The 143,064-nt window shown below is 42.0% G+C and overlaps 4 protein-coding genes across 8 annotated transcripts in view; 3 read left to right on the forward strand and 1 right to left on the reverse strand.

Moving 5' to 3' along the window:
• Positions 1-3,608: 3,608 nt before the first annotated feature.
• FARSB (phenylalanyl-tRNA synthetase subunit beta) lies at positions 3,609-38,686 on the reverse strand. Its single transcript, XM_063166792.1, has 17 exons — positions 38,597-38,686; positions 37,541-37,596; positions 36,439-36,593; positions 35,850-35,922; positions 35,452-35,567; positions 34,906-35,056; positions 34,088-34,196; positions 31,797-31,867; positions 30,439-30,500; positions 30,294-30,345; positions 28,697-28,758; positions 28,076-28,283; positions 27,572-27,652; positions 24,507-24,599; positions 23,550-23,667; positions 18,239-18,391; positions 3,609-3,878 (listed from the first exon to the last, which is right to left on the reverse strand). Exons 1-17 carry the CDS (start codon positions 38,652-38,654, stop codon positions 3,727-3,729), a joined length of 1,770 nt encoding a protein of 589 aa, XP_063022862.1. The 5' UTR covers positions 38,655-38,686; the 3' UTR covers positions 3,609-3,726.
• A 253-nt stretch (positions 38,687-38,939) lies between these two features.
• Positions 38,940-62,279, forward strand: MOGAT1 (monoacylglycerol O-acyltransferase 1). Of its 3 annotated transcripts, XR_010029157.1 has the most exons (7): positions 39,689-39,866; positions 48,567-48,745; positions 49,129-49,330; positions 51,883-52,057; positions 55,511-55,710; positions 58,625-61,833; positions 61,968-62,279. XR_010029157.1 is itself a non-coding variant. In XM_063166795.1 (6 exons), the coding sequence occupies exons 2-6, from the start codon at positions 48,602-48,604 to the stop codon at positions 58,777-58,779; spliced, it is 876 nt and encodes a 291-aa protein (XP_063022865.1). In that variant the 5' UTR covers positions 38,940-39,293; positions 48,567-48,601; the 3' UTR covers positions 58,780-62,279. The 3 variants fall into 3 exon arrangements, 2 of the variants coding, with proteins under 2 accessions (XP_063022865.1, XP_063022863.1); XM_063166795.1 differs by lacking the exon at positions 39,689-39,866 and adding an exon at positions 38,940-39,293 and having other exon boundaries at positions 58,625-62,279; XM_063166793.1 differs by having other exon boundaries at positions 58,625-62,279.
• Positions 62,280-82,566: 20,287 nt separating this feature from the next.
• On the forward strand, positions 82,567-134,121 carry ACSL3 (acyl-CoA synthetase long chain family member 3). 3 transcript variants are annotated; one of them, XM_063166796.1, is made up of 16 exons: positions 82,567-82,608; positions 99,109-99,212; positions 103,668-104,089; positions 110,434-110,611; positions 114,406-114,515; positions 115,735-115,873; positions 117,663-117,813; positions 118,428-118,551; positions 118,707-118,778; positions 119,277-119,416; positions 120,109-120,281; positions 121,673-121,747; positions 122,394-122,585; positions 123,363-123,477; positions 127,936-128,093; positions 130,012-134,121. In XM_063166796.1, exons 3-16 carry the CDS (start codon positions 103,739-103,741, stop codon positions 130,173-130,175), a joined length of 2,142 nt encoding a protein of 713 aa, XP_063022866.1. In that variant the 5' UTR covers positions 82,567-82,608; positions 99,109-99,212; positions 103,668-103,738; the 3' UTR covers positions 130,176-134,121. The 3 variants fall into 3 exon arrangements, with proteins under 3 accessions (XP_063022866.1, XP_063022868.1, XP_063022867.1); XM_063166797.1 differs by lacking the exon at positions 82,567-82,608 and adding an exon at positions 83,836-83,949; XM_063166798.1 differs by lacking the exons at positions 127,936-128,093; positions 130,012-134,121 and adding an exon at positions 127,557-127,923.
• An 8,014-nt stretch (positions 134,122-142,135) lies between these two features.
• KCNE4 (potassium voltage-gated channel subfamily E regulatory subunit 4) overlaps positions 142,136-143,064 on the forward strand; it is a 15,852-nt gene continuing 14,923 nt past the window's right edge. The window contains exon 1 of the mRNA XM_063166799.1: positions 142,136-142,253. The gene's annotated coding sequence lies outside the window, so the exon portion shown is untranslated. The remainder of the gene's footprint in view (positions 142,254-143,064) is intronic.

The following is a 143,064-nucleotide window of genomic DNA, read 5'->3' on the forward strand; positions in this document are numbered from 1 at the left end:
AGTACTGTCTGTGCTGTCTGCTCTGCTCCAGGGCTGCAGCTCTCCCTCCTGTGCCTGCCTACAGCTGGAGGGCTGATGCAAGGCAATCTCTCCTGCCTTTGTTATGTCTCAGGAGGGATGTAGCAGGCACCTCATCCATAGCTTAGCCCTCTCTGTCCTGCCTGGAGGCTGCCTTCTCCTGACCAGATCGCTTTGCAAATGGCTTTCTGGGCACGTGGTGCTGACCCAGGCTTCCCCCTCTCTGGGGCATCTCCGTGTGCTGGTGCCCTAGTGCAGAACCAGCTACTCTGTCAGAAGTCAAATGGATATTGCACCTTTTGGCAGGGATTAAGAGCCAAGGCAGCAAGCACTGAATTTCCCTGCTTTAATTTTCCAGCAGTAACTTTGTCATGACCCCACTCTCCCAATCCATCCAAGTTCCTATGCAAAATCACAAGCAAGCTCATGACTTTCTGGATGTAGTTGATGTAATTCAGGGAACAGAAGAAAACAGTCTCAGTTTCACTTTTGACCCTTCTCAACTGTGCTACAAGGAGAAGTTAGAAAACACAGGTACCTCTCTGAACAGGGTGGAAGTGTGGCTGGGATCTTGCTCATTTGCTGAGGCATGAGTAAAGCAAGGCTCTCCCTTGCTCCCTGCTCCTGTCAGAGCTTCCCTGCTGTCTCACTGACTTCCCACCTGCCCACTGTCACCCTGCTGCCACCCTGCCCTGGCAGCAGCTCGGTTTCAAGGTCACCAGGCAGTCAGAGGTGTCACCTGTGCCAGGCCATGATCCCCTGGCAGCCTCCTGGCAGCACTTTTGCCCAGCCTATTCCATTCTCACCTGCCAAACCAAGGCTGATTTGAATTTCAAGCGAGCACAGTGCCAGCCTGGAGATGGAAACAGTCCCAGGCATCACCTTTACATAAACACCCTTGTGCAATAGCAAGGGTAACCTGCAGGCAGCAGGGCCTGGGAGCTGCAGCCAGGCTGCCTCAGGGTTCTGCTCTTTGCAAAATCACCACCAAAGCACAGCAAGGACAAACCCAGAGCTCAGAGCACGTGTCCAGCAGAATGGAAACCAGCAATTGCTCAGACATCACACTAAACCAGCTCTGATCTCTCTGTCACCAGCTCCCCAGCCTTTCCTGCTTGTGTTCAGATCCCCAGCAATGACCCTGTACCCACAGGGAGCAGGACCTGGCCAAAAGTAATCCATAATTGAGGAGCAGTGGTTAAAAATCCACTTCAAACTCTTGTTTAAAAAGAAAACTCAAGTTCAAAAGATGTTTAAATACTGCTCAGAAGCCCCCACCAACTGCAAAGGTTTCCTTTGCCAGAGCCCAAGGCTACAGCAAAGGGTAAAAGCAAATTTCAGTGCTCAGTGGTTGGCTCCAGCACGAAGCTGTGTAATAACTACCTCGAGTACTGCACCCAGCTATGAGCAGGCTGTAAATACCAGATAATTGCTTTGGAGCTATGAAAGACAAAGCCTTGCAATAAATACACCAGACTTATATGAAGTGTCCCACTCATCAGGAATCACAGTTAATCCTGAGCTCAGCACTACAGCAGAGCTTGAATTTCATTGCAAGGCTGCTGGCACCATAGTTAACTGGAGGGGTCAGGGACTCTGAAGAGGCTTTTTAACCTTTCTCTCTATTCTCATCCTCTACTTTTAGCAAGTAATGGTACTTACCTGGGACAAAGCTCGAGGTTTTGGGGCATTTAGCTGCCAATGCACGAGCAAATGGTATGAAAAAGAAGTGATCCCAAAAAGCCTCACAACACATGCCACTGCAGCTCAAGCCCTTAGTCCCAGCTTAAGCTAGTCTTTACACTCAAAGGACAGCTAAATTCACAGGAGAATTGGGACACCCAAAGAGTCAGAAGATCTTGTGTAGAGAAATATATTTAGTGCACGCAAATATGCCTGCGCTCTGCTGCAATGCAAATCTGCCTCATTGTCGTCCTAATCCCCGTGCATGACACACCAATAAACAAGGGGGGGTTAATGCTTTCCATCTGCCTTGCACATTGCTTCCCACACTGAGAGCCTGCCTGCTTACAGTTGTGTGGGCATCATGGAGAGAGACATCCTGCAAATGCCAAGCTGCCTAATCCCCTGGGAGGTTTAAAATGTGAGCTGCAGTTTTCTCACTCTCTGTGGGCACTGGAGTCAGCGGTGCAACGTATGGCGAGAGCTGTGTTCTCATTTCACGTCTGTCATGCAGAGATAATTAAAATCTACACTTCCATCTGAGGGGAACTGTAGGGTTTCCAGATGGGTAACTGTAGTGCATATTTCATACTGGATTATCACTTGCACCAAAAAGCCTTGCCTGTTGCCTTCCCACCTGTTGAGATTATTGATGGGGCTGCCATTGAAAAGCCCTCGAGGGCCCAGTGATAGGGGTCTGTGCAGCTCACACAGGCTTACCTCACACTGCACATCCCTGCTCAGGGGGCAGTCATTGTGACACCCTTCCCAGATGTCCGCTCTTGGACAGCCCCTCCTGGCTCTCACAGCAGAAAGGAGCCACAGTGCATCGGCCTAACACAAAATCCTGGCTCTTGCTGGCCTGCAGCATTAGCAATGGTTGTAGTATTGCAAAGGAGGGACAGCCAGCTCCACAAGGCTGCCTGTCAAAGCTGCTTCAGTGTACTGAGCTGGCCACCCACTTGGTGACATTCCTGCAGAAAGGAAGGAATGGCCATCACTATGCTGGATGGAGCTTCTCAGTTTCAGAGAGAGCAGAGGCACAATGCACGGAGCTGTGACACAACTGCTGCCAGAAAGCCACCTAGAAGGAAAAGCCTGACCCATGAGAGATTCTCATGTACTGGCAGGGGTAGAACTGCCAGAAAAGTAACCCTGCCCAAAGCTGCATGGTCCTGCTGCACAGCTGGGGTCCAGAAAGCCCTGGTGGGGCTGGGAGTGCAGCGGGCCCAGTCTCACTTGTGCAGACAAACATGCCAGCCTCAGGCACACAAAGGCTTTGATAGTTTTCTGCTACTCATGCAAAACACCACTGGCATATGCTCTTAAATGCACTTCCCCATTTGGTTTGGAGCTTCAAAAACCGCTAGGCTGACATCAACAATGAAAAATATTTAATTCCACCCCCTCCCCTTTCTGAATTTAGAATGATAAAGGACCAACAGTTATGTCTGGAGCAGGGAAGCAGATATTACACACATCTTGCTTACAAAATAGCTCTGGTTTTCATGAAACAAGTTTATTTTCCTCCCCCAGCCATTGATGAGCACATGACAACCGTATAGAATAAAAGCTCAACTCCTTAGTTCTGCTCACATTCACTCAACATTTGCTCTAATCAATTATCTTATTTCATGCACTAAGAAAAGAATGAGATTCCTGTTATGCAGCCATAATCAGTTACAGTATGAAGCTGTGTCTGTGGAACATTTCTGATTTTGAAAACTAATCATGTGCTCTGCCATTACATTTCTCTTGTAAAACCCTGGGCTTTGACCCAACTTGTTTCTTCCCCCCTGCCCTTTGAAAACATTGAGGGCACAGCCTCGTCTGAGATCCCACATTCCTTCCCTGCAGAAGCCAGCCAGATTGCACTGCACACAACACATTTACTCAGGGAGACAGGGTCTGTTTTTCTGGTTTATTGGAACATAAAAGCATAGGAGGATGTCCCCTGGGAGCAGACAAAGAGGAGAGGGTGCTGCACATGACAGTGGGTGGCTGTCGCAGAGAAAAGTCACGTCTTCACACGAAGGGCTCAATATTGATCTCCAGCACAGAGCAAGGCATGGTGAGCTCAAACTTGGTGATAACATCAGGGTGTACCACTCCAAGTTTCCCAATGCTTTGACCTTTGGCAAAGACCTCAGCACAGCGACCAGGAAAGAAAGCAGTGCCTGGAAAGAAAGTGAGAGAAAAATCAATATTTCTTTGGGCCAGAGGAGTCAATAGGCATTTAACGTGCAGAACAAAGCTCTCAGTATTAAATGGTTCTCTGTGCTCAGATGCTCAGAAGGGGCTCTCACATTCTTGCATTAAGAGTTGTCATGATTGATAGAGAATGAGAAAACACTGAGTTAAAAATAAAATGTAAAGCCCAAAGCGTTGGCATTTTTCACACTCAATTGTTTTGACTAAGTTCCTCCTGCAATAGAAATTAGCACAGTTGAGTCAGAGGGCTACTGAAATGAAGAACTTTTGCAGCCTTCAGGCTATTTAACATTTGAATGTCTCCCACCTTAGTCTGTTTAAAGAAATAAAGCTTGCTGTCATCTAAAGGGTATGTAGGCATGTCACCCTTGTTTGCCTATCACATAATAAAAAACAACCTGCATTCCTCAGCTGGGGAAGAGCTTTTTAATCAGTCTCCTATACACCATAAAACTGTGAAACAATGAACACAAAGAAAGCCAGATCATCTTCCTCTTACCTCCAACCAGGTTCCAGTTTTTAAATGTTACATGGAAGCTTTTTTCTAAAAAAAGTAGTTAGATTTGCCATGAAGAACTTGGAGCAGCTCTGCAGACCTTTCCATGGAAAGACTTTCCTACCTGGGAACTTCCCTGTGTGTGGTGGCTCTACCAGCACTATGTTCAAGCTTGTCTATTGCAACTAAACTTGCATTTTTTTGTCCTCTGTCCTGAGGTGAGTGGCATTTTTATCTGATAGCCCTTCTAAAGACAAACCCAAACCAGACCAGGCAATTGCTCCTTCTGAAAGCACCTCTTTCCAAACCAGTGTGTGGAAGCCAGGCACAGTGTGTGGGACATCCTGTGAGCAGTGCAGCAAGCAATGCTGGGACATCAAGGGGAAGGGGAGAGGATGAAACAAGGCCGCTGAATCCTACAGGTTCTGAATCCTCACAAAGCTCCTCCACCCTGCTTTTAATGCTGCTGCCTTCAGTGTCCTCTGCAAAAGGATCACAAGAATTTCCTGACAGCAACTTACTCACTGGTTGCACCAAATGCTACTTAGGGTTCAGAATCAGCCCAGGACATTTTATTGTGTGCACAAGGAGCTACTTAAAAAGGCAATAATGTCCAAATGAACCTCAAAGCTCAGGAACATTTTCATGACACTCTGATCACCAGTGGTCAAGCCAGAGATATTCTCTGTTAGCTCCCCAGTGGAAATAATTCATTTAAGAAGTGTCTGCTATGAGGTTTGCAGTTGTAACTTGCAGCTACAAGAACAGCAATTAGGTCTTTTTCTTGCCTGAGTTGCTGCAGGTGCAAATTAACTTCTATGTCCACTTCAATTTTGGCCACCTTGAGAAATCTGACCACAGTAGTAAATGACCACAGTAACATTGCTTAAAGGCTGTTTTAAAAATATCCACAAGCAGAATCTTTTAAATTATCCAGTTCCAGTCTTAGCTCCAAGCACAAACCAGCTACTTACACTGGATGTACAACAGTGAAATTACCTCACCCTGGATGCTACTGGCACATGACTGCAGCCACAGAGACACTTGCCACTGCCAGGCTGCACTATTCAAAACAAGATGAAACAAATTTAGAAAAGAGTCAAATGTCACACATACAGATCACTCTGCAGATTGTGGGTGAAAACATAACCTAAAAATAAAGTTGCCTTTTACTTAGTGGTAAAGGCTTTCCTATTTGTAAATAAAGATGGTATTGTACCAAAGATGTGAGCAGCACACAGAGACTTTCTTTTAGACACTTGACTGTAAGCTTGAACTGGCACAAGAGCAAGAGCCATGCAGAAGTTCATAATGTTGGTGTGGTACCCCTCTATAAATCTATAGAAAAAAAAGAGCTTTGACAGTAGGGTCAGTTAAAAAGCTGTGAGTCTGACTTGTCTGTTCTTCTGAGCTTCCTTCTGTGTAGTCTTGGGAAAGTTATTTTATCTTCTTGCACATCTAGACCCAGCTATGTCATGAGACTTAATTGTTTTTAAACTTCTTGTAGCTATCTGATGGGGTCTAAAATAATACTGTACTCAGTCAATCTAACAAGGGCAGTTTCCCAGATCTGTGCCACTTCCCATTGTGTGAAACAATGCTGTTTTCATACACAACAAATGCTCTGCTATCCATCACCACTTGTTGGTCTCCTAGTCCCAGCGAGCTCCAAATATGCTGCTCCAGGCCATGGGTTAGAAGACACTGAGCAGAATTTTCCATCTCATGCAGCAACTGATGCTGGACCATGATGTTACTTTTCTTTGCACTTCCTTGCAGCTAAGAGGGAAATATATAATTAATACCAAGGGGGAACATTTAGGTCCCCAAAGTGCAGGAAATGGGACCTTCAAACAACATCTCAATTTCTAGTTAAGCTGACCCTGAAATGTTGGGCAGTCACCAGTGTGCCCCATGCTCTGCAGACATGGCAACTGCAGGGCACAATACTGTGGCTGGAAAAGATCAGACAATAAGCAAATAAAAATGAAAGAACCTGTTAAAAACTTTAGAGCCCCCATCTGTCCAGCCAACACATGGCTCTTGAACCAAAGAAACATGAGCTGAGAAACAGGTTTACAGAGAGTTTATGAACTCTGGTTCATAATGGAACCATTATTATGGTAATTGGCTGCACTACAGAATGCTTCAAAGTATATTCCTGCCTGCCAAGAGGGCCTCCAGACTGCATCCCTCAGGGGGATCTAAAGCCTTCCTCATCTTAGTGACTCTTCCTTTGACCACACAGGTGGTGAGGGAAGGAGCTGTTGCTCCACATGCCTCTGCCATGGAACCAGAATTTGGAGCAAATGTAAACTCCAGGTTAAAAAATTCAGACATTGAAAGGGAAGCAAAGAACGAAAAAAAAATCTCAGAAGAAACATGAAAAACCTGAGCAGGAAGGGGAAAAGAGAAACAACCATTTGCAGCTGGGGGAGAGTTTTGATTGAGGGACCAACCACAAGCATAAAAGGAGCTACAGGAACCTGCTGTGCTGGGCTAAGATACAGGCTGTAGGAGGACCTGAGAAACCCATGGAGCAGGGCAACAAACCAGGAGGGTCATCAAAATAAGCAGGAAACAAAGGTAAGGACTCTTTTCATCCCAATTTGTTTGTTTCTGGTATTATCAAGTAAATAGCAATGGTGGTTAGGATTTCTAACAAAACTTCTGTTATGGACTGGGCAGTGTTAGGTGACTTGAAGTAAAGTAGAAGCTTCAGAGTGAGAGTCAAGGCTGTATGAATGACATGTGCTGAAGCTACTTGCACACATGGGACATCAGCAAAAAGTGCACACACAGTTACTCTGTTTGGGTAAGTCACACCAGAAGCTGAAGCCCAGCACTCTAAAGCAAAGCCTTCATGCCAAAAGGAATCTTTCCAGGATCACTGGCAGTGTGAGCTGCAGCTTGTGAGCAGGAGTTTGCCACAGTTTGTCCTGTCTGTCTGTGCAGTATCACCCAAGAACAGCATGGTTGTGTAGAGCATGGTCCTGCCCCAGAAGCTGTCCCTGGTCAGGGAGGCACAAAAGCACCCCTGGAGGCCCCACTCTGAGCAGGTGTGTTAGGAAGGGATTGTGTTTGCTGCTGCTGCAATTGTCCTGCCAGGCTGCTCTTGAGCGTCCAACTGGTTGGTTGTACCATCAACTACACTGAGAGTCAAAATTCATTTTAAAATTGTAGTTTACTGTAACTTCTGTTTTAAGGGTAACAGATTTATTCCTCTTGACATAGCAAATCCTTTCTGCTCTGCACTCAAATAAATGTCACAAACTTCACCTTGAAATCTAGTCAGAGATTGCATTGTCCTTGCTGATAGAGACCCAGACAATGGCAGAGGAAGCCTGAAGGTCTAGCAGTGGAAATCCACCTCTTAATGTCAGGTGTGTAAGTGGTAGTTAGGAGAAGGGGTGGGGTGAAATCCAATCCAGCTTCCTAAACAAGAGATGCCAAAGCCAGCCCTGCCTTATGCTGACACACTACACACAAGGCAAAGACAAAAGCTGCTTCTCGTGGCTGCAAGTAAGAATTTAATTTCTAATGTTCAGTGATGTAGAAGTAATACCTTTAATTAAAACTTCTGTAGCATGTCCTCAAAATCTGTAATTGCCTTTCTGTATTCAGGCAACAGGGCCACTTTGATTGCTTTGGGGTAATTCTTTGGCCAATAATCCAACAGAGCATGTAGTCTTTAGCACATTTTCTGGCTAATTGACCCTCAAAGAGCTCGGAGTTCCCTGCACTCTTTGTTGTCAAACACCTTGCACAGTTCCTTTTCTCTACCTTACTCTCCCTTCCTTTCAAGAAGAAATAGATTAAAGCTGTATTATAGGCCTGCAGTTGCACTAAGCCCTCAAACCCACTTGTTAGTTGCTGTAATTTGAAGGAGCACTGGAAGCTGAGGCTTAAGGAGGTAACAGAGCAGAGCTTATCTGGCCTCAGTGCCTTTCATCTTCATTCTCCTCCCTCTGGTGACTCCAGCTGCCCTTTCACTACCTCACCCCAGCTCACCTGGGGAAGTGTTTTGCCTGTGCTACACTGGATGGAATTTAGTTTTGTGAGGTTGGGCGTTGTCTTTAGGATCAAGCTCTTCACAGTTTTGACTGATTTCCTTCTTTTGGCAGAAAATGCAAATCAAATGCAGAGTCAGGGGGCACTTTCAGCCCAGCCCCCTCTTTCTGCCCACATACAGCACAGAAAGGCTCCCAGAACCTTATGCAAACCAACAACTTCAAAATCAGATCTTGTCAAGGAATGATGTACCTTCAGCTAATTCTTAAAATCACAGACATCTCAAGTCTTCCATGATTTTTGGAACAAACTGAGAGACCAATTGTTCTCATAAGTTGCACATTGTCAGCATCTCTTTTCCTTTATATTCTCAAGACCAAAAAACCCATACTTTGGGATCAGTGGGATATTTATCAACTTTAGTCTCTTGATTTGTAAATCCTGACTAAAGCTGTGCCAGAATGACTGCCATTTCCCCAGATCACACCTAACTGTAGTGACCTACCAGGAAATTCAAATTAGTACAATTAAATTTAAGGCATGTGCTTTAATTACCCCTTTCAAGAAAATAATTAACACTTGACAAAAATCACAGAATCAATATCTGTGTGATGTGAATGAATATGTCCTTTAGACAAGGGCATCTGTCATTCTGATCTCTTCCTCTGTTTTTTCCAAAAGCCTCCTCATACAGGGCAGAGCAGAAGAGGGTCAAGTGACAATCAATTATTTACCTGGGCTGCTCCACTGGATATCCAAAAATAGAATATTTGAGTCCTTGTGCAGACAACAAGGCTGGAACATGGAGAATGATCCACAGATCTGCAGTGGTCAGTCAGTAAATCATCTTCTATTACAACTAAGTCAGTGGCTGAGTTCCTATTAATTTGTATTTCAGGGAGGGTGTGAGGAAAACTAACTCTTCTATCTCATCAGAACCCTCGTATACAACCCTATAAGCTGGATTTGTTTTTCATTCTTGCTGTGGAGTGTCCAGGAGCTTTAGCAGAGGTTGTTTGGTGTTGCTGGATGTCAGAAAGTGGTTCAAGAATGCAGTAGGTTTGAGGCACCTCTTTATTCACCCGTGTTAGCCTCAGACACTTAAAATTATCTGTGCAAAATCACTGTGCTCTTGCCTTTCCTAATGGAAGTAATACTTGGGTGGATGCTGAGGCTAAGGAATGCAGGTATTTGGGGTTCTCTTATTAATACTGCTTCCAGAAAAAAAAATTAAGTAGGAAACCTGAAAATAAATCTATCAAATTCAATTTATTTCTCTAGAAATCAGTATTTGTAGCTAAAGCTCAAAATTGTCTTTGTGGGGCAGCTGTGAGAAACAGCAACTCCACTGGAGTTTAGTTGCTTTGCAGAGTTACCATTACACAGCTAATCTTTGCTCTTAGGCTGGTTTATCTGATTTATCCAGATTTATCTGAAACACTATACTTTGTCTAAAAGTCCCAAACCTAAGCTGATATTATGTCACAGCTATTTTGTCTATAAAACTAAGGAATTCCAAATCCCAAGTAAAGCTCACTTTTTAAAAAAAGAAATCATGCTCTTTCACTTGAGCTAGAGAACACCAAGATTTGAATATTAAAAAACTTAATTTATTTGTGTCCCATGAGTGTTTTTATCACTTTTTGAATATCTAGAGGAATGATTCATCCTTGCAAACAACAGAATCTGTCAGAAGCTAGGAAACAACAAACCATATGCTTTCTGGCAGGGGGTATAACATACCCTGTGTGTGCACAGCAAAGCAGCAGCTTTTAGCTTGTTAGGCTCTGCTTTCACACAGGCACTAGAGAATAACAAGAACCAGCACTAAGCCAGGCTGCAAGTCTGCTTTATGTGTCACATTTGGTTTGCCTGTTGTTTAATCACTCCTGTCCCAGACCAAGCTGCCCTGCTTTCCCAGTGACTTGGCTGAGGTAACCAAGAGCCACCTCATGTTCTGCTTTCACAGCTCCCTCATTTCATGCCTTTCAGAAAACACCCTGGCAAACTGGCAGGGAACAATACATTGTTAAACAATGAATCTCAGCAGTCACTGCAACTGTGCATCACTTAGTTTTAGCAGCTCAGGCTTATGCTGCAAAGCAATGCCTTATGGCTGAAGCAGAAATACCTGAGCTGAGGGTGTGCTCAGCATTTCTCTGCGTATCTGTTCTTTGCTAACACCACAAGTAAAGATAAAATCAGTTCCCCCACCATGGGCAACAGGTGTCTTTGAAGCCTGCATTCACACTGATCTAATATCTTGCAAATTCATGTTTAAAATGTTACTGCAGGAATAAAAAGAAAAAAGGAAGATTAAATTTGAAGCACCACCCCTCTGCCTTTATATCAAAGTTGAAAAATCACACCAGACTGGAGAACTGCTAAACTTATATATAAGTATAAAATTGACATGCTCACATTTGGTGGCATTCTTATCAGTATGGCAGAGAAAATGAAAGGAGTTACAGCCACAGCAGGCTGAGCAGATGAGAATAGAATTGGAAGATGGAGCTGTAGGGATGGGCAAATGTAGCATTTCTTCAGAGAAGCCAGAACTTCACCCTGAGCTGTGCTATTGCTACTCTTTCTGCTGCTACCTTGGATTAATAATTTCCTTTATAAAGAAGGGTTTGCAATATTGAAAATATAGTTGATGATTCAGAAATAAATTTCTATTTAAAAATGTAAAAGGTTGGAAAAAGGAAATTACCTAAATCTATAATTATACAATGCAAAGCTTTGCCAGACATTTCAACTTCTTGATGCAAGGAAGACTTTTATCTGTTAAGACTTGCTATGATGTGTGATTAAAAAGGATAGTTGCCTTTGGGGGGCAAAACCAAAGGAATTAAACTCTGAAGAAGCCCCTCCAGTAAAGGAACAGAAGAGCAAAGAGTTGTCAGGGAGAAGACATTGACATCTTGAGCTCAAGAAACACAAATGCCAGTGATTCAGATGGTTCTGGTTGGCAAAAACTAATAGAAAATGAAAACCCTTAACTGTCAGGAGAAATGCTACCACTCCTTGGAGCATGCCTAACCTGTCAGAATAAAATGCAATTTTATTCTGAAGAAAAATATTGTAATCTTTAATAGTTAATGCTTGCAAAAAGAGGCACAGAAGACAGCTTGACAGTAAAAGATAGCTTCTGTCTCTTTCCAAACTCACTTGATACCTTTTCTCACAATGTTTTCACAGTTGCCATAGATTTTTTTTCCCCCTCCCACTACAGGACACATAATTCTAAATGAGTCAATTAAAAGGAGTTTCTCTTCTAAAATAATCTCCTGGATTTGAAAAACTAATACTTTCTTTGTTCTCTAATTGAATTTATTTAATTTCATATGTGGGGGAAAAAAGTGTGTCAAACATCATTTGGTGATGAAAGTTTAAAAGACAAAGAAGTCTAAGCCTGTCAAACCTTTTATTATCCCATGCTGTGCTAAAATAATGTACTTTAACTCACACACCTTTTTGGGGACAAGGGTTGATACTTGAAGGGTACTGAGAAGGGACATTCCAGAAGTTTAGAGAAGAGCTGAAGTGACCACAGGAATGGAAAAAGCCCTTTTCAAACTCATCTCTGAGAGCCTCTTTTTATACTAAAAATCAACAGTGTAACACAAAGCTAAAGAAATGAGACCTATTTCTAAAATCAAACTCTGGCTTTTGCCACAAATTGTGTTGTTTGGCCTACCAGCATCACTTCCAACAGAAGATACCTCTGAGGTGTCCAGTGCCAGAGTGTGCTGCCAAAGTTTGATAAACCAAAGTATTTAGAAATACTCCAAATACTCTAGACTCCCACTTTGGCTACATCAATAATACAGGCAATCATCCTGTTTCACATCTTTCCTGGGTATCTCCTTGGGTATTAATGCAGTTAAAATCAAATTTGAGGCATTAACACCAGAGTGGGAAGATGCTTGATAGAACAGAAATAAGCTTGGCACAAATTCATAGGGACTTAGTTCCTATAAATCTGAATACCTGTATTACAGAAAGGAGAGATCAGAGAAAAAGACAATTAAAGGGACATAAAGCAAGCAGCCATACCCACTTTATTAGATAATTTAATGCAATTTTGAATTGTTGTAACTGTTATTCTTCATGTAACTAAGTTCCCTTGATGCTACAGAAAAATCTGTTCAAGAGAAAGGGATGAGAAATTAATTAGATCTCAAAGTAGTGGCCAACACTGAAAAAGCAGCAAGAGCTAGTGACAAACATCCAAGTTTGTGAGATAATTTATAATTAAGCCATTTTAATGATCACTGCTGGCACTTCTGAAACCTCTTGCAGAATTAGGGTAATACATTTTAAAGTACTAAAATCAGTCAGGTTAAAAAAAAAGCACCTGTTCTTACCTCTCATTATTAATTCATTAAGCTGTCTGGGAGGTAGGGAGAGAAACAAACAGAAACAGTGGAAGATCTTCAAGAATATTTGATAAACGAGTACTAGCAGTTTCATAATAAAAAGGAAGAATGTTTTTGTCCAAAACCCTATTCATATTTAGTGCTGAAATGTATGTGGTCAAAAATCAGAATGTTCCTCAGAGACAAAAATGAGAGAAATATTTGCACTTCAGAAAATGTGATTATTAACAGTGGCTGAAATTCATAAAGGAACTGAAAAAATTAGGAAAGATTAATTACTGGCTGCAGTAAAGACAACATTCAAAAAAGATTTAAGGATATTAGAAACAAATTGTAGGTAGAGCACTTTCATTTACTAACAAGATTGGCTAAAGATAAAGAAATGTTTTAAGTTGTTAATAAATATTTCTTTTCATCTGGGGTGGGGGGGAACTATTATTGAGTAGAGTAAGGTGTTGTCCAGTCCACTGCCAAAATGAAGAATATGTCTGGTTACATCTACCAGGATGTTTCTAAACCACCAGGAGTCCAAGGCATCAGAATTGTGGTGCAATTCCAAGAGCCTGCTTGCTCCTGTTAACTTGGGAGTTCCAATACTGCAAATTCAGCAGTACTAGAAAAATGTAAATGTGGTGCCAGTATTCCAAGGTGGGTGATCTAAGTTGATCCTTGGTGTTAAAAATTGTGGGGTGGTGGCAAAAGTGAAACTAGCAGGAGTGGAATACAGTGAATTACCAGCTGATGTGTTTTATTAAGAATGGATGTTTTCAAACAAATGTGATTATCTACAAACTTGTAATTTGAAAGACTATGCAATGGCACCTATAAGAATGCCAGTTAAGTGGACTAAGAATTGTCTGATACCTCCCAGTATGTCAGAAATTATATTTGGAGGCCTGGTAAAAAAAAAAAAAAAAAATTGGCACATTTCCTTTAGTTATCTATGAGTAAATAGACAATTATTGACATTTGTGGCCAATGCAAAGGCTGCCAAGACAGGCAGCTGGAAGGCCAGGATTGCCATTAAGAGCAATCAAGCTACAATTTCTTAAAATAAGGCAGATATTAATAATGCCAGGCTCAATACAGGCACTAAATATCTGCATATAGCTCAGTCTCCCAATTTGAGCTGATCACTAGAGATAGATGCTGCAGTTCAATTCCATACCTCTAACTTGGAATTAGTCCCAGAATTAGTCCCAGACTTCCCTCCTCTTGTCTTGTGAATTGAGGTTCATGGTGTAAATCTTCTTTTAAAGCTTTTTATTGTGTAATTATTACTATAAAAGCCAATGTTTATTGATGTTCTTAGTTATGGAGCTAATTATTACACCTCTAATTTCACAGCTGAACCTTACTAAATGGGAAGCTATTACTATGATTTACTGTGGAATTAAAATTTTCTACACTTCACCACACCTTTCATTTAATTAAATAAGGGCAGTAAAAAGAAGGGAGTGCAACTTCTTCTGGTGTTTTTTGGTTTTGTTTTTTTTTTAAGACAACTGTCAGTTACTGAATGAAACAGTGTTTATTATGTACACATTTCACATTGAACACAAATAGGCTGACTTCCCAGCTTTGCTAAGCTGATCCTTACCTTAAAAGAATGAGTAGCATGAACATTTAGTTTAAAAAGTTAAATTAATTAAGTTCAAGAGTAGCTGAAATCGCTGAGAATCAATACTGTAGGAAAAGGAAGCTCCTGTCACAAGCTGATTCTCTTTAGGGGTTGCTTGTTTTCATGAGATTGCTATTTCAGTTTTGTCAGGAAGGACAGAGGGGCAGACAGGGGAGAAGATTGTCTGTAACATTTTCTGTGAACCTGTCAAGTTGTTTCATTTTGATTAAACAGGGATATCATCTTCCCTTTTCAAAGAGTTTGTGCTCAGTTAAATTCCATGTGCAAAGTATGGAGACTGCTGAAAAGTACTGCCAAACCAGGGGTTTCTTCCTTAAATAAGGGACTCTTAAATGTTACATTAGGAGTGAAGATAATTACACCTTCCACTTCACACCTCTCCTTTGAAGGCTCTGATATATAATCCACTGTCAGGATTTCCTAAGCCCTCCTTTATTCTTTTCAGCCTAAGTAAGGCTTTACTCTGGACCCAAACCCCATGATTAACATCACCTCCTGTGATTGTTGTCCTGGTCTCTGGAAGAAAATTGTCACCTCAGATAGTCATGCAAAAGCACAAGATCACTAAAATATTGCACAAAACACACCCATTCCTGAATAAAATTTGAAATTAATAATATCTTCCAATATAATAATGCCTCTAGATTTCAGTTCAAGGGAACTGAAACCAATGCAAGTGAACTAAAAATTAACTATTTTTATGAAATTACCTGAAAATATATAATTAAATTTATTGTCCCTTTCTACCTGTATTTTTTATATTTAAAAATTTACCTTCTAATCATACACATCCATACTGATATTTACATTTTATTAGTGGTATGGAATGGTTAAGTCTCAAAAGTTTTATGCTTTTTTTTTTATCATGGAGCACATACAAGTTTGAGGATTGATAATTTGATTGATCATTGATCTTTTCCATCCATATTTGATTATGGATGCCTATGCCATAAAACAAAGATAAAAACCAGAATGCTTTTCTAGGCCAGTAGGATTCACTGTCAAAAAGTTAATTCTGTGCATTTTAAAGCAATGGGGAACATTTCAGACTTCTGTCTTCAAAACTTTAATTTTGTATGTTTAGTGGCAATAAGTAGATTCCATTAGTAACTTTTAAGAAAGTGGAAGGCATGGAGTGTCAAATGTATATTGAAATCCTCAAATTCAGTCAGTCAAAAGCCTCTCTTCCTTAAGGCTGCTGTAAGCAGCTCTTCTCCATTTATTACCTAGCTCAGATTACACCAAAGCACAGTGCAAAGGCCAGGGGAACATCACAATTTCACCCATATTTTCTAGCATCTGTACTTTTTTCCCCAGGTGTTGCTAGAGAGGCAAAACCACTCTGACCTTGAGGTCAAATCTCAGGGCACTGAGGTGTTGGCAGAACAGAAGGAGCTCAAATGACCATCACTGCACATATGGACCAAGCAGGACCCCAGCACAGGCATTTCATTCTCCAGAGGGATTTGGAAAAGTGTCAAATATGTGCCCAGCACATCTCTATCTGTTCTCTGCTGCTCATTTGAAGCTAGATTTTATTCCCTGTATTGTTTTTCAATAATCAGTGGAACTATTTTCATCAGTTACACAAGGAGTAAAAATAACTGGCCTAAACCCTACCTTACACTGTGCTGCCTACTCAAGCTTTGTTTAAGATTATGGACACAGACAATATCTCTAAATCAGAGCCCTAGGATAAATCTATTTCTCACTGTACAAATTTGTAATTTGGCACAGGCAATAAAACAGCTTGGTGCAGATGCCTCTAAAAATGTGTGCTATGTGTAATGTCCTGATTTCAAACCTCTGAAGTAACTGGCACAGCTCTTATGAATTATTTCAGTATCCTGAGGTCTCTTTAAGATGTTACAGGGTATCTTTGTTTCACTGAGCAGTTACCTTACTCCATCATCTGCTGGCATCTCTCTCATACATGCTTAACTGACAAATTGTGAACCTTAAAAAAACCCTAAAAATAACAAATAAGCAAACCAACCATTAAAAAAGCAAAACAAAATTCTCCAAGTTACTGACTTCCAACCATCTCTGCAGTAAAGGTCTCAAGCTAAGGTTGGTGCAGTGATACTGCATTTACAATGGCACCAGAGTATCAGCCATCTGCATTGATAGCAAGGTTAAATTCCAATGTCAAGACAACTGCAAGGAATCCATGTGCATCTCAGGAGGGTTTCTGAATCACTGGTGAAACAGAAAGTAGTAAATGCTTGCTATTTTTTTAACACAAGCCACAAACTGCTTGTAATATATTGCACATGACAAGGCATAATCCATCCTGTGCACTAAATGTGTGGTGGAGTAATGTCATGGGAATGCAGGGGTTTTGAGTGAGCATTGTAAATCTCACAGCATCAGGAATACTGAGCAGCACTAATAGCTAGAAATAACAACTTCCCTGTGTTAGGATTATTTCTGAGGCCCTTTTCCAGTTTCTTGAAATCAGGTGTCATGTTACAACACAGAATATAAAACACTTGCAAACATTTTTCACCCCCCCCTTCCAAACAAGAGGCTTTGCTATTACATGATAGAATTAGAACCAGAAGTATAATTGTATTAAACATTCTTCTGGTCAACCTGGGCATCCTATTAACAATATTCTAACAAGCCCATTGACAGTCTGCCTAAATAATACTGAGCAAAACAGCAATTTTTCAAAAAAAAAGCAAGGGAAAAAAGCATCAATATGTCTGACACAAGTGTGCACTCAAGTGTCAGAAGACCACTTAGCTCAAGTGTTCTGTTTGGCATCTTGGCAGCACACTGCAGAACAGGGAGACACCTGACAAACTTCCACTAAAGTTCTCTGAACAGCAGAGTTAGGTCAGGCTGCCAGGGCCCCTGTGGCAGTGCCACTGTTCTGGGAAGTGCAGAATGGAGGCACTTCTGCAAGCTGAGTCAGTGCCTCATCTCTCTGAGCAGCACTGCATGACATGTCAATAGAATCACAGCTGCCATCCCTGCAGCCACGCTTTTCTATTGTGGATTTTCTACACTGTTATTTTAGGTAGCAGAATAGATGAGTTGCTGGTGCTGCTCTCTGCCATCAACCTGTATTCTTGCAATGAAGGAATCAGGTCAGCCTGCTTGCTTTCTCTCTTACATGTACAGACACATAGACAGAGGAGATTCTGCATTTAAGGATGTTATTTTTAATTCATGTGCAGCTCACCCTGTATGGAGAAGGAAGAGGGCTGTTATACAACTATCTAAGCATCAGGGTCAGTCTCAAAGATAGCAGCTCTTTGAATCAAAGACATATAAGGCATGTGTCTTCACATGAATGTATAAACAAAAGGTACCTATAAGAAAAAGCTGTAGATAAAGCTAGAAACCAAAAGATAAGGTGTAAGAAGTTGCCTTTTCCAGGTTCTGTTAGCCAAGGAGGATACAGTGGGTGTATAGGCATGTGCATCAGTTCAGTGATTTCCTATGTACCCTGTTGCCATCCCATCAGCAGATTAAATCATTATAAGCAGCCCATGAAACTCAGGGCATGTGCTGTATTATAAATTCCCTTGAAAAGCTGTGAACTCACAAACTACATTAAGCTACTCAGGGCAGCTCACACAAAGACAGCAATCCCATTTTACAATCAGTGAATGCAGACAATGCCTTTTCACTATCACTCCATCATGCTGCAGTATGACAGCACATATAAAGACATTAATCCTTAGTCTCTATGCTGAGAAGAGCCAAGAATTCTCCTCAGATTGTAGAGGAATATTTAAGTTCCACAACAACCTCTGCTGTACACTGTAGCTCTTTCTTCCTTACCTTCAGCTGCTTTGATGGTGTAGCCATTCTCTTCATTTGGTGGTACTTCCAGGACCTGCATGACTCTGTCCAGCAAACCATGGATGATCTCAAAGCCTGGGCTTTTGTTGTAATAAATAGCACATAAATGTCTGTAGTTTCTTGCCCCTACATCTGCAGAAGAAGGAAGCAATTATGTTACCTGGGAAACTTTATCACACTTCTAAGCAACCTTGCCTTTTGTATCACTTTTCTTCTGTCCTGTGAGGCACTTGTGGCTGAAAGGAGAAATAAGTATATGAAATGGTTTCTCTGACAGACTGCAATGTAGCCTGAGGAAATAATGGAATTTCTTTAACCCACTGGACTCTCACAGTCAGAAATGTAAAGAAAGATTTAAAGTACCCTATGCCTTGAGCAGGAAAGAGGGTTCCTATATACAAGGATCTTGTATGCAATGGCAGGTACCAAGTGTAAAGCTAAGTACTGAAATTTATAATAGACAAACCAAAATGTAAATACCAAGCAGGCATGGAGAAGCTTGTAATGCTGGTAGGAAAGCTAAATATTTATAGAACTTAGCTGTAGAACAACTACAAGCACAAAACAAGCAGCCCACAACCTGAAATGAGTGCAATAATGTTAGCATGGTGATCTGTGAAAAGATCTTAATTCACAGAGGTTCCCAAATCACAGCTGATACTTCCTGGGATCATCTTGGACATCCCTGCAACCAAGTGATTATGAAAAATGTGCTGCACTGCACAAACTCAAGACAGTGACATGAGTATCTCCCACTTGGGATAAATCCATGAGTCAAACCCCTGCCTTATGTCTTCTGACATTATTGATTTCAGCAAAATGTTTCCCTTTTTTTTTAATTTTCAGAATAAGTATGTAGTAGCATGTTGTTACACTTGTACCCTGAGGCTACTCCACTGCAATGCACACTGTCTGGGATTAGTGGGGCTTTTGAGGCTTTCTTAATCATGGCTTTCAGCATTTGGATCAAGTCAACAGGAACCAAGCTCAGAGAAACAAGAAAAGGAATGGGTTTTTCACGCAGCATACAGTTAAACAGTGAAACTTCTTCACCACAGGATTTTGTGGATGCCAGCAGTTTGCACAGCTCTGAGGAGGCAGATGGGGTCCATAGCTGATAAATCCACTGCTTCTTACTACAAAGAATCACATTTATGCTGGGAAATCCCTGAGCTGTTCCTGGCCACAGAGCAGGGGAGCCCTCTGGCAGCATTACCCACTTCTGCCTCAGAAGCTCTCCTGCTTCTGCCTTGCCAAGCTGGAGGTACAGTAAGGGCATGAATCTACCACATGAGAAATTAGAGATTAAATGAAATTTACATCCTGTTTATTTGCTCCAACTAAACACTTAGTGACAAAAAAATCTGTCAGGAACTAAACTGGAAAACATTTATCGAGTGACCAGAAATAGGTTAAAACACAGCAAAACACAGGAGCAGAGCCTAAACACAAGATGAAAGCTCAGCCTTTTTGAGACAGAAGTCATTCAAAATTTCTAGGGCAGCTACTCAGTACCACAGCTGCAAGTTCTCTGATCAGTCACTGAAAGCTGAACTTACTGAGGCAGTAAGTCTGCAATTTGTCACTCCATGTTTTTTTCCTGTCATTATAACAATGTGCAGTGTTAAATAATGCTGAGAATCCAATCTTGAAGTTATAATGGCAACACAGGAAAGTAAAGGCTACAGGGGGGAAATATCAATAAATGCAGTGTCTGGTTTTGGGTCTGAGCACTCTGGCTGCTCTCTCTGTGTGTCACATGTGTCTCTGTTTCCCAGCTCTAAGATACCAACAAGTACTGCAGTTATAGATGGTCAACAATTTATTTTCATGTTATACAGAGCAACAGAACAGAAAAATATGGTTTTTCCTTCCCTAAGACAGCATGTTCTTTGGACTAGAGGTTCAGTAGAATGGTTTCTTTATTTTGTGAGTAATTATGGTAGCAGATGTTGTGACAATTATCTGAATTTTAATTTCATTACGATTAAGATAGTAATGGTGCCTTCAGACCAGAGTTCTTAACTAAAGCATCAGAAATAAACGTACAATATTTTTTATAACTCATGTTTTTAATTTTAGGAATCTTTGGTAAAGGGAAGGGTTTTTTTTTCCAAGTGTTATAAAATTTACTCCTTTACAGAGTTCTATCACAACAGAGGAAGTTCATTCACCACAAGTGATAGGGAGGAAAAAAGATACTGGGATTTGTAGGCAAAAGCTGGCAGATGTTAGAAATGCTTCAGTTCTTTATAAGTCACTTAAGAGCTCTCATGTCATGCCATGAAACATTTCTATTTTTCAAGTGAGCTTGCCAAGTATGTCAACCCAAATTATACATAAATATATATGTGTGTGTATATATTTCTGAGACTTCAAAGCACTTCCTGGGGATGCTGCTGAAAAACAATCCAAAGGATGGGCAGCTGCTTAGGAATATGTGAGCCAGAAGAGTGCAGAGCAAGATAAAGCACTGTTGTACACTGCTCCCTTGAAAATTAGAGCTGCTTCAGAAAAATGACCTGGTGATCTGAAAAGGGACACCTGCTCATGCAAACTTGTCTTTTAGCCTCCCAAACTATTTTCTGCAGAAAACCAACACTTCCAGACAGTTGGAAATATGCTTCAAAAGGTGGCAGCAGCTGTATTCACAGATGATGTAAATTGTGCCAAATGTGTGCTACCATAAGCTTGCCAGATTCTCCAAGATCATTGGTCAGAGATGATTTTTTAATGGATTCATTTCTTTTGTTATGGTGAGAAAAAGGGTATTCTCTCTTAGGCCTGGTGGTAAAAGTGCTGATTTATACCCTAAACTGGTGTAACAATCCTACAGAAGCGATTACCTAGTGCTACAAATTACCCACACAAATGCTGTGCAACATATTCAAAATCAGTACATTTCCTCCTGCCCTGAGAAAAACCATTTTTGCTCAAATTTGGTGCCATTTAGTTATATTAAATCTGTCACAGATTTTGCTAATTTAATACATCAAAACTTTGTCAGGTAAGTCTGAAGAGAAATATGTTCAGTTCACCTTGGTAAGCACAAGTTCTGTGTACTTTATGAAAACCCAGAGTGTTTAAAAGAGCTGGTTCATTCACACCTGGATCACTGCAAGACGTCATTTCCAATACAGTTCATGTCAGTCCTCTTTTGACCCATACTTTTGAAATTATTAATTGGGAATTCTGCATGCCAAAATCATGAAATAATAAAATTAAATTAAGCCAGTCTGATGACATAAGCCTTGTGCAAGAAATCTCATTCCATATGTGAGAGGACAACCCCACATTTTCAATGTTTGCCTTTCTCCACCACCCCCACCTCCAAACTTTTTATTAGGCAAGGTTAATTTTGGAAGTCAATGTGGGGAAGACAGTAATGATTCTCAACACAAGATTAAAACCCATTTTAGACACTGCTCACAGTCTGCAAGGGCTCAGTCCATGAGAGGGCTGCCCAAGAGCAGACACAGCACAGAGATGCTGCCTCAGAAGTCTTTGTCTGTTGCAATGATTCCCATCAAAATTAAGTACACCCTAAAATCATTCTTTATAAAACTGTTAAGCAGCCATCTACACAAATGAAAGCTTTCAAGAGCTGCACTTGACAAACCTGAAATAAAATTAACAATTTAAGTCATCAGCTTTATAATGCCAGAGTAAATGTGCTCCTTAGTCCAAGATAAACAGCCCCACTCTTGGTTCTAAAGAATGCTGATGCTATTCTGCCATCTGTCCCACGTTTTTTGCATTCTAGCTAACTGCATACCCATCAAGGAATGAGCTGCACCACCAAACTGTCTGTATTTAATAAAAAAGGGCCTACATGGTTTGCTAAAGCTGCTTGTTTTGCTTGGCAAGGCTCTTTTTTCCTTCAAAAAGGAAAAAAGGTAATCTACGAATTAAATTCATCACCAAAGCAATTTACTTGCCATTTTGTTTAGGCTTTATATAAAACTGTGGTTTGCAGATTCCAGATACTTTAAACACCACCACTAAAATCTGAGACTAGATAATGAAACAACAGAACCATTGCTACCACTGAATTTAAAGTAATGTCAGCCTTTTTACTGAAGCAAAACTTCATTCAACTCCTCCCAAAAGTTGTAGCTTGGGCACTCCTTTTCTCTCAATATACCATAGAGAAAGACATGAATCAATAAAATTTAGGCTAATTTTTAACATTTAAAAATCTGTTTCTACAGTTCATTTTACTGATACATTTTTCCAGATAAAGGTAATTTGAAATTTTGATCATACACAGTGAAATCAGTGCAAAGAGGCCCCAAAACCCCAAAAGGGTTTCACTGAGGCCTTTGGAAAGTGAACAAGCTGCTTTGCCTGTTTCGCTTACAACAATTAAGGCTACATGGTTAGGGCAGCCATGCTTTCTTAGCATAGCTGGATGAAATGGAAAAATAAGGATAATAATTTTATTAATGAGAGAGGAAATTTTGTACTCTGGAGCTTTTTATTTATGGATACAGTTTTTTACACAGATTTTTCCATTCTCTACCCTGTATCTCTGCTACCAATCTCATTCTTCATATCAGTTATCAGCTTCTCAGAAAATAATTTGGGAGAACAAACACAAGCAATCCTGTTTAAGGATGATGGAAAAGGGATTCCTGTTGAGACACACTGACCTCAAAATCTTTCCCTGAATAACTGATATCTATAGAATCTACCTATAAATAAAACCTGCTCTTCCCAGGCTGGAGACATTCTGCTCTCCAGCTGGCACAGCCAGCACATGACTGCAGTGGCCTAAGCAGGCTCTAGAACTGTACCAGCAAAATGCCTTTGGTATTTCTGCTTTCCAGGGATTGTGCCACTTGCAAACACTGCCAGCAGGTTCTCTCATGAGATACATCCCTGATAAGAATATCAATTACATTCCTGATAAGAATACGAAGGAGCACTAGATTAAGAGGAACAAAAATTTAGAGCAGATTATTTTTTAGTCTTGTGTTTATGCTTGCAGTTTTTCAGTATCTGTGACAGATTTTAATAATATTTAGATGCCTAAAAGCAGTTGCAGTGTATCTCCTTGTAGTTTTGAGAGAGCATCTAAAATGAGCAATGTTTCCAGCCACTCTAAAATCCAGCCTGAAAACCAAGCTCTTAAACCTTGTGCTCTGCACATTAATACAAATGTAGTATGGAATTACTATTATTATGGAAATACCTATTTTAAAGGAAATACAGATTTCCTTTACTATTGCTATTTGGTACATAAATGCATTTCCATTATCAAAAATTCTGAGGAACCTTCTCTTCTTACCTGTATTAGGATCTTTTACTACAATGTCAGAAATCTCAAAGAGTTTGAGAGGCAAGGGCATCTTTCTGTTGGCAGCAATAGTTTTCAGCAGCCCAGGAAGGAGGGTTGTACGTGCCACCTGCAGGACAAACAGAGATGCTGCAAGTCAAATACCTTCCAAAATATCTAGTTTTCTTTTTTTGGTTTTGTCCAGTCATAACAAGAATTTAAAAGTAGTCGTGTGCAAATACTGCACTTATCTCTTATGATTAAGCAACTTTGATTTAGAACTTTTAAACGTGGAAATGTACATTCTCTCCATATTTTATATATTGCATTCTCTCAAAGAGTTTATATGTGAACTTATGAACTGGTATCATTTCACAGGTGGTTGACTTGCACTGCAGCATAGAAAAAAATACAGAAAGTGAAAAAAAATCCCCATACTCTCACTTATACAAAAGGCAAATTCTAAGTTTGCACTAGCTAAGATCAAATGATCTAGAAAGAAGTATTAAAATACTTAAAGAGCATCACAGAATTAAAAAAAAAAAAACAAACCAAGAGTAATAATGCTCAATATTTAAAAATAAACAACCCAAATGTTTCCTACTCAAAGCTCAGGATGTTTAGAGATTGCCAAGTCTAATAGTTCCTTCTATGCTGAATAGGTTTTCTAGATAAGGAAGTGCAGCCATCTGGGAATTTTCTGAATAAGACTGCTCAGTTTTGCCACGTTCTGCCACACATAACATGGTACTTTGCTTTCTTGCAAAGCTGACAGTATTTCACATTGGAAGAGAGATTTCTCAGTGCAGTAACAGAAAATGACACATTCAGCACATAAATATACACAAGCTCTTCAATGCAGGAAATGCAGCTTATAGTTTATAAATTTTATTTTCTGTAAGTTCCTTTCTCTCCTTTTTAAATACAGAACCCATGACAATATTGCTCTCAGAGTGTAAATGATGTCACCTGAAATTCTGCTGTTTTGGGGTTTGCTATGCGCACAGCGTTTGTTGCAGAGATGTCTGTGCGAAGTTTATCTGCAATATCTTCTTGAGAACACTGAAAATCAGACAAAAACATATCAAGGTCAAGTGGTTAAAATAGACAGCAAGCCAGTGATGAAATTTGATCTCAAGAATGAACAATAGAATTGTAGCACTGCCCCATAATACAGCCTCTCACACGTAACACTCATAATACAAATTAAGCCCCAGTCTTAAACCAGTTTGCCTACTTAGTCTTATTTATAAGTGTTAATTACTGAATAAAATTAAGATGGGTTAAAAAAAAAAAGCAAGTGTTTATTAAGGCTTCTGTCACGGACTGTTGTAATTTATTTTAAAAACAGGCTCAGATTCTGCAGCCTGACTTGCAGTGGGTGAAGAATTTTATTCTGAAAATAGCACTTGTAGAGGGACTGGTATCTGTTCTTTAACACAAAGTAAAACAATCCCTTGAGGGACACTTACATAAAGTACAGTACTGTCTATGAAAAACAGCTTGTATGGCCAAGCCTTCACTTTTCAGAGCTGTATATAAGATTCTTGTAGTTTGTTCAATTTTGGGGGTTGAAATGTTTTTAAAGCCTGTATTCTAAAGGTGTATTTTGAAGCTGGTCAGTGAAACAATATGCATTCGGTTTATCAGGCTCAGCCAATGTCTGTGCACATACTGCAATAGATGCTACTTCTAAGATCCACACTTCAGATTTCCAGAATTTATAGCTTTATTAGAGTAATAAAGAAACCAGTAGCAGACTAGGCATGGAATTGAGGATTTGCTTGTGTACTGCAGGCTCCCAGAAGTGTTCCCTTTGCACTGGCAGCACTCACACAGTGTGTTGATACACCAACTGTGAGAAAAATGAGCAGATGATACCATCTGAAAAAGTGGATTATTGAATAATCATTTTTAAAAATCCCAAATAACACAAGGAATGCTGAATTTAGGAGGAGAGAACTGTGTTAAACAGTTTTCAGATGTCTATCTAAACTTCAGCATGTTACTGTGATTTAACTACATGGATTCTGGCTAAACTAGAGCTCCTCACAGAAGGCAACATTATTGTGTACAAGTGTAACTTGGGGCTCTACCCAAGAAATAGACTGAGTGCAAAAATACATAAGCAGTGTTTGTCATATAAGATTGGAGTACAAAATATTGTAGTATAAATTATATCAAAGTCATAAGCCTCACTTAATAAAGTGTCACTCAGACTGTGAGTTTTATCCTGCCACAGCAGAAATACAAATAGGAAATGTGATACCATGACACACTGCATGACCTTCAAAAATTGTGCTGTTGCAGTTCATAAAGGTTCTCAGTTGTAGCAATGTAATGTATTAAATGTTCCTATTTATAGGAATAGACATACAGACATATTACCTATTTGGTGCTGAAATAAATGAACTATGTGTTCAAAGAAACAAGCAAGAGTGCAGCACTCAAAAATGAATAATGAATTAGGAAATATTAATTTTGGATAATAATATTAATGAATAAAGAAAAACTTTAAAAACTGACTATATGTACTGTTGCCTCAACACGGTAGTAACCACAGGCCTGAATACCTCTGTTAGATATTAGCACTGCAGCACAATACTACTTATTGTCCTGGTTACTTAAATGAGTTAATAACCAAATATTAAAACTGGAATATATTTTTCAGAATGAGACCAAATTTTGTTTTTGAAGCTCTGTGAAATCTGAAGGTGTTAAAATTTTATTCAGTCCATTCAAATTAGCAAATGTGGTTGCAATATCTGAGCCCTTCAACTACCAGAAGTCTTTTAGGAGCCTGAACTTCTGCATCTTAAAATATTTGAGTAAATTAGTAAAAAATATCTGTGAGCAGATCATTCTCTCTTAAGAGGTTGTATACTTTCAAGGATTTATAACTGGCCATCTAGTAAGTTTTAGCTTCGGGAAGAAGTTGAGAAGTTCCACAGAGATTTTTAACAGCATGTGCAATGGTAGCTCCCCATATCCTAAAATGTGCACAAACTGGGCATTTAGGCAAAGGCTTTGATCTTGCAACAGAAAGGATTTTTAAAAATGTATCTTGTATTTTCCATAGCTGCCTATGCCAGTCTCCATACAGGGACAGTTACCACATACATTTGGAGGGCATAGGAGCATATTTAACTTCGTTTTCAAGAGCAGATCAGGTTCTCTGATCCAGTTCACAGCTAAGGGGTATGAGCAAGTGGCCATGACAAAGATGTTGTTTCCTGCTGTACATTCTGTTTTAGCACAACCATCCTGCTGTATAATTTCCATAGTACAAATTATGGCATCAGTTAGTACCAGAGTGGCACTTGCTGCTGCAGATTCCTAATTCTTGGTCAAAGACTACTGGCATGGCTGTAACAAAGAATACCAAAAACCAGTGATAACAATGCTATATTTTTTATCTATATTTATCTATGTACCATATATCTATTTGTTCTCTTTATTCAAAACCCTACCTGTGGTGAAATTTAGAAAGCATGTCCCCCTAGTGTCTGTATATTGTAACTTTTTTATGAGTATTCTTAAAATAAGCTCTTTGCAGACTGATTGCAAAAGAATTGTGGGTAAGTGACAATACTAAAGAAAAATAGGTAAATAGGTAAATCTCAATACACTGTAGAATACCCACCAGAAAGTACTAAATTTTCATGTTGTTTTTCCAGATTATTGAATTATGAAGAATTTCACATCTGGTGACCAAAGTCTTGAGAGAGATTTGCTGTCTTACAATTTCATCCTATCAAGTTAAACTAAAACCAGTCCTTCAGCAGCTATTTCCCTCTCTATACTTAGAACTGCATACCACATTAACAGTGACTCATTTAATTTCTCTGACCTACAAACTCTCCAAATATTATACTGTGATTCCAAAGCCCTAGTAAACAATCAGCTGCCAAAACAGCACTGGATGATACTGATACATTTATACAATAACATATCCTCAGACCACCCTCTGCAGTTCTGATTGCATCATTGTTCAAACATGCAATTAAGAAAAATATGAAATCAATGTAATATACCAGGGCAAAAGTGAGTGCTTCAGTGAATCCAGCAGCTGCCAAGTCCAGCCTCAGAAGTTCTGCAAGCTTATTGAGGGGGAGCTAAAATGAAACAAAACAGTTTTCAGCTTCCATCTAAAAGCATTTTGCTATTCTTTCCCAAGGTGATTCTGCCTGTTACATGATGGTGAATTCACTAGGGAGGGACTATGCTTGTGTGCTTAAAATTTTTGAAAGCATTAGCCAGCTGCCTTCAGGCTTGCCTGAGGAAATGAATCTCCCAATTAGAGATTTAATACGGGTTCCCTACTTAAACCCTTCCTTTTTTTAAGTACCAGCAACCACTGGTCTTAGACTTATTCAAATCAGCGGGGCATCTGTTTTGTATCCCATCCATGGTAAATACTTCTCAAGGCAAAGCATGTCAAAATATTTAATTCCTAGGTTCTGTTTTCCCCAAAGCCCTTCTGGCATGCAGCAGTCATTTACTGACAACAGAGCATTCATTTGAAGGGGCAATCTTACTTGATTAGCTATGGTGTACGTTTTCGGGATCAGCATCTGAATGTTGTTATAACCATAAGCTATTGCTGCATCTTCTACGATATCACAGGCATGGATAATGTCTGCTCTGGTAGGAGGGATTTCAACCTCTAGATGGTTCCCATTCCCTGTGACGTGGGACTTCAAACACATCCTAGTCAGCAGCTTTGCCAGGCTTGATGGAGTTTCACTGAAACAAAACAAGAGAGTGGTAATTTATGGATTTTGCAACGTATTGACTGGTTTTGTAAAGTAATCAGTGTTTTTTCGGCATTGCCTCATATCCTGGACAATCTGTAAGTGCTTTATGGACTGTACACAGATTTAGCATTCAAACAGAACCAGCTCAGATTCTCATTCATGAGATGGTCATTTTCCTTTACTTCATGACAGTTGTGGGAAGCCGTAAAGAATCATTCACCTTCTCTGAAAGCAGGGAACTCTGTTACAGAGTCAATCTAATTACCCGAGATAACCCCAGAATTTTTGATAAATTAAAAAAAAATCACAGTCTAAACATTTTTAAAACAATGCAATAATCAATGTCCTCTAGTACCTTTGTCACGGTTAATAAAAACTATGTTTTAATTTGCAGTAACACACCTGATTCCTACTTTCTTGTTAATGTATTCAGGTTTCACCTTCTCTGTTCGATAAGCCAGCTCCTAAAAAGAAAGACAAAGATTTTAATATACATATTACATATACAGATTTTAATATACATATACAGTGCCTGCCATTTCTACCTGAGAGGATTCAATCTCAGTAATCTAGCTTCTAACTGGCATACTATGAATGACACCCACAGAAGACAAATGTGGAATATTAGGCTATATTTAGCATTCTAAAGTGAACAGGATTGTTGAAAATATACTCTAGTATGCGATACAAAAGCTGTTCTTGGTTAAGCTGGAAGGGTGAATGCAGCATGAAATCCCTGTTATTGAAACTTCCGATAATTCCTGATATATGCAAGTATCAGAGTCACTGAAAGTTTCAGGTGAGTTCATCCTAAGTCAAAGCCCTAAAGCACAGAAGGGTCATGCATGAGATCTCATGGTCATGTACAGATCAAATGACCTTTAACAGGAAAAGGAAGAAAAACCTTCTATTTCCTTATTGGCACACAAATACCTACCAGTATTTTACTTAGCAAGTGTGCAATGCATTTAAGGAAGATATTTTATATGTATTTATGTCTTCCATGTTTTTCTAATCCACTTGATATACAAATCCTTAAAAAACATAGCATCTGAAACTTGTGGGGTTTTTCCTCTATTTTATCTAGGGAAGCTCTTTGGTTACTGCAGAAATTTCTATTTTGTTGGATATCTTTTCAGGATTCTACATCTTTCCTCTGGTGATTAAAACTGACATTAAGAAAAGAAAAAGCTAAAATGACACTAGAAAACCTCTCAGCAAAAAAAAGTTTCTTTCCCTCTAAACAATTTGTACTCCCTTGGTGTATCTGATTTTATGAACTCAACCAGAGTTCATAACTCAGAGTTCACAGTTCATAACCAGAGTTCAACTCTGTCTTCAGTTACTTTCAGGAAACAGGAGGAATTGCTTTCTTTATACTTATTAAGAGAATAAAAATGTAAGACTGCATTACTGGGAACAGATCTGTCTGGGGCTCTGAACTGAAGTCAATATTCTGCTTTTTAGACCTTTACATAGTTGGTGTCTGTAAAGTGAGAGACTGAAAAATGCAGTGTTACAAGGTTATTTCAACTGAAGGGCATTAAAGCTTCCAGATCTGATAAGTACATTAGGCTGAGGCTGATTTCAGTTGTCCATAGGCTCAAGGCTGAAGGATCTCTTCCTGCATTCATTTTTCCTGATTTGGAACACGTAGGATTTAAAAGCTTTAGACACAGATGATGACCTTTGATTGCAATCTTTACTTGTTCCTGAAAAAGTTCCTATGGCAGACATGCTACACCATAATAGTGGTTTTTTTTAACCTCATCATAATTCAATGGAGCTTCAAAATTACTTTCCTTGACAAGGAGAAGCTGGAGCTGGCGTTATTTTTTGTGGGGTTAGAGGAGGTTCTGACTCACTGGGCTTTTACACTACACCTCATAACCAGCAGATGTTGCCATAGCAGGAAAAGAAAACAATGTCACTGTTCCCAGACTTTGTGTAAATCAGCCCTCTCCCTAAGGACACAGAGATATCCTCATGCTGTGCTTACCGGATAGATGTGGGTCTTCCCATTGGGATAAACCACTTCTACTGCTTCAACACTGAGAGAGAGAAAAATATAAGTAAAACTGGTTGTAACACATGGCCCAAATGTGGAAATTTATATATATGTGGCCCTGGAGATTTATACTCACGTGAATGGCTTCTCACAATATTCACTGAACATCGTGACTATAATATCAAGAACAATTTTTGCCTGCAAAACAAACATAATAATCACAGTGAAATCTGTCATCTACTTGTGTTGAAGTAGAAAAAAATATCTTAACAAGAAACAGGGAAAATATCTCATCTTACACCCTCTTCATTCTATTCTAATTTCCTAGCAGTCTAGAATATTAGACTGAATTTTAAAAAAAATTTCCTTCTGATGCAGACATTTGTGCAAAAGCTTGAAAATCTGATTTTCAAGGTTCTAAAGCCTTTGTGTATCTTTTCTAAACTCTGCTCTTTAGAAACACAGGGTTTTTATTACCATTTAGAACTGGGTCTTCCTAACCTGTCTAGTTAGTAATTTTACTGAAGTTCAAGTGAGAATGGAGAGGCTGAAGGACTGCATTGCTTAGCAATATATTGTCAAATAACCTCATTTGCAAATTTTTTTGTTTTACAGTTAATATTTTAATAGATTAGTATAATGAAATGTAATAATGAGATTCAGATGAACTTCTCAATCCACAAAGGGTTTTTTTTGATGCCTGACAGTGTAATTTCCTTCATGTAAAAGAACAACATTTTATTTATTTTTACTATCAAGACAAGCAGTAGCAAGAAATGGTTACTTATTAGTTTGCTTAGAAGCCACTTCTCAACATGCAAATTTAGTTGTGTTGTTAACATACCATTTTGTAGTAGAGTAAGTTAAAAGCAGTTTTGCTGTTAAGCATGAAGTTACACACTTTAGGAAACTATCAATGAATGCACAACCTATATTCAAGAACAGGCAATTATAGCTCCTTGGCTTTCATGCTTCAGCTTTGAGTTACAGAATTTGCATATGGAAAGACTTGAATTTAGCAATTATTTGCATGGCATCCCTGCTTGATAAAGATAACTAAGTAGAAAAATCCTTGTCTTTCTTCCCTCAGCCCAAATTTTCAGTAGGAGACAAAATGAATCTTTACAAATAGTATTCTGCCATAACAGGAAGTCTTAGTAAATTTTACTCTTTTCTAAGTCTTTCAGATTTAGAAAAAGAGCTCAAAAAGAACAAACAATCTCTACTTTACTTGAATTATTTTCTCATACAAGCTGAACACTTAGTGTCAACATAAAGATACAGTAAAATCAAAATTCAATGAAAACACAACGCTGTCTATAGAGCAAGCCTGAAACTGTTTCCAGAGAATTCCACAGTCCTACAACTTTTGCATTGGAAGGTTGGCTCCTTACAGTAAATGCCTTTGGTTGTAGGTCTTTGTATTGGAGCTCTATTACCCAAAGGGATAACAATTATATTAAAGCATTTCAAAAGCAGGAAAGATTAATTTACCTTTGTAATATCTGTGCCTGTACATTCAATAAACACATTTCTGGTATTTAGCGTTATTTTTGTATGATCTCCTAAAACATGTGAAAACAAAAACATGTTAAGAAATATTAGTTTTATTGCAATAGCACTGATACTGATTTTGTGTCAGAAAGATCACTGTCATTTTCCACAGCTTAAAAAAGCCACTATCTACTGCACCAACATTCACAGTTGTTGGCAGAATTGCAGCTCTTTTTATATTTGAATTTATGAATCAAAGAAAAGGAAAAAAGCAGATCAGACACACTGACTGGGTTATGCTTTACACTGCAAGACACAGGGATATTCAGTATCCTGGCAGCCAGCTGGGAAAGGCAGCTAACAGAACAGTGGCCATCTGCTGTTAGCAAAGGGCTCTGCACTGCCACAGCATCCCATCTTCCCTGGCCTTAGTCCCACATCCCATCACGTGTGATCTATATCATTTCCTTGGGCAGGAACAAATGAAATGGCTTTCAAAAAATTATTTAGACTAATGACAATCAATAGTCATTCTGTGCTCTCCTGACACTGCTGATACCCTAAAGGTTGCTCTATTGTAGTAATTTAGGTGCTAGTATGGGTCCCTTCTAGGCATGAATTTTCTTTGTCTGTACTGGGAGTTATGATGTGTGCACAGAAGCACATCCCTGTTGCAATCAAAATTTTCTTGTCTGGAAGAAGCACCTGAAGTGTCTCTTTTGCAAACTGGATGTGAAGGTCCCTAGCAGATGGTTCCCTACAAAAGTGGGGTCTGTTAGTAAGGCACAAGCAGTCTGGAGCAGCTGTACAGAGATCTCATTCTGCCTGTTAGGCACAGATGGGCAGTGCCCACCCGGAGTGAATCCATGGCTGGGAACCATGCAGGAATGGGCACACACAGTCCTAGATCCATGTGGGATCATGTCAAATCCAGCCTCTTTGTCCTCCTTGCCTTTCCTTGCACCGTTCATTAGTGCAGCTGCACCAGAGCCTAAGAAAGCATTAGGATATACAAGGGAATTCCTGCTTGCTTTGTTTCACCCTTAGCTGCTCTGGTTCAGTTTCCTGCTAGGAAATGAGGTCACAGGCAGACTGGGAGTTAGGGGCAGCAGAGATCTCAGGACTGAGGGACCTTGTCCTCCCTACAACTGTGCTGTGTCTCTTTGCACATGGAATGTAGTCAGCATCTCTGGACTCACTTCAAAGCAAACACAAGCCCTCACTTTAGTGCTTGTAGATAATCCAAACAACCAATTCAGATGTTTACATTGCATTATCTGTTTAAAAAGCACCTCTGACCTGGAAACCTCACTTAGATACTGTTCTCTAAAGCAGAGGCAGGTGTTAAATTTAGCTCAACCTTTTAAATTGGTAAAATACAAACAATATGCAGTGCTCATACATGGAGCACCCCCAAGCTGGAATGACCCTAACAAGGATCAGGCACAGTGGTTGACAGCATCTTCAATTCAGTTACTGTTACAGTCCCTGCCAGAGACTTTGAGCTGCCTTTTAAGAAGATTTAGGTTAGCTGGATAAGGTCTATTAGGAAGCATACATCCAAAGAGATTATCACTGCAGAGTTATTGGTCAGTGCAGGGAAATTTACTGATTCCTCACCTATATTTGAGTATATAGACATACTGAATTATTTTTCTTTAAGGAGTAATTCTTGACCTGCCATTAAATGGCTGCAGTAAACCTGGTTCTCAAAAATCATGCATGGTTTCTTTTGCATTCAGAGGAAACCCATATTTAGAAACAATGCAAAAAAAAAAGGTCAAGACCAATTTTTTTCTTTTTAAGAAATTAAAATCTTCTGAAATCACTTAGTGTGATAACAATAGGAGTCATAAAAAACTAGTTCCCATTCCTGGTAAGTTCCCTGCTGTGACTTCATAAAATGGAGTACAAAGTTGCAGTTACCAGTTTACAAAATAACTTCTTGCTGGCTTCTTTTAGCTTAAAAAAATGCTTTCATAACAAAAATTCCTGTCACAAGGAACTTTATTGAGTTGGGGAAGAGCATGAGAAGCTCAATGCAGAGGTTTGCAGTATAATTTTTACACCCTTCTGATGAAGATGAGAAAAATGAGCACTAGAAGCTTAGGGAGGGAGCAAAAAACCTGACTATCTTTAAAATGAAAGAAGGAAAGAAGACTTAGGAAATTGTAAGTGAAACAATTTTAAGAAAACATAATAATCCCTATGGCACATCAGCATTTCTGTCAGGCACCAATTCACACACAAAACAGCAGTAACACTACAGAGCAGTCACAAATTAATCTTACCATTGATGATTGGTGGCATGGACAGAACAACCCCATTGCTGTCATAAATGACAGGGTAGCGTGGCTTGTTTTCAATCAGGGGCAGGTAGTGCCGAAGGTGGCTGTCAGTCTGGAGGAACAAAGCACAAACTGAACTCCACTTCTGCTCACAGGTGAACTTCCACAGAGCCACAATCCTTTGGGGAGTGATTAAGGGGTGTTTTGAAGGTGGGAAGGATTGGGTTAGAGTTAGGTACTTTACTAGCACAGTGTTGTCTCCCAGCAGCAGGAAAAGTCTGAAATTAAAGAACTAGATTTTTGGTTTTCTTCAGAAGTGCTGAAGATTATTTAAGGATTCTTTCAAACATGTGTAGGCCACTCTGTCCAAATGACAGTCTTGTTCACCACAGCGCACAAAAACATTGCCAAATATCCTTAGTCTATAGGAACTCTTCTTAAAAGTGATAAAAATTAGCACTGTAATACTTTCAATTATAAATTGCTGGATACTGGCACATCCCTAAATTTGATTCAAAATTTACATTTGTTCTAATGGCCTAAGTATGTGCTGTACCAAAACCCTAATTTCCTTTTAGTCTCTCTTGTTTCTGAACACTCTTACTCTTTAGTCAGAGGCACTTGATGATTTGTCTCCAGGGCCAGTATGTGTTTTCCAACATGACAAGCAAAATATGGAATGTCCAATGGCTGTTAAGCTACAGAAGACAATTGTGTTTTATTTGTAAGAACAACTTCTAATAACAAGGATATGAGAGATATTTAGCCTTGGAAATTTATCCTCCTCATTTAGTGCAACAAGTCTGAAAAATTCCACTTACCCTATACAGATCCATAATTTGTGAGGCTGTGTACTCCTGGGATTGATTCAAGGGCTTAAATTTAATTTCAGAAGGTGCTTTGGCTGTATAAGTAAATGGACCAGTGATGGTGTCCAAGTCATGGGTACCTATTGCTACTAATGCTCTTTTCCTAGAAATAAAGAAGGCAAAATAATGGTTTACTAGTAATACTTGGGAGTTTCTTGGAGTATGATGCTTTATGAAAAAAGAGCTTAATGAAAAAGCAGAAGGATAATTTTGAGAAGCCCAGAAATTATTCGATGAATAACATTTTAATAAATATTATTATGAATACCAACACAACTGTCAAGGCAAATCCAATGGGAATGTTGCTAAACACTTCTGTCTCAACTGCTGAATGAACTGCAACAGCTGAACAGGCAAGGAAATGAGAAGGATCAAGAGAGCTCCCATAGAAGATTTTCCTTGGCATAACCATAACAGCTCTCTGCAATAGAGATGTGCAGCTTTAATGTGATAAAATCATAGACACAGACACTACACACTATAAATTTAAGCACTAACCTGCAGATATTCTGGTGCAGCTTCTCCTGCAGGTCGATGAAGCTGTCGTAGCGGTCCTTGGTGAAAGTTATGTTCCGCAGGACAGCAGCCACAGCGTGAGGCCGGACCTGGGCAGTCTGCAATTCACAACAGCAGCTCCTCAAGAGATTTGATTTCAGCTGCATCTGAAACTTTGATTTGATCTGCTACTAGGTTCACCCAAAATAATTTGTCTATTGTTCCTCCCACTCCTCATTCCTAAGAATAGATCACAACTAGTAGAGATATTTAAATGTCTTTAGCTCTTGTTCTGCAAATAAGATTTCCAGTCTCACTGCTCTTACAAAATCGTACTGATATGGATCTTGCTGCTTCAGCAACTCTCAATGCATTTACAAAAGTGCAGTAAACAATTTTACCTGTTCAGTGATAATCAGCCTCTGACCTTCACCCTCAGCTGGTATTATCTTTTCAAACCTAGGGAGATTTATCCTAAAACCAAAACAGAAGTAAGTCTGTAGCTGCAATGTAGCAAACTCTAGAAATGGAGCAGGAATTATATGTAGAAAACTTCCTTGCTAACATTTATTGGCATGTAATAAGCTAATTTTGCAGAACTTGTTTTTTATGGGATGGTCAACAGATTACTGAACAAGAAAGGAAGAACTCAGCAAGATGAAGTCATTGCAGAAAAGGGAAATAAATTATTTGTTTTGGTATTTATTAGAAAGGATCACAAGGAAGTTTGTCTGCAGGAGTTCTTTACAGAGGATAAGTCTCAAATGGAACAGCAATTGAAAACTTTTTAGAACAGATACAAAACCCAGGAACATTCTAGTCTGGTCTTTTCAAGTTATGCAATAGATCCTCTCCAGAGGAACACCTGATGAATCTCATCTACACACATAATCATACTCCAAATGCAAGCAAGTAGGAATTTCTGTTTACTGACCAGAAATGGACCCAAATTTCAACAAACACCACAGAGATGTCACAACTTTGCCTTACCTTTCCTTAAAGACCTGCAGTCCTCGGACCAACCCTTCCAGGCAAAGCAGATCATAGCGGTTGGCAGGAACATCAATTTTATAGAGAATGACATCAGAGGCACCCTTGGCCTTTTCTTCACCTTTTTCTTTACTTATAATGTCCTTCTCAGATGTCTGAAATCAAGCAAAAATGTGAGTTTAACCTGATATATCTTAACATTGACAGCAGTATGACAGTGATAAGATAGCAGAAACTGTATTAATAAGAAGTTTAACACTGTAATTTGCATTTATACAGCAAATGGACAAACCAAATACAAGAGATGACATAAAACCTCAAATTCAGAAACTGTAAAGCAGTGTACCAAAAGAAAAATTCAGTATTAAAATTTTAAGAAAAAATATTATAGAAGCAAGAACCTCCAGGCTGTCAGACCCCAGCAGAGATCTGAGACGTTATTTTTGGCAATAGATTGGCAAATGATGTGTCATAATCAAATTTATTCTGAAATAAAGCATAACATATGACATTCAAATGTCTTTTGATAAGCATCATTAAAAAGCCAATAAACTAAAATTAAATGGCAAAACCAAAACAGGTCTGCTTGAACAAGATTTGCATGGATAGAGTTATCAGGAATAGCAGATCTCCATAAGTACAGAACCAAAATAAAAATGTTAAATATAAATTTAGTTAAATTTATAAATATAAAGTTACAACTCAGCTAACAATGTCCAGGACAAACACATTTTTGTGGATATTGCACAGATGACTGTATATAAAACAAAGACAAGCAGATATTGTAAAATATGATCAATATATGTTCTGTGGCCATACTTATGCTGCTAAGTAAAATGGTGCCTGAGATCAAGCAGCACGGAGTGCTGACCTCCAGGAAGTATTGCAATATGCCATCTTGGAGGCTCTTGCTACCAAAGCAGTAACTTTTGTATGTCTGAGGGGTTTTTCCCCAGATTCAAAACACCTGTGTTAATACAGTGCATTACACCATTGCAACAGGGGATATGCTGGAAACAATGCCATACAAACTCTTACCAAAAATCAATGCTGTCAATATGCTACATCTACTCAAAAAGCAACAAATAAAACCATTACTTACAATTTCATCAAGCTCCAAACCAAACTCAAAGCAAAGCTCATCAAATTCTTCATCCGCTGTGAAGGAAGAGGGTGAATTTTGGTTAATAAGCAGACATCAGACCTTATTTTTGTGTATGTCTTTACAATGCTTTCAAACAAGATAGCAAAAGCTATTTCGGGGAAAAAAAGGTACAAGTAATTTGAAGATTTTTTCCTTATATTTGCATCTGAGTAGCAGCTTCTTTAGTATATATTTGATTTATTGACGTGGTATTCTGACAGTCACAAGGGAGGGCTTCTGATCTTTGGAGCTAAGCTCCTCAGCCAGATCTGTCAGAGCAACTCTGGCCTGAACAGATAATGAAATCAGAAGGGAATAACTGGGCAGCTTCTGCCAAGTGCTCCTGTTCTGATCAGACAGGTTGCTCTACAGAGGTTGCATCAACTGCATCATCAACACGTGAGTAACGCAGAACAGCCCTGTTCTGACAATGCAGATCTGACAGTGCCCTGTTCTGCCAATGCATCGGGCCGTCTGCAGAGCCACAGTTTCCGTCTGCTCGAAACCACTGCATGTCCTGAATGCTCCTTCAGCCGAGCAGATCTTAAACCCGCATCGAGAGCCAGGCTGGAAGGACTGAATAAACCCTCGCTATTCACCGCTCGCTTTGCCTGCTCCCCCCTCTTCCCCCTCCTTCTCCGTTTAACCAGATCCTGACACAGACAGTGAAACTCCCAACAGGAACCGCCATGCGGGGACGCGCGGTTGCACTTCCCGAGCGATCTGGGCTCTAGCAGTGCGTGTCAGGGGAATGGGCTGAAGGGGCCGGGGATGACACATGGCTGTGCCTGGCGTGCCGTGGGCTGGTGAGCAGCAGGCGGCAGGGGAGCCACTGGCGCTGAGGCCTGAGCTTCCCCGAGAGCCCCGGTGCAGCCCCGGGACACGGGACACGCGGCCGGCGGCACCGTGCGCGCACAGGGCGGGCAGCGGCGGAGGGGCCGCGGCGATGGCAGCGGGCGGGCGCGGTGCTGTGCGGGCGCGTCCCGCGGCACGGCGGGGATGGCGGGCACTCACTGTAGCTCCTGCCCAGCGCCTGGAACAGCAGCTCCCGCTTCACGCTGACGGTCGGCATGGCGGCCCGGACCCGCGCTGCGCCTGCGCCGCGCTCCCGCCAGGCCCCGGCGCGCTCCCGCCGCGCTGCCCGCCGGCCGCCCTCAGACCCCCGGCCGCTCCCGCCGCCCGCCGCGCTCCCCGGCGCCGTGACACCGCGCCCGGGCGGCCGTGGGGCTGCTCCGAGCCCGTGCTGCCCCTGGGGAGGGGCCGGGCGGCGCGCCGAGCCCCGGCAGCGCGGCGGGCAGCTACGGCGGTGACATCATCCCGCGCCGGGGCCCCGCGCTGTCACCGGCGCCGGGCGGGAGGGGCGGCCCGTGAGGGACCGCGAGTCGCGGCTGTGCCGCTGTCACCGTCCCCGCGTGGGGACCGTGAGTCCCAACGTTATCCCTGTCCCCGCGGGGGATGGTGAATCCCGGCGCTGCCGTCGTCCCCATGGAGAGGGGGGTCAGCTGGGGCAACGCTGTGCAAGTTTCGGGGGATGGTTTCTTTTTCACGCCGAAGTTTTATTTACTGATGATCCCTGTCACGGGCGCCCCGGGCGAAGCGCCGCGGGCGGGAGGAGGCTGTGCGTGTGCTGGTGTAATTAAAAACGAAACGCTTGACGCCAAACACTGCAGGAACTCTTAAGTCCTGGGTCAGCTCCATAAGCTCTTTAATGGTAAGAGCCTTAAGCACGCCCCGGAGTGCCGGGTCTCGGGGCGCTCCCAGGGGAACAGCCCGGCCGGGCAGCGCAGGTGCTGGGTGTGAGGGCGCGCCTGGGGGGCTCGCTCCGACACAGCCGCGGTGCCTCCGCCCGGTGCCGCTCATGCCGAGCCGGGGCAGGCGCGGCGCTCCGGGCCGGGGGACCCGCTCCAGCCGCCTGTGGGCGGAGGGGGTGTAGCCGCCGCCAGCCCCCGCAGCCGTGCTCGGGCTCTGACCGCTCCCGCTCCAGGATCAGGTTTCCCGCGGCCGGGGCGGGCGGCACCGCCTCCCCGTCCCCGCCTGCCGGACCCGCGGCCGTGGGCAGCGCCGGCGGCGGGAGGGGCGCGTCCTGCCCGGCCGGGGCCGCGGCACAGCGGCGCGCAGCGGGCAGGTGCGGCGGCTGGAGCGGGGGCTGGAGCCGGCAGCTCCGTGCCTCCAGCACTGCTCTCCGTCAGCATGAAGGTCGAGTTTGCCCCCATCAATATCCCCCTAAAGAGGAGGATCCAGACAGTCGCCGTTCTGCAGTGGATCTTCTCCTTCCTCCTGCTGGGTAACAGCCTTCCTCCTTCCTGCCCCTGCCCCTGAGAGAGAAGGGCGAGAAGCGGCTTTTCCGTGACCGGCGTTACCCGTGGGCATCGCTCGGTGCCAGCCGTGGCTCCACGTGGGTGCAGAAGCGGCCGGGGGCGAGCGGCTACCCGCCGATGCCCGGGCAGGCTGGAGCATCGCGCTTCTTCCCTGAAAGCTTTGGATGGTTTTCCCTCTTTTATGGGGGTCTGTTTCTTTCTATGGGTTCTGCTTCAAATATGAGCCTAAAAAGGTAGTGTCTGTGGCTCCTCATTGAGACGCCCAGTAGGTTTCTGACAGCAACTTTTTTTTATCGAAGATGAGCATAAAGTCTGGAACATGACTAATGCTGTTTTCATTCATAATTTCGTTAAATAACTTTATATGCTGTAGTTCAATAAAATTCTCATTTAACAAGGTAATGAAAAATAATGGGCATTGTCAGTGAATTGATTCAAATGCAGACAGTTCTGTAAGCGTATGAAAAATATCCTCACCAGCTTTAAGAAAGTGTTGCTAATTCTGCTTGGTAATTCTTTTTCTACTGATTGTTCCTTTATAATTAATTTTCCTAATATCTTAATAGACACCTATCATTAAGCATGTATTCACAGCAGCAAATTGTATTCACATGGGTGGGTATCTTGAATTTGATGAAATGAATCACTTGATAAGGTAAGATAAACCTTAACTCTTTGGGACTAAATCCATGGGTTGTATAAATTGGGAAGTGGTTATTGAATAATATCCCTGGAAATGCTGTAACACTTCAAGATTGTCTATGCTGTAGGATTTACAAGGTAAAAAGTAGTGTGCACTTATCTTCCTTGTATGTCTTACACATATATGATCCTACAGGTGGTCTGATGTCTTTCAGGTGTTTTTTTTTAGGTTGCTAACCCACATATGAAAAATTTGGGGGAAGTATGAAGGGTATGAAGCTTCTTCGCGGATTAATCAGCAGTTGTTCTGCTACCTCAAAATTATATATACTTAAATGATAAACAGTTTCTGTTTGTGGCTACATTGTAAGTAGTCTGTTCTTTTAATTTTCTGTTATTGAATTAGGTCTTGGCATGAGCCATTATTTAAGTCTCATAAAGCAGTGGAAGTTCAGGGTCAGTGGAAGAAAGCTTTTTTTTTTGCCTTAATGTAGCAATACTGCTGCAGAAAACCACATCTTCCTGTGCTTCCTAGAAGTGATCAGGATGCAGAAAATCCCCTCCCTGTAGTTTAGCAGGCAAAGTAGGGAGCTGTCACCTGCAGCTGGCACTGCCTGGGAATGTCAAGGAAAATCAACTCAGAAATGGTCTTAAGGGTGGTTTTGTTGAGTGTAGTGAGTTCATGTGATCATGAAGAAATGGATTTGCAAGAATGCTTGATTAACAATGTGATTCTAATAATAAGTATCAGCTTGTGCACCATGGGGATGTTTATCTTTAGAGCTGACCAGTGTGACCTTGTCATTTCGTAGGCGGATGCTTTCAAGTGAAAGGGCAGCCAGTGATCTGGCCAAAATGTTTCACTTAGCTGCAGGAAAATTCAGGCGGATGAATCCTAAATGACTTAAAGCAGTGAGAAATGGGCTGATTTCTGATGTTCTAGACTGTCCCTTTGTCTGGATTTTTCAGCCTTTTTTTTTTTTTTTTATGAAGAGATGTTGTTTGTTTGTAAGCTTTGGATTCAATAGTGACACTTTCAAATCAGGGAGGGGATGCTGTGTGAGTTCATCATAGAATAGGTTGGAGGTTTAGGTGTTCTTTGGGGGTTTGTGTGTGGCTGGAACTAGTTTATGCAAAGCATGATCTTGATTGTCTGTCTTGTGTTACATATCTGCATGTGAAAACTTGAACAGATAATGCCCTATGACAGCTCATGATTCATGATATAGATAGAGGGATTCTGTTTAGAGTGGTGAATAAATGGGGTACTGGCTTAGCTGCTGAAGTTGTCCATCTAGGTGTGTTGTAATGTGCCATAGCTTAGTAAAATGAACTGTAGGACTAATAGATGAAGTAAGATAACTGTAAATTAGTGCCCTGAATTGGTCAATGATATGCTTCAAATCTGGGGAATGACATGTGAAAAAGTGGTTTTGTGCACTGTGTAAGCTGTAAGGGGAATGTGAGCTTATTACAACTTAGAACTCACAATGTGACTTGGATAAAAACTCTTGGTTTTATCTTCCTGGCTGAAAAATGTAAAAAGTCCTTGCTCTCCAGGCTTGCTTTGTTGTAATGCTGCATGGTTTACTGAGACTGTGGAATTGATGACTGAAAATGCCCTCTTACTTGTGCAACTCACAAGCTGGCCTGAAATTCAGACATGCAGTAGTTGTTGAAGTCTAAATCTCATCCCCACTGTAGAAAGAGTGAATCAGTCTGCAAATACTGAAAAAAACAGCAGCAGCAGCCTGGTACAAGCAAAGTTCTGCTTCTTCATGCAGTGTACCAGCTTGGGCTGGATCTGCACTAGCGATCCATTGCTTCTGCTGTGCAGTGTAGGCACAGTAAACATGCCTCTGTCTCAAAAAAGCCGTACAGATGTGCACAGAATTTCATTAGATACAAAAGGAACCTCTTTAAAATTCTGGCTGTAAGTTCCTGTACTTCCTTGTTCTGTGCTGCAAGCTGCCAAAGTTCACCCTCAAAGGGAAAAGACAAGTTTTCTTTGTAACAGTGATTTGCCTGTTCTTTATCCAGGGGCATGACACCAGAAACAAAAATAAGTTCTGAAATACTGGGAGGTGAATATAAGAGTTTCTGGATTAGATCAGAGAAATGCCCATTAACAGATTCCCACTGTGTGCTGACTGAAAATGCCATGTGGTTTTCTATCTTATGTTCTCCAAGTCAGCAGACCCGAAAAGTTTGGATATAAGTTCCGTGAAAGAGAGAAGTATTTTAATTGGGCTTCTGTCTTTTGAAAGACAAGTGTTACCGGTCTTGAGTCCAGAAAACTAAAGCTGTTAAAACTGAAGACTGGCAAATGCTATTTCTCACTGTGTTAAGCACAAATCCAAAACAGCTTCAGGCTGAAGTATAGTGTCAAGCCATTAGTGTTTTACTGCTGAAACAGCAGATACATGAAATTTTGCAATCTCATATATCTACTTTGGATAAAATGCTAAACCAGACAATTTTTACAGATGGTAGTTTTATGTCTGTAATTGCAGTTATTTGGGATTTGTTTGCTTGGCCGGGGGCTGACAGTCCTGGGGCAGGTCTGGCCCTGTCCCAAGTTCATGCAACACCCACAGTATGTCTGCCTGTGAGCCTCTGTGCTGGGTGCCCTTGGTCACTCTGTGCCACTGTCCAGCCCAAGCCCAGGCAGAAAGTCACCTGGAGAAATAACATCTCCAAGCCTGTAAATGCTGCAGGACTGACAAAGCAAAGAGGTTACATAACCCCCATTTTTCTATCATAGGTTCATTGTGCATAAAGGAATTGTCATTGGATGCAATGGATATGCCCAGTGTTTGCAGGAAATCTTTGTTTTTAAGCTTGGAAATATTTTTCTAAAGAACTTTGAATTAATTTTGCTGCATTTACCAATATGCTTGATATCCTCTTTTTGGGAACAGGTGTAGGTTTTCTGTTTCTCACACAGCAGATGGGCATTTATCCTTGGTGTGTGCTGTGAGCTGTGTGCCTCATACTGCACATCTGTCAGTGAGGGTCACTTTGTATCAGGAGGTAGAGCAAAGGGTTCATTTAAAGGCAAAACCATTAAAGAAAAATCAGATTTGGTTGAAATGCTGCTTTCCCAGTGCTTTAGCACTTTGTTTTCCTTTCTCTCTAATGTACACAAATCAAATGACAGCATTTTTGAAGAAAGCAAAGCTAGAAGGTGAGTTGGTGAGCTATGTGCTCCTGCTAACTTCTGTGCCCCTGATGTGAAAATGGACAGTGGAGTTTGAACACGTACAAAACCAAATACAAAACTGAGCAGCTTGGGTGGAGTGGTGGTGTCTAGGACCAGATAAAGAGAAGGAGAATGAGAGTTTAACTCTCCAGCAGGGATACCAGGGTTTTTCTCTGAGAAAAGGTGATGGTAGAGGAGAATAGTGCATCTCCTAAGGTCCACTTTTGGTCTCCTCACTGGGGATTTAGGAAGTGACTGTTGTGCAGGTACCCCTAATTATTTGCAAAACCCTTAATAATGCAAAATCAGTATATAATATAAGGTATACTTTAATATGCACAAAGCCACAAAATAATATGCTGAAGACATTGGTATATGTTAAACTACATCCTGTTCTCTCGTGATTAAACTTCTGTGCATGTAGGATGAAGCAGTCTGTTAATTGAACTTGCTGGAGACAGTTTTGAGTTGTGGATCTGGCTTCCCCAAAAGAGTAGAAATGATGAAACGTTTGCCACAGAGTGAGAGATTGCTGCTGGAATAATAAGTGGTTTCTGTGTTGAGAAAGAAGGTGTCAGTGTAATGTGCTAAAGCAAATATTAACCTTTCCTGCAAACATGCCACGATGGTTTGTTATCTGGTGCTGATTTAATTCATCAGCAGTAGCTGAATAACTAATATAGTTTTGTGCTTCCTCAAAGTCTTAAAAAAAAAACCAAACTCTTTTGATGCTTAAGAAAACTCAGCTAGGCTCCATGAGCCTTTCCTAGCAAGCTGGCTGGTATTGCTACTTGATTTTGTCACTCTGTACTCATCTGTCCATGAAATTTATTGGTGGCCTATGGGTAGGGGCTGAAGTGTGATCACAGAGAATAACAGGGTTTATTACTGACTAGCATTTCTAGGAATGCTGCCTCTGTTACCTACATCTTAGGGAGGGAATTTAATCAAGTATTTGTTTGTATTTGTATTTGTTTGTATCTCTCAAAAATACTAAGAAAAAACAGCTCTGCTGTGTCAGGCCAGAGACCCTAGCCTGGCAAGCCCTATGTGAACATAAGTGACAGTGAATCCCTAAGGAGAAAGAAAATAAGTGGGAAACATGTAGATTAAATCTGGCATGCTGTCTTGGGATTTGGCAATTAGTAACTAGGGGATTTATGGTATCCAGGCCGCTCTACCTCCAGGTCAGTTGTGTGTAATGCTCTGTATCTCTAGTTTATCGGTATTTGCCAGTGGAAGGTCTTGGGAATTTGGAACCAAATTTCAGCATCAACAGGCCTCTAAATCTTGGCATCTGAGTGTTTGTGTTTGTCACAGCCCTGCTGAGATACAGCTGCCTTGGCAGGAGCGCTCAGGTGTCTTTGTGGCTCCCAGGTGTAACCAATAACCTGACAAAAGTCCGCACAGGAGACTGATCCAATCCAACAAATGCTGGCTGCCCAACCAGTTTTGGAGTGAGCTCCTTTGCATGGTTTTTGGAGCACTGCAGAGAGCCTGTAGTGCTGCTTGGGGTGACACCAGCACCCCTGGCACCAGGGACACATCTGCACTGCCCACGCTGTCCATGACTGCTCTGAGCGTAATGGGAGCTTTCTCCTCTAGGGACAATCTTGCATTTGGTGGCTTTCACAACAGATATTAATCAAACAGTTTTGATGCTGTAGTATCTCCAAATGTGTTTGAAACTTCCAGTTTCCAGATTTAACCTGTGCTGTTTTCCTGCTTCCTATCTCTGACACTTAACTATTTCATACATTTTGTGCCCCCAGTTGCAAACTCAGAGCCTGATTAATGATTGAAGGATCAGTTGTGCAAATATCATTGGGCAGGATGGCTGCCAGTGCTGATTGCTCACCCTACATAGAGTGGTTTTCACCATTTGTTGCAAAATATGAGTATGCATGTGTTGCAAATGCAAAATGGAGAAGTGACACACCAATATTGGTTCACAAACCAAATGTTCAGAGTTTCCTGGTAGTGATTTGTCTTTTAGTCTATATTTCCTTATCTCCCCTCACCTGCCCTCAAAATCCAATACATCACAGAGATACTTTTCAAAGCTCTTATTCAAGTTCAACCAAACATTACACTTAGAATGTACACTGGAACTACATCCAAGGACATGATGCCGAAGAGTGACAAATCCCAAGTTATTCACCTTTTGCCTGGAATTTGTTTATGAATTTACTTTAAAAGGTTGTTATTTATTTACTCACTGTCTTGTCTGAAGGAGAAAACATCAGGTTTGTGTTTACAGTCTCATTGGTTTTGAGTCATCAGTGTTTAGCTCATCTTGCAGGCTGCTAATTTGTTGAAATAATGAGGAGGTATGGCAAAAGGAATTTGCCTCACACGTCTCATTGGGAATGCAGTAATCAACTTTATCCTACAAGATGCTGAGCTCCCCTGAGGAAGTGCTAGCAGCATACTTATCTCCCCACACCTTGCCAGCACTCAGGAAGGTGTTCTAGCTAAAGCAAAGCAGGCAGCTTGTTGATATGGAGATGTTTGTCTGCCCAGGATTAAGTACTGCTATCTGGGCCTTCTCAGTGCTGATGAAATTAGCTCTCACAGCAAGGATGCTTGGCTACAAAGCACTTTCCAGCTGTTTGCTAGCAAACTGATAGTAAAAAGCCATGTAATTCTGTGTTTAAAAAAAGCCATGTGACTGATTCTCTGTTAAGTCAAAAGTGCTTCTGAAAGGAAGGGTAGGAAATTTAAATACTTATTAAATCTTGCATAACAAATCAATTGATTTATAGCTGCTAAAGAAACTTCTCATACTTGTTCAAATCAAGAACCTTGGCACCCTGTCCAGATTAGCATTCCTAGAAATTTCTATAGTTTCAGGATCTCTTCTTCAAGGAACAGGTAATGACTTTTCCTCAATAGACTTCTGTGCCCTGTTTTGGAGTGATGCTGTTGTGGGTTTCCCTGTGAAATTCCTTGTAGAATTGGGGTGTCATATTTCATCTGTGTTACTTGTCCTGCATTAATGATGTTCCTTAGAACTGGTTTCAGTTCTTGTGAGTTTTCCACATTGACTTGGGGGTCTGTGGGCCTCAGTTAGCTGTGGTGTTTTCAAGAGCTCTTGCTCAAATGCTTTTCTGTCTAAGACCAGGGTTGCTTGCTTGAGGAAGCAGCAGTGAGCTTCTGTACTGAAGAATGCAGTGTCCTTGAAAATAGCAGGTTTTGTCCTGCTCCTGCATTTGTTTATGGTAATTTCCTTCTCCCTTCCTCAGAGCAAATGCAATTCCTTATTTTTCTGCTCATATTTCTGCTGGAAATGTAAACGTTCATCCCCTTCTAGACAAGATATCCAATTCTATTCTGAAGGCACAGTCAAACTAGGCTCAGGAACAAACTGGTTGAAGTTCAGAAAAAGTAAATATTCAGGTTGGAGGAAATACTAAGGTACCTGTAGACCAAGCTGAGATCTCAGCTCAAAACCTGCACAGTCTAGGGAATCTGCTGACTTTTCAACACCCAAGTAATATCTCTCCTGAATTAAGGTGATCTCTGAGCTAGGATGAGTAGGTTTTACTCTTGGTTCATCTACTTATTCTAAAATGTTCAGTTCTGTTGATATTTTACATTGTGTGAGCCAAATTATTGCTTGAAGTACTTCTGTTGTTTGTTTTAAAATCTGCTCTATTTAGTGATGTGTTTAGCTCAGTATGTTTCACTGGTGTAACTTCTAGGACTTCACAGGATATTTCCCTCATGAAAGCCAGTCAATTGTGAGACATAAATTACTGCTTCTGCATTGTAAAATATCCCTGAGAAACACTGGGCTCCTGCAATTCTGCCCATTGAGTCTTCAGCAAGAGCTAGGTCCTGTTTTGCTTGCCACTGTATAAATTTATGATGTTAAAGCCCTGGCTCCCTTGCAACCTGGACTTCAGCCTCTGATCCATGAGCCTGATGGGGTTTGTTCAGGAGGTGGCAGAGCAAGCAGGCTGCTGCAGGGGTACCACAGGGCAGAGAGCAGCAGCTCCTACTCCTCAGACATCTCAGACCACAGCTCTTCAACACACTCCAAAACTAAAATTCTGCAAGTTCTATAAAGATTAAGTTTCCATAGGATTTCCCTGAGTAATTATTTCAAGGCTGAGCCCCAAATAACAAAATATATTTAACCAAACAACTTTTTTCTGCTCTTTGAATTGTGTATAATCCAATTCTTATGTATCACTATTGTAGCAGGGTGTTACAATTCTTTCTTAATTGGGTTTGAAAGTATCAGGACTTGGCTGCTGCTGCATTCCCACAGCAGCCCTGAGCTTCCCCTTTGGCTGACGGGTTTAGTGGCTGAAGTGGAACCTCTCCATGTTTTGGTCTTGTCTGGTGTATCTCCTTGGCCAGTGACAGCACTTTTGGCTGGGAGTGGAACTATCACTCCATACTATAGGTAGAGAAGCTGAGAAGGAGAATAGAAAATGATTGCCCAATATCACTGTAATTAGAAAAGAGAGGTTGCTGTGGCTTTTCCCTTCTTTCCTTCCCCAGCTTTCCTTTCTTCTCACTCCCTGGAGCATTACATCCTTGTTTGCTCTTGCTGTCTCCTTTTATTTTGCCTTAGGTAAACCAGATGCTCTCTACCAAACATCCAGTTGTGCAGTAGAGGGAGAAATAATAGACTGAGATGATACACTCCTGTAATGTTTCACCCTCATTGTAACAGCACCATGTGGAATAAGCTGAGTTCAATTTGTGTGCATTTTGAGTAAATCTCTAAAAATATATCGGGGTTGGGCATTCTTAAAAGGACACAGATGTGATTAATGCTTGCCATTCTTTCACTTTTTGTCTCTTGTAGCAGAGTTTTGCTGTGGATTCTTTGTGATCCTGATCATGGGCAACTTCTGGTTCCTTGCTGTCCTGTACCTGCTGTGGCTGTACCTTGACTGGGGAACACCATGTGCCGGGGGCAGGCGGTCCCACTGGGTCAGGGGCTGGACTGTCTGGAAGTACTTCAGGGAGTACTTTCCCATTCATGTGAGTAAAGGGTTTCTCACAAACAGCTTGAATAGCCAGAACCATGGACAGACATCTGAGACTCAACTTTGCTAAAATTCTAATACTTTCACTGGGGTGAACTTCTTTTTAAAACATGGGAAATCTGAGATTTAGTGACAAAAGGGGACAGGGCCTGGCTTTCTAGTTGGACTGCTGGGTGATGAGGTAGTGCTTCAGCACAGTAAATCTGGACATGGTATCCTGACACATCCATTTAAGCTTTGTTTATCTGTAAAGCAGGACAGTAATTTTAAGTGCTCAGAAGGAAATTCATTGTTGTTGCTTCTATGTCCTGTCAATGCGTAATCTCCATTGTTTTTGAGGTAAATATCATAATGCCTATCACTGACTCTATTTTTCAGCTTATAAAAACTTCAGAACTGAACCCAAATCACAACTACTTACTTGGCTTTCACCCTCATGGGGTCCTGGTTGCTGGAGCCTTCGGAAACTTTTGCACTGATCCTCCTTTCAAAAATTTATTTCCTGGCCTTACTCCATATCTTCATATCATGCCCATCTGGTTTGGCTGTCCCTTCTTCAGAGAATATATAATGAGTGCTGGTAGGTAAAAGCAGAATGTCTCAGCTGTTGCTCCATATTTTAGCTTCTGTTACAAATGTAGAGTCTATTCCTCTACTTATATATGGTAAGTAATTTCAGAAGGATCACTGTTGGTGCTAAATTTAACCTCTATTTTGTGATGAACTGTTTTGGAAAAAAAGAAATGGAAGGTTTTATTAATAGTTTTGTAAACTATATTACTGAGTTGTTTTTTCTTTCTGAAAAGAAATTGCTGCTTTTCCTTTGAACCATCAGATAGCAGTCCTGAGTACCCACCATATACAAGAAGAGAAGGGCATAATATTTTGTAATTTTATTTAGTCATTAGCAGGCAATTGTACAACAAATTCAGGCTAATCTCTTACCTGAAGGGCTTAGTGTTATACATTACAAGTATCTTTATACTCAGAAATTAAGTGCTTGCTTCTGATTGAAGTCCTATATTGCAAATTTGTGTAATTTTAATTAAGATGTAAACTCTAAAGAGAGGGACCTTTTTTCTCTGTTCTGTGAAGCATTTGTTCAGAAAGGAGTGATATTCATGACTGGTATTACAGCAATAAAAGATAAAAATAACAAGCAATTGAGTTGGGGGAACTGAAAAAAGAGAAGAATGAAATAAGTACTAATGCTCCCTCCCAGTGGTTTAATAAATGAATTATTTTATTAAAATTCACTCAACCACAGCATTTAAGCATGTTCTGATGCACACAACTAAGTTCAGGAGACAGAGATCTAACTTTATTCATGACTGCAACACAGACACTGCAATCTCAGAGAGATTGCACTGCTTCATGCACAGAAACATGCCTAGGATGTTTCCCAGATTAATATCAGAATTACTTATCTATGTATACTTCAGCATATCAGAGAATGCCTTTCCATGCAAATGTACTTTCTGAGGGTGTTCTTTGAGGCTTGCAAAGTGAGGGATTGGCAGTGGTAGAGCATTGCAGTTTTAAACACTGTTGTTTAATAATTGTCTGGAAGTCAGATTTACATGTTTTTGGCATCTTGACCCATGGGAACAAATATTTACCTGCAGAATGAGAAAGAGCTGCAGTAAAAAGCACACTAAAGAAGAGCCAGCATTGGAGCTCAGTTTTCACAGGTATGCAGCTGATAAATGAGAGGGGACCTTTGGTGTACTACAGATCACCACGCCAATCATAAAACACTTGCAAAATCTTCCATGTCCTGAAAGCCACACTCCTGGCACAGTGTTTCATGTCCCATTCTTTCTCTGCTTGTCTAGCACATGCAGTTGTTGCCTCTGGCAGTGCAGCTGCAACACCCCTGGGCTGCGGTGTGAGCATGGAGCAGTGCCCTGCATGCAGGGCAGCTCTGCTTCAGCAGGAGACACATTTGTCCTGGGAAAGGTAGTGATTTCTGCTCTCCTTTCCAGGGAAAATGCATGCTGACTTGAATGAGCACCACTTGAATTATTTGTGAGTCCCAGGTCAGCTGCATTTTCAGAGTAACCGTGACTGTGAAGCTGTTTGAGGCAAATGGATATAGCTTTTTACTGAAGTTTGGACTTGCTCCAGTTGCAAGCTATTCCTCTTGGTGGCCAGCTCTCAAAAGTAGATCTTCTCTCTCTTCCCAAATTTTTATAATCCACATTGTAATGTCCCTATTGGTAAAAAGACCAAATAGGGAGCAGAACATCCAAAAGTGCATTTTGATACCAGCTCTGTATAACCAACAATGTAAACTAGACTTGATCTCTAAATTGTCACTTAGATTATATTGATTCAACACAGTGTAATTAAACATAGCTTCTGGGTAAAAGGAACCTTTGAAACATTAGGTGCTAGTCTGTTGGAAAATGGATTTTTTAAAGCATCAAGTCCAGAGCAAGATCTAAGGAGATGATAAAGTCTTGTACAGGAGTGTGCCTGCAATTAGAAGTATCTATTTCTGCAGGAGTACCAGAAAAGCTTCAGATAATCTGCTATTTTAGCCTAAATATGGATGAGTGCCTGGGCCTGGTTACTAGAGAACGAGCTGATGCAGTTATTAGGAATGGTAGAAGTGAGTCTTTTCTGCTGCTTCTAATGCTGTCATGCCATTGCCTTAGAGGGAGCTGCTGCTTTATAGCTGTGAAAAGAGTGGAGGGATCTTCTTGGCACTGTAGCTCCATATTTGAGTTAACAAGTCCTCTACACATTCTGTTAACCCCTCTGTGCCTGTGTTTGTATGCACCTGCTGTACAGCTTTAGCTGCTGCCTCTCAGCAGTATCTGCTGCCATTCACCTCCTGTTCTTGGGCACAGAGGCTCTCTGAGGGGGAGTTAAGTTGCCAGAAGAGCACACCCTGAAGAATCAAAAATCTTGCAATAGGCAACAACATTTAACTCATCAGTGTGAAATCAAAGCACGTGCCCAAAAACAAATCTGTTCCAGAGTAAGGAGCTTGACCCAAACCTTTGAAATCTGTTCTGTGCTGTTATCATTTTGAAACATCAATTATCTATTTTAAAATATTTGTAAATTCCACTGTACTTGTACATGAAGATCCAGTGGTCACTCTTAAAATGTTTTCTCCTGAAGGAATGGTTTCTGCAAGCAAGGAAAGTGTCTCCCATGTGCTGAGCAATAAAGGAGGTGGCCATGCATCTGTTATTGTCATTGGAGGAGCAGAGGAATCTCTGAATGCACATCCTGGAAGTCTCACCTTGAACATCCTCAAGAGGAAGGGCTTTATTAAAATGGCCCTGAAACATGGGTAGGTCTTCCATGAAGCATGCTTTGAATACAGATTGATTTTTAAATATAATTCATATTATATAATATTAGAGAATTTGAAAAAGTTTAAGTGCCTTAAGAACAATCAAATATCTGGCACAGGAGCCAATCTGTCCACCTAGATCCACTCTGGGAGTGTTGAAAATTCCCTTTGACTTTCATAACAGGTAACAGTAGGTTTTGTTAGCGTATCTTGTTTTATTTCAGTTGTTTCCTGCACTAGCAAAGAGTAAGAATTATGAAACATTATTAGTAAATCTTGGCTGGTTTTCTGAGCAGGGCCAACATTCTGCTTTCTGTTCTGTAAATTAAAGATGCATTAAGGTAGAATTTTCTTATCATTTTAAGCAAACAAACAAATTGGATAGCCAGGCTCTGTTTCATTAAATCATTGAGAATTATGGTCTAGGAAGATTTGTTTTCACTATTATTCTAAAGACTTTTGAAGATTGCCATTTGCAGAATTAAATTCCTGGGAATTTTTGGTGAAAATCTCAAGAAAAACTAGATAACTTTTTACTATGAAGCAGCCATCAGTGTGTTGCTAAACAGAGATGGTATCAATGTCTTTTGAGTGATTTACACTGTATAAGTTATTGTGTTTGTTCTGGACTGGTCTAGATGGTTTGTATATTAGAAATATTGAAACCAATGTTGTGTTCCAGGTACACTTTCTGAACAGCTCCCAGGATTAAACATTGACATGTGAAGCAATGAGAAAAAATACTAGTCTTGAGAAATCTGTAAGAGCTTTTTAAGCTATGAACTGGAGAAAAGGTGGTCTCTGAGAAGAGGGGCTCTCTGCTTTTACACAGAGTGCAAAAAACTAGAAACTGTTCTGTGCCAAAATTCCTAGGGTGTTTCTTACACATATCACTAGGATTCTCATAAAGACTTTTTTGTGCCAACAGAATGTAACATTCTAGTCTAATTTGTAGCCAGAAAAAATACGTGTTTATTTGAATTAGAAGTTTACTGATGAAATGAGTCCTTAGTCCAACTCTTGATTAATTCAGTGGGATCCTCAACACTCACTAGCTTTTATTTGTTTTAACCATAAAGATTAGAAGAATATTTAGATACGTTTTTTTTTTGGTTTTATTAGTATGTTGGTAGATGTCTGGTCTGTCATATCAGAAAGTTTGGTGGTGATTATCTCTCATCTAAATTGATTTGGATTGAGAAATCAGATCCACCTGTGCCTCTCAAGACATTGATTTCAAAAGTATCTCCAACACATAACAGCAAGAGTGGGACACTTACAAAACACAGGAATGGCCCCTTTACCCCTTCACTTACTTAGATTCCAGTGATGGTCTCATCTTTCTGAAAGGGTCGTGGCTGCCTGGCGCCCTCCTCTGGGTGGCAGTGCCTGTCTCTGCCCCAGGGGCTAAGGGCTGCAACGCCCATGGTCATGTAAGCAGCAGGCTCCAAGTCATTCCTACAAACACCAGCACAAGCACCTGCTTCTGTGGCAAGCACAGGAATTCTGCCTGCTCATCTGTCCAGCAGGACTGGGGGACTGTGCAAGTCTAACAGAGCTCTTGCCCAAAGACTTGGCAGCCAGTAACTGCTTCTGCTTTTGAAGTCTTGTTTTTAACAATTAACAAAATGGGAAGAAAATTTCCAACTGAGCTGGAAATGAAAGGGCCAGGGAGGCTTGTGGGATGCAGATGAGAAGCCCCATCTGCCACCAGTGCCTGCACACATTGCTGATGCTCATCATGATCTGCAGCAGCAAATACCAACTGAGGAAGGAGCAGTGCAGAGGCCTGTGCTCCCTGGCCCTGACTCCTGTGCTGCCAGCACAGAGAAGCTGTGTTCCTCAGCTAGGAGCTTGTCAATTGTGGCCTGAATATGTCAGCAAATGTCCTCTGCACTTTTGCAAAAGACATTTTGGTCCAAGGTAGTACAAATATCTGATACAAAGTGAAGAAATCCTAAAGACACAAAACAAATGATGAATCAGATAACTTATCTTTAATTTCACAATCATAAGTTACTTATTTCTCTGTCTCAGCCTCCTACATAGCATCTTGCAAAAGTCTTCACTAGATTAAAACAAATCCCACAGTGTCAGGTCACCACAGCTATTGCAGCACAAGATGTTCCTGTTTGTCTTAGTGTTGTAGTAAAAAGTCAAGTGTTTACACAGCCACAGTAAGTACCAGGCTTTATGATATTTCTTTTACAGGTGGCAGGGTGATAAATCCACTAGAGGAAGAAACTTTGAGCAGACACTAGTCAGAACATTATGTGGGAATGATAGTCAGTGTGAGTCCTCAGGCTAAAGAAGCTGTTGAAGCAGTTGATTTTTACTGTACAGGTGGATATTGACAGTCCTCAGTGCTTCCAGCCAGCTCTGTCCTCAGTGCATCCTCCTCAGGCATTCACAGCTCTGCACATACTCATTCTGACAATGTTTTAGCAATACTGCTATTTTACAGTAAGGTTTTTCTCAAAAGTAGTGGGGACAGAATAGAGCTAAGGTAGAAAACTAAGTTTTAAATAAAGAAAGTATCCCTGAATCCTTCAGAGACTGCTTAGGATTTCCCTGGTTTTTGGGTTTTTTTTTCCTCTCTAAACTCTGTAGAATAGTTAATGAAATGAAGAATCAAAAACCAGCCAAGGTTTTAAATACAATGCTGGGTTTACCTGCACTGATCCTATCCACTCGGGCTGTTTGTCCAGGAGCTAGGCAGTGCCTTTGCTCCCAGGCCAATTCATGAACTGAATGAGAATTCATTAGGCTGTGCAAGAGCCAAAGTGGGTTCATGTAATTTCTGTGGGCAAGATGTGACCTCTGGTAATAATGGATTAGGGCTTCTGTTTTCTAAGAAGTCCAGAGGAAGCAGAGTTTGGCTGGGAATTGGACACAGAGAAGGAATTTGGCATTGCACTCGTGTCTGTGAGGGTGCCTGGTTTTTATCAAGGTTTTTGTGCTGAAATCAAGGGCATGCAATTCTCCGGTCAAAGCACAAGGGAAAGCCAAGGTCTGGTTTTGATGCCACCCAGCTAGGAGCATTATAAAGTTAGCAATGAGGCTTTTCTTCTTGCCAAGGGAAAAAATGAAGTGGAACGAGGGTGGACTTGCTGAAATAGTAGTGGATAAAGACATACTTATGATATATGCAATAACTCATTTTCATAATTCCAAACAGTCACAAGTTGCAATAGGTACCAACCAACTAAATACTGCCAAAAGCAAGTTGCTAGTTGTGTGCCAATCACTTTTTTTTTTTAAACACCAACCAGCCAAGGCATCCAAAAAACTGCTGCACATGAGAGGAGTTGAATGCCTGTTGCTGATGAAATCCAAAGCTGCTGAAACTCTCTGTGCTGGTTATTGTGAAACTGTTTCCATGCTGCTGATGTGAACTGCAGTGCAAATGCAGGCTGATGCAAAATTCTCAGTGTCCTCTTTGTTTTACAGGGCTCATCTGGTCCCAGTGTTTTCCTTTGGTGAAAATGAACTGTTCAAGCAGGTTGCAAACCCCAAAGGTTCATGGCTCAGGAATGTACAGGAGAAGTTGCAAAAGATAATGGGCTTTGCTTTACCACTGTTTCATGCTAGAGGAGTATTCCAATATAGTTTTGGCTTAATACCTTACAGGCAACCTATTCACACTGTTGGTAAGTTCCCTGCACCTTTTCTAATGTGTTTGCAAATGTTTAAAAATTCATCAATGTGCTGCTAATATCTGTAAATTTATAAATCTGTTCTAACAGAATTAATTAGTGTGCATCTAAAACAAGTATGTGAGCTTTACTGTCCTTCCCAGTTAAAGGGGGCAGTTCTTATCTTCCTTTCCCTTTTCTGGCCAAATCTTACTCTTCATTCTCAGTTATCCATAGGCTCCTATCCTTGGCAATCCATAAAGAAATCCAAGAGTTGTCTCCAGTTTTTATGAGAGGGCTGCCACAGCTCTGCAGCTGTTGCTGTGGGTTCTGATGTTTTGTGTGAAGCCCAGAATTTAATTTCTTAAGCTCTGAAGCTTAATTTCTTAGCTCTGCAGAGAAGTAACAGTTGGATGCTGCAGCTGAGGTACAGCAGAGCTCTGGAGCAGGGCTGCTGCAAGGGTTTGTGTGGTGCTGAGCTGGTGCTCATCAGGTCAGAGGGAGAGATGCAGGAGGAAAGGGAGAGGACACCTTGTGGTGCCACAGCCCTTGGGCAGGCTGCCACTTAGATGGCTTTGTTTCCTTCCCTCTTGGCTTTTTCCCTTGGAAAGATCCTGTCATGTTTAATTGGAGTGTGCATGCCACATCAACAGGCAGTTTGGGAGAGTGTTCTTCCCCAAAAGCTTTCATTACTGCTCATCTACTCTCACTGGAGTGTGGAACTGAACATTTTTTCATGGTTTTATTGACAACCACACCTTTACAAAATAGGTGATGCTGGTTCTCATGCAAAGGCAATAGCTGTCTGTCTGTAAATTTTTTGATAAATCATTTTTAGCCAGATTCTGACCTGAGAGAACTAAAGAAAATTGAGCTTTTCTGGTGTTCCACAAAGGACTTTGAAGGTGGCCCTCCCTTTTTATGGGGTTGATTTTATTATAGTATTAAACAAATAAAAATGTTTAAGACAAAAACATAGCTCTTTTTATGTTAAATTTCAAGCAGATCTGTGTTTTATCACTTCATGCAGTTGAATATTTTGAAAATATTTAATTTTTAATCCCTGCATTGTTCACAGGCAGGCTAAAAATGCCACTTATTTTAAAGCCAAAAAGTTATCAAGTCTTTGGAATGAGCTGTATTGGATGAGATCTATAATCTGCTTTTTTTTTTTTTTTTTTTGGCTGATAAAACCAGGGCTGTCCTGAAACTTAAAATGTCTTATTTTATGAGGCATTTCTTCATCATGACAAAAGCACAGGAGTGCTACAAATCAGCAAGACCAGAGTCTTGCAACAGAACTTGTAATATCTCACAAGGTCCTTTGCCTTTTGTGGATCTTTCCCCATGTTTGAGAACCATCACAATGTCCCTGTGTCCTTGGAAGTGTGTGGGGTGTTCTTGGCTTCAACATGGCTCTGAAAGCATTGCCTCAGCTCCTGAGAGCTGCAGTGAGCTCACCTGGGGTGATGAGCTGTGCTGCCAACGTGGCCAGGTATGGCTGATTCCAGTCCTGGTTCAGAAGCCATGCATCCAAGAGCCATTCAGCCAAGCCACGATCTGTGAATTTGAGTGGTTTGGGCTTGATGAGTGCTTTTGGTTTTCCTTTACGTTTTTTTTTTATTACTGCTTTACAGAAATAGAAACAATCCTAAAATATCAAATTAAGCAAGTTCCTTAAAGCTGCACATAATATTAGAGAGATGAGTGTAGTTTTCCATCCCACAAGAAATCTTCACTCTTGGGAGTAGAGACTGTTGCAGAAGGGATTGGGGGCTGTTTGCTGTTTCCAGTCCTGCCTCTGGAAATCCTGTATTGTATGTATATTGATTCCACACCCCTCTAAGGTATTGCTCAATCCAGGCATGGGTTCCCACCCCAGCTGTGCAAAGTCTGAGTTTCAGCCCCACACAGGCCTGAGAGCTGGTGCAGCTGGAGCTGCAGCAGGAAAATGCAGACTCAGTTCTTTGTGTTCTGGCTAGGCTTCCCTTTAGTCATCACCATCCAATCTGAAGTGGCAACATCTCTTAACAGGAATTTTCAGGTGCCTTTGGAAAAGTCCTGAGGGTGCTTTTAGCTCTGTGTTTTTCTAGGCTTCCTCTGTAATCCCAGTTGGGTCTGTTCAGGTGTTGGTGTTTCCAATGCAAGAATAGCTGTCAAAATCTGGTGACTGAACAACACAGGGACACTGAGATCATGGGAAGCTTCTCTTAGCAATCCACTTTTTAGCCATAGCCTCTTGTGGAAGAGAAGGCTGCCCTCTGGATTTCCATGGAGTCACTTCCCATGGAGCAGGTAGCAGGCTTTGCACAGTGCCTGGGGAACATTTTGGTTCCAGTGCCATTTGTGGGCAATGGATGGCTCAGAGACACCTCACAGGGTTTAGGGGATTTACATGCTACCCCTCCTTAGGCTGAGGTCACATTTCTGGTGCAGTGATATCCATTTTGAATAAATTGGAAAATAAGTATTTCCTTCAGTCCTGTCCATGTGACAGTGTGGTTGAGGGCACCATGTCCTCTTAAGCACACCTCACACTGAGTGGTTTTATTATTCACATCAGAAAACAGTGAGAAAGTACATTTTTTAAAATACTGTGTTGAACTTGTAGACAGCACATAACCCATAGGATTGTATCTTGAAGTGTAAACTGCTTCTTCAGGTTAGAGCTTATCTCTCTTCTCATTTGCTCTTCTGCTGCCAAACTGAAATGTTGGGGGGTGGGGGTGTTAATTAATTTTACCTGAACTTCAGCAAAAGTCAGTGAAAAACCAGCCCAAGGCCTCAGGCTTGTGAAAGACAGGATCAGGCCCCAGGGTAAGAAAACTGTGCTGTGATTCTGCAATCTGGATGGGAGCTGTGGTGAAGCTCTTACTTCTGCTTAAAAAGAGATGTCAATGAAGCTAATGCTGTTTTGTTTGATTTACAGTAGGAAGCCCCATCCCTGTAAAACAGAACTTGAACCCCACCACTGAAGAGATTGATCAGCTCCATGCATTGTATCTACAGAAACTAAAGAAATTATTTGAAGAGCACAAAGGCAATTATGGCATCCCTGCACATAAATCTCTCATCTTCGAGTAGCAAATTGCAATTTGTAATTCCAAATCTCATGCAAAGAAACAGTGTCTGCTCAAAGATGTCTTTCTTGCAATCCATATTTTGCAATCTGTAATTATCCTTATGTAAGGAATACTTTTAAGAAGGGATTATTAGAGGATTTAATGATTTTTATCTTATTCTTGGGTGGTGGGGGGGGAGGGATCATTGGGATGTAAGCCTTGAAGCCAGTGCTGTTTTGAGTTGTCCTTTTAGGTTCATGTGTGCCAGAAATGTGAGTGACTCCACACAGATGTTCTTACCACAGCTTGAGGACAGGCAATTGCCCCAGCATGAGATCAGTAGCAGAAGCATAAATCAAAGTCTTTGATTAGAGGTTGAGAGGTTTACCAGCATTTATCAAACATGACATCAGGTTCTTCTGTGAATGTCAGAAACCCCTGCTGCTCTTCCACAGGAATGAAGGTGTATGTTTTCAGCAGATGGCAACTGTAAACCACTTACATGAGAATTCAAGAATAAATAGGAACCTTCAGCCCTGAATTGGATATTGGCAAAAATGGTTTGTCCAAGTCATGGAGCAGAGCAAACCTTCTGATTGGAGAACTGTGTTGAGATTTTGTGTCCATGTGTGTGCTCGGTGGTGGGAAGCACTGAATGATGTGACTTTTCTGGACAATCTGTACTTTGGATCATAAGTTTGGAAGATGAAGCAGCTTTGGTAGTTTCAACCTCAGAAGAGATGACAGGCACAGGACAGGAGAAAGAGGGAATCATGTGAACTCTTCATCCTGTGCAAATTAAAAATAATCCTTTGTCAAGCACTTGCACAAAAGGAAGTGGAGCCCAGTTTGTTCAGTCACTTCTGAAATTTCACCAAGGAAAATTGTACTTGATAATGCCTTTTTCCCCCCACTGACAGATGTGGGGATGTGTTAAGCTGTTGCTGCAGGGTGACACAGCTGCAGTGCCAAGGCAGTGTGAGCATAGCTCTAGGGTGCAGCAGGTTAAGAGGATGCATTGTATATAAACCAGGTGCCTGAATTTGACAAAAGGTTTATCCTAAATGTGGAGATCCACCTCAGAAAAGAAAAGAAAAAAATAATAGCCAAACTCTTTTTCAGTGAAAATGCCTGTGTCTTGGAGATTATTGTGTATGGAATTTTAATATATTACTGAATTTTTATGAGATAAATTGTTGTTTTTGTACATACTTTCTGACTGCCTGCAGACTTTGCAGTCTGATGTTAGTGAAGAGTTTGCTCTGCTTTTAGCAGTTTTGGTGCCTGAATTACATCAGTGAGGTGCTCTGACAGGTCAGGCATGGGCTTGTCAGGCAGCCTGGGCATCTGCAGTTGGCTCAGCTGGGCATGGATCCCAACACAGAGGTGCTCCAGGAATAGCAGTACTGGACACATTGTGGATTCCATGGGCTGGAGGCTCCAGGGAGAAACACACCTGGGCCTTTGAGAACAAGGTAGAACTCTGGAAAGAAAGTTCCAGAGAAATTCTGGAAATCCTTAGAAAGAGGAAGGTGTTTATAGAAAAGAGTGGAAATGACTTCTGTGGAGTGAACTCCGACTGAACCAACGCCCCAAAGCCAAACAAGTATTTGCCAGACAGAGCAGATGTTTATGCTCCAAAAAACCCTCCAGCAACAAGCTGGTTTCCTTAAGAGGGCTCTTCCTTCTTGTCATCCTATTGTCATCAGGATGTAAATAACACTGAGTCCTGCTCTCATTTGCTCTGCAATGACACAAATACTCTGGAAACCGGGGCTGGAATTTGCAGTGCCTAAAGAAGCCCCTCTTCCCTGACAGACTGCTGTCAATGTGCCCACAATTCACCTCTACCTGAGCTTTCTTGGTGCCATGTGTGCTTGCCCTCTCTTCCCATGCCTTTGCTGATCCCTGATGATCACTGTGGTGCAGGCATCTTGCTTCCTCACTTTCTGCCCACCTTTCCCTGGGTTGAGATGTCTGGTCTCTGTGCATGGAAAATACTGAGTGGTATCTTATCATTCAGCAAAAATGGGGTTTAGGAGCAGGGTTTGAGAAGAGAAAGCACTGTGCCTGTGCATGTTTGACACCAACTTAAGGAAGGTCAGGACTGCTTCAGCTCTGGAAGGGCATGTTTCTAGGGAGGTCAGGCATGGCAGGTTTGTTACCTGGGAAGAGGTCTCAGGGTCCTGAGGATTGTATAAAGTGATGATCCCTGAGCAGTTGCTCTGTCTTAGCCAGTTATGTGAAATTTCCTTTTGATTTGACTCTTTATTACCTGCACTGATGAGTAGTGAGAATTATTCATGAAAGAAGAATTTGGAGTCTGTTAGACTGTGCTCTCCTAGATCACCTGCTCTAATGGGATATTTCCTCTCATTCTCAGTCTGTTCTTTTCCCATTACCTTAATGATACAGAAAATCGAGCTGTAAATTAAAAAATATTAGCATTGGGTTGAAGATGAAAGGAAACAAGGTTTTTTTGTTGATTAAATTAATCAAAACTTCTAGAGAATATGTGGATACTGATTTTGGGACAATATCTGGTCAAAATATATCCTATAAACAGGTTTTCCTCTGAATTCCATGAGGAAATTATCTGTGGGCTCTGTACCGTCCATAACTGGCTCAGGTAGAACAAGTAGGGATTGTGTTGCTATGGCTACTGATACTGTCATTGCTTTATAACAATGGAGATGGTAAAAAACCCAACAAAAAATAACAAACCAACAAAATCTCCAAACAACTCAAATATTTACTGTTGTTCAGTTACCACTCCATATTGCTTATGATGATCCTTCCAAAGTACCTTTTATTAACCAATTGTCTAGTGTACCCAGGGCTATTTTAAAATAGAACTTCTGTCTCTAAATGTGATAGACATGGTGTCATCTGAAATATTTACCTCTGTGCTAGTGTGGATGTATAAAGCAGCCCTGCAATCCTGAGCCACAGACCCATTTTGGCCACCACAGGCACCAGTGCCAGCCCTGCAGCAGGCAGAGGAAGCTGCCCACGTTTGCTGCAGCAAGAGGCTCCAGTTGCAGCTGATGCTGGACACAGCAAGAGCAAGGAGCAGGTAGGAATGGTGACACCCTGCCCCAGCTGCACTTGGAAGAGCTGGGCAGCACTCACATTCCTGGTGGGATGCCACACTGCCTGGGGCCTGCCTGCTTCCTGGGGTGTTTCTCTTTGTGCCTTTCCATGCCACAGGTAAAGCCAGCCGTCCATCAATAGGAGAAGCTGTGCCTCTAAACCTGCAAACACTGCCTGCCTGACATGCTCAGGATGAAGTTCCTGCCTGTTCCCTCACTCAGGATGAGGTTCCTGCCTGTTCTCCCATGTGTGAACACCTCTGTGCCAAATTCTGTTGACAGAAACTCAATCCTCGAGTATTTTTACTCTGTGAACTACACAGCGTAATTTACACTTTGTAACTTTTTATGGTACCTGTAAAATATCAATGTCAGTTGTTTCAATGATAGCTGTGGCAAGGAGTGTGAGATAATAAAGGTTTGTACCAAGTGGGCTTGTGCTGACTGGAATTCAGGTACTGGAATTCACTGCTGTTGGATCCTGGCTGAACTCGAGGTCACATTGGCCTGGCTGTCAGGCTGTGCTCACATCACACTGAGAAACCTGGGTGGATTGCTTGCTGCAGGCTCCTGAGGAGAACCTGAAGCCAGGTTCCTGGAGGGGTTCCAGAGGGTCTGAGGGAGAAGGGACCCACAGCAAGGGTGGGCTGGGCTTGAAGAAAGGTTTGAATTTTAAGTGAAAGTTGCACGGAGTCCAAATCTTAGTAACAGTACCCTAGAACAGAGGCTCTGCTTCATTCTAGCAACTGGGGAGCTAAACAGCTGCTTGGAGTAAAAAATGGGTACCTTTGTCTGTTGAGAAGAGGAAAACCACCCACCTGACAACAGTGATGTATTTAATAGGATTTGATTGTTTGTTTTTTTTAAAGTACAGCAGCTTAATGCAGCACTAACAGCTGTAGTGACAGCTATCAATTCCAAAGACTGGCAAAGGCTAATTGTGTTTTGTTACTAGCTAAATGCTTTTTAATATGGAATTATGCCACCTTGCATCTCAGAAGAGTATAAAGAGGAAAAATGGGTTAAAAGTGGCCTCGGATTGTTTTGAAGTAGCCCCATTATGTGTAAATGTGTACATGTGTAAATTGGAGGTGTGTCATGCTTCATCAAGGGATCAACATCACATCCTGGTTTTGATGAAATACAAAAAAAGAAGCAAGTTATACCTGTAAAGCAAGAAATGCAGAAAAACAAGGGATGGAGAGGAACTGGACATTCATGCTTCCCAAGGTGCTGCAGCAACACCCATCACATTGCTTGTGATAGGTGAGTGATGTTACCTCCTCAGCCAGGTGGTGGGTTCTGAAGGCAGCTGGGTGGCCTGAGGGATGGAGATGGTGTTTCAGCTGAGGGTTCTTAAGGTTTGTCCAATAAATTTTCAGTTAAATTTCCCACTGGCACAAATGGAGCCCCATTGCTTTTTGGAATGGCTAAGATGAAATTTAATGAGCAGTCCAAGAGCCTGTCACATGGGCTGTGAGTTTTCCTTGGCTAACATGAATCAGCAGTGGGCTCACCTTTCCCTCCTGCAGGCAGTATTTAATCCTAGGGAATAGGCGTGTTACCTGGAAATCTGGCATTCTCCTATTTACAGAACAGAAACTCTCCTCCAGAGAGGAATTATAGTGATTTCCAAGGGAAATCGTTTAAGATTAAGTCTTACATGCAATAATATGGATATGTAAGTGCTTGAAAACACACTGAGGTCCACGTTAGAATGGAAGCCACGTGATGGATTTATTGCTAAAATTTATACTGTTTCTCATTTCAATGGTGCTTCTGGAAAGTGACACAGAATTGAGTTTTAAAGTTTCAAAAACCTTGGGCTGCGCGGGGCGGAGCGGAGCTGCGCGGCCCGGGCGCAGGGAGCCCGATGGCCGCCTGGTGGCGCCGTCGCGCCGCGGCCCCGTGAGGGGAGGGCCCCGCGAGGGGAGGCGGGCCCCGCGAGGGCAGGGCCCCGTGAGGGGAGGGCCCCGCGAGGGGAGGGCCCCGTGAGGGGAGGGCCCCGTGAGGGGAGGGCCCCGCGAGGGGAGGGCCCCGCGAGGGGAGGGCCCCGTGAGGGGAGGGCCCCGCGAGGGGAGGGCCCCGTGAGGGGAGGGCCCCGCGAGGGGAGGGCCCCGTGAGGGGAGGGGCCCGCGAGGGGAGGGGCCCGTGAGGGGAGGGCCCCGCGAGGGGAGGGCCCCGTGAGGGGAGGGGCCCGCGAGGGGAGGGGCCCGTGAGGGGAGGGCCCCGCGAGGGGAGGGCCCCGTGAGGGCAGGGCCCCGGGACGGGAGGGCCCCGCGAGGGGAGGGCCCCGTGAGGGGAGGGGCCCGCGAGGGGAGGGCCCCGGGACGGGAGGGCCCCGCGAGGGGAGGGCCCCGGGACGGGAGGGCCCCGCGAGGGGAGGGCCCCGGGACGGGAGCCGGCCCCGCGACTCGGCCGGGATGCTGAGAGCGGCCGGTGCTCGGCCCCAGGGGGCGGGAGTCGGGTGGTGCCATGCTCCGTCCCTGGATATCAGGATTTAGGCACACGCTAACGCGGAGGGACGAAGTCGTGCCCGACAGTGCGCGGCTTCACAGTGCTTCCCTGCGTCCCTCCGTCCCGAGCAGGAAGGGGAGGCGGGGGGATGAGAGGGGACAGCGGAGGAAGGGAGCTCGTCCTCCTCCTCTTCCTCCTCCTCCTCCTGCCGGAGCTGCGGCGCTGGGGCTGGCTCGGGCTCCGCGGAGCCAAAGCAGGCTCTGCCTCCGGTGTTCCGTGCTTGGAAGGTGCTGCTGTTCCGATGCCTTTATTCCCTGCCTGCTTTCCTTCTGATTGTGTGTCTCACCTGAGAAATATTCTGACTTTATAGCCTGATTTAATTCCTGAGGCTGGGAGGAGGAAGGAAGGCACAGGAAAAGTAACACAACCATTGCTGCTCTGGAAGCTTCTGAAATATGTGACTGCTTTTTGATCTTCAACAAAAAGAAAAGAAATTCTGTGAAAGAAATGTTTAATCATTTAATCTCTTTTTTGCTTGCAAAATCTAATTTTTCAAAATACAAATTACGTAGATTTCTAATGTAAACAAAGGATTTATGTGATTTAGACTTGATTATACTCCTTTAAAAACAGTTATTAAATTTTACAACATCTGTAAGTCATGTGGAATAAGAAGGGCTTTTGAATGACGTTTAGTGTCCCATGCACTGACTCAGCCAGTGGCAGACCACCTTACCACATATTCTGTCATTATTACTTCCATCAGTCAAAGTTTTATCAGCCACGAATCAGAAAGAGAAAAATCTGTAATTTGACCGTAAAACCTGCTGAGGTGGAAAATAATTGCTTAACTGTCATATAATGCATGGGTTGAGAAATGGATGTTAGTGTAGCTGGGTTACCAAAGGTGTCAGGTGAAATGCTGTACTCCTGGCTACCTCTTACAAATCAAGACTACCCATAATATTTCACTCTTTAGAGCAGAACAGAACAGGAAAAGCTGAAATCCTGAAATACAACATGCCATTAATTGTTGGGATGAGCCATCAGAACACAGAGTATTTGCACTCTTTCAGGGAATAAGCAGCCCCTATATAAACACACCTTGCTGCCAAAGGGCATTTCACCTGAGTAATGGCTGTAAATTAATCCTGTTAGATTGGACTCCAGTGGAGAGAAGTGCAGGTTCCCAGGAAGGTCTCCCTCCACCTTTCCATCTTCTCCTGCCTGGAGGGACAATAGGCCTTTCAAACTGGATGGTTTTCTGTGACCTCTTGATGTTCATTTTGAAGGAAACATGTATTAGGATTTTTTGTTTGATATGTAAGTAGGGTCTGGTGGCTTGAGTTCACCATGGCTCATGTCTTGATGCAAGGATGTCTTCTGTGCATCTGTCTGCTGGAACTTAAACTGTTTCATCAAGGTGCAGAAGTGGGGCATGGGGTCAAAGCTGACAATTTCCTCTTGAAATGAAGGGGGTGATACCTTTTCTAAACTTGCCTGGTTTTCATGCCCAGCTTTTGTGCCCAGCTCCTCCATTCTACAGCAGCTGGGGAGAAGCACAAGAGATTTCTGTTCCCAGCAGCATCTCCTCAGCATCAGCATCTCCTCTGGTTTCCCTGTGGAAGGGTCAGCCCTGTTACATCAACTGCTCTCCCTGCAGTAGCTGACAGCACTAATCTGCATTAGGTGGGATTAAACGGGCACAGTAATTAACTTGCATAAGCTCTTTAGCAACTTTCGGCCTTTGAATCGCAGCCTGTCCTGTATATGTGGTGTGGGGCTCTATAGGCTGGGCACAGCACGGGGGGAAGCTGGGGAGAAGCAAAGGAAGATGAAATTTCAGCTGGAAACAGTGAGCAGGAGAGAGGAAGCACACAGGGTCACAATGAAATAGCTGCTGTCATTTTTTCAGGAGTCAAGGTGTGCTGAAAATCATACAGCTGTTGAAAAGGCAGGATGGGCACTGGAATCCACAGCTCTCACTGAACCCACACAACGATGGAAAAAATGTCTCTGTTTCTATTTCTATGTTGTCTTATTCCTCTGTGAGAAGTGAAGCTGTACCTAGGAATTTATTCCTTCAGTTTTATAGTTTTTACTCATCAGGAATTCTACCTAATTCTGACTGCTATGCTTGGGAGATTCAGTGCAAATGTGCAACCCTAAACTGAACCAAAATGTAGATATGTCCATAATCTCCACTGTCCTTGAGTGCTGGATTCTGGTCAGTGGCCAAATGTCTGATGACTTTAAGGCATCCATCCCAAGAAGCACTATAGAAACAAGTCCAAAGCAATGTGCCTTTTCTTTTAAATATATCTGATGCAGCCAGTTCAGATCTGCTTTGAATCAGAGGAACAGCAGGGAAGGCTGAAATACACTGGCCTGTAGCAACTTCTCTTTCTTTGAAACATATGGTGCCAGGGGAAAGGTCTCAAAGTCAGCAGAAAAACTTGAGATTTCACTTTCCCACTATACAATGTCTTATCCTGGGTCTTGTGTGGAGCTTGTTTTACTTTTAATGAGACAGAAGTGAGGAGTCACCAGCAGGTCAGCTGAAATTTCTGCACCTTGAGGAAAAAGAATTGATCCAGTCTGACTCAAAGATCATGTGGGTTTCTTGTTTGACTTGCAGACTCGGGGTCCTCCTGCAAACCTCACAGGAATGTGTTCCCAAGACCTTTTTGCCTTTCTGGGTGCGTTGTTTTCAGACATTTCAGAGCAAGCAAAGCACTGCAAATTTTCTCATCACCCAAACAGTCCCATAGCAGTGCAGATGCCTCAGGAACTATTGAGAAATGTGCACTGCTGATGTAAACAGAACCCTTAGGTATGATGGACCTCAGAGCAGTGTCACAAACCCTGGGGGCATGAAGCACACCAGAGAGGCATTCAGACTTGAAAACCTGTAGTGCCCTTGGGAGAAGTTACTACCAAGGAATAATCAGCTCAAGAGGATTCCACTTACAGGTGCTGATGGTGCAACAATTTGCCTGAAGCATGTGAAAGCAAATACAAAAGGGAAAATTGTCCTCAATCCTTTAAACCTGCTAACAGTACATCTGGCCCAGTAGTCTAGACATGGTCTGGAAGTCAGGACAGTGGGTTGGCAAACAGGGAACAGGTTGACAAAGGACTAACCATTTTGCAATAAACAAATCAGAGTTCATTAACTGATTGCCTTGGGATTGGGAATGGACCCTCATCCTCTGTGCCTGGGTTAAATTCTATGGCACAGCATGATTTCTGCTTCCCAGGTAGCTACTGCTGCAAAGGGCTGGAAGTTTATAGCCAGATCCCAAATCCTGCTGGATCTCACTGGCAGGAAGGGCTGTGCCACGGCTGCATCCCCCATGGCATCTGGAGCCCCATTTCTGACAACATCTGTACAAACACTGGTGTAAAAACTAGAAGAGAATAAGGTATTTCTGAATTTGCTTGTCTCTCAAAATCCAGTGCTGAAACCCTGACCCTCGCTGCAGGGCAAGCAGCCCTACCTGGGATATCTTGAGAAACTCATTCCCCTCTGAAGAAAAGCACTCCTGGGTGTGAAGTGTTCTGATTCTTATCTCAGTCTGAGCATGCTGTCAGTGGAGGTAAAACTAGTAAGTGATACTATCATCAACTTGGATCTTCTTTTCTGAGTGCTGAAATTTACTTTCATAGAAGGGTGAGCTCCTAGATTCCTCTTTTAGACAATAATTTTTGTTTTAAAATCTGCTATAAACTCCATATATGCTCTATTCTACAAGAGATGGAAAAATTAAGTGGATACATTAATTACATTAGTAAAATAAAATAGTACAAGAAAATGATCCCCACTTAAAAGAACAAAACCAAAAGTATGAAAGTAATAACATGAAATGACTTTGAAGTTTAATTAATTGTTTTGTAACTGGAATACTAAACCTCATGTCTTGTTTCTACAAGAATCTCTTCACCTGATTTTGTTTGATGATAGCCAGGCACTCTGAACTTTTGGGAAAAAACTTAACTGGTTTGGATACCTGCATGGAAATTACCAGTTCTAAAACTGTTTATTACACTATCTGGCTTAAGTCCTTCATGGTGGTAGCTGAACAATAACAATGACCTGCTTGATATTTGTATGGCATTATTAGAGATTTGGCTAACATACGTGATGTATCCTTTTCAGTATTGGAAGGATATTTTAATATTGCTCGACTGTATTGCTGTTTGCTGTCTAGGATTTCACAGTGCAGGTGTGTAAGAGCTAGAAAATACAGAGAAAAGCATGAAATTGATCCTTTCCCTGTGAAATTGCTAATCACATGCTATTACAGTTTTTACACAGTTTCATCAAAAACATCTCATATTGCTTCCAATGAAGATTCATATTGCAGGACCCCTGTGACCCTTCCTGATATAAATACAACTTCTTTGCTTAATGCAGAGTGGTATTTGTGGAAGGGTGTCCTTTTAGCTGTGTGCTGAGATTTAAGGTGCCCCTCAAAGGCCATCTCGGGTATGATGTTTCTGCTTCATTCACAATTCCTGCTCAGCCTGCTGCCACTCCTGACAGGAGGGCTGCTCTGCCCTGTGGTGGTTCGGGGTCGGGCACAGCCTCCCCAGCCTGGGCTGTCCTACCAAGGCCTCTGGATTGCCCTGCCATGTGCTGTCCCACTGGAGCCACCTGTGCTCCCGTCAGAGGGTGGAGCGGGACTGGGGCTGAGCCCGGCACTGACAGCAATGGGAAGTGGTCTCAGTGGGCTCTGCAGACTGACTGGCTTTACTTAATCTGGGAGAAGGCAGAACCAGCTGTCATTGGGCAGTGCAGAGGGACAGCTGTGCCTTAATCACTTGCATTAAAAAAATATATGAAAATTAATTGGAGTATTAGTGTACAACTGGCCCCAGCTGTGGCTCCTGGGCTCCACTGTGGCCACCTGCTGGCTTGTCCCCTCTCAGCCCTGGCTGCAAAGGAGGATTTGATTCCTTCTCTGCTTTAAGCTATACCCTTGATTGCACATGAAAACTGCACCCTTGGCCACTGTCCAGAGTTGTAACCTCGTTGCCAGAATTTGTTAAAAAGCCCCAGCCGGTTCTTTGTATCACTTAATCTTTTCTATGATCGTGAACAGTACAGAGGTGCCTTTGTAATGCACCAGCACTCTTTGATGTGATGCCAGTGCTGCTATGGGCTTTCATTATTACTTGGGATAACTTTCAATTAAATTTTCAACAGAAAAAAATAGCTTTTTATTATGTGTTCACTGGCAATATATTTGAATTTATCAGGTATTGAAATAAACAGTATTGTTTAAAAAACAGTCTGAGCTTAGGTAAAACATGATTTCTCTACAGCAGTCAGCTACATCTCCTATTTCAATAATTTATGAGCATTTGAAATACAAGAATTAGAACATAATTCCCAGGTCCGGTTAATGTTTGAAAAGGGATGTATAGCCCCCCTAATTTTAGATTAGGGGATTGCAGCAAATGAGCTACAATGGATGTGAGATACAAAAAGTTAATTAATGAGTAAATAAGTAGTTTTACATGCATATGTGTATGCATATGTAATAAAATGGCAGAACCTTCTGTAGCTGATTACCACTCCTAATAGCTCTTACAAATTTTAAATGATGCTTTTCCTATCTTGGGTTCTCTTAATTCTCTCATGAAGCACTTAAGTCTAATTTACTGGAGTATAAAGCAATCTGAGGGCTGTGATTGCTCTACAATAGCTCAGATCAAATTAATACTGAAGGCAGGGTTTTTCATTTGAATTGTGCATTAGTTCCATCAGCACTCTCATAATCAGTCCCAGGCTTGATACATTTTTTCATATGAAGTGCATATTTGGATTCTCAAAACTATTGCACTTAGTACAGCAAAATTGATAACATTAAATGGAGCATTTTAAAATGTATATATACACAAAATTCACCTGGATTTCTGTTCTGCTCAGATACCCCAAACATTTCCTGATTTATCAGTAATTTCAAACAAATGTTTGCAACAGAAGAAATAGGCATGAAGACTTAGAAAAGGGGCCTGACAGAGGTTTTCTGATTTTAACTTAGAAGAGCACATATCTGAAATCTGACTTCACACCTGAAACCCATGTGTAGTTAGGTGACCTGATGCCATGATTTCAGCTGCTTTCAAATGATTCCCCTCCACTAAAAGCAAGTGAATGAGGACTGAACAAATGGATTCAGTGTGACTGATTTTGGCTTTAATTACCCGTGGTGTAAGGTAATGACACTCTTGGGCTGTGACAGCAGGGTGCTGGTATCCTCACTGCTCACCTGCTGCTCATGCCTCTGCCCCAGGGAGGAAACTCCATTTTGTTTATTCCCTGAGCTGAATCATTCCTCAAGCCTGGCTGGGGAGGCAGCCATAGCCAGAGGAGCTGAAGGGGCTGAGCAGAGCTGAGGGCACAGCAGCTGACTGGGGTCTCTCAGGAGCCCCACACGCTGCAGGAGAAGCTTGGTGGAGCTGAGCCTCAGATGTGGGCCAGGAATGCTGCAAGCAAGCTGAGGAGCAGCGTCATGGATCTCAGCAGGACAGGAGAGCCACCCCTGGATCTGCAGCCACCTCAGCTCCAGAGGTATTTGGATATAGAGTGAAGTCTTTATCCAGGAGATGTTAGCAGAGGTGCTCTGACTTGTGGGGGCAGGGGGTTGCTCATGCTGGGTTTAATGCTGGGAAAAGCAGTGCCTGGCTTCACTCTGGAGATGGCCATCACTGCCCAGGGGTATCTCTACTGTCTGTCAGCACCTGGCTGCTGCTTAGCCCTACAGCCCACAAAGAGGTTTCCTGAGCTAGGTCTGGAAACCTAGAAAGGTGCTGGGATTTGGTTGTTAGTAAATACAGTGTGTCTTTCTGTTTTGGTATGTAATCTTTTTATTTAATGGGCAATAATATTGCATAGTGACCTAGCAATAAATTAAAGAAACATAACCTGATAAAACGTTTCACAGGAAAAAAAACCCCACAGATGTGTTAAGAGCATTTTTGTTTTGTTTTCCTAATTGCAAGCCCCTTCATGTTTCTAAGACCTTGTCTGCAATGGGTTTTTAGTCTCTGCTTGCATTATGGCAATGATGCAGACTGCTGGTGTAGATGTGCTGCCACCAGGCACACCATGGCTGGAGCAGCAAATCCCCACTGCAAATGCAGAGTATGGAGGGAAGAAGGGAAAGGAGCATGCATGGAGCAGGCTGTGAAGTGTAGAGTCCAGTGGTAGCTTCTGGTGGTGTGTTGGTTTAGTTTTGCTCAGGAGATGAGCAAGAGAGAAGGCAAACAAGCACCACTGTGGCATGGTGGTGCCAGGCAGGCGGTACAGGTACAAGAAATGGTGCAGAGTCACCTGCCCTCCCACAGGCAGGGATGTCAGGCACTGGCATGCAGGGAAGTGTCTGAAATGAGGCTGCTGTGCCTCTGCTGAAGCAAACAGGCACACAGGGCATGTCAGCCTCCCAGGTATTTACCCACATACCTCTGGCCAGGCTGTGAATTCTTCAGTTCAGCAGCAGCCAACACCCACTGAAGGCAAGAGCAGTCTGGCTCAAGTGAGAGGGATGTGATTTTTGCCTTTCAGTTACCAAGTATTGCATCTAATTGAACCTGCAGGGGAGAAAGGCTGATCTTAAGCTGATAATTCCTTGTTTAGATGTGACTTAAAATAACTGGCTTTGGGGAGCAGCAGTGCCTCCACTGATCCCAGTGAGAGCTGTCATCCTGCCAACACTGGCTGCAGGTCCCAGAATTACCACTGCCAATGACTTCAAAGGCCCGCTGTCCTGTGCTCCTCATCACCCACCAAAGGACTGAGTGAAAACCAAGAGCAAGAGCTGCTCAGGGCCACCAAACCCTGAAGAAACTGCCTCAGTTTTAACTCTCCTCCTTGTCTCATTTGAGCAGGAGCTGACAGCCACCTCCTGGCCAGGCTAAGGGGCCTGGAATGCAGCTGAGGAGAGGTGATCACCATCCTGCTATGTAGAGCGGCTGTTACCACAAGTAGTGCTGATGAAACAGGACATACATGCATGAACTTCCCAATTTTTTATATAGATATCTGGCTTTCTGTGAATAACTTGTCAGTTCAGGACATCCATAACTAGCTTCTACTGCCACATTTTGAAATTTTAGCTCATGATAGCTAAATAAAAGCATGTAGGGGGAGGTGTCACCAAAAGCAAGTGATGAATCCTGGCACTGTCAGCATTTTGGATGATGTGAACACATTTCCATGCACTCAAGAGCCAGTGATCTGTATCCTTGTTACTCATCACCACGTATCTAACCATAACTATGTTTTCTGTTACATGGCAGCAGAAGTATGCACATTGTTTTTCAAGTATGAAAAGGCCTTTTCCTGGTGACTGGAGTCCCACATGGTAATTTTCCTGCTGCTAGACTTTGATCTTAGTCTAGCACAACTGCTGTGAGATCAAGGGCTGTGGTCCACTTAGCACAACAAGCACTGGGGACATGGAGAGAGGTGTTATGGCAGCTGAGTGGTGTGATGCTGTGAGTTACACCCTGCTCCAGAAATAGTTGTACTTGATGTCTACAGCTCTTGCAGAAAGGGAAAAGCCAGAGCTTTCAAACCAAACATTTGATTCAGCAGGAGGATTACCCATGTTTTGTCCTGCCCTTCCCCAGTGCCAGTTTTGTTGAGCTCTTGCTGAAATACAATATGTTCTTGAAATACCAGTGCCAGTTCTCCTGCCTGCATTTCCAGCTGGCCACAGCTGGCACCCTGCAGCTGGCACCTCAAACATGACTTTTTTGGGACTTAGGTTAGCCAATCTCCTATATATAGCCATAGCATATATATAGATGTCCTAAATCAAGAACTGGCTTCTGTAGGCAATAAGTGTCTCTTGAAGGCCCCACTACAAGCCTCAATCTAAAAAAAAAAAAATCTTTACTTGCACTACAGAAAAATTTAAAAAATGTTAATCGCAAATCTAAGAATCATCCTTCTGGATTCAAAGACTGCCACAATTTCAGATTTTGTTTATAGGAACACCAATGTCTTATCTGCTGGAATTTTTTTAGGTGAAGATTAGTTTTTCTTTTGTACTTGTCTCTGCCAAATGGAACATAGGAAAGCTGTGTGCTTCCCCAAGACAGATGTGAGGGCTAGAAAAGATTTGGGAGTGGTGTCTTCAGGAGGCTGGGAGATAATTTGATTCCTTAAAATTGAAAGTGGCTGTTTAGTATTCCTCTAGGCAAAAGACATTACTAAATATAATATCAAACTATTAAATAAGAGTGATGGGGTATAGATCTGTTCTACACTGCATGATCATGTTTGCAGCATTTTACCAATTAATTTCTAAGATCAAACTGCAAGCTGGATTTTTTTCTCACTTAAAAAATAACTGCTCCTTTCATGGTGTAATGACTGTGATGTTGGTTGTTACCTTCAGTGCTGGGTACTGAGGAGGGGATGGATGGAGTGATAAAGAAGTATAAAAGGCTTCATGAATTAGCATTGCAAGCTGTTAAGTACAGAAATAAAGATGGAACTGTTAATCATCTTTTTTTCCAGAAGTTTTGTCCTTTCAGATAGTCAGAGGGAACTTAACATTACTATAAAACCTGATATCCCTTGCACAAGTCAAATAAGGAAGTAGTAAGGAGAGTTGAAAGCATTATAAAGTAAGTTTCTTAATAAATAGTAGTTCTTAATGGTTTGTACCATGTTTTGTTTGCCTCAGATAGAACAAAGCAAATAACACCTACTGGCACTTTCTTCTGGCTGATCCTATCCTGAAGGTACCCAGATTTCACACACTGATTTGTAAGTCCACAATCTACTTTCATCAGCAACACTCATTATTCACCACTACCTTTATATTAAAATAATTGCAGTGTCAGCTGAGTAGTCTACTTGTCTATTGCAGACTTAATATCTTGAAAAAAATCTGCTCTAATATATTCTAAGAATACTGGACAATAAACTGGCCCTATAGTTTGTAGGCATTTCTGACACATCCACATAATACAAACCTATTGCTTTATTCTTTAAACATAACAGATGAAATAGAACTTTAACTGTCTAATACTCAACATTTATCAGACCTGAGATTTTTACATCCATACATCTTTGCAAATACTTAACAAGACTTTTATTTAGGTGTTCAGAAAACATCATTCATTTCTGCTTGTTTATATAAGAAGCAATTATTGCCAAACCCTCCCCTGGTGAACAGCAATGCCTTACTTCAAGCAAAAGCAATGCTGCTGCTGTGTTAACATCCTATTCTGGAAGAGAAGGGAGCTGACTCAGTGCATGCAGTCCAGCCCTCAGAGCTGTCTTCCAGGAGCAAAACAGGTTATGTGAGATTATGACCTTGGTGAGCTGTGCTAATGACTGTGATTTAGAATTCCAAGCTTTTGTCTCAAGTAGAGAATTAGATGAGACAAAATGCCTTTAAAGCAACACAAATTGCACTAAGTGAAGTGCAGGTACAATTTTAAAAATTTACAGTGAGTAACTGGGTGATCTCCAGCTAAAGGATGCTCAGTTTTCCCCGAGCTGGTGTGTGTGGGATCTTACTGTACTGAAGCACAGGATGTGTGTTTGCAGGAGGTCCCTTGAGTTCCTGTGCTCTGGGGGTGCTGGCTGACAGCACAGGAGCACAGTGCTCACAGCCCACACCCACTACTGAGCACACTGGCCCAGGAACTACCCTGGCTGGCAAACACCAGCCCCAAGAGTATTTTGTGAGGGGTTTGAAGTTGTGAGGAGAAATTCATGTTCATTGTGTTCCTGCCAAAGGTAACAGCTATTTAGATTGGTGTTAGAACTTCTTGGCGTGGGCTGTCTCCAGAAAGGTCCAGCATCAGCATCAGGAGCAAACACTGCTTGTGCTCAGGCTGGACCACGTTCAGAATAAAAGACTTCTTTGAATTGTGGTGTTCTCCTGTGAATGTAGCAGGGTTTTGATCTCATATGTGAAACATTAAGGAGACAGCCCTCAAAAAACATTCACAGCACATACAAAGCATTTGTTGTTTGCAATTTTTACAGATTTCTGTATATTCTACATTATTTCTTGGGAAAGTTCATGTCTTTGAAATATCAGAGGGGTGAAGAGGTGCAGAATGCAGTGTCTTCAGGGACACATATAAGTTCCATTAGCTGAGAACTGAACATTTTGCAGCACTGTAGATCATGGTCTGTGTTGTTTAGCAAGCATGGTTGTAGTCTTCCTCACACATAAACTGTCTGCCTTAATCTTAATCCTTCCATCCTTAGACCTTTCCTGTGTCAGGTGAGGATGAATGCTCCATGTGCTCCCAGCTACCACTGGCCTAGTTTCCCTAAATCCAGACCACCCTGTATCTGAACTCAGTGCTGGATCACTTTAATCAGCAAAGAGATCACACAGCCTTCACTTACTTATGCCTTCATAGATTTACTTCAGAATAATGCCAAGGTGTAGGAGGATTATAAAATCATACTTTCATTATTCCACCTTCAGCTCTGAAATCTTGAATGAGACCTCACTCTTAAATCCTCCTGGCTTTATCCTGTGCATATTCTTTTTTTATTTTCTGTGTATTTTCTGATTGTACTTGTTACTGTGAGTTCTCAGTTCTATATGTTTCTAATGCTTTCTAATAGATTTTAATATGTTTTCATGGTATAGAATGGAATGTTAGTGTATGAAAGAATGGAATGTTAGTGTATGAAAGTATATTAGTATTCAATTTTAGATTTTTTTAAAATCAGTGATCCCTTTCTCTAGTATTTCAGTGGGATAGCCTTAAAATGTATTGAATTTTGCAAGTACTATTACTGAATTACTGAATTAGGCCATTACTTTATTTAACATACAATTATTTTCTTATGCTTATAAAACCTATTTGCTAGGGAAGCTCTATTTCATAGTCTGTTGTTTCTGATATCAGATTTTGATTCACTAAGGAATTGTAAAGAAGCAAGGAGTATGTCCATCAGCCAAAACTTAAATGAGCCTCATTTTATCATTACTGAGGAGTGATTTGGAGAGTGAAGGTTCCCTTAAGCACTAGGTTGTGTGGACTGTCTGGTGCAATCAGTAAGGAACACTGAAAATATAAAATTGAGCAGATCTGACATTCAGCTCAGCATTTCCTAGAAGAACCCATGGACTTTTAAGCCCCTAAATAATCCCTGGTTTAACACATGTACAAATGTCCTAAGTGAGGCTTTCAGGAAACAGCTCACTTTTTTCTCCACTCTGTTTGGCATGTCTGCTGCTCCACTCCTGCATGTGCTGCAGTGTCTCCAGAGTGCTCTGCAGAAGGGTGATGGGCAAATGGCACTAAACAGAACAAAGCATTGCCCTGCAGGGGCCAAGCTGGCCCTGATCAGCTCAGCCTGTCAAATCAGACACCACTGCTACAGCCCTGGGTGTTTGAATTCCCTAGTTAAGCTTACTGAAACTGGAATGGCTTTTTCCTTTCCATATCTCTGCCAGAAGAAAGATGTTTCCTCCTTTATAAAACACACTGGAAGCCATTATTTTGACATTTTTATGGAAGCATTGCTGTCCTGCATTACAAAGGAAATCCAAGTTTGTTCAGTGAACTTAAGTTTTGCTGACTAAATTTCAGGTGACTGATTTTTTTATCCCGAAGTGAAATCAGATGCAACTATTAGGATGCAAGCAACCCCAAATTCAAAATCAGCTTTATGTATGAATCATAATGAAGTTTGAATAGTCATTCCCTGAGTGTACTGACTAACAGCACCTTAGAGTCTGTGAGTCACATAACATTAACAGTTGGGTTTTGCACAACAGATCTGGAACTTATTGCAATATCTTTCTTTTTATAGTTTTGGCTTTTAGACACCCAGCTGTGAGGGGCAGTTCCACCATGAATGTGGTTTGCACAGAAGACAGGATAATTGGAGTATGTTCTCCCAGAACGTGGCTTGGGTACATTTGGGCACCCACCTAAGCCATGGCATTTCTCAGGCTGCCAAAGATGTGGTAGTTTACCTCAATTTTCTCAAATAACCCCAAACAACCTTTCTGTACAAGAACCCAAATTTCTGTTTTGGAAACCCTTGGCCACGTTTGTTTTCTGGTTGAAGCCTCAGACAGCAAAGTGGATTTATTTTATGAAAACATTGTACAGTAGTTGACTAAACAAAGCCCATTGAATAAAAGCAAACTATTGGAAGCCTTTGCAGCCTTCACCTGGTAGACCAGGAAAACACTCTTGGATTGTTTTGGCCACTCATTGTCATGTTACAGTTTATAATGTACCACCTCTATCTGTAACAGTACTTGTTATCCATGTTTATTTATTCAGCATTTCAGAAGAAAGCAGATCTGTCCTGAGAAGGGGCTTTTCTCCACCCTTCTCAAATTCCAGGTGCACACAGGGTAATCCAGACAAACCTGCTGAGTCTTACTAGTGTGGTCTAAAAAGCAAAAAGACTCTGTGCCAGTGCTGCTTGAATGAAGAAACACTCAAACCTGTGCTGCACCAAGCTGGGAGGGGTGGTGGGCTGGGCTGCAGCCTGTCCTGTGCATCCATGGGGAAGCCCAGTCTGGGCAGCTGCTGGGGTACAGTGTGGAAGGCTCAGACATGGACTTAGGCCTCGGCTTGGATGTTTTCATGGTCTATTTGATGATTCAATTGTATTGTGAGATTCTTAGATACCACTGTCCTTGGAGCCTGTAGGGATGAATGTTTTTCTGCAGGTTTGAGACACCATTTGATGATTTGATCCCTCTTGGCTGCCTTTGACACTCAGCTCCACTGTAAGGTTTCACTGGCCTAGAAAATGACAGGCAGCTTTTGAGCAAGAAAGTTCAGGAGCAGAAATAAATTCTATTTTTAATCCTTCCCCTGATTTTCCGTGGGTGACACAGTTTCTCATGGCATGGCAGTTCCAGGGTGTGGCAGTGTTGCCGAGTGTTCCTTGCAGCCTGTTTTACAGATTTAACCCATTTACATGCTTTCCCCTAATTAGAAATTTCAGGTTTGTGGGGTTATCCTACCATTAATATCTGAATGACACTCTGATTTATCACAGTGGGTTGGTAACAGAGCTGGAGGATGAGAAAATACAAGCCAGGAATTTAAAGAAGTACTTTAAGCATTAACAAAGCTGAGCCTGTGTCAAGTGGTGATAAATTTTCCACTATACCCTCAATCACCTTATTATTAATGTCATCAATCTCTCTGTGAAAAGTGGCTCTGGGCATGCCCATATGACCAAGTGTTCTACTAAATAATTAATCATTGGGGCATGCTGCCAGAGTTTGCTGCTTTCCAATTTAATCTTAGCAACTTACTCATTTGTTTCTTTATTTGGAAACAAAAAGCTTCACAGATAAAAATGAGTCAAATGTACTGATATGTACATGAGGACTATTTATCATTGAAACCTCGTGTTGCTTGGTCTAGAAATGTTTTTCCATCTTTTAAAGCAACACCCCAAAATTTACAGCTGTGAGAATGATCACTTTAGGAACACAACAAGCTGATTTTGCTGCCAGAAGTTGCATCCCAGCTGGCTCTACCTGCCCCTTCAGTAGTAGCTCAGCCTCTCTATGCTTAAAAGGGCATTCCAATGCCACACTAACAGGATATCTTTCAATATAAATTATTACAACAGCAGTTTGAGTCTTTAATTAAAAATGATCGTGGATATGAATCCCTATGTTGAACATGTTATTGTTTGTAACTAAAGCAAAATAAGTTCTAAGCAAACTGTAATGTAATCTTTCTAATGTACTTTGATAATGTAATCTTTAGTTACAAATAATTTAATTTAGACTAACACTGTATTGAGTTGTAGCACTCAATTATTTAATGAATCATGAAGACAGTTTTGTAATTTTAGTCATTCATTTTTCACAGTTTTGAAGGCATACACTGAAATATATTCTGTTGAGAGCATGAGCTTTGTCCCCTTTCTTTAATGGTTTCTGTTATTTCACATAAGAACTCAGTTTGATTTTACTTTAAACAGAGGTACTGTCCTGTACTCCTGAATTTTGTGTGCCTTCAAGGATTTTTAGTTAAAAGCTCCCACATCTGTTATATCTGTGGCACTGTTGGGTTTTCCCCCTCCAGCTTCTTCCCAAGAGTAGGTGGGCAGCAGCCTGTTCATGAAAGATCAACGCCAACCTTCCACACACATTTACCCATTCACAGACTCTCCTCTTTCAGTGCCTCGTGGTTTTGTTTTTATTAATTCCCCCTGGGTATTAGCTAGAATTGGCCAACTATAACATTGGCTTGCTGGTCTCTTTCCTGATGAGTCAGTTGACTGTACTTCCCAATCAGTATTTTCAGAAGATCACTTGCAATCTTCCCTGCTATTTACCACTTGCTATTCATTCTCTGTTGTTGAACAAAACATATGGCAATGTTTTTTTCCCTTTGACTGCATGCCTGAAACTCTTTGAAAGGGAACGTGAGAATAGTTAATGAGCTTCTCCTTCTGGAAATCAGAAAGAACCAAGGCAAACAAGAGTTTGTGAATACATTAATGTGGTTAGGGACAGCCATGCATGTTTTCCCAGGTACTCCTTCCCTGCCTGAATGCTCTTGGGTGATACAACTACCTCTTTCCTGCCTTTAATTGTGCTGTTGTGCCTTTTAAATGAAAATATAAATAAGCTACTATTCAGTTTCCCATCGTTATGCACAACTTGTGTAGGAAAGGCCACTGTCCCCCCCAGTCACTAGTGTAGTGCCTTGTGCAGGTTAAATTTCCAATTATAAACATGTTATTCCCTGATTTTATTGGTGACTCTTGTGTGTACCATCTATCCCCACATTTTTTGGTTTCCTCATGGAATACTCAGCATGGGCTCATGCAAGAAAAGTGCCAAAGTAACACATGACACCAGTATCTTTCAAAGCCCTGCCCTGTAAAATCCACATTTAAGCAAAAGGTGTGGTAATATCACTGATATCATAAAAAGCTTTATTTCTACTGTATGTAAACATCAGGAATCTATGAAGAACCTTGTGAAAATACTGCATACATATAAGAATCTTTACATTAGCATGCTGTTGTTTGTGTATATAGGTATAATTTCTTAAGCCTTAGGTGTTTGTAAAGTTGAAGTTGGTTTATCACTGTAGGCTGCAGTTATTGTTTCTCCTCTAAAGCTGAGCTGAATCAGGAGCCATCAACTCCTCATTTACCCTGAGAACTGTTAGGGATACAGTAATAGCTGTGTCTATTTGGAATAAATATAGCCAGTTCCACAGTGAGTGTTTGGATTGCAAATGACTGAAAAGTTCAGGCAAACTTAAATTGATGCACCCTGTAATAAAGGTGAGGCTGAAGTACAAAGTTTACAACAAATCTGTATTTGAAGTTAAAGTTTATTTGAAAACTCCCTCTGATAAAACTTGATAGTATTCAGATCTTGTAGTTTAATAAGGATAATATTTAATTTCAAGTTACAGATTCCAAGCATTTCTCAAAGTGAGGCTTTTGACAAGGTGTTTTATGGCTCAGTTGCTGGTGCTAACCCAGAAATAAATAAGAGCAGAGGGTTCAACAGGAGATCTGATGCTGAGCAGATGAGCTCTGTGCTGTCCAGTGCTTTATCTCTCATCTTCCTTTACATCAACTCACTTTTGTAGCTTTATCCTGAACTTTCCTTGCCTTGGAAGAAATGTGAAAGATGGTGTAACACAAATCTAGGACTTTTCCCTGTGCTAATGTTCACAACTAATTTATTAACTTTACTCTGTCTCGACCAACATTAGTAAATCTTTTGGCAGACAATGCCTGAATTCCCTTCTGTTGCACAAATGTCTGCATTTTTCATCTTTGAAAACTGAGTTTCTTCTCCTTTGATGTCTGCTTATCCTTTTTCATTTTTTTCCAGTGAGCGTGCAACTGTTTTAAGTATGTCTCCACACTCCTACCCATAATTCAGGTAGCAACCCTTTTGCTTGAGCAGCTCATGACCTTTATAGTTCAGGTAACTCCTGTGGATAATGTTTTCAAACAGTCAGCAGCCATCTCCTGTGTTCCAGTTCTAAACAGTTGGAAGTGTTTTTTCCAGTAACTGAGGTGACTGACTTAGTTGGTCTTTGGATTACAAGTATATATCCTGTTAATCTGCTTTTAGCAAGAGCGAACACATTCTCTGCCACTCGAGTAACTCTGCAGATGGCTGCAGATGCAAACAGCGTTTCTGTCTCTGTGTGAGGGGCAGCAGGAACAGGACCCAGCCGGGGCGGTGGCAGCTGCACAGCTCACACCTGGCTCACAGTAACTCACTGCTGGTGTCTGTGGGTACCGCAGTGTCCCGGCTCACGCCTCTGCAATCCTGCTCTCCCCCTGCCACGGGCCGTGCCCTCACATCCCTGTGCTGCCGTGCCAGGGCCTGACCTGCCCCAGGCGAGCCAAACAAACCTCCCCTTGTGACAATGGTGGCTGTCACCGCCGCGGAGCCACCCCGGCACCGCAGGAACCAGAGCTGTCCCCCGGGCTTTGAAACCTTCTTCACATTCGTTGGGTTTGTTTCGCTTCTCTTTGGCAGCTGCTCGTTTGTTTTGTTTCAGTGTTGTATTACACCGGTTAAACGAAAACCTCTAATTCTGAGGGAACATTTGCAGGGCCTGGATGAGTCAATATTGACAAAAGGTCCTCAGGAATTGTTAAGGAAGAGCCCTGCCTTGAGCAGCACCGACCAAAACCGTTCCAGGTGAGGCCAGTCTGGGCAGGGTGGATGTGCTGGATGTGCCATGACCGATCTCTCCCAGCAGAGATGCAGGCCAGGAGCCCCGCAGCAGCTGCCGCGGTGCCACGCTCCGGTAAAACCCTCAGAGCCGGCAAAGCCCGAACGGCGGCCTCAGGCCCCGCCGCGGCCCCGGCTCTTACAGCGACCCGCGCCGGGGGCTCCGGGGCACGCTCGTGCCGCGGTCACTCGCTCTGACCGGGACACGTGGCAGAAAGCATTCTTTACCGCGCCCCGGCCAGGGCGGTCAGCGGCGGGCCCGCGGCCATGCGGAGGCTCCGTGAGGGGGATACCGGTACCGGTACGGGGACGGGCCGCCCCCCGCCCAGCGCGGACCGACGCGCTGCTGCGCGGCCCCGCCCCTCGCCAGCCATTGGCCCCCGGTGCCGGCCCCGCCCCCCGGCGCGGTGACCTGTAGTAACCCCGTTCCGCGGGAGCCCGGCCCCGCGCGCCACTCGGCGCGGGCCAACCAGGAGGCGCCGTGGCGCATACGGAATGAGCGCGCGCGGCGGCGGCGGGCGGCCCGGCCGCGGGTGAGCGCGGGCGCGCACTCGGAGCGGGCGGTGCCGCCGCGGCGTCCCCGGGCCGGGGCCGGTGAGTGCGGGGCCGCGGGCCGGGGCGGGCTGCGGGGCCCTGCGCCGCCACGAGCGCTCCCGCCCGGCCGTGCGGGGCCCCGCCGGGCGTCCCGTCGCCTCCACGGGGGCGAGTGCGGCGGCCATCCGGGCCGCGGGGGTGCTGAAGCCGCCCGGCGGGGCTGCCGAGGGCCCGGCTGCCGGCGTGGCCAGCGGCTGCGCGCCGGTGTCGCCCCCGCGGGAGCGGCGCTCCGGATCATTAGCGAGATAATAGCCGGTAACGCGCGCGGGTTTGCTCTCCGCTCTGCTTTGTGTTCGGGCTCCGGCGGCCGAGGCGGTGGCGGGAGGCAGGTGCCCGGTGCCGTGTGCCGTGTCCCCGCCGCGGGCTCCGGGACCCAACGCGGCCCCGCGGTCCCGGCGTGCGGTCGGTGGGCGCGGGTGATGCGAGCGCGGCAGGGCCGCGGGAGGAGCGGGCCGGGATTGCGGTCCCGGTTTCCCGGGGTTGATGCGGGATTTAAAGCTGAGGTGCGTTCCCTTCCCGGACCTGCCCGGGAACGATGGCACAGGAACACCTTTCGCTCGTAGGGAGAGCAGCACGCCTTAAAATACTATTGCAGATAGTGCCATAAAGAACATGAAGTTCGGTGTTTAGGACTAATACAGAATCCCTAGGAAATGAGGAAACAGTAACCTCCAGGAAAATGAGGGCAGTAACAGACTAAAAATATTTGTAAGATACTTTATGGTCACTACTTTTTTTTTTACCTTACTGAAGAAACAAGCCCTCCTCCCCCCCTCCCCCAACATTTAATTATGTACAGCAGCTGCTATGTAATCTTTTATTTATTGTAAAGTATTACTGCATTTTGTTTAGGAGTATCAGATTGTATAGTTTAGCACTTTTTTTTTGGCCTGTGAAATGGGTTTGATAAGACCAGACCTGAAATTCCTGTATTTGAGTAGCTTTAGTTTTAAAGTGTTGTTATCAGTACAGAATTAATGAAAAAGAGTAATACCAATGGTAAAAGATTTTGGTTTCTTAAAAAAGTCTGTTAAGGGTAAGGGCAGTAATTTTTACTCAGAACACAAAAATTTAGTTCACATGAAATTTGTTTGGTTTTTTTTTTGTCTTGTTGTTGTTTTAAGCATCATGTAAAGAAAAACATAAACTGAAACAAACAGCCTTAATGTGATTTCTGACTGGTTAAATTCTTCTCTTGATACAGTCTTTCTCCAGAGTGGATTGCCATCTCATTGTGCAAAAATTCACTGTGGCTTATGATTTTTACTTCCTGGGGCTAAAAAACCAGAAGCATGAAATAATAGATGTGTTATCAGGTCTTGACTGTGTCCTCAGAGGAAGGTAATAATCTGGGTGCATTCATAAGACTTTGTGTTCATTACTATCTGCAGCACTTCTCATACTGTTTGTTCTGTGTGCTTTGAAAAGTTAAGTAAAGACATTTTTAAGCTTGGGAAGAGCTACCAAGAATGACCTGTAGATTTATACCTCAGGAATGGCTGAAACCATTCATTGTGACTTACAGACCTGTTTTTGTTTGTAGTTGTTCAGCATGTTTATTATTGTTGGACCCTAGGAACGGGAGGTAGGTTCAGGTTTAACGTTTGTTCAGTGTTGGTGGCTGGCTGACAAACTTCAGTCAGTCTGAGGTGAAAAATTTTGAAACTCATAATGAGGTCAGTCTGTGGTATGGATCTGGTCCCTCTTGGCTCACTGACTTAATTCCACAGTAGTCTCTTTCACCTGCAATAAGCTGGCATTCGGTTCTGAATGTTTGTGCTATCTTCAAATGTCCAAGTCCACTCAAGTAAGGGTGCAGGTAGTAAATTCCAGCCTCAGTTTTATTCTTTATGTTTCACAGAGGTGGGATGTTTTGAGAGAGCTCTGGCTTACAGCTGTGGACCAGGGACTCTCCACGCCTGTGCACCTGAGTGCTGTGAGGCTTTGATAAAAGCACCATTAATGGCCTAAAAAGAGGTGTGAGGACTGTGGTGTGTGGAATCTGGTTCCACTTTTCAGAAATGTTTATTGGTGGTTCCCATCTTCCCTGCTCCATCTCTTTTGCTTGGGGAATCCTGAGTGTGTGAGAACACTGAGTAGGGCTTGTTGAGCTGACTGTGCTGGTGTGAGCAATTTCTCACTTCTGACACTTCTCAGAACCCAAGATGTGGTTTAGCCAGAAACCTCAGAAAATCAGAATAGTGTTTATTGTAAAACTGTTAATCTCTGAAGAACTAGCGGAGTTGTCTTCATGTTGGACTTAAAGCATGGTGTGCTTCTGCTGAACTGGTGAGCATTTAAGCCACTGTTTTCCCCAGCCCCCATTCAGTGCTGATTGTAGGGCTTTTATTCTTCCTTTCTGTAGACCAGTGAATGGTTTGAGCCATTGAGTCGTACTAAAGACCCAATTTTTTTGAATGGATTGTCAAGACTTCTGGAACAAACATAGCGCATGGCTCAGGACAAAATTCAAAAGAACTATGGATAAAGTGTTCTTGTTAAAGGAAATCCAGCTATGGATTAAATTTCCAGAAAGTACCAGGAAGAACTGAGTCCTGAATTGTTTAGCAGTCTACATTTTCTTTTAAAATACTTGTTCCAGTGGGAGAGTAACTAAACCTGTCCTGACAGCCAACTGCTACTTGCTGCCATGGTGGCAAATCCAAAAAATCATTCAGTCTGATGCTGCCGTGTTACTGGACCTTAAAAACTAGGCTCAGGTGGCCTCAATTCCTCTGCAGGCCCTTTTCCCAGTCAATGGAGAATTCTAGGTGGTTCTGAAAAGCAATTCAGAGAATTTACATAAGACACTGAGTGGGGAGCTGCCTGAAAGCCAGCTAATAAGAAATAGGAGGCAGAAGGATTTATGTGGAATTTAGGCCATCTGAATATGGCCCTAAGAGGCGACTTAGTCCTTCTAAGTAAGGTGCATTAGCACTAAGAGGACTTGGCTTCAGTTTCGATCCGTTTCATCTGCTGTCGATTACTAAGCAAATTTACCATTTAAGCAGCTCCTCAGGGGTGGGTGGGGGCTTCTGGCTCTGTCCCTGCCAGGAGTGACCCCTGGGGGAGCCCAGCTGAGAGGGCTCGGGGGTCATGGTGGGCAGTGAGCTGGGCACAGCCAGTGGGTCAGGTGAGACAGTTATCCCATTCCATTTGGCACTTGTTAGACCCTGTCCAGAATACAGCATCCACTTGTGCTCCCCTCCCTGGGACGAGGGAAATGTCAATAAACTGCAGGGAGTTCAGGGGACAGCTGCCAAGATTGGGTGGAGTTGTGAGCTTTTGCTTTGTGAGGAGAGGTAGAGGAGCTGTGCCTATTGTTGAGCCTGGGGAAGAATAGGCTTGGGGGGCCTTTCCAGCACCTGTGTGAAGGTTTTCAAGAGAGTGAAGCCAACTTCTTCATAGCGGTGCGTGGTGGGAAGATAAGAGACAGCAGGTGTGAGTTGAAGTCACAGAGGTCCGTGTCCATAAGGCATTTTGCACCCTGAGGTGTGTCAAGTGGTGGGACTTGGTAGCCCAGAGAGCTCCTGCAGACTCCTTCTGTGGAAGTTTTCAAAATCCAGCTGGGTAAAGCCCTGAGAAAGCAGGTGTGATTTCATAGCTGACTCTGCTTTGAGCTTGAGGTTGTAGCAGAGTCCCCCTGTTGTCCTTTTCCACCTGAATTATCCTATGGCTCTATCTACTTTCTGCCAACAGAGCAGTTGCAGTGGAAGGTTGTGAGCCAGCTTATTTAGGGTTGGCAGTGCAGGTTTACATGTCAGGCTTGGAGCAGTATAGCAAGCACTCAAGCCAGTCCTAGGCAGCTCTCAAATGGCAGCACTTTATTTGTTTAATTATGCAGTTAGAGTTGGAAGAACCTGCTCTTCCTCCTGAGGGCCTGGTCTACATCAGGGCTTGCCATGGAGTAAAGCCTGAGGGGCTCTCAGGATTCAGTAGTTTGGGATCTAATGGTTTTGAGTCTATTGAAGGAAACCATGTGTACAAGGACGGATCTTAAACACACCTCCTGAATGACTGTTCTAAAATACTGGGGGGGCAGGAATACAACTTTGAAGGAAACTTAGATCTTATTCCGTATTAACTTCTGAATCAATTAGAGAAAAGTTGTTCACAATTCAAAATAGTTTGAATCAACTCAGTTCAAAACTTGCAGGAGTCTTTTACTGATCCCTGGGAAGGAATCCTCACCCACGTGTCCTCTCATTCCTTAAGTGCGCCTGCAGCTCATGGGAGGTCAAGGTGCTGACTTCAGGTGTCTGTAATCCCCAAGGAGGAGGTGGCAATTTGTCACCACCTGTGCATTGGGACAGTGTCTTTCCCTCAGTGTTCATAAGCCTTATTAATTACAAAAATGTGCTAGTTAATTACCATATCTGAAATGGGACAAGCTGCCTTCTCAGTCCAGTGAATTTCCTGAAAAGCAAGGAAGATGATTATTGGAGTTACTTATGGATTTTCACTGTTGATGTTGAAAACAGCAAGAACAAACTGCAAATCTCCCATTGCCCTATAAAACTGGAAATCTAGTGCTTTGGTTTTTAGAGCTGTGTAAAATATCCTTACCTTGAATGCTTGTATCTATTAGATGAAACCAGTATGAGACCTGGAAGGGGAAAATAGATAGTGAAGATTAGAAGTGACTTACAGAAGCTGAAGCATCAGCACGGCACTAGTGCAGTACTGCCACTTTCATTCCCATCTATTTGCTGTGTGACATTCCTGTGTGTAGAATGTTCTCTCCTGAAATAACTTCATAAGGATACTGAAAACTGTGTAAAAATGCTTTTTGTGCATCTTTAGAGGCAAGACTTCTGCCTTTGCCTTACTGCTCTCCAGGACAGGGTATGGAACATCCCTCATGTTGTTCAGGATGTCTGCTCAGACATGTGGGAAGGCTTGGCCATCCTCAGGAAGGTTTTCCATGGGTGCTGTGCTGCTTGAACAGTTAGTGCAGTGCCATACATCAACGTGCATGCTGATGTAAATTCTGTTAATCAGACATACAGCAAAATTTCTACCAACCAAAGTTAAGACAGTATGAGAAGACAGTCTGTGAAACTGAATGTGGTCTGCAGTTGTTTCACCAAACCATTATTAAAATCAATGTTTATGAGCTCATTCTGTGAGAACCCATGAAAAACTGGAAAGTGGAGCACCTGTGGTTAACTCAGAATTCGGATGAGTTGATAATTTGTGTTTGGTAAAGAAGTATCTGTAGTTGGCTTTGAGTGTACGGGTATGGAGAAAGGCAGAAGGGAATAGAAGCAGCAGGAGGTGATGGCTTGCAGGAGGATTTAAATGGGTATGTAGAGAAACATCTGCTTTTTTCTGTCTGCAGGTTCTGTGAGGGTTTTTGTTGGTGAGTGCTGAAGAGAGGTAAAGGCAGCAGGCACCCAGGGGAGACAGCTGTCCCAGGAGTGCTCAGGCAGGAGCTTGGTGATCTTTGTGGCAGGCTGGGTTTGGTCTGTCCCATTGTAAATCCACAAATGACTTGTACAGCTCTGGTAACAGAACTTTCCAGGCATTTACAGCTGCAGTTTAATTGTCCTGATGAAGTATTGCTGCACTGCATTGTTCTAGAGAAACTGTGAATAGAGAAATGCTTTTCCTAATGGATAACTTTGAGATGCATAGAAAATATTTTCCAATTCTGCAGTGCTGAAAACTGGGTAGATTTCATTTTTTCACCTTTCTTGAGGGTGCTTGTGGAGATTCTTACCTGCTTTTCTTACAATCTGCACAAAAGGCTTAATGTGGTAACATCCAGTACTTTCAAGAGCAAGGTACAAATCCACTTCCCAGCAGGGCTGTGTGCTCATGTGTGAATGTCCAGGTCACCAAGGCAAGGCTCTTAGTGGGTGTTGGAAGGGGGGGTGAGGGTTTTTGATCAGGAAAGCTAGGTAAAGCAGACACTCAAAAAAATTAAATCTTTAATTTGCTAATAAAATCAGTTATAGTTAAGAAAGAAATAGTGCTCTGCCCAAATCCTGTGTTACACAGTCACAAGTGCAGTTGTGGCCAGGTCAGCTTGTGAAAGGACTGACACATCTGCTACCCTGACTTGTTTTTTTGTGTATCTATAGATGTGTATACATCTAAGATAACAGATTCTAAGAGTACAGTGGTTGAAACTGCATGTATTTTAATTACATCATTAGCTTAATATTTCATGACTCTTTGGGGTTTTTTTTTAACAGCAAGATTTATTTCTCTTGTTTGAAATGCTAGCAGCTCATGAAACATTTGAAATATTTATATTCTTCTTCTAGAAATATTTAATAGTCTATTCTGGACTTCCACCTTGTCAGATTTTATTAATGTAATGCTGACATCTGTATAAGACAGACAGAATAATTTTTCCTGAGAATATTCACAAAATTCTTACAAATGGTGTTGCTACCATTTGTGGTGGTGGTACCTTTCTTTTTAAAAAAGGTCAATGCTCTTGAAACTTAGCAGTGAAGGCTCTGCCCAGCCACGTACTTCAATTTTGGTCATGTTTACATAATCAGAGTCTAAGGGTGTGTTTGATTTCCCTGAAGAGAAAAACAGGAATCTCTTCTACCCAAACCTCCCTCTACCTACGCAGTATTTGTGTACTGATCCTGAGCCACTGACTTGAGTGATCTCCTGGGAGGATGAGGAGTTCCTTCCTCACCTTCATCCCAGTCTGAACATATCTGTGGGCACTGGATATTGTCCTCTGATTGTCACCACCTGTGTTTGTACGTTTTGTTTTTAAGGGTGGCACATAAGAGCTTGGAGCTGAGAACCACACTTGTGTAATGCTGCTTCTCAGAGAATAAAATGGCTTCTAATTTAATGAGACCTTGTTCCCTGCTTGCTTTGAGTTATGCAATTGTGGAGCATGTTCATGACTGATCCTGCCTTGCTTTGCTTACAAAAGGAAGAGTGATAAAAAGAGAGAAAAGGATATTTGTTCCAGTGTGATGGAGAGAGGTTGTCCTGATACTCTGTTATTTCTAAAGCTAGAAAATAGAATGATGACTCAAATAAGTAGGGTAGACTTCTTTATGCCATGCTTAATTAAATTATAGTGCTGGATTTTGAACAAGAGTAATTTTTCTCCAAGCAGTATAGATATAACATCTAGATCAAGTAGCTCTGTAGGAAAACACTGAATTTGAATATTTTCTTTTTCCTTGGCTGTTTCTTTATTTTGTAGTACCATATTCCCCACTGTCCCTGGAACTTTAGAGCAGCCAAGAGAAATAAAAACCACACAAAGCAGTTTGCAGAGAAACAGCCTACTTGTCTTTCTGTAGCTCAGCCTTTTGTGACTTCCCATCAGTCACCACACAACTTGTTGAATGCAAAATGTGCTGTCTGACCATAATTAGATGGAGGAGTGAGGCTGAAGCATTAACAGCCAAAATCATCTTTGGTAGTTTTCCCCAGATTTCATCAAGTGCTTGATTGGTCAATGGTTTGCCCATGGTTTCCAGGCTTTCCAGTTCTTTTTGGCAATTTGGTGTTTATGGGGCTATGCTTGTATCCATAGGAAATATTTACTGAAGTCCCATTTCTACTGATTGTGTGTGCAGTATTTTTGGTGCCTTATAAATTGATTTGGTTTAGTTGGAGTTTTTTGAAATCTGAAGTTAAATAAGTGAAGTTATTTTTTAGCATTAGGTCCTAAATAATACTAGGAGGGAGGCAGTTTCTGGTCATTGCAGGACAATAGTTGCATTTGGACATATACTCCAAATCTTAAGCAAAGTATTTCTGTTAAACCAGTTTAAGAGTCAGGCTTAATCACCTGTAAACCTGGGTGTTTAGGATGTGGGGTTTCACAGACACCACTGTGAGCAATAGGTTTTTAACCTGTGGCAGAGGTAAAGTTACCAAAAGTGAAAATTACATATTCCCAGAACTTGGAGCAAATTTCATTTCTCTCTTTGTGTTTGTGCTCAGGAAAAGCTCCACTGGTTATTTTTTGCATTTATATTGCTGCTGGAGTGAAGCACTACTTTTGAGATGTTTTGGTTAGTCCTTACAAGAGATTCAGTCCACAAACTCTGAAACTCCCAATGAATCCTGTGTGAGTATTGGCTTGAGACAAGACCTGCTAGGGCTGTGGTTTTTATAAATTGCATTTCTGCTGTGTGGATTGAGGGGCATTTCTTCATTGTACAAAGAGTGAATGTTGGATTACACAATCTGAACCATGCACATGGGTTGGGAGCAGCAGTGTTTCCTTAATAAAGGGGTGATCCTTCCTGAAGGACTTGTGACTTCCATTGCAGGCCAGAGGAGAGGGGTTGCTCCTGTTCTGGGGTTTGGAGCACTACAGTAGAGAGCATGGGATGTGAGAAAAGTAGATATTCGTGTGGGATCCACTTAATTCCATTTATTTTGACAGTAAATCACTGTAGATGACTAGACACGATGATGTTTTAAAAGAAATAACAAACCAAACCAAATCTAGCAAAACTCCAAATAATTGAAACCTGAGAATGTATTTATCCTTCAAAAGAAAAAGTGTATTAAAAATGTCACCAGCTAATGTCATTTAGCCTTTCAAATTAAATGGTGAAACATCCTTCTTTATCACTTTGATAACTTAGGTCATGCTGTGGATGTCCTTGTTGCTTTGAAATGTATTGTAAAATTCTCTTATATGTATTGTTCATCTGATATTTTTCTCGTGAGAAATTTGCCTAAAGACTTGGAATTTTCACACTTTTTCCTGTGAAGTCTATATCTTCTATTTTGTTCTCTCAGATTTGTTTTGTTACCTGAGTATTCATCTGCTGCTTGTTTTTCAGGAGCTTCTGGTGTAAGGTTATCAAGTCCCCCAAGATTTGCACCGAGCTGTGCAGTTGTTTTGATGTTAATTAGTAGCTATGGGTAGGCAGTTCTGATGAAGCAATTGCGTTGTGAAGCCTGTAGAGACTTGCAGGCTTGGCTGATGTTGTGTTTGGAGGGAAGGGGAGCACAATCCAAGCGGAGAGGGCTGTCTGGACAGGGGCACAGGAGTGGAGTCAGCGGGACTGGGCAAAGGGGGTTCTGCAGGGGTTCGTGGGCACCCACCCATGAGCACCCACTGAAATCAGAGCCTGACCCAGTGCAGAGAAGGGCTGGGCACGTGGGCTGATGGGCAAGGAGTGCTGACAGAGGTAACCAGTGAACAGGGGCTTGAGTACTAGTTATGTGTATTTGTAACATTGATGGCCTTGGTAAAAGGTGTAACTAGTGTCAAGTTCTGCTGACTTTGTGGGGTTATACCTGGATCCCTCCTTTGTGCAAACTAGAATAAAGAAATCAAATATCTCATCTTGGTGTGTGTGAGTTGACATTGCACACCAGGGAATAAGCCAGCATCAGGGTCAACACTTATCCCTGACAAAATCCCACCCCAAACAGAGAAGAAATGTTAAAGGAAGAAGGCGAAGAGCACATAAATATACAGGCTTACCAGATTTTGGACCTGGCCAAAATGAACTGAAAAATGAATATAGGGTAATGGGTTATAATTTTTACTGTAGCACTACATGAACTCAAATTTATCTAAAAGTAAGAACAATTTTCTGCATGTACAGCTTCTGCTGGAGAAAAAAATCCCAAAGCACCTTTACAGTTAAAAATATGTGGGATTGTTTTGTTAAATTTTTTTGGTTCTGATCTAATGAATACATGACTAGGATACAGTACAAACCACATTGAATGTATGGCAGTAGACCATCTATTTTTGTTCTATTTGCTAAGAAGCAAACAAACCAGAGCTGTTCATGCCTTAGCATTTCAGATTTCCCAGAAACTGGAGAGCTGATCTTAGGCTGTGTTTTGTAGTAGAAGACAGCACATGAAGGCATTCTGGTGAGTCCCTTGGATCGGGATGGAGAGCAGAGTCTGCCTCCCAGTGGAAGCACTTAGGGCAATTGACTTAAACGAGCCGGAAAATGACTGTAGGAATTTGGAGTGATAAGCTGGCAGTGATAACTCAGCTGTTCCACCACTCAATCAGTAGGCAAAGGTTACTGCTGAGGCTTCTGGCTTATTTTTATGCAGACTTTTTCATACTGTATGTGCCGTGGTGCTTATGTGCTCTTCCACGTTTAATTTGTGTCTGTGGTTTGAAAATCCAGCAGGATGCTGGGGAAATTGGTGGTTTCATCTCTCTCTAGCAGTGAATTGGCAGAGACTAAAGTTCCTCTGAGGCCTTCTCCACTAGTAAGGTACTTTACCCATTAGTTTTTTCTTTTCTCTGTTACAAACATGAAAACATTTAATTTAGTTTGACACTAAATGCATTTCTTAAATGCTCTAATAATTGCTTGTGAAAAGGAATGGAAGCAGCGTATTGACAGTGTCTGGCAAAGTGCCTGAAACGATTTAAGACACTTGTGTGCCATGAAATGTCATGTATATAGTGGGAGGGGAAGGAGATGAAAGATGGAGCAGCACTGGATTGTGTTCTGGCATACAAGATTTTAAAGAAGTGGTTTTAGCACAATTGTTTTTGGGAAGCGCTTTCAGGTTTGCTGACAAAGTTGTCACATTAGACCTGTGTTTTATTGTTTTTATTAATAAAGATGTGTTTGTCAATCCACTAAATATCGAAACTGTCTTGGATAAGTTAAAAACCCCCCTTATTTAAGGAAAATAAGTTTTAAAATGTTTTAAATAGAAAAAAATCTAAGATGCAGTGTTACAACGAGGCTTGCATTTTTAGTTGATTTTATTGGAAGGGTGTTCATCTTACAAGGCAAGGTAGCTTTAGGAGTGTTTAATTATTGTTCCTGCAGCTTGTTAGTGTTGAACTCACTTTGATTTAGTTTTATTTTTCACCTGGAACAAAGGTTTAAACTCAAGCTTCTAACCTGTGCAGTCAGGCTGTGCATTGGAATCCTGTAGCTTTTTTGTGGGGGAAATAAATCTGTTTGTCTGTTTTCTTTGTCTGCTTTGTGATGTCACTTTAGCTTTCAGTTTCCTATAGATGTCACTCTGTTTTGTTAGGAAGGAGAAGAGAAATGTACAAACCTTGCTGTCCTGCATTGTGCTGTGATATTGCAAACAGTAGGGGTTGGGTGTACCTAAAAGAGGTTGATATCAAATTGAAGTTTTTAATACCCACTTACCATTACCTTTTTGGAATAACTGGATATGCTAAGGCTCTATTTTAGAGAAAGAAAAGTTCTGTGCCCTCAAGAAGTTCCTTCTGTCTAGTTTAGTTCTGTGTTTCTGCATTTGGCTCCCTGTTGTCTGCCAACACTAGGTGTGATTTTTTGTTTTCCTACTTGATGTAAATTAATCTACAAGAGGAAAAGGAATATTTTCTAGATAATAAAACTTCCTCCTTTGTATCAAAATTTAGTTAATACCGTAGAGAGTGTCTCTCTAGGGTAGATGGACTTCTTTGGTTCATGTAATTCTACCTTTGTAGTATCTTGGTGTTTAACAAGGACGCAATAATTTATTAATCCTAATAACATGCCTTTTGGCTGCTTCCTAAGGAAATTGGAGTATAATTTTACAAACATAGCATTGACATGTGAAGGACATAAATTAAACCCCTTTGTGTTTATAGGATGTGTATGAGCCCATACCCAAAGTTTAAAGGTATTTAAGCCTGTAGCACTTGAACCCCCCAAGGCTGAGCTCCTGTAGCAGTAAGCAGTGAGATGATGAGCAGGAGAGCAGCAGGTTAATGCCCAGAGCAGAGTGCTGTGACACCCGTGTCACAGGGTGTCCTGCTGTCCCTGTACTGAGCCTGCTTCATCCACAGCCCAGTGGGATTTCATCTGCAGCTCCCCTGCCAGGCTCCTGCCTTCCCTCTGCTCCTCGAGTTTTGCCTTGTCACTAACTCCTGTCAGGTCATGGTTACTCAGTTTGCCGTAGCAGAAGAAAACATCTTTTGTAGTGCTAATTTTCTGTTGATTTAGGTGATTGCAGTGGCTCAGGGTAGGCTCCAAACGAAGTTGATACAAAGGAAAATCCACAAGATCCACCGTCCCACCGTGAGAAGGAGAGGGCTTAAACTGGATCAACGAGCTAATCTGACTCACTCCTAGCCACACAGGCACCGGTGTGTTGGTACAATGGAGGGCAAGAGTGGAATTACCTTTTGGAGATGAGCAGTCTGTTTTTATTAGCAGCCCAGCGTTAAATCTGCCTGAGCCACTCTGAAATCACAGCCTGGGGCTGTGCAGTTCATGCACACCCTTTGCTGCCCCAGCAGTGTGTCAAACTCCTGCCTGGGAGCTGGTTTGTTGCAGGTCATGGAGCCTGTTCCCTGCTGCTCTGTGCGCCCCTGTCTTGTTGTTATCTGATTTCTAGAGTCCCATACTGTTGCAATCATATTTTTAAAGTCCTGTACCTTCTCAATGATATTTCTTGGGGGCAGTTCTTCACAGCACAGACTTCTTCTGCTTGTTGCTGCTTTTTAGTCAGGGCTCCTTCCAGGATCTCCCTGACTGGCCAAGCCCACCCCCTTTTATCACAGTTATCTTCACTAGCCACAGCTGCAGCCCATCAAAAACAACCAGGGCTTATCAGGGCAAGGCCTACAGACAGATATTAAAATACAATACAGATATTTTCCTAGGACTTCTACTATACCCCTGTGCTGTTCAGGGCCACGCTCCTGCAGAGCAGTGCCCGAGGTTCCCTTGGGACTGGAGCTGGGTTGTAGATGTGCTTATGCTGAAGCCTTGAGTGGGTTGAGCTGTGGAAGCAGGAGTGGGAGTGCTGTGCTGGCTCTGGCCATCTGCCAGCCCTGTGCTCCCTGGCAGAGCGAGGGGAAGCATTTAAAGAGCCTTAGGGTTCACCCAGCCTTGTGCTGGAGGTGGGTCACAGCTGGAGGCTGCAGATGATCTGAGCAAGGTAGCTCAGAATTGCCCTACCTGTCCTTTCAGAGAGTGTTCTTCAGTCAATATCCTAAAGATCTGTTTTCTTTTGAGGGCAGAGACATAATCAGTAGCAATTTTAGTGTCCCACCATCCCTGTTTCTGTGTGAGACCACAGAGGTTCACAGAATGTGGAGCAGCAGGGAGGGGAGAGTCCAGGGACAGACAGGTTGTCTCCTGTCCGGGACTGGGAGTGAGACATCAGGGACTGCAGTTGATGTGGGAATTACTTTCATTCTTGTGTGCTTGAAAGAGTTTCAGGAGAACCTCTGGCTGAGTGTGCGCCTGTGTTACAGCCATGCAGTCCTCTTGTAGATCTTTCTGTAGCAGAGGCTGTTCCATGCCTGTGTGGTCATGTGGAGCTGCTGAGGAAGGTCCTGCTGGGTTTGTTCCCAGTGGGTGAGGGTTCCTGGGGGTCAGTGTTGAGCTGTGCTGTTCCTCCCTGTTGAAAGCAGATGTCCTTTGGGACAGAGCCACGGACCTGTTCCCAGCCTGACTGCAGAGAGGCACTCCTGTTTGTAACAGGGTCCAGGTCTGCCTGGAGGAGGGTTCTGGGGATGTTTGGCAGGCTCATGGAAGGTCTCCCTTGTGCTAGAAGAGATGCTGAGACCCAGCAGCAGCCTGGAAAAGGGAGACTGGGAGGGGTCAGAGGCTGGAAAATCAGCAAGCAGGGGACAAGGACAGCGTGTGCACTGGTGTGGGAACCACAGGGCCTGGGAGAGAGGGGCCTGCCAGGACGGCTTGGAGAGCAGCACAGCCCCCACAGGCAGTGCCAGGGTGCCAGGGTGGCAGCACAGCCCCCACAGGCAGTGCCAGGGTGCCGGGGTGGCAGCACAGCCCCCACAGGCAGTGCCAGGGGGGCAGCACAGCTCCCACAGGCAGTGCCATCGGGGCAGCACAGCCCCCACAGGCAGTACCAGGGTGGCAGGGGGGCAGCACAGCCCCCACAGGCAGTGCCAGGGTGGCAGCACAGCCCCCACAGGCAGTGCCAGGGTGCCAGGGTGGCAGCACAGCCCCCACAGGCAGTGCCAGGGTGGCAGCACAGCTCCCACAGGCAGTGCCAGGGGGGCAGCACAGCCCCCACAGGCAGTGCCAGGGGGGCAGCACAGCCCCCACAGGCAGTGCCAGGGTGGCAGCACAGCCCCCACAGGCAGTGCCAGGGTGGCAGCACAGCCCCCACAGGCAGTGCCAGGGTGCCGGGGTGGCAGCACAGCCCCCACAGGCAGTGCCAGGGGGGCAGCACAGCCCCCACAGGCAGTGCCATCGGGGCAGCACAGCCCCCACAGGCAGTACCAGGGTGGCAGGGGGGCAGCACAGCCCCCACAGGCAGTGCCAGGGTGGCAGCACAGCCCCCACAAGCAGTGCCAGGGTGCCAGGGGGGCAGCACAGCCCCCACAGGCAGTGCCGGGGTGGCAGCACAGCTCCCACAGGCAGTACCAGGATGGCAGCACAGCTCCCACAGGCAGTGCCAGGGTGCCAGGGGGGCAGCACAGCCCCCACAGGCAGTGCCAGGGTGGCAGCACAGCTCCCACAGGCAGTGCCAGGGGGGCAGGGTGGCAGCACAGCCCCCACAAGCAGTGCCAGGGTGCCAGGCTGGCAACACAGCCCCCACAAGCAGTGCCAGGGTGCCAGGCTGGCAGCACAGCCCCCACAGGCAGTGCCAGGGGGGCAGGGTGGCAGCATAGCTCCCACAGGCAGTGCCAGGGGGGCAGGGTGGCAGCATAGCTCCCACAGGCAGTGCCAGGGGGGCAGCACAGCTCCCACAGGCAGTGCCAGGGGGGCAGGGTGGCAGCACAGCCCCCACAGGCAGTGCCAGGGTGCCAGGGGGGCAGCACAGCCCCCACAGGCAGTGCCAGGGTGGCAGCACAGCCCCCACAGGCAGTGCCATCGGGGCAGCACAGCCCCCACAGGCAGTGCCAGGGTGCCAGGGGGGCAGCACAGCCCCCACAGGCAGTGCCAGGGGGAACAGAGCCCAGGGAGTGCAGGAGGTGGTGGGAGGAGAGGCCTGTGGGAAGCAGTGAAGGGTGGCTGGGGAGGTGAGGTGTGTCCTTGTGCCCGTGATGTTGTTGCTTCCAATTTGGGAGGATGTACTGAGGACCAGTTCCTCTCCAGGGACCCAAAGCATCCATTTCCAGCATTCAGTAGGGCTTGCTGGGATTTCTGTCCTTTGTTTCAAGAAATATGTGAAAACACTTTTGCTGTACCTATGAAGAGCATCTGTTTTCAAGTAGAGCTGTCCCTTAAACCCATCTTGCCAAGGAGACCTTCCCCTTAGGTAGGTGCATGTTTGGGATTCTCCTCTGCCCTGTTCATTGCCTCGGGCCCTCCTTGCTCCACAGTCCAGGGAGCTGCCTTGTGAAGCATTGGCTGTTGTGTCTGTGCACATCTGGTTTGCCTTCTTATGTTTATATAGATGACTACATGAGTATTTTTAAATCAGTGATGGGGATTTCTTTCTTTTTGGTCTCTTCTTTTTTGTAAAAGAAAGGCTTACTTGCTGAGTGCTGGCAAATACTGACAGCTCTTCAGTGAATTCCAGATGTAGTAAAATCCTGCCTCTTCAGGGTTGTTAATGTTACTTTTTGAGTCCAGATGTGAACTAATATAGGCTATTTTTTGGTACAGTTTAAAGAATGAAGGGCTTTGTTATATTGTCTTGAGAACTCCTATTTTTCTATTCTGTAATGAAGAGATTGGGCAGTACATGAAGATACTCTGTTATTTTGTCTGTTAAAGCCTAACCCAGTGTATAACATTTTTATCCTTACAGTGAATGTTAATAAATCAGGGGGATTTTTTTTGCAAGATCCACCAATAAGAGAAATTCAGTATGTATTTCTACAACTATAAATTGTTGACCAAAATGGGGTCTTTTTGCAAGAGTATCTTGGGGTCTCTGGGTTGGAGTTTGGTTATTATGCGTGAAGTCATGGAAGTCAAAAACCAGGGCAGTGAGCGCCCTGGGTGCTCACCTCAAACAGCAAATAGTTAATCCACTGACACTGGAAAAGATTATCTTTAAGAACTGTGTAAATAGTAATGTTTGCATAAAGGTAATAGGTACAAAATGTTTACATTGGCCTATTTTAAATGTGATTTGCTGGCACAGGTTTTCAAGACTTCTTTCTGCAAAGCACAATAAATAAAACTTTAATGTATAGTAGAGCAAAATCAATAAATATAATGATTACTATTTTATTAAGTCCTTTTGTAAAATGTTCAAGAATATTTTATTGCTCAGGCTGAAGTGCATTCTCTGTGTGGGTGGATACACAATGATAGGTCTGGTTTTTTCCTGTCCCACATGGTAGAATGTACAGAATGGTTCAGTGTACACTGAAAGGCACTGGGGAGTGAGAATTTCTCAGGGAGACAAGCACCATGAGCTCCTGAGTTCAGCAGAGCTGCTGCAGCCACCTTGGTTGTACAGGACTCAGGTCTGAGCAGTGCCTGTGCTCTGGGTCACATCTGGCTTTGTGATAACTTGCATGCAATGGGCCTGGGCTCTCTGAGGTGATACAGTGCAGTATCAGATAAGAAAAAGGTTTTATTTTTTATGAAATAGGAGTGAAAAAATGGAGGATGTGTTTTATAATTGCTGTATTTAATGGGAATTTTTCATTTTTAGATTTCATGCAGTTGCCTGTGACAGCTCCTGTTGAGTAAACTGAGACTGGAACATCTTGTATCAGCCCTTGAACCTGTATCTGCCACGATGAGAAGTTGCATAAGGTTCCTTTTTTTCTTGTTAATTCATGCTTTTATTGTCATGTAATTGCTATAAGCAGGTTAATTAGTAAACACATTCCTTGAAGGATTTTTTTCTTTGTCATCTAACAAAAGTTTTCTTCTGAAACTAAAGGGTATAACAGTATTAGTATAAGTAGTATATCAGGCCAAATCACTGATTATGCATTAAGAAGGATCAGTCCTGAAAAGTGCTGGTTTATTTCTCCAGACTCATGAATGAGTGTGCTGGTTGCTGCTTCTTTTTGCTGTTGAAAAAGTGTGTCAGACTTAATTTATGGTCTTGCTCTTTCCCATTTGGTGACTACCAGACTAAACATGAATGACATGTTACTGAATAGCTCTTATGCATGTCCAGAACCCTTTGCTTGAGCAGATTTTCTATAAATTGTATTCTTGTATAAATTCGCAGCCCTTTCATCCAGGATTTCACTTCCCAACCTTTCCTGCATTACTAGTCAGGGTCTGAGCACTGAATCCTCAAAAACCCCAGCAGGATTATGTGAAACCAGGATGGACTCATGTTCTGTAAGAACCTGAGTGTTTACTGCTAATCTGCAGACCAAACCACTGAGTTAGAATATTACCACATGTCATGTGTTTTTATTTGTCAGTGATTAAGCTACCTAAGAACAAAATTCCAGTGCTGAAAATGCAGTGAACTTTCTCACTGTGCCATAGTCTCACACTTGCAAAAACTGCTTAGGATCATGTCCTCTGCTTTCTGTTCCCTGCCCCAAAATGATGGGTTTGCTTATACTCTTTTTATAGTCAGAAGCAGTCATCAACTTCCAAAATTAAAAAGTACAACATATTGTTAAAACCATGTATAGTATTTCACTAAACATTTCAAAGTTTTGGTTTTGTTGGGTACTACTTTTTTTAAAGACAGAATATTAAACAGCAAACATTGCTTCCCTTTTAGGCCTTCCCGGTTTGATATAACCTTGAAAATTTCACTGAAACTTCCATTTTTTAGATTAGTTCTGCAGGTTGATTTTTAATACTGTATTTTCATTTTGAGTTTTTAAAATAGCATAGCATAAAATAGCATTTTGAAATAATAGTTGTTACAGAGAAGAATGCATGAGCAAGCATTGTATCTTAATGTAAAGTGTTGTTCTTTTACATTGGCATTAAAAGTGGTTTTCTTAATGGAGGTTAAATGACCTTTTGTAAAAGGAAAATAAAAACCAAGACAAAATGTACTGTTATGTTCAGCTGCATTGGTTTTGCTTGCTGTAAAACATAATTGCCTTACATCTAGCACTCCAGCCTCAAGTCAGGGTACAGTTTTGCTTCTACACTCTCATCAAAATGATTTTTTAATTGAATGTTTAGTGATCCACTTAGCTGACTTTGATGTTCTCTTGGGAATGGCAGTTATAAATCTGTGGGGCACAAAGGCAGTTTGAACTGCATCTCCTTTGCTAACCTGGTATTTTCCTCTTCAACAACATAGCAAACAAATCAACAAAATGATGAGTTAAAATGCAGCTTCTGTTCCTCAGTTACACAGGGAAAGGGGGAGCCTTTATATTGCCACCCAGGAACTTGGTGTCGTGGCTCAGCTCTCCTTAGAACCATCACCCTACAAAGGTCCTGGAGCTTATTCTGCTAATGAAACTACTGGAATATATTTTTCTTTCTTGTTCCAAAAGGCATTACACTTTTCCAATGTCCAATTGCAATGGTAATTACAATTAGTTACAAGCATAGATGCTGTGTAAATATCAGAGTCTTCAATCCATTGCCAAATTCTAAGACATTGGCACTTGACTCTCTCTCTTGCTAAAGTTTGCTATCTCATAGTGATAAGATTTTTGAAGGATAAAAATGGACTCTTACTCGGCCTGTAAGACAAGAAACTTCATTTGCAAAAGATAATTTTGAATCTTAAAAATATTACATTTTTAGTGAAAAAAATTGTCTTAATTTTTAAAATTAACTGTTTTCAATAGATGACTGGTAATAGGCTCACTTTTGTGAAGGAATAACTGAAATAATTAGCAATTTAAGAGAGGTACATCAGAGCAGAGTTCTAGAACAGGATGCTTGCTTTTCTGAGCAAGACTGTCACTTTAGTCTGTTCTGTTGGAGTGTTCCTCAGACCCTTCCTTGCAATGCAGCCTTAAATAGTGAGCAAAGCACAATTTATGTTTGCAATTCAAAGCAGAGATTTCCAGGTTTGGGCGTTATTATGCAAGGGTGAGCCAGAAGAGGAACTTGACGTGGCACCTTGGCATGGTTATCATGGAAATAGTGGAAAAGGTTCCTCTCTCCTTCTGAGGAAAGAATAAAGCTGTTGAGATAACTAACTGCAAAATGAAATGGGAGGCTGCTGTTCTGGAAGGGTTCAGTGCCTCTCTAACCAAGGAAAGTTATGAAACCTAGAGAAAATATTATTTGAACAGCTTTGACTGTGTGTTAGAATTCTTTGAAGAACAGTTTGCCTAAAGTTATTAAATGAGTTGCTTTAATTTTCATATGTAGCAGTGTTTGGTTAAATTCTGTTTCTACTTTTTAGGCAGAGAGAAGTTCTCCAGCTTTATAAGGAGAAAAAAGATGTTCATCTCCTGAACTGTGCCAGGCAAAATAATAGTACAACATAAAAAAATTTTAAAAATTACTAAACTCTTGTTGTGTGAACTCTGGATTTGGCTTTTAAACATCTTGTTCTGTGTTGCTATCAACAACAGTGTAATTTTTCTGGCCTGCAGTAGCTGATTGGCTGGATCATGATTATTTTCATTACGTATCCTTCAGTGGCACCCTAAGAACATAAGTCTCTTCAAGTGATTACTGAATTTGCCCTTTAGCCTATTTAAGTTTGTTTTCTGTTTGTCATTGCTTTTTGCCTTTGATCTGAACATTAAAATATATGCACTTCCATTTAATTTTTAAAATATTTTAAATCTTTCCTCCACTGCTGCTTGTTGCAGTAAGTTCCTGCTGTGAAGAGCTCCTGTGGTTTATTTGAGTTTGTGTCTTGGGGTGCTCTGCAGAACAGACTTTGATGTTGTTTGGTTCTTTCACTGCATCATTGCTGGCAGTTTGTTAACAGTGAGATTACAGCAGCTTGTTAGGGAAAAAGATGATCATGAAATATTTTTGCTTGGAGTTTTAGGAAGTTTTGTGTTTCGGGGAAAGATGGAATGAATCTCATCCTAGAAGTGAAGGATGCCGGATTGATCCATTCCCAAAAGGATTGCAGATATAGGATTAATGAAGCAAGGCTTCTTTCCATTGCTACTGAGAGATCTTATATGATTTAAACATTACTTTTTTCAACTCAAATTTCTGTTTATTAGGGATTTCAGAGAGTTAATGGAGGAAAAGTCAAAGAGTGTAAGACATCAGCACAGAATGAATGTCATAAATAAAAATTAATTTAGAATTGTCAAAAGCTGTGCAGATTATGTATACATCATTATTAGTTGCTTGATTTATGATATTGCTTTTAATAAGTTGTATCAATAAGTTTGAAAGCTTACTGAGTGAAGTGCATTTGTAGTTTATTATATACAAGCACTGTTTTTCAGCCAATGGCTCATGGACTGTTGCAGAAATTCATCTTTAGCCATTATGGCAACCATCCTGATTTCCATAAGGATTTCAGTTATTTTGTTGATTTACCTTTTTAATCTTTTAGACAGATTGCATAATTTCATGACTCAACAGTAGAATACATTAGAAAGTTGCATCATTATTGCAGTCATTAGATATAGTAAATTATGCTTTTAAAAAAGACAAAGTGAATATCCTGGCGTCATTAATGACTCTGGAAAAAGTTACACATCTCTTCATTGTGCTGTTGCTAGGAATTTGGGGATACTTATAAGCTCTTTTCTGGTATTTACCCAATATTGCTTAGCTCATGTTTATTGGTACAAGTGGGCTCACTGGATACTGGTTCTGAGACTGAAATCATAGGACTGATGGGAAGTCCCTGGGAATAAAGCAGCAAAGTTCAGTCACATACACAGCTTTCCTTCTCTCAGGTGGCTGCCCCAGTGTGTCCAACACTGGGGAAACATTTTAACATCCTTAGTGGTTGGGGTTCCCATGTGCAGAGTGACATTGCCTTGTTCCTAGGGCTTGTTTGGAGGCTGATGGTTCACAGTCAGAGGTCATAGGGGTTCTTAGTGAAGGTGCACATGGAGGTGCTCTGATGTTGAAGAGGATCTTTTAAACGGCATATTCACAAAACACTTTCAGATAATACCTGTGATGCAAATGTCACTGTGCTGCAGCCTGCTGAAGGGGGGTGGAACAGCTCTGCCTCGTGTATCTGCTTTCATTTGTGTGTGGGGCTCAGACTTCCAACTCCTGCATGAAGACACCTTCTGGGATATGGATTGTAATAGCATGTTTAAAAATAACTTTTGCTAACAGTGATAGTTTACTACTAACCTTTTCTTTTTTCTTTTCTCTTTTCAGATCTTTTTGGACCCCTCTCTAGCTGATCCATGCTTCCAAACTGTCTCTTGTAACATTCTCAAGCGGCCAAAATGAAGTTGAAGCATAACATCAACCCTATTCTTTTACAGTTTATAAACTTCATAGTCCTGGTGTACTCCCTTGTAACATACATTCCGTGGTACATCCTTTCAGGATCCAAGCAGGCTATAGCAAAAGCCAAGCAGGTTAAAGCCAGGCCTGTGAATAACAAGCCTGGGGGTGCATACAGATCAGTGAACAGTCTGCATTGCTTGGCTTCAGTTTTATATCCTGGGTGTGATACACTCGACAAAGTTTTTAAATATGCTAAAACGAAATATAAGGACAAAAAACTCTTGGGAACACGTGAAATTCTGAAAGAGGAAGATGAAATCCAGCCATCAGGAAAAGTTTTTAAAAAGGTAAGTCTTTTTGCAGTCTGTCTTCAAGAGTTTTTTTCCAAAGTATGTTTACTTTTTTATGCAGCACTTCTAGTCCAGTAAAGCAAAGCTGGGAAAAAATATATTTCTCTGCTTAGATTCAGTAGCTGTGAAAAGAAATTAAATTATCTAATTCCCAATCTTTCAATACTTGGCATTTAAACCCAATCTAAACCTTTTTGCACTCTTGAATAGATGTCCTATTTATGGTTTCAGTCAAAGAAAAAACACAAGTATGTTTTAGGCATTTGTTTTTAATATTCAGCTGGTGATGTAAGTGGTTTTAAAGGTTTCTTTTTTAAGTGAATTTAAAAAAGTCTCCCTTTGTGTTATTCTGAACTGTCATCAGATAAATATACAAAAATACTAGATGCCAGTACTCAGATGTGCCTTTCCAGCAGCCTTAGTTGTGATTTAAGGATTTGCTGTTCTGTCCAGGGAATTCAGGACTTAAATGAATTTTTTGTTTGGAAAATGATTGCTCAGATTTGGTTGAGGAGTCTTTTTCTCTTTTGGTCTCCTTTAAGGTGAACCACTCTGCTAATCTGTAATCCTGATGTGTGTGGGAGATGTGATTTCAGTGTCTGAGAGCAGCTCTGTTTCTAGTGACTGATGTTTAAAGTGTGTCGTGTTCAAGCCTGTATTGTCATTTGCTGCTTTGTATTTGTTCAGACACATTGAAAAATGCACTTCTGCCTGAAGAAGGGCAGAATACTTCAACAGAATGTTCATATTTGTGCATCTCTGTGTGTTAAAGTTCTGCATTCCTGTATTAGAAGTTATTATATCCACAATAGATAATTTTTAGTTAAGATTAGTTTCTGTGCAGATGGAGAAAATTTATCTTCATGCTACTAGTTTTAATTAGAGGAGTATGTTTAAAATCAAATTTGGTTAATAACAGAATATATGGAAAAGTTCAGTTCTGTTAAAATCTTTGTATAATCTTTATTGTAGTGAAACTTGCCCTTAGCTGCGGAGGTAGCTTTGCAGCATGAAGGAAATGTGCTTGATGCACATTTTGCTGCCTCATTACCCTATAAAGAAACAGAAAGTTCATGTTGTACAAAGAATGGTTTCTGAGCACAGATCAGAATTTTGGCTGCCCTGTTTTTTACATAAAAAACATGTGCCCTGGTTTTTAATCATAATTTTGAATGTAAGACTTAAGGATTTAGGAGTTTTAGCCTTTTCCATTATGCAAGCAGAGTTTTGTGAATATTGGAAATCTGAAGGATGTTTTTGTTGATCCACTTAAATTACTTGTTTGTGAGTATTTAAGCTTAGAAATTACCCAAGTTAGGTAATTTTGTCTAAGCTTGACACAAGGGTTCATTGTGGTCAATTGCCATACTTAATCTCCTGTTACTTTGTTCCAAGTTGTGGCATTATCACACAAGGCCATTTAGTTTTCTTTTTTTTTTTTTTTTCTTCCTGTTAGGGAATACATTGTTTCTTAAGGTCTCATGGCATGTGTTAGCAAGTGAGGAAAATCAGAACATTTCTCAAGATACCTTATTGATTCTAAATGTCAGGGTTCTCTTCTTTTGATTTCTTTAATTCCAGGCACATTGTATTGCCTGGTTCCCTTTAGCACAAAGCCAGCTTGCTGAGGTTTGGTGCAGTCCTTCAAAAAGATGCACAACAAGTTTAATTCTTAGGTGTAATGCGTGTTATTTCTATACTTTACAGTATTGCAGTATATTTTTATATTATATATATGTATATCTCAATTAAAAAGATAAAATATTCAGCTTTTGATTATTGGGAAAACTAAATGTCCTTGCACTTGTAGCTAAAATTATTTAGAGTTTCTTAACATCTTTAAGATCAGATACTCCACTGATTTCTTGTGAGAACAATGATATCTCAGATAATCTGTAATTTAAAAAATTTTTATTATAGTGTATTGTTGCAAAAATATTTGTTTCTGTGCAGATTCCAAAGTAGCAGAAATTCATGGATGTGAATAAAATACAATACTTGCTTATGCACTTGTTGCTTTTCATAGTAATTCATAAATGGTTAGTTATTCTATTTCCTTCTATATTGTACTCTGAAATTTCCTTCTCCAATATCATGCATGCCTAATATTCATTTCATAAACCATGTATTTAAGTCAGTATAAAATAATGTTGAAAATACCTCTGAGATTAAGATGTAATTAATTGGAAAAGGGACTTAATTTAACCACAGCTGAAATTTTATAATGCCCAAAAGATGAGCTTTGTTATTTTGTGTCATCTTAGTTGTAGTTTATATCATCAGGTGCTTGCTTTGATCTATGTTGGTATGTGGACTTGGCTTTGTGTGTGTTCTTTAATTGCTGTATTTTTTGAGGGACATGTCTGTTTGTTTTGGGGGTTGTTTATTTGTCTTGCTCAGCTTTATAAAGGGTTGATAACCAAGAACGGAATTACTGGGAGCATAATAAATAAAACACAGCTTTGTTGGGTAAGGTGATGCATCTAAAGCCTGAGAGACTTGGGTGCAACAGCGAGCACATGGGCAATTCTGTGAATTAAGAGCTTTACTCATTATTGCTGATACTGAAACTTAAAGTGAAGGTTCAGGAAGGTTCTTGCCATGCCAAGAACCTTACCATGTTGAAAACCATAGATTGCTATGTAAGTGGTATGTTAGGGTGGGGGTTTTCAGATATATTCATCTGCAATCCAGGTGTTCATGTGAAAAAGGCCAAAAGTGGGCATTTCAAATAACCTCCATTGTATTATTTTTAATATACTTTTACAGGAAAATGTATTCAATTCATGATCACTGGTTTCCAAATCATAGTCAGTGTTCTTTAAACCTCATAAGGTACTTTTAGGAAGACCTTCAAAGGTAACTGAGATCAGGTAGTTTTAATGACTCTATATGAGCCTGCAGCTTTATCAAGGTTTTACTTCACCTTTATTACACTAAAATTTTTAATATGTTTCTAAAATCCAGGTAAAATAAATAAAACACACACTAACTAAAACACACACTAAACTGTGTGTTTAGTCTCTGCTGCTGGATTTCCAAATATCAGTAGAGTCTGGATATTCCCAGTGTTTGTGTGCCGGTGTGACTGAGCTGCAGTGGAAGGCTGGAGCACGAGAGGGCAGCGTTCTCCCATGGAATGCTGTGGTTCCAGGGAAACCCCAGCGCTGCAGTCCCTGCTGCCTGCTCTCTCTGGGGCTCTTCCATCTCTGCCCAAACTCTCTTCTTGGGCCCTTCTGCTAGCTCTTGGATAGTTATTTTCTTGCCATTATATACCAAGCCGAAGTAAGCTCTGAAAGTTAAGTTAAACATGTGTGAGTGTTTAAGGGGCTATGGTGCCTAATGCCAGTCTCACCTGTTGGCAGCAGAAGCAGAATCACAGCATTGTTAGGGTTGGAAGGGACCTCTGAAGATCCAATCCCCTGCCCAGGCAGGGTGACCCAGAGCAGGTGGCACAGGACGTGTCCAGGTGGGTTTGGGATGTCTCCAGAGGGGGACTCCACCCCTTCCCTGGGCAGCTGCTCCAGGGCTCTCCACCCTCAATGTCAAGAAGTTCTTCCTCATGTTGAAGTGGAATTTATTCTGTTTTAGTTCATGGCCATTGCTCCTTGTCCCATCACTGGGAACCCTTGAGAAGAGTCTGGCACCATGTTCTTGGCACCCCTTTGAGATTTTTGTATGTATTGATGAGATCTCCTCAGTCTTCTCTTCTCCAGACTAACCAGGCCCAGCTCCTGCAGTCTCTGCTTGAAGGAGAGATGCTCCAGACCCCTCATGATTGTGGCATTCACTGCACTCTCCCCAGTAGCTCCTTGTCTTCCTTGCCTGTGCATTGGTAAATGTCAGCAAAAGCTACTGAGGGCAGGGCCAAGAAGGGAAATGGGTTTGGAGACACGATCCACCATGAGGAGTGCGAGATAAACTGTAACCTGCCCTGTGTCCTGCACAGGAAGCTGCTAGAGAAATGCAGGAGAAGGGGACTTCTATCCATATTACCAAACTGGCTCTAGGAACAGCTGTTATTCACTAATGTGTGTATGTGTATTGTGTAAATGTCATAGGGAGGGAATAGAGAAAAAACACTGGGCATGGGGAAGGAACACTGAAATTGAATATATGGAAGGCAGTAGGAAAGTAAAACTCAGAATTGCTGCATTGAAAAAGGTTCTCATGTCAGTGTTCTTCAGAAATGTATTTTTATATAAATAGCTACAGCCAATGGTGCTACACATCCTTAAAAAGGATTTTTCCTTTTTAAGAAAAGAAAGCACCAGTGAGTGATCTTTCACGACATATCAACAAGCTTAAGATGAATTATTTTGGACAATAAAGGGGGAAAAAAGTAGAATCACAAGTGTTATTTGGAGAGATTAGTTTTTGGCCAATTACTGATTTATGTTCCCCAGTTCGGTGAGAGCGGTGGAAATTACTAAAACCTCTTATGGATTGGCAAGCTTACCAGAAACAGTAACAAGAATCTGCTTGTATTTCTTGGCCTAATTATTTGTGAGCAGTTTTCCTGAGGCTGCACTGTAGGCAGAGTATAATGAGGGAAAGGGTATTGCCCAAGTCACTGCTATAAATTGTTTTCAGCTGATGAGCTTGTCAAGAACTTCCCCATCTGCCAGAAATACTGCCTTTGGGGAAAAAAAATCCCAAATTGGAATTTAAATTCCAAATTACCAAAATTTGTATGGACAGGAAGAGGTGCAATATTTTTTTTGGAAGCAGTGAGAGTTTTCCACACCAGAAATATCCTGGTGTGTTGAAACAAAAAGGGACTCCCAGGTTTTGGGTTTTGAAACAGCCTGTTTGCCACTGAAACAGAGCTTCTGGAAATAAACCAGGAAAAACTGAGCAGATATTTGTGTGAGAAATCTGTATTTTCTGGTAGAATTGCTATATATTGCTGTTATTGACAAATGTTGTTTGTTGGGCTTGTTAAATGATATTTTCCCACAAAGACATTTATGAAATTCCAAGCAGCTGCACATGTACCTGTTTGTCCTACTAAATAAGTAGGTTAATGAGCAGTATGCAGTGAGCTGTAGTAGGTAAAATGCATTGTTACAACTAATGTTAACTAGGAATAGTTTGGAAAAGTTTTAACAACATAAATCTACTAAATTTTATTTTTCTGTTAGAGTTTGAGAGAGATTTTAAAATATGTTTTATTAAAGAAGCAGATGTGGAAATACAGACTCATTTGAAATGTAGTTGCATGTCAAAAACTGTTGATTTGACAGCTCAAAGTTTGAGATTTAGTTCCCATTGACGAATGAAATATGGAAAAAAGATGAAGGAGCTTTTCTAGTTCTAGCTTTTCTAGCTTTTGTAGTGTTTGCTTGCATTTATTACTAATGCTTTGTAAAAAACATGTCTGAAGTACTTGATTAATAAATTGTTTTTCAGAATTGTCAATGTGCTTATGTAAGTAGATGGGTGGGATATAATAATTTGAAGTATAGATTTTCAGTATGAAACATCTTCATACTGTATCTACATATGAAAATTTCTAGGTTGGTCTCAAAGAAATGTCCTGTCAGTCAGTAAGGAAATTGTACTGCAAGGTGCAAGTCCACACAGGAATCTGTAAATTCAAATCCAGTTTTACTGTGCACCAGCTTTCCCACATGGAAAAGTGAAATTGCATAACACATTCTACATGACTTCTCAGAACTGAGGTTTGCCAGTCATTTCCTATCTGTCTTCTGTCCTGCTTTTGTTTAACAGTAATAAAAGGGCAAAATTATTACTGCTCATCCCCTTGACATTTGTTTCAGAACAAAGGGAAAGGGATTTCACAATTTCTGAGGGCCCATGGATATACTGCTTTTTGGATTCCAGTTTCCCTTTTCAAGTTTGGTTTGTTTTTTTTTTTAAATGAATATCTGAGTGTTGTATTTGTGTAGAATTGTAGCCCACATATCCAAGAAAGCAAATACAGAGAATGTACTGTGCTAACTAATGCTTCCCATCCTTTACATAAACCAAACTTATTTAAAAAGTAGAGGTGTGTGGGCCAGGTAACCAAACAGTCTTTCAGAGGGCTCCTGAAGCTACAAAAGATGGTGGGAATTGTGTGCTTTCCCTTCTGTGAAAATAGAAACTGAGGTGGTAACATGCATGGAGATACTGCATTGTGATATGGTATTTATGTTGGAACTTCCACAGGCCCTGTAGCTATTGGCAAGAAAAAGTGTCATCTTTATCTTGAATAAACTGCAGTTACAATTCAAGCACATGTTACTCTAACATCCATGGATTCTCCACATGGGTGAAGATGTAGGACATGTGTTAAGGATTTTCATTTTCTAAATTGATTTTATTGTTCTTATTAGGTCATCCTTGGCAAGTACACCTGGCTTTCTTACGAAGATGTATACATTAAAGCTGTTAATTTTGGAAATGGCTTAGCAGTCTTGGGTCAGCAGCCAAAGACTAACATTGCTATCTTCTGTGAGACCAGAGCTGAGTGGATGATTGCAGCCCAGGCCTGCTTTATGTGCAACTACCAGCGTGAGTACCTGTCTTCCCTGAAGGTTTTATGGCTTTCAACCTCACAATCTGAAAACAAAACTTCCTTGCTTTGCTTTTTGTACAAAGAAAACTTTATCTAGATTTTATAGAGAGCATTAAAGTTTTCAAATTAAAAAAAATACTGCATAATGTGACAACTGTGCACTTTGTAGCCTTTTGCTTTAGTGACTAGAGAAACCTGTATCTGTTGGTAGATGTTAAGAATGGTTTTGGTAAGGATAGTTTGCTCAATGAATTTGTGAGAGGTTTATTTTCTTTTCATCTCAAATCAGTACAGATTCCCAAGTTTCTGAAAACAAACAAACAAAAATCACACATGAATTCATTGACTCAGTTTCAGGAGTTGACGTCAAACCTTCATCTGTGCCTGCAAGTTTTGTTTTATCTGGATATTTTGTCTTAGTTCTTCAATTTGGATTTTGCTTGGGCCTTTTTTTTGGTCAGGAATGTACTGAATGCTGGTCTCAGTGTGCTATAGCTGTTTAAATGTCTGTTTCATCATCCCTCCTTAATGTCCTTTACCTAACTAAGCCCAGCCTGGCTGGGTTCTGGGATGCTCTCAGGGGGACACATCTTGTCCCTCAGAGCATGCCAGAAACTGCTGTTCCTCACAGGCTTTGGCCTTTTCCCTCCTGTGCTACATTTACCCTTTCAATAAGATTTGGTTGTGAAATCTCCATCCTTGGAGAGCCATAAAACCCAGACTGGCCATGGCTCTGAGCACTCTGCTGCAATGATGGTGTGTGCTCTTTGCAGGTGCCTTCCCACCTAAACTGGTGATTGTTTTGGTTGGTTCCTCAGTGGGTAAATGCTGCTGGCCTGCCAACCAGAGCAGAGAACTGCACAGTCTCTTCTCACATAAGATGCCTGCGTGCTTTTAAACTACATGTCTCTGTGCCAGTTCCCTTTTATCACTTTTGGGATCTGTCACATTCCCGGTGGCTATCCTGGGAATAAAATGTGAGGGTTTGTATCATTTTTTTTTCCTTTGGAGCTGAAGCACATTTACAAATCCCAGGGAGATTTGTAATTTGAGGGGAGAAATCTGAGCTAGGGGCTGGATGTTGTGAGCAGAATGGTATGTGTGTGTTTTTGGGTTGCTGGATTAGAGGTTTAAATCCCCTTGCTGCGACGTGCCGCGGCACACACTCTGACGTGGTGTTCAGCAGCTAAGCTCTGTCATCTTCTGTGAACTTGGCTGACTCGTGCTGGCAGATGAGGAGAGAGCTGTGCAGTGTCCACAGGCAGCTTGCAGGACAAATTGGGAGATTCAGATGATGTTGAAACAGTAATAGTGGCAAGACATGGCTAAATGGCTTGTGTTAGCGTTTTTCAGTGTGTAGGGTTGATGCCAGCCAACTGCTGTGGGGGTGTTGGGACATTGTTTCCAAATGTGAGATGTGTTCAGTCTGATGGAGTGGGCCCAGAACAGGTTCATCTGCCTGGTACATAGTGTTGGAGAGAATGCCTTTTGCATTACAGAATTAAAATGAGGAAAATTATGTCTGTTAAGGATTACTTGCACAAACAAGTTATTTTATGGTTAGAAATACTTGCTTGATTTTAGATCTGTCTTTTTCTGAAGTTCTCTAAGTCTTATATTTGCAGGAGGTGGAGTGGGATTGCTAGATCAGAGATAGAAGAAGTAGTACTAGCATGAAAACAGATTTTCTGCCTGAGTACCTCTTCATGTGTGTGAACAGCTCTTCACCAGAGTAGGCAGATAAAATACAAAAGTGCATAGCCAAATGGTAGAATAGAAGATGTTAGGTTCATTTTTCTATCATGCTTGAGCAGAAGTGGTTTTGTCAGAAGTAAATTTGGCTGAAGCCTTTAAAGGTGGATTTTGCTTTTTATTCTTCATGTATGATGGGTGCTGAAGTACTCAGTTTAACATTCCAGTTACCTTGAAATAAATTGTTAAAGTTCTGTTTGTTTCTTTTGAGTAAGGTTTTGTCTTTTTCTACAAGCTGGCAAGTTTAGTGTTGTTGGAGATTTTCTTTTTGTCAAGCCTTTGGTCTGATAACAAAGACTCACTTGTACTGTTGCATGTATAAAGGTGAATAAAAAATAATCTGTTCTCAGTACGTTTTCAAGAGAATGAGGAGAGAAAAAAACTATCAAAACTTTAAGATTTGCCTGAAAAGCTTTTAGGTGCCAGTGTGGAGAAGGGAGGATTTCACAGATGAGTCATGCTCAGTTTTGCTCTCTCCATGACATCAGTGCACCATCATATAAATGGCCTCTCTTTCCCTTTGGCTCTGTCATATAGCTCTGAGTGTCTTAAAGCACTTATTTGCAGATGAGTAATTAAGGACCCTGTGGTTATTCCTGAGATGATGCTCTGCCTTCTGGGCGGTGTTGTCAGCTCGGTTCTGCTCCTTGGCTCGGGGCAGCTGAATTTCTGCTACATGTTTACATAACAGGGGTCACTGCAGCAAGGAGAGAGAGCTCGTGGGAACGAGGAGAGGCACTCTTCTGGACTTTGCTCCCACCAAATTAAAGAAAACACAGTGCATGTGCATTTGCCCTGCAACAGTTCTGAACTATGATGGGCTGTTTTAACAAGAAAAAAAATAAGTAGAGGTCAACTATTTACTTTTCTGTGTAAGAAAACTGCTTTTGGGTTGTTTTGGGTTAGTAACTCCTTGGATTTAAAATATTAAAATAAAATACAACAGAACTTTAATTTTTAATCTTTGCAGTGATCACAGTCCTAATGTACAATGAGTTGTCTTATTTTCATAATTACATTCTTTAAATATTCAGCTATACACAGACCAAAAAGCAGAAAATATTCAGATACCTTGATGTGACAAAACTCCCATCAAGAATACTATAATTATAGATTGTGTTGATTGATCTTAGAGCTTTTATGAGATGTCCCTGTTTAGTGTTGTGCTTGGAAAATAGAATTTTTTGTTTTTTGAGCAATACTTCTCTTCACTTTTTGGCTGCCTTTTTTTTCCTTGGTCTATTTTGGTCTCTCGTCATTCAATTCCATTGAAAATTCCAGGAAATTTCATATTATCGCCTTTAAAATAATATTTAATCATTTTGTAACATGCTCACTAATGAGCTGACCTTACAAACAGGAAAAAATTTTTCTTTTAGCCAATTTTCTAAATATTTTCTTTCTTGCTATTCTGTATGATTCTCATGATGTCAGTTCAAGGTCTAATGACTGTGATGATTAAACCTTTATTACATTATTTTAAATAGATGGCAGAACAAGCTAGTCACAGATTTATTTCTGTGTGACAATTCTCTGCTGATGACCGTGCTGTAATAATTTGTTATTAGCAGTCAGTTGTAAAAGGTTAGTAATAGAGGATGTGAATTCTGGAAAGAGAAGTCACATGGATGAAAGCTGTTTCTTTCCTGTGTGCAAGAGGAATGTAAGACTGTGATTAAGCTGAGGAGGTTTGCCTCTTTTTCAAATGGTAAAAGCAGTGACAGTATGACAGTAGATCCAGCAGAATTTCATAAGGTGATGTGGTTTTGGGACCTCTAATTAGACCTGGAAAAGAGTAAACAGTCAGTCACATAGAGAATGGCTGTTCATTATTCCTTCTGGGAGTAACTGAAGATCACACTGTATTTAAATTCAGATGTTAGGAGGCTTTTTAAATACAAAACTGTCCCATCTTTGAGTTGACAGATATTTTTACTGTGTTGCCTAAGTTGGAATAGATTAATCTCAGTTCTTTTTTGTAAACTGCACTTGAAAATGTAGCTCAGGGACTGACCATTTGCTGTGTTTTGTGTTTCAGTTGTTACTCTGTACGCCACGCTGGGAGGCCCAGCAATAGTTCATGGGCTGAACGAGACAGAGGTGACCACCATCATTACCAGTAAAGAGCTGATGCAAACAAAACTGAAGGTCAGAAAGCTGTTCTTTGGCTATCTCTTTGCAGTGTGTCTGTTCACCATTCTAAATGGCCTGGTTCCATTGTACAGGGCAATGATTTATTGCCTTTCCATAAGGCAGACACTTTGGGAAGAAGATTTATGTATCTCTGTTCATGTACAGAAAGTGGTAGTTTGCTTTTAGTGGGTTATAGGCTGCTCAGTGGCTGGAGAATGAGCAATTTGCAGTATTGCAGAGCTGGAGTGCTGCCTGGAAAAACACCTTTACAAGAAACTGCCGTGGTTTCTGGGTGGATTTAGTGCCTATAAATGTAACAATGGGAAGAGCAGAAAAATGTGTAAAGAGCTAACTGTGATTGTGCTCCTGGCTTATTATCAGATGTTTTCTCAGAAGAGAATGATTTTTATGTCTAAAGATGGGTGTTTAAAGAGTTAGAGCTGTTTTTCCATGCAGGGGAGAAAAAGCTCACTAACCATTAGCACACTCAAAGAACCTTTTTGACTTACTGACCCTGATGGAATACCCAAGTGGAACAACTAATCTGCATGAGCTTCATCATTGTGTGTTTTGGGGAAACTGGACCTTTCAGTTAAGGAAATTGTTTTTATGAAAAACTGTGCTGCTGTGGAAATTTGAATGAGAATTTCCCAAACTTTTTAAAGAAGTTGCTACAATGACAGTATCTATGCCATGCACATTTATTTCAGCTTGCAGTGAGGGAATGTGTTTGCTCTGCTATAGGTGGTGATCTCTTCTTCCATGAAAACACTGATTAATGTCTTTGAACTCATGTTTTGCTTGAAATGCTTAACTAGTAATTTTCAATATTTTTGCTAGCTGTTGCTTATTTTAAATAGCATAATAACCAAGGAGCAGCCTAAGAATTATTGTGCGCTCAGTATCACCAATTTTTCTCTGTGTTCTATGGGAAGAGAAAGTCAATTATGTCTATAAATCACTGCAGTCTTATTTGTGGGGTTCTCATGAAATAAAATACAAATCAATAAATGCTTGGAGAAGTTTTTGGACTTAAAATTGGAAAACTTTGAGCTTTGCAGCTATTTGATCTTGGCAGGTTTATCCCTTAAAATTTGGAGATGTTTTACGTTAGTGCTTTTTAAAAAGTGTGCAGCAGAGAGCATGGAGGTTTTTTGTTCTTGGTTTTGTGTTTTTTTTACTTCCTGGCATAAAACAAATTTTTAATTTCTGAACCAATTTTTCATTTTCACAGGAAATAGTTTCTCAAGTTCCACTACTGCGACACATAATTACAGTGGATGGCAAACCCACAACGTGGGCAGAGTTCCCCAAGGGGGTCATTGTTCACACCATGGCATCTGTGCAAGCCATGGGGGCCAAGGCTGACACTGGTAGGTTCTTCCTCTTCAGACCATCTCTCTTGGTGCCCTAATTTGACCCTGTTGAGTAAGCTTAAAGAAACTGCAGATTTCAAAATTCTGCAGATTTAACCTTTTCTTATGTCCTTTTCTTTTAAATAAAATCCATGTGGTTTTTTTTTTTGTTTTTTTTGTGTTTTTTGTTTTGTTTGTTTTGTTTTCATTGTGGATGGTTGGATTTTGGGGTGTAAGTTTGTTTTTTGTTTTTCAACAGTATAAAAACTGACTCCACAATCAAGTGTCCCAGGTTGAAAGGTAGTTTATAGGATAAGAAATTAATTCAGGATACAAACTTAAAAAGCATTCTTATGATCAGATGTATTAAAACCAGGTAATTCAGGGCACAGAAGGAAAATCACTGTGTATTTTATAACAAAAGAAATCAGTAATTTGTAACCATTAAGTTTTGTAAAATTCACAGATAGCAAAATGTAAAATAGTCATTTGAGTCTGATAGAACTTGGTCACTTATTCCATTTTTGAAAGAATCAATCTATGTAATTCATTGAAATCTATTTCTGCTCTATGTAATATTTTTAGAACTCTTAATTCAGAATTTCAGAACTTATTTTAATTGCAATCTTAAGAAATTTTTATTCCTGGTTCTGAGGAGCTGCCCATCCTAATATTTTGAGATTTCAATATATTCAATATTTGCTTTCTTTTGTTCTTATCCTTTGTGTTTTCAGAATCTTGTAACTACTCCAGGCTCAGGAATGTTGGATTGTATTTTAGGAGTGGGGGGTGGTCAGTCCATCTGATTTCGGTGTTCAGGGGAATGGCAGATTTGCTCCAAACATCATGACCTCTCAATTTCTTTGGAGGATGCATTTCCCAATTTGATATACCAGTTTCATGCACTACTAAAACAGTTTAATACAACACCAGCAGAAAAATTTTGGCTATAAGTCATTAGCTCTCTGAATTTTTTTAATCTATGTGCTATGTAAAAAGGTATTTAATCTTTAAATATCACATACTCTGCACTACAATAAAGAAACATTCTTTGTCAAGTTAACCATTCATAAACTGTGAAATGCTATCATGAATTGTTTATGGTCAAGCATGTCCAATTAATATTAAGTAGATGAGCCATTGCTTGTGTTTCTTTTCCTCTGTGTTGTTTATTGTGCAGGATAGGCAGGATTCGGTGAGAGGAAAACTATTAAATGTTGCTTTCATGCTTCTCATTCAGTGTGTGCACTGTGCCTCATGCACTGTGTGTGATGCAATTTCCTCTGAGTAAGCACAGTAGTTTTTGTATTTTCTTGCTCTCAGCACAAGTATTTAAAAAGCACTTTAATCCAATTAAAGCTGTTGAACTTCTTTTAAATATTCATGGAGGTGGGACCTCAGGTTGGCTCAGCAGTGCTTTGCTCCAGGTGTTGTTCCCTGCCAGGGAGCACGTGAGGCACAGAGGGGTGGAAGCAGTGAACCTTCCCAGGCAGGGATGCTCAGTGGTGCTTTGGACAAGCCAAAGCTCTGCCTTTTTTTCTCTCCACTTCAGGAGCAGGGGAAAAATAATAGGGAGACTGTTGTGGTGGATAAGGACAATCAGCCAAAGTATTGCTCAGCTAGTGCAAAGTTCCTACTCTTTGTGAAGGCACTTAAGCTTGACCATAATATTTTTAAAGCAAAATGTAATAGCATGAGTCCTGTGGTGTGCTATATTGCAGCACTGCTGAAACGTGTCAGTGTGTCAGAGCTCCCTGCTTGAGAGGCTCTCCACACATCACACATCCTCTTTTTTAACAACTTGCAGGAAACAAGCAGCCATCCAGGCCTGTGCCCTCGGATATCGCAGTGATCATGTACACAAGTGGATCCACAGGAATTCCCAAAGGAGTTATGATCTCCCATTGCAACATCATTGCTGGGATAACTGGGATGGCTGAGAGGATCCCAAATCTGGGGTGGGTACCAACTGTTACTGACCAGCAAATAAAGAAGTCATGTAGTTGCTTTTAATTTTACATTAATTATTGGGTAAAATATGAACTGTTTTATATTGCTATGTCTGTGACACATGATACTATGCACTGACATCTGAGCATCTTCCAGCACTGCACTAAATGACATGGTACTACTTCATGTACTCTTTGTTCTCTCCTCTTTGGTATGTGGGCAAGACCAGGACACAAAAACTTTTGAGGCCTCCTTGCACTAGAGTGGTTGAAAGCCTCCCTAAGCAGTGCTTGCCTTGGTTAATGTTTAAATCTTGTGGCTTCTTTGTGTGTGGTGCAGTTTTTAATCTCATCCATTGAGTTGCCTTTGCAACCCTAACACATGGTTAATTGTCTTGAGATGAGTAACCAGAGTAACCATCAGCCTTTTCTCATGCCTAAAACCTACAGTAGTATGCAACTTTTGAAACAAAACCAATATGATTTGAAATATGCTGTCAAGCTCAAAGGCATTTTCTGCTTTCTCATTTCTGCAGTAAACTTTGCATGAATTTGGCTTAATGACACATCTGAGGACTCTAGGATACAGCATAAAGCTATATTTTAAAATAAATTCTTTGCAGGGAAAAGGACATTTATATTGGGTACCTGCCCCTTGCCCACGTTCTGGAGCTGAGTGCTGAGCTCGTGTGTCTGTCTCACGGGTGCCGCATCGGTTACTCCTCCCCTCAGACACTGGCTGACCAGGTATGGTGTAAGTCCTTACAGTAAAGTAAAAAAGAAATTTAAAAAAAATTACTTATACCAGATCCTTGTAATATTTCTTTAAAAATAGTACAAATTTTGTTTCTGATGTTCAAGATCTTGAATGTATCTGCTAGTAAACTTGTTCTTCACTTTAGTCTTCTAAAATAAAGAAAGGAAGCAAAGGGGATGTTACTACACTTAAGCCAACTCTAATGGCAGCAGTTCCGGTAAGTAACTGAAGGATGAATAATTTTTAAAACCTTTTTTAAAATATAATTTATAATTAAATTTTTAGCAATGAAATCAATACCATTACCATTTAAATAGAAAAGGTAGCATCTTTGATGTTAAGCTGCCTTTAAATAATAATTTTGGTACTTGTTTGTATGTTGGGGATGAACAATCATGATATGAGTATCAAACTTTTTCAAAGCTAAGATAGCTAAAGAGAGTCAATTCCCATTTTAATTAGTCATTTCTAGTTTGTTACAGTGAAAGAGTGGAATAGAGTTGGCAGCTGGGAGTTAACTGCTGCTCCTGCCCAGATTTTGCTTTCCTCCCTTCCATGAACATCTTGCTGTCTCTTAGCAAGGGAAGAGGAAGGAACCTGGGAGTGGGGTTGTCACCTGAAGCTCACTTGAATTTCTAGATTGTGTTTTCTTTTTGCTGTACTGAATTCAGGATTTCTGTTTCTTTGAGATAAAGTTCATATTTTTATGTACTAGGAAATCATGGATCGAATTTACAAAAATGTCATGAATAAAGTGAATGAAATGACCAGTTTCCAGAGGAATCTATTTATATTGGCCTACAACTACAAAATGGAACAGATTTCCAAAGGTTACACTACCCCACTCTGTGACAGGTAATGTTAACTTCCTTTGTAATGGCACCAAAAAATCAAAGTCTTACCACAGAAGCAGTATTTGGTTTTTTGGTGCTTTTCTTCATTTTATCGTTGACACTTTGAACGTGAACAAATTGTACTTGAGTGTAAATTGAAACAACAAGTCAGGAGTTTGTGTGATGAATTTAAATGCTTACTGATACAATTTGAGTGTTCTTTAACTTGAAACTGAAAATTTACATTTATTGAATTTTCATCAGGAATTTAATAACAGATTTATACCATTTTTGGATAGAAGTTTATTCCTACAGAAAACTGTAGACTCCATATTTTAACAGAGGGGAACAATGGTATACCTCAAGTTAGAAAGAACCCATAGGACCAGTGAGTCTAACTCTGGGTTTCCATGAGAGTAAAGGAGAGTGTATTTGCAAAATTTATACAACTTAAAGTATTTTTAAGAGAAAATCATGCAACTTTACTGCCTCATTAAATCTGTGTTCTCAAACATTTAACCCATCTTCAAACTAGAACATGGAAACCATCTTAGAAATCTGTGCCTGTATTTCTGAAAACTTCCACGTGCTCCTTCAAGGCTTTCTTTGGAAGTCATAAAGTGTATTTGAAGACAGTGAAAACTCAGTTCAGATCCAAAACTAGGTTCTCTCTTGCTTTGTCTTGAAGCTCCAAGTTGTCCCTTTCCCTTTCAGCCTTATCTTCCGCAAGGTGCGGATGCTGCTGGGCGGGAAGATCCGCGTGCTGCTGTGCGGCGGCGCCCCGCTCTCGGCGGCCACGCAGCGCTTCATGAACATCTGCTTCTGCTGCCCCGTGGGGCAGGGCTACGGCCTCACCGAGTCCGCTGGGGCTGGCACCATCACCGAGGGTGAGTGGCACTCAGGGCTGGCACTGTCGCCCAAGGCGGGTGGCACTGTGGCTCTCAGGGCTGGCACCGTCGCCCAAGGCGGGTGGCACTGTGGCCCTGAGGGCTGGCACCGTCACCCAAGGTGGGTGGCACTGTGGCTCTCAGGGCTGGCACCGTCACCCAAGGTGGGTGGCACTGTGGCTCTCAGGGCTGGCACCGTCACCCAAGGCGGGTGGCACTGTGGCTCTCAGGGCTGGCACCGTCACCCAAGGTGGGTGGCACTGTGGCTCTCGATGCTGGCACCATCACCCAAGGTGGGTAGGACTGTGGCTCTCAGGGCTGGCACCATCAGCCAAGGTGGGTGGCACTGTGGCTCTCAGGGCTGGCACCATCACCCAAGGTGGGTGGCACTGTGGCTCTCAGGGCTGGCACCATCACCAAAGGTGGGTGGCACTGTGGCTCTCAGGGCTGGCACCATCACCCAAGGTGAGTGGCACTGTGGCCCTGAGGGCTGGCACCATCAGCCAAGGTGGGTGGCACTGTGGCTCTCAGGGCTGGCACCATCAGCCAAGGTGGGTGGCACTGTGGCTCTCAGGGCTGGCACCATCACCCAAGGTGAGTGGCACTGTGGCCCTGAGGGCTGGCACCATCAGCCAAGGTGGGTGGCACTGTGGCTCTCAGGGCTGGCACCATCAGCCAAGGTGGGTGGCACTGTGGCTCTCAGGGCTGGCACCATCACCCAAGGTGAGTGGCACTGTGGCCCTGAGGGCTGGCACCGTCACCCAAGGTGGGTGGCACCGCAGCCCTTGGGCACCGGCGCCCGCACTCAGCCCCACGCAGATCAGCCCTGCCCGCCTGCTCTTCTCCTGATGCCACCAACGTCATCAGGGAATCCTGCAATCAGGTGTTCCCAAAAATGCATCAAACAGTGTCAGTGCTGATTGGAGGCATCATGCTAAAACAGGTGACCCATGTGTAAAATGAGGTAGTGTGAATGGGATCTCGGCGTTGTTGTACTTACCACATCAACTTAATAACAATTTTTTTCTAATTTTGTTGAGTATATTGAGGTGTCAGGAATTAAAATCTTCCTGCACTAGATTTTAATTTCATATAACCCAATGGTTATATGAAAACCTAATACCTAATTTCATAGAACCTAATGGTTTCAGTTGCCTTTTAGATACTGAGAGTATCTGTTAATACAGCTGTCTACTCTCCTAGTGGGATAAGAATTTTATCTGTGTTCTCTTGATAAATCGGTTGGGTTTTCTTGGAGGTTTGGTTCTGTGAGTTAAAGTTCAGAAATAAATAGCAGTTAATTTTCACTGAGAATGCATGACAACAAAAGACTTTTTTTCTGGCCGTCTTTGGGTTTTTGTTTTTCTGAAGTGCACTTATTTAAATTCTAGTTTGGGACTACACTACAGGAAGAGTGGGAGCACCTTTGGTCTGTTGTGAAATCAAGTTAATGAACTGGGAAGAAGGTGAGAATTCCTGCTTATGATTTAATTGTAATGTGTTTTTAAGAACTGTGTTTTTCTATTGGGCTTTGCTCTGTAGCAGTAATTAAAGACTATTTCTTGGCTGTTTGCATTTTAAATGCTACTTTAGCCTATAAAAGTTTGCTCTTGGGAAGAAGAAACGTAAAATAAATTCTTCAGTAGTTTCAAAACAGGGAAATATCCAGACAGAAGTTATCAATGCAAGTGGCCTTTTGACTAAGTAGTAGTATGCATGATACCTTCAGTTGCCATTGAGAAATTATTTAAAAATAATCTTCATAGTATTATTTGTAAAGTCATTAAAGTTGGCATGTAGAATAGAAGCTTAATGGATACATTGTAAAATACATATAATAAATTTTGAAATGCGTTTCAGTACTTCCTTTTACTGTAGGCTTTTGTGTACTGTGGAGTAGAAATGCATAATACTTAAGTGTGTTTTGGACTAATGCAAAACCTTATGGATTTTTTCTTCTCTAAACTATGAGGCAAAATTATTTGGTTTTATTTGAGCCTGTATGAAACTGATAAAGCACATTACTTACTCCTGCCAGAAGGATGGCACGGATTTTTCTTTTGGAATATATTTTCATTCACATAAACTTAGTAAAACTCCTCATCCTTCCAGGTGGATATTACAACACTGATAAACCATATCCTAGAGGTGAGATCCTTATTGGAGGGCAGAATGTGACTGTGGGCTACTACAAAAATGAAGCACGAACCAAAAAAGATTTCACTGTTGATGAGAATGGGCAGAGGTGGCTCCATACTGGAGACATTGGAGAGTTTCATCATGATGGATGTCTAAAAATTATTGGTGAGTTAATAAATTCAGGTGACATGTATATGTATAGATATTTATATACACACACATTTTTCAGGGCTGTGAAATACAGTAATGAAAAAAATCTCCATATCTTGTCATGCCATTTAAAGCCTTGCCATGTATCCCAGAGAAGTTCTGATATGTTAATGTAATCTTGTTTGTGTGCTTTAAAAGCTGAATTTTGTTTCATTTTGAAACAGTCTTAACATTGACTCCCTAAGTTAGTGAGACTGGGTAGTAATTAGGGAGTTAAATACAAGCTAACTGAGTAGATATTGTATAATTTTGTATGGTTGTGTTCAATAACCTCAAGTAATTTAGGCATAATTTTTGGTTCCTATTGTTGTTTTTCAAGTGAAAGGTGAACAGTTGCTCTTTAAATATGGATTTAGCCTGAAATAAATAACATTATGCCACCAAATGGTGCATATTTTGCTTTGTGGGTCTGGGCCAGACAGCACAATATGTGTGCTCCTGGCTAACAGTGCCTTTGCATAGTCCTATTTGTCTTCCATGCACATGATGGTGCTGTCATATAGGAAATGCTGTTCTGAAGGGAGAAAATGCATGGAATTGTAATATCCCTTGTTTTATTGGGACAGACAGACTGATAAAATGCATTCTAGAAACATGACATTAAAGGTTTCTGGTACATTCACCCAACATGAGTCAGTTTGGATATTTAAATAAGCATTTCAGAAAAATGTAAAATCAATGTTTGAGTTTTCTATTCTGTAATTAACACTAAATTCCTTTCTTCCTCGGTAGATCGCAAAAAGGATCTTGTAAAGCTGCAGGCAGGAGAGTATGTTTCTCTTGGCAAAGTAGAAGCAGCTCTGAAGAATCTCCCACTGGTGGATAATATTTGTGCATATGCAAGCAGGTAAGAGCAGCTTATACTTTGTTACTGCTCTGTTTTGTCCTCTTGAAACAATTTTTTTTGCCGCTCAATGTGTAGAATTTTTTTAAATCAGCTAAAAAAAAGGCTTTTACTTATAATACAATGGAATAACTATCAAAACTAAGAGATCTGAAATCCAATTTTTATTTTTCCTTTCTCATTTGTTGTCATCAGTTATTGGGAAATACCAGTGATGAGTCTTACTTTCCCCCTTCCCCTATCTGAAAAGCAGCTGAGCTCTTTTGCATTAATTACAGGCATCACTCAAGCACTTTGAGATTGTTACCTTTAGAAGCCCTAGGGCACCTTGTTCCTTGCTGTGTTTACTTGTCATTTGTCCTTCAGAGGAAGTACTGGGGTACCTTGGAGGAAGGTGGGAGAAAAAAGCACCAATGGCACAGTAGCTGGCTTGTGAATTAAAGTTACATTTCTTTACCCCTGCCGTACACCACCTTGAAGCTTGAGAAAAACCACAGTCTAAACACTGTGCAAACACACAATAGATGACAATCAAATGTCATTTCTATTGGCTTTATATGTGTACTAATAAATGAGGTGATAAGGGCTCAAACATGTCTAAAGTTTCTCTTTCTAGAGTTTCTTAGCTCTTACACATATAAATATACTTCAGGTGGTCTTTGTTTCCTGTTGACATTTGACACTGATGTTTGGAAAGGTATTTTGGAGCTTCTGAATGATCAGAAATATTCTGACTCCCGTTAATGTCCCAAAAAGCCCAACTTTACTTTGAAAGAAGCCAGGATAAGCATACCAGAGAATTGCTCAGTGGTAATAAATAAAATAATTAACTTGTGGTTTGTTCACCTGGTTCTCTGTAACTTTGGGGGGTTTGTGCAGTCATTCTGTAACTGCAGTTGTGACAGCTTTGGATCAGTTGGCTGGCATGGATTGGGCCAGCCACTGCTGAGGAAACTTCCATTCTTTTAAGCTTTATTTGTGGTTTGGACTCACTGTGTGAGTCTCACATTTGCTGGCTTTGGCAGCCTGAAGCTGCAGCTGTTCCAAGCACCCTCTGTAATCTGTGGAGAAAGAGCTTCCTACATGTGATTTCTTCTCTTCCAGGATTGCAGTTCACTGTTGGACTTGTGCTACCAAATTTTTGCCAGGCCAACATAACACTGGAGGCTAAAATGCACTTGCCAACCAGACACTTGACTCTGATAGGCCATGTCTTGTCTATTACTTAAAACCAGGAAAACCTATGAGCAATTTTTAAAGGTAACTTACAAACAAGAGTCCAGACCAAGGACAAACAAGACAGGACATTCCAGATTGGTTTTTCTGTTGCTGCTGTACTTTCTTAATGCTGTTATGTGTGTAATGTGGCCTGAGTAGCCATGTAATAGAGTCCCTGAATGGTTGTACATATGCACATTTCATTGTGGGCATGGGCTCACCTCAGCAGTGTGAGCTCAGAGAGGTTTTGTAACAGTGCCTGTGACCTTTCTTGGATCCTGTCTCTCCTAATACTTGGCCTGGGTGATCTCCTGTGCAGGAGGAGTCCTTTATTTGTAGCTGTTCTGTCTCCCACGTGCAAAAGGACAAGGAGGGCAGACTTGTACAAATGAGTTTAATATCTGATTTGACCTTAGATTTTAGGGTGCAAAGCTCCTCTGAACACCGTAGTAGGGCATCAGAGTTGTTTGCATGATATTGCCACTTCAAAAGCTGTATTGACTTCAGACAAAATAAATGAGATAAGGAATAAAAACATTTGCTGAAAGGAATGGTGATTAGAGCTCTGTCAGGGGAGACTCCTACTGCTTTATCAACACTTCACCCATCCAAGACACATGAAGTGGGTTTCAAGCATCGAGTCAGGAAAATGAGTAGCTGTTACCTGAGGAATGAGCAAACATGGCAAAAAACCTGAGGAGGTCCCCAGTAATCTCAGGGAGATGAGAACCAGGCTTTACAGAATAGAAGCAGTGGTATCTATGTGTAGTGCCATTAAATATGTTTCTGACCACAGGTCTGAGAGCCTTACGTGGGTAGAACCGTAAGCACAGCAAGGGAATGAGGCTGCCTAGTGTAGGACTGACATTTTGGCAAAATCTTTCATCATGTCAGAGATGACTTAGGAGGTCTTGAGGACCAAAGTCTGAAAATTTCCACTGAAAATTACTTCCAAGACAAAGGTACCAAGTGCAAAGGATCAGCATAAGGAGCAGCGACAGGGCAGTGACTGCTCGAGAGGGAAGATGTACCTTCAGGATAACTCTCAAGAGAAAACAGTGCTTTAGCATTTGAACTGCAACAAGTGAAGATTTAACTTTGTGGCGCAGAATGAAAAACTACATGTACCAGGAACTGAGTGCTGCAAGGTGTTCTTTCCAGGAAAAAAACAATTGGATGAACCTGTTTGTCCAAAACAAGTACACTTCTACTGAAGAAGCTGAATTTTAGATGAACAGAAAGTTTGATGCTTACCCAGCCAACTGATTACTCCTGTGTACTGTTTATCCCTGGAGACACTGGTGATATTGCAAGACAGGATCTTGAGCATATCAAAAGACTATAGGAACCAGGAGTGAAACAAGGGGTTCAGTGCAGAGTACAGCATGAGTGTGCATGGGGGAAATGGGGCAGAGGCAAAGGCAGAAGTTGAGATGCAGGCAGTAGTGATAGTGAGGCTAATCTGAAATCATCCCTTAATACATTTTCAGGAAGAGAAAAATGAGAATGGTTTTGTGCTGGCAGGCAAAGCTTGTGATAGTGCTGCCAGGGAAGTCTGTGTTTATAATGGACGTTGGTGCTGTCTTCTCAGCTCCTGTCAGATGCCCATTATCATTCATTCCAGTAACAAAGGAGAAAATTGTGATGTGCAGTAACCAAAAGCATATTTAGAGGTAGAATCTTCAAAGTATCTTGAAGACCTTAAAGAATATAGTACAGTAATCTGCATGCTAGGGCTGAGTTTCCATATTTTGTATTAGTGATCTGTCTGGTGAGAGTTGAAAAGATTTAATAATTCTGTAGATAGTTAAGATGGAAGGGAACCAAAGCCACAGTGGAGGATAGGATGAGAATTCAGAGCAGGCTTGGCTAGGTGGAGATTTGCTTGAAAATAGCAGTGAGTTGAAAGAGAGGAGTTGTAGATTATACTTACAGCTAAATAAACTGCAGAAGTTAAAGGTGAGAACCACCAGCTGGTAGCAATTCTGTAGAAGCTGACATGAGTCCACAAGTGCCATGCTGTTATAAGAAGGTAAAAGGCATAACCAGATGTATTGCCTACAAAATGCACAATGATCTCTTTGCTCTAACAAGTATTAAGGGGTCTGAGTTCCACATGTAGCCCATCTGAAGAGATTGACCTCATGAAAGGAATCCAGAAAAAAATGGCAATGTCTGGGCAGAGACCTGTGATGACATGAATTGGGAGGAAAGGGCACTGCTGATATGTCTAAATAAACCTAGAAAAGGAAGCAAGACTAAAAAGCTGACAAGGAAAATCTGTGAATGAATAAATAGCTTCTGTGGAAAAGAGGGGGACATCTTTGAGGTAAATTTCAAAGAGGAAGAGTCAGGAGTTGCCATCAGCAGCAGCTTATCCATGCTATGAATGATGAAGTGTTGGCATTAGTGCTTGCTGATGTTTAAGCAAGGTGTAGACAAACATCTCTTTGATGTATCTGACCCTGCTTCAGGGCAGATGAATTGATTAGGAGCTCTTCTGAGATCACTTTCAACTCTGGCTCTGTGATCTGCTTTGTTAGAATGTGTCAAGCTGCTGTGTGAAGTTCTGTGCACATTTTACCTAAACTTTGCACCATCAGAAAAGCTTTGAATACCTGTTTTCAGAGTGAATTGTGCTTCAGGGCCCAAAGACTTAGAGATCACATCTTCCTGTGCTCTGGCATGTCAGGAGCAGACAAAGAGTGCCAGCAGCAGAGTGAGTGTATGGACAATCACTGGAAAGAGAAAGAGAAGTCACTTCCCTTACAGAAGCAGGCATCCTTTGAGATGTGTTGTGCATATGCTCATTCCACAACCTGCTGTCCAACCCCTCTTCACTGCAGTCCTCTACTCCTCTACAGTAACTGGACTCTGCAGTTGAGAGGAAACTGAGGTAGGGAGGCCTCACACCAGGCTCCATTCCGGGCTGCCAAACATGAGCAGAGGCATCGTGTGGGTGCTGCTTCCCAAAGCTTTGGGCAGAGACACAGTGGAATATGCATATGGACAGCACACCTTGAAGCAATCCAGTTACTGTAAGGTAAGTAGCTTCTCTTTCTACTTACATTTAAGCAGGCAGAGGTAATTTGTGTGCTATTTCAGGAGGATTATCAGGTGAACAAAAGCCAGCTGTTAAGAGCAATATCTCTGTGTGTAGTGTAAAACCCCCAGCTTGAAATGTTGTTTTTGAAGAGTTGTTTACTTTGCCAAATTCATACTAAAGTACATTGTGCTTCTCAGTTTCCATTCTTATGTCATTGGATTTGTTGTGCCAAATCAAAAGGAGCTCGCAGAACTAGCCCGAAAAAAAGGATTTAAAGGAACCTGGGAAGAGATCTGTAACAGTCCTGAGATGGAAAAAGAGGTTCTGAAGGTGCTGGCTGAGGCTGCTGTGGCAGGTGAGTGCCTGGGTAGATGGTGTCAATCTTGCAGACTGTAGTGTCTGTGAAATAGGTAAACATAGGCCCTAAAATATTTCCTTGTGTGTGTATATTTCATTGAACCTGTATGAAGTGAGATTTGAAAACAAAAACCCCCAACAACAAAAGATTAATTGGGTCAGTTCTTTTGTCTCATGAAGCTTCTTTTAGTGTGGCCCATAGCTGAGGAAAGAATATAAAACCAGTGAAGCTTTCCAAGTACAGTTCTCTGTGTGTATGTGTGTTCTCTAAGATGTCCTGTAGTATCTTGTTGGCCTTGCTGCTGGTCCAAAACCAGTGTGGGCCAACTATAGATCCATAATCATAATGTGCATATTAGGTATGGGACAGTCTCGCATGCTGCTCTGATGTAAAAGTTGTTTTCATTTCTTGTATAACATTGTTCTAAACACAATTAAGTACTTTTAAAAGATTTGATGAAAGGTAGTATTTGATTCAATGCTTTTGATGTTATTTTATATTTGGTTTTGGTTTTCACGTTGGTATCACAGGCTTTACCTTTAAATACTATGGATTTTAGTGACAAATTGCAAAAAAAACCCTGAAAACCCAAATCTAGTAATCTAATGCCAAAGGGAGAAAAAGAGGCAGGAAAATCTAAAAATGGCAGGTTGCACATGATAAATACACATTTGTGTATATTTTTGAAATTCAGCTTGAAAGGAGAGTATTTTTTTATCATTGTTATCTGTTGGCTACTTTTCTTAGTTATTTTCTTTTCTCATATCTGAAACCACAGCAGAAATTGTTGCAAATGGTAGTGTTTTGTGCTGAAGGTGTAACATGGAGAGCACTGCTCTCTTTCAGTACAGGGAAGAGCTCCCATATGAACTGAATTCCCTTGATCAATGTAGAACTATGAGGAAAAAACAAACTCCCCCATTTTTTTTAACCTAAGAGTATGGATTTCAAGATATTCTCTCCAGATGATGAGTACCATTATTCTGATATAGTAGAGTTTTCTCAGGCCTTCTGCTGGTCAGAGTGACCCTGAGGTGTGTTAGAAAGTCTCTGTTCCCAGCCCAGCAGTTGAAGAAGGAGTCAGAACTCTTCTGTTCTTGTTCTCAAGGTTGTTTATTGTTTCTTATCTATAAAATTCTTTCTCTGGTCTGCTGAGGTCCATTCAGCAGGTCAGACAGAGGAACACTGGCTGCCCTCAGGGCAGTGTTATCTTTTATACTAAAAACTACATGTACAATATTTACAATAACTTCCCAATACCTATTACCTGTGTTAGACAGTGGGATTCTACCTTAAACTGATCCGAAAGTGCCAGCATCACAGTAGAAAGTGGAGGCCAAGAAGAAGGAGAAAGAGGAATCTGTGTGTGTCCAGTCTATCTTGCCTCTTGAACCCCCATTCTAAAACAACCCCAAAAATCTATTTTTCACCCCATGACCAACTATTATTCTACTTAGATTTTCATGGCTTGCAGATCCTCATATAAGGTTGGTAATTTTTTCCATGGGTCATAATCAAAGTCACAGATGTCCTGGGCTCTGTGCCAAGGTCTGTGAGCCCCCTGGCAGGGTTTGAGCCATCCAGGGCAGTCAGAGGGATGTCCTGAATTCCAACAGACTTTGTTTTGAGGATATCATTTCCATGCACTGAGGAAGTGCATGGAAGTTAGGGAGCTGCATAGATACCTGAACAGCTGGGCTTTATTCCAGTATTTCTGTGGAAATTGGACAAACAAGTGCTAGCAGATTCTGTCCTTCTGCTTGTGACCCCAGAGCTGGTCAAACCAACCATGGGGAGTTGGAGGGGCACTTCTTCATTCAGGTCACCTGTGTGAGAACATGATTTCTCCTTCTGCGCTTAACTTCAGGAAAACAGCTCCATTTAGGTTCTGTATTAAAAATGTTTCTTTCCACAGCCAACCTGGAGAAGTTTGAAATCCCAGTGAAGATCCGTCTGAGCCCGGATCCCTGGACCCCAGAGACTGGTCTGGTGACGGACGCGTTCAAGCTGAAGCGCAAGGAGCTGACGGCGTTCTACCAGCCGGACATTGAGCGCATGTACGGCACCAGCGTCAAATAGCCCCTGCCCGCTGCTGCTCTGCTCAGCTGGCCCCAACAGCAAATACTTGAATTGCCTGTCTCAGCCCGACACTTGGGATCAGCACACAAAACCACCACTCCTCGTTCCCGGCGTAAACTGCTCTTTCTAATGGCGTCACCGCGATGACCGGCGAGTTTGGTAAAATGTTGTGGCAGCAAATTTGGGTGTCTCCTTTTCTCCAGTTTTCTCTGCTACCTTGTCAGTCTGTGGATTTTCCCAGGTCTTTTTGGGAAACCATGATTCTGAAGCCTCAAGTTTTTAAACATTTATAAATCCTGTATAATGTTTTATTTGTATCTTTAAAATTTGGATGTATATAGAGAGAACTTGGCTATATAAGAAATGGTTATACTGGGGGCCTTTTTTACCTAATTATTTAAAGATAAGAAGGTATTGATGTTGTGACATTATGCACATTGAAAATGCTTGTAACAAGGTAATCGTTGAACAGAGGACCAGGTCATTTGCTGCTGTGCTATTTTTCTGTGTAAATCTGAGGGAGAAAATGTTTGACATTCCAGCTTGTGTAATGCACCTTCAATATGTGCCTAATGGTTACTTTTATTTTTATGTGAAAATGGAAGGATGGTCGTGGCACAGCTCTGCCTCAAGGCAGGTAGACTTGCAGGTGTTAGTTGAAGCTCCTTTAATACAGAAGATGCTATTAACACAGCAGAAGTTAAACCTAGGAATAATCTCTCAGATACAGAAACTCCTTTTTTAAATAGCTCGTGACCATTTCATCCAGAGCTGAATTCTGTAGTGCTACTATGAACTCTCATCATTAATTTCACCTTATACTTTACAAGCTTGACTGTGTCCTTTTAACAGAGGGACTGTAGCAACCTTTGTCTTTTCTCATTAGGTCTGGACATTACAGTGGATTTCCTCTTTTGTTGTTTATTAAGGTTTGGCAAGACCCCTGCTCTGCCCTAGCTGCAACCCAAATCTTCCTGGGGGGATTTTTAAAGTCATAATGACAGTTATGTTCTCAGCTCACACAGTGCCTAGCTGCCCTTTGTGCCATTAAAAATCTCCCTTTGATTCTCTGTTCTTTTGTGTTGTACTTTTTGCTTTAAAAACAGATATTTGAAGCATTTGTCAGCCAGAGTTATTTATGTTGCTTGGTTTGTTACATCTAATTCTTGCTTTGAGAAATAGTCTCAATTTCTGTTTCAACAGAGATTCATGGATATTGTTTGAAAAAATATGGGGACTCATTTCATCTTGAGTAAGAGCATTCAGATTTGTTTCAGATGTGAATTTTATTTTCAAAATATTTCTGGAAAGAATATTCAGGGTTACATGAGAATGTGAAAAGGCATACATTAGTCAACTTTGTGATGAAGCAGATACTAAAATGGTTTTAATTTGGAGATTACTCTCTTGTGTATCATTTACTTGCAGTACTAAAACTCAAGGTCCTGATGCTTACTTAGTGCCCTGCTATGGTAGCACATAGCCATGCTGAAGCTTGATTTGGGAGAGGGAGTTCCTGCTGATTGTCTTTGTGACATGAGGTTTGGGGAGGTGTTTGATGTGCAAATTCTCATTTTATAAACCTCTGAAATATTGTTTTAATTAATGCTCTCCATTGACTATAGAAAGCAGATTCATAGGAGTTGAAGGCTATCAAGCAGGTTCCCTGATGAAATTATGGGGTGGTTTGTGCTAATTATGGATTTCCCCTGCTGCTGTCCATGACAAACTGTTAACATTTGGTAAATTTGGTGTAAGTAATCAAATGAAAATAGAAGCAACAAAAGGAAATCAGAACCATGTTTTTGAGATTACTGCCTTTAGATATCCAGATCATGAATGAAAAACCTTGTGACAAATAGAGATAAGACAATGTTGAAAAATGACTGAAGAATCCAAATGTGGAAAAATTGCCAAGGCTGTAGGGAAGTGTCACACCATGTATTAGACATTACTAACAATTAAATTTCTATCTGTGCTCCATCAACAGGTTCTTAAATAGAACTCAGCACAGACTGTACATTGTTCAAATATTTTTGTGATTTTTAGTGAAAAATAATAAATTGCAGAAGTACTATGTATATCACTTGGTGCATTGTGCAGCAGATTTAAGAAAATAAATCTGCTTTTGGTTAAACAAATCTGAAGTTAGTGTTTTGTTCTGCTAAGGGTTTAAATCCCCTTTTGAGAAATTGCATAAAGGAAACTTTTAAAAGAGTTTGGAAACAGTTTTATTTTCCTTTTTTCTAATCCAGTCACAGGATGGGGTTGCTGTCTAACTGTGCATTTGATTTTACAGTTCAGGGGGTTTTTATGTTTAAAATGCATATGATATATATATAGTTTCTCTTTCATTAGGCATTAAAATTCATTGTGGACATTTATTTCTTCTACAGAATGTGAAAACAAAGCAGTTCATTAAGTTCAGTCTCAGTGCTGGAGATAGACTTTTAAAAAATCTTTGTGATGAGTGTGGGGCTTTTTCTTTTGATTGATAGCAGAAGAGAGACTCCACTCCTGCTGGACTGTGAGTGTTTCCATGTCCCACTGAGGCCACCTGTGCTGGGGGCTGGGATGGTCACTCAGGCTGCAGCTCAGGTGTGGGGCTCCCTCCATCCCTCCCCTGCTCCTCTGGGCTGCCAGGTCCTTCTGGCTGCTCCTCCTGCATTGCTGAGCACAAGGACAGCTTTGGAGGGGTTTGTTCCAGCCCTGCAGAGATGCACTGCTTCCCAGCTGGGAATCTCCTCCATAATTTTTAATTTTTTTTTTTTTTTTTTTTTTTTTTTGTGTAAGTCTTCCCATGCCTGAGTAACAAGAACAAAAGTACAGAAGTACCTGCTGGAATGCACTGCAGTGTCCCAGGGGCTGAGGGCAGCTGTGCAGAACTGAGAAATGTGTGTTTGGGAGGAGTGCTCTCTGTCACATGGGGGATCTGTGATGGAAAGAACTGTAACTTTCAACAATCTGAGTTCAAACTAAGAGCAAGGGGCATATACCTCACCTGAAGGGCCCCCAAAAGAGGGGGTTTTTAACAAAACTTTTGTAAATAAAAACTTATCAGGTCTCTGAATCCTTGAAAATTGTAACTACTTACTCTCTTATGAAAAATCGTATGTATTTCATTATTAAAATGGTTGACCAAGAAATTCTAGGGATGCTGTGAATATCCTTTAAATTTCACAATTCTTTAAAACATTTTCAGGACTTTAGGCTGTCATTCAATCTAGATGTTCATTCAATCAATCAGTTCTTTACAGAGCATAGGATTTCTGGGTAGGTGAGAAATTCAAAAGTTACATGTCAGAACAGTGAGTTTGCTGCTGCTGCAGGTCTCCCAGAGGCAGGAGCACAGCTCAGAGGGGAGCTGCAGCTGAGCAGGGACATGTCCTGCTGGAATGGCAGTGACTGCAATGTGTGACTGGAGCTAAGAACATAACAGGTCCTACATCCCACTGCTTTACAGACAGATGCAGGGAAGGGTGTGGAATCCAAACCCTGCATTAGGAGCAGCCTGTAAAGCTGGTATGCAGAAATTGCTATAGGACATAAAACTCCTTAGCAATAACCTTTGTCCTGCTAAAAATCACAACCTTTTTATTCTGTACTAAAACTACATTTAGGTGATGCAATGCAGCATTTTTAATTTTTATTACTGTGGTGTATTAACTACTTTGGACTTGGTATAAAATAGTGTACATCTCTTTCTTTACTGGTAAGAGGAACAATTTTCAACTTGCCTACACCTTGGACCAGGCTGAACATGAATTGAATGACCAATTGTATATTGTTGTAATGGGTTATTTAATGTAAACTCATTTTCAATGTGATCTTGGTTGTTACTATGAACTGCCTGAACATTGTATACCCTAATTGAGTTATATTGTATGAATTATTTATTTGTAATTGGATATCATGTTTCAAAAATAAAATTAATTTCACAAATTGGGTTCTGTATATCCATTTTTTTTCAGTGATACAGAGTTGATAATGTAGAAATGTGTTCATTATTGTCAAATGTTTCAAATACATGTGACCATTTTGGACTGAATGCAGGAGCAGAAATTACCCAGGTTAGTGTGGATTTTTACTGCAGGAAAATGAATAGTGTTTGACCAATTTTTATTTGCATATGACCTGCCATTTACCTGGGTGTAAAAGCACTGGCTGTGGGTAATGCCTGATGTAAAGCTGTAGGCTTATGACTTTTTTTTCCTATCCAAGTGTGCTAGGACTTGTATTTAGTGTGTAACTTCCCTTAAGTTTGTGTGTGAAGGGTCAGATACTAGATGCTTGCAATTGGACTTCTTAAGAGATCTTGAGCACTTAAATTTCAAATTTTGGTTACAAGCTCACAAACCATTGCTGGTGACAGTCCAGCCTGGAGGCATCTCAGCAGAAGCCTCTTTTGCCTTTTTTGTGTCTCTATTTACAGGTTCCCCAAATGCCCAGGGTCATTCATAGTGCGGACAAAATGTCGAACCCTCCTTGCTGTGTAGCTGATATTTTTGTTTATCCCTTTAACCAGCCATGAGAAGGCTTCAGCTTCCTCTAGATTCAGTTATATCCTAAGTTATTTTTTTCTTTCAAAAATACTGGAGGGTTTTAAGACTGAAAACTTATTTCAAATTATTTAGGATAATGTGATTCACTTTAAATGATTTTTTTGTTTTTCTTTTGTTAGATATTTATAGCTAATAAAATGCTGTTAGGGGTCTCTTTAGTAAAGAGAAATAAACAAGTTCAGAACTATTATAGTAGGTATTTATAATAGCAACTAATTTCAGGAAGGATAAGTGTAGCCATATCAGAAAATATGTTATTGTAGCCATTAGAGAGGCACGGGGGATCCAAAATAGATACAATAAAAATACAAATAAAAACATTGTCAATCTGAGTTGCTGTTCTTGTCTACAAAAATCCAGGATGACGGCAGGAAAAAGGAGTACTCAAAGAGTTGAAAAGGTGAGTAATTTTTGAAAAAATAATTGTAATACTTTAAATGGATTCAGCTGTGGGGCTGGAGGGACAGCAGCTGTGCATGGCTGGACATTTCAGAGTGTTGGCAGGTATTTTCTATACTCTTGCTACAATTAAAATAGATACCTGTGGCTTTTAGCTAGTAGTGTCTCCATGATTTGAATTCCAGATTTCATTATGTAGACTGGCTTCAGCCTTTAATTCCTGCTTTATGTGCAGACAAGGCTGGGCTTTAACCAAAGACCTTGCACAGGTCTGGCCTTCAGGGCACTTCCATCTGCAGGTGCTCCTGGATGGGCATCCCCAGATGCTGCCTGGTCCCCAGTACAAGGTGGCTGGCAGAAAAGCAAACTCTGTTGCCCTGTTGGGAGCTGGGTGGGTTCAGTTTCGTGGGAGCACAAGTACCCAAAAGGATAGTGCAGCCTGTCGTGCATGAAATGTCAAAAAGATGTTTGATATCAGACTTCAGGGGTGCTCAGCCTTGCCAAGTGCAACAGCAGGAAAAACCATGTACCATTTTGAATCTCTAGCCCCTGAATTTCCGTGTATTCCATCCTACCCTTTCCCACTGCATTACAAGTGTGTGTTTATTTCTTTCTCTGGAACTGCAATGCCTTCTATTGGTAGCAGGGTTGGGTAGGTTGGTTGGTTTTTGTTTGGTAATTATTTGCAGATAATTGGGAGACAACTTTATGAATGCAAGAGTTGAACTTCAGTGGAAAAGTTTATATGGCTTCCCATTGATGTGCGATCAGTAGTGTTTGGCAATGACCTTTATTCCTCTGAAATGGTGAGATTTTCATCTAGACCCTTACATTGAGTGAGTTTCCTTACATAAAGTAAATTTACATTGAGTTTCTGCTACTTTAGGCTTCTAGAGAGGTTAAGGGAGAGGAAGCATAATTTTGAAATATGAAATTATTAATAGCAAATGAAACTACCAAATTCCCATAAAATTCGTTGTATTTATCTTAATAATGCTGGTCAGGTACAGTTCAGTTTTTTGAAATAAGATTTGTATCGGGAATTTTTTAGCAAACTCTATTTTTGGTACATTTTCTAGTACCATATTTGCATAGTTATTTTTAAATCTTAAGCATATAGCTTACAAGGCTAAAGAATGGTTTGGAAAGTTCCTGTTATGCAATGTAGTTGGAAGATAGGCTGTGGTTGTTTAACAAGCTGTAAGGAAGCTATTTACTGAAACTCATTAAGCATTTTATGTTTCATCAGTCCTCTGGATCTCACACACATTCACTAGGTATTTCTGCCAGGTTTCTTGGAAATGAGGTGATTTTGCTCAATTTTTTTTGCAATTCAGGACTGTTCCAGCTAAAGCAGTGTAACACAATTAGCAGGAGGGCTGAGAATGCCAGTGAGCAATGTGACCTGTTCAGCATCACATCCTCTCCCCTCCCCTGCTTGCCAAAGCTGCATAGGAACTGTAAAACAATAGGAGAAGCAAAAAAGGGAGACTTTTCGTGAGTAATTTCTGTATCAGAATGGGTTGGAAAGTTGCTGGTTGAGTGCAGCTCCAGTGGGATGTGTGCCTGTGCCTCTGCACTCCCATGGGCTGACAGGCAAACAAGGTGTGGGTGACCTGCAACAGGGCACATTTAGGGCCAGAAGGATTTGGGTTGTCCCTTCCTGGTGCAGAATGGAGCTTTGTGGGGAGGTGGTTTCTGTTGAACTGTTTGATGTCTCTCCGAGGATGTTGTAAGTAAAATGTGTTAAAACTTCTGTCTGAAATTTCTTTCATTTTTATTTGAAGTCTTGATAAACTTCTGAAGTATCTCTTTAAAGGTATCTCCCATATAGTTATTCCTCCATGTGCTTAGCTATGGAGGTTTTCTGAGCTTATCTGAGGTTTTCCAGGACTGGCAGGTGGCAGGTCTGGTTGAGGGCAGCATGTTGCTGATGGGAAGTGTGTGTTTTACAGTAATTTTCCTCATGTTTTCATAAATAGTTGAAATTTGGGACTTTCCCTAGATTTTTTCCCAGTGCTACTAAGGGATACTTGTTTTTAAACCATTTTTCCATTTCCTTCTCTCACTTTTATTTTCTACCAGTAACTTTTCATTATACCATGGGCTGATCAGATCTTTCTGCTGTGTTTTTTTCCCAGAGCTGATGGCTTGTCTTTTTTATATTATTTTACGGAATTTACAAAAAGATGTAGATAAATTGGATTGCTTCCACAGGAGGCATGATGCTCTCTGTAAGTCTTGACTGGCAGAGATTTCTAGGTAGGATTTTTCCTGAAATGCTGGGACAGGGAGGCTGTGCCCGCCAGGTGTCCCCTGCAGCAGCCTGTGCTCAGGGACTCTGCAGGTGAGTACCCACCCTGTCTTTGTGCTCCTGCTGGAACCAGGTGAGCTAACCTGGTGGAGAGAAAGAATTCCGTTTGAGAAATGCCTGCCATGAAAACAAAGGTTTGCTGTCCTCAGCCTCTGGCTTGAGGATCTGTGAGCAGTCAGTGTTGCTGGTCTGTTGCAGCCCCAGTTCGGTGGGAAATGGAAAACCTGGTTAAAAAAAAAAAGGAAAAGAGAAAAAAATGTAATTATTCTGACACCTGTCTTTTTCCATTAGTCTAAATATCCCATAGTTAATATTAAACAAGGTTCTGAATTGCCATGTGATGTCTGACTGTTTAACTGGCCACGGGATGCACTCCTGGTGCCAGGATGCTGCCCCTTCACCCCTTCTCCATCCCCTCTGTGCTGGGGGCACTGGCTGCCCCTCTCCTTTGCTGGACCATGGTCCTGGCCCTAGAGTGCCACAGGAATTACCTGCTCAGTACCTGAACTGCTGGGCATTCCCTGGCTGTGCCACTCCAAGGGCCTGTCCCTCCCTGAGGGTGGGAGTGCCCGGGGTGCCAGGCTGTGCCTCAGGGCTCCATGGAGTGTGTGCTGGATGGGCCAGAGCCCAGGAACCTCCCACCTGTTTGTGCCAGGAGGGATTTATTTATTGATTTTAATTTTTTTTTTAATTTGTAATTTTTTTTCTCTTTTCTAGATTTAGCCAGAAAAAGTTTGGATGGGCCCAAACCAATTTGGGACAGTTGAAAGCAGCACTTCAATAATTCCAAGTATTCAAATTATAATTATTTCCATCTGTTTGTCTTTGTTTGTTTACTTTTTCAAGAAAGCTCCAGTAGTACTCAGAACAGCTTTATTGTGATAGAAACTTCTAGCCCATTGTGGTTTGAAGAATCCTGTGCTGATTCAGTGCAGCAAAGCCTTGGAAGGTCTCTTTAGGAACACAGGCTGACACCATTCCACATCTTCCTCCCCTCTCAGGGCTGAGCTTGCAGCCAAGCTCTGGCTTCTCTCAGATTTTGGTTTAAGTGAGAGCTCTTTAAGGGATTGTGGGGTTCCTTCTTTTCCATGCTCTCTTCTGCCTGTACCTGTGGGAATCTCTGGCTGTTCCTGTATCTGCCAGAGTGCTGGCAGTGCCATGGGAGTGCTGGGAGTATCATAGGGAGCGCTGGGTGTGCCATAGGGAGCACTGGCAGTGCCATGGGAGCGCTGGGAGTATCATAGGGAGCGCTGGGTGTGCCATAGGGAGCACTGGCAGTGCCATGGGGGGTGCTGGCAGTGCCTTAGGAGCGTTGGGTGTGCCATGGGTAACACTGGCAGTGCCATGGGAGGCATTGGCAGTGCCACAGGGAGCACTGACAAGGATGTGGGGAGCACTGGAAGTGCCATGGGGAGCGTTGGTAGTGCCATGGGTAACACTGGCAGTGCCATGGGTAACACTGGCAGTACCATAGGGAGCACTGGCAGTGCTATGGGAAGCATTGGCAGTGCCACAGGAGTGCTGGCAGTGCCATGGGCACCACTGGCAGTGCTGTGGGTAACACTGGTGGTGCCATGGGTAGCACTGGCAGTGCCATGGGGAGCGTTGGCAGTGCCTCAGGAGTGCTGGCAGTGCCATGGGTAACACTGGCAGTGCCATGAGTAACACTGGCAGTACCATAGGGAGCACTGGCAGTGCCATGGGTAGCACTGGCGGTGCCATGGGTAGCGCTGGCAGTGCCATGGGTAGCGCTGGCAGTGCCATGGGTATCACTGGCAGTGCCATGGGGAGCACTGGTGGTACCATAGGGAGCACTGGCGGTGCCATGGGAAGCACAGGCAGTGCCATGGGTAGTGCTGGCAGTGCCATGGGTAGCGCTGGCAGTGCCATGGGTAACACTGCCAGTGCCATGGGTAACACTGGCAGTGCCATGGGTAACACTGGCAGTGCCATGGGTAGCGCTGGCAGTGCCATGGGTAGCGCTGGCAGTGCCATGGGAAACACTGGCGGTGCCATGGGTATCACTGGCAGTGCCATGGGTAACATTGTGGTGGGTGCTCTCCTGCCCCGGCTCCCTCCCGCAGTTCAGCCCTGGTACAGCAGGGCTGTGACCGGGCAGGGCAGAGCCGCCCGCCCCATGCAGGGCCTGCACAAACCCCGCCGGGCAAACGGAGCCTTTCCTCCCCACAGCAGCCCCTGAGCTGAGCTCATTCCCCCTAAAAACTGACTTTATACAGTGAAGGACACTGTGGTAACCTTCAGCAGAGGCTGCAGACAGTTACACCCAGCTTCCACTGGTCCACAGTCCTGCTTTGGTTTTTTTCCCAGCTCCCCTTAATAAACAATTAGTATCCTTTCACCCTTTTTAAAAAATGATTTGATTTTGCTGCCAAGACCTTTCTCATAGTTTTCAGAGAGAAATAGTTTTAAAGATTGATGCATCTCAAATGCTTGCATCATCTCCACATCTGGTATCTTACTCCTAACTTATAAATCATTTTTAAAATCGGAAGCACGTGTTCGCTGCAGCAAAAGACTTTCTGTATTAACTGAGTTGGCACAAGTCTTGTCAAATTTTTTTCTAAAGTATATTGAAGCTTTTACCCTCTTCATTATCCCTTCCCTTCATCTGTTTTATTCTGGAGTGTGTACCTCCAGCTGTCTGCAGGAGTTTTTTGGTGTGAGCAGGCGTCACTTCTGGAGGTGTTTACAGAGCTGGGGCTGGAGCAGCTGCACCCACCTCAGCCAGGGGGTCCCCAGCTGCTGGGAACATCAGCAAACAAGTGTGACAGAGCCCCTTGTGACTGCAGCCACTGGGGGGAATGCTCCTGCAGCACTGAGGGAATCAGTAACTCAGACCGTGCGAGGTTGGATCCTTTACTTGAATTTATTTGATTTCCTCAGCTAATGAAATGAAATATTTGTGTTGGTAATCTCAAAGAAAAAAAATCTCTACTGGTGTTTTTCTCTTCATTCCCTGAAACTGCAGTGTAAGAAAACTCAGCTGACAGAAGGTGTGAAGGATGGCAATAGACATTTATACTATTTAAATATAACTTAAGTAATATTTAAAATGTAATTTTAATTTTTTGGGCTGGAGCTGACTTGTTTTTTTTCTTTTCAGTCACTAGACCAAAAAACCCCCACAACCTTACAGGAAAATGGTGGGAAATGTTTGCAGCTCCTCAATGACTCAGTTACGACAGCAGTTGCGTGCATGCCTTGGTGATGCAGGATGACTGGGTGAGCAGCAGCGACATTTGTTTTCCTGTGAATTTGGGAATCTCCCACAAGAGCAAAGACCCATGGCTCTGACCTGATTCCCTCACATTTTGGACCAAGAAAAAAGCAATACCTTTCATTACTGTAAAGAATTATTTTCCCAGTCCTACTTTATTTATTTGGAAAATATTTTGACTGTCTATTTCACAATAGCAGAGCAAAATAAAAAAAAAATCTTTATCTCTTCTGAATTCATCCTTTGTAGTTTTCCTGCTGTAGGGAGAGCCCCTGACCTCCCTGGAGGTCGTGTTCCTGCTGGGCAGTGACCCCGTCGTGTTTTCCTCTCAGTCCTGGAGCCAGTGACGTGACCAGCGACAGAACGAAGGGTGCAAGTCAGAAATCTCCACTTCTCTCGCCCAGGTATCATCACACCAACCTCAAAATGTGTTGGTTTGGGGTTCCTATGCCTCTTTTATTTATCTGCAATTTTCATTTCATAGATCTGAGGATTTCTTTATTTTACCTGTTCTGAAGGCTGATATCAAGTTCAACTGAAATAAGATCGGACACAAACCCACCTGAGGGTAAGAACAGTCTGGTTGCTACAGTAGAGTTTGGACATTTATTGCTCTGTTGGCTTCCTGCAGCAGCCTTGGCATGGATGCCCCTGTGCCCCTGTTCCCCTCCTGCTGAGGGTAAGGACACGGATGGGGTGTTGGCAGAGCAGAGCCTGGCACACACAGCCCTGGAGAGGCGGTGCACACTGGGGGGCTGCAGCTCCTGCTCAGACCCACATCTATGGGGAACTCATTTCCCCACTGAGGATTCAGTGTTGCAGAAGCAGTAGCATTTCCAAGTGCTGTGATTGCATCCTAGGAGGAGAGCAGGGTCAAAGATAACAGTTTGTTTCAGTCAGAGCAAAATAATGGGGTGAGATGAGGCTGGCTGGAATTCTGCTGCCTCCCTGCCCTTGTCCATGCTGAGGAGCCTCTGCAGCAGGGCTTTCCCCAGCCCCAGCCCTGGGATGCTGATCCCAAAGGCTTTGCTCAGGATGAACAGTTCTGTGCCCCTGTCTGAACCTCTGCTCAAACCCTCTGTGTTCTGAACAAAATGGGGGAGCAGCTGAGCAGGGATGGGGCTGTGCTGTGGGCTTCAGGGAAGGAGGAGGGACCCAGCTGTGGATGTAAGCAGAGACAGAGCTTGTTAGCACCCGAGGGAGAAACGGGTGGAGACAGGGGAACCTGTGGTCATGTCTGCTTTTTAAAGTTTAATTGCTCCTGCCAACTCCTAGCCACTTGCAATTCAAAATTCACAACTCAGATCCCCAGATGATTAAAGTAATGGATTTGGGATTTTATTTTTCTGGTTTCCTGTTATCTGAGGCATGTAAAAGCCATGGGCTAAACTTAATTTGACTGCTTGCAAGAGCAAGAAGCTTTTTTCTCTTGCTCTGTTTTCTTACAGCAGCCCTGGATGGATCCTTCTGGAGTGCTTTGAAAGCCCAGGGCAGAAGATTATTAGCTGATGTTAATGGGAGCCAGAAGTGTGAATGGTGGCTTGGCAACAGCTCAGCTGTGTGAGGTGAGTGTCTCAGTGCTGCAGGTATCTGATTCAATGGGGGCAGCTGATAACATGGCCCTGCTCAGGAGTGCCTGTGAGTCACACAGGGTGAGTTTTGAACACCCCCAGTTGTGGACAAATTTCCAGGATTAAAAATGCTGGTACAGAGGAGATTGCTGCTTGCTCGGCTTTCCTTGCCCTGTATCTGCCTCCTGGGATGGAAGCCTCCACCTTTCATCTTTAGAAAGTAATATGGAGTTCATGTAGATGTGAGGGATCCTCATCTGGTTTTTTACTTGTGTTTAATCCATATTAATTGCCCCCACTTTATTGTTGCAACAACAGAAATCCAATATGTTAGGTCTGTGATTTATTTTGTTAACAAACTCGCGCAGTTTTGCCGCTTGTTTTTAAAGCTGGATTAGAACCTCTGCTAAGTTTAGTCCAGCAGAAATGGCCCCAGAAATAAATCTGCATTACCTGTGTGCAATTGGCTCCATTGCAACCCCTGATTAATTGAAACGATGGCGTCTGGACTGAGGAGTGTGTCCCCTGCCCCGGTGGCCTCTGCTGCCGGTGCCATGGCAATCTCATCTCGCTGAGCATCGCTGGTGGCCATGGCAACCCGGGCTGGGATGTGCAGCTCCCTCCCCTGCAGCCCCTGCTGCTCTCAGGGCGCTGCTGCAGCCCCTGGGGATGGCCTGCACGTGGGTTTCTCCGTGTGGTAATGAACCTGTGAGGCTGTGACTTGACCAGCTCTGAATCGAGGGGTTGAGTAAAATAAGAGAAATTAAATGAAAATGGTAATGAATTAAGGGGCAAAGCCTAGTAT

This window comes from Melospiza melodia, chromosome 12 (genome assembly GCF_035770615.1).
Source record: "Melospiza melodia melodia isolate bMelMel2 chromosome 12, bMelMel2.pri, whole genome shotgun sequence".
In the NCBI taxonomy this organism is placed as follows: Eukaryota; Metazoa; Chordata; class Aves; order Passeriformes; family Passerellidae; genus Melospiza; species Melospiza melodia.

Coding starts and splice junctions, on each gene's coding strand:
- FARSB (XM_063166792.1), bottom strand. CDS start 38,654: ATGCCGACCGTCAGCGTGAAGCGGGAGCTGCTGTTCCAGGCGCTGGGC. Junction 36,594..37,540: donor GTTTGGAGCTTGATGAAATT/GTAAGTAATGGT, acceptor GCTTGATTTCAG/ACATCTGAGAAGGACATTAT. Junction 18,392..23,549: donor AGTAAAAGATCCTAATACAG/GTAAGAAGAGAA, acceptor CTTCTTCTGCAG/ATGTAGGGGCAAGAAACTAC.
- ACSL3 (XM_063166796.1), top strand. CDS start 103,739: ATGAAGTTGAAGCATAACATCAACCCTATTCTTTTACAGTTTATAAAC. Junction 117,814..118,427: donor GAGAGGATCCCAAATCTGGG/GTGGGTACCAAC, acceptor AATTCTTTGCAG/GGAAAAGGACATTTATATTG. Junction 122,586..123,362: donor TGGATGTCTAAAAATTATTG/GTGAGTTAATAA, acceptor CTTCCTCGGTAG/ATCGCAAAAAGGATCTTGTA.
- MOGAT1 (XM_063166793.1), top strand. CDS start 39,773: ATGAAGGTCGAGTTTGCCCCCATCAATATCCCCCTAAAGAGGAGGATC. Junction 48,746..49,128: donor GGGAGTACTTTCCCATTCAT/GTGAGTAAAGGG, acceptor TCTATTTTTCAG/CTTATAAAAACTTCAGAACT. Junction 52,058..55,510: donor AAAATGGCCCTGAAACATGG/GTAGGTCTTCCA, acceptor TTTGTTTTACAG/GGCTCATCTGGTCCCAGTGT.